We start from the raw sequence: 142,580 nt of genomic DNA on the forward strand, positions 1-142,580 counted from the left end.
AGTTGAAGATGTTTTCCCGTGTTTCGTTCCTGATGCCACTTTCAATTTTACAATTACAAAGAGTAAAGATAAAGCAGAAAAAAATATATATACAAATACATGCTTGTATGCCAGACCTCCTTTAAAACCAGTTAATATTCTGATTTCACTAATGACTTGATTTCATACGCAGTGTCAATTAAAAAAAAAAAAAAAAAAAAAAAAGCTATGAAGCATCTAAAGGGTTCGGTTGAATGAAAGAAAAGAAAGAAAAAGATGGAAAGAAGGAAAGAAAGAAGGAAAGAAAAAAGGAAAGAAGGAAAGAGAAGGAAAGAAGGAAAGAAGGAAAGAGAAGGAAAGAAAGAAGGAAGGAAGGAAAGAAGGAAAGAAGGAAGGAAGGAAGGAAGGAAGGAAGGAAGGAAGGAAGGAAGGAAGGAAGGAAGGAAAGCAAGCAGGCAAGAAAGAAAGAGAGAAAGAGAGAAAGAATGAAAGGGAAAAAAAAGGAAAAGGAAAGGAAAAATGAAAAGGAAAGGAAAAATGAAAAGGAAAGGGAAAAGGAAAAAGGAAAAAGGAAAAGGAAAAGGAAAAGGAAAAGGAAAAGGAAAAGGAAAAGGAAAAGGAAAAGGAAAAGGAAAAGGAAAAGGAAAAGGAAAAGGAAAAGGAAAAGGAAAAGTCAGTGCCTGTCCTGGGTAGGGCAGTTTCAAACCTCCTTTGGTCTGAGTTGAAGACTGCTGTTCTCAGACCAAGCCAGAGGAACAGTTCAGGCTCTGTGCTATTTCTCTTGGTGACAAAACTTATTTTCTGGGGTTTCAGTGGGTTTCTGTGAGGGCTATAGTCCTCATTGCTGTTCTGAGGGAATAACTTAATATCAGAGTAACACCATTTTTCCACAGCCCTCTCCCCATTTATTTTTCTGCTCTTCCCTTCTGCACATGGGAATAAGTGGGCAGCACTATCCTGTAGTGAGGCTCTCCGACTGGCACATCACAAGAAGCCTGGCACAGGGGAAGAAGCTGCGACATTTGCTGCCAGCCCTCTCGGACACAGAGCTGTGACGGTATTGTCATGCTCAAGACCTGCAGCCTATGGCCAGGGTGCAGTGATGGGATGATGTACAGTACACAGACAAGTGACAGTGCCCTCCCAGATGCCCTCATTTCTCCTTCACGATGGGGAAATCCACTGAGAAGGTGCTTGTCAGCGACCAGCATGAGTCTTTCTGTGCCTGGAAGAGGGGGGCTAGGAAGACGTTACTAATTTAGTCAATGCTGCACAGCTTGCAGAAACACTGTCAGCTTCTGCCTACACATATCTCACCTCCTATTGTTAAAGAAATTACAGCCGCTGAAAGAGATGAAAAAGTAACACGCTTCTTTTTCTATTAATAAGGCAAATCCTTTTGGCCTCTGAAGTGTGGGTCTGGTTTCTTGCCCTGGTCCTTCAGGGCAGCTGTGGGGCCAGGATCCCTGCAGGGATGCATAGGTGTGCTCAGTCTTAATGGCTCGGAGTGCAAGCACCACTTGTTTGGGTAAACCTCTCGCCAAGAAGTTAGGATTTTCTGACCAACTAATACCTAGTTAGGTATTAGTTAGACTCTCTGGTGGAAGACCAGCAACCTGAAAAGCCATGGAGATATCAAGTGAAGATTTCAGCAGATACTTCTGGAGGTAGCTCCAGTTTTCAGATGGCTTTTTGGCCAGCGAAAAGGAGATTGCAGGTGTCCCCTGGAAATACAGCACGCAGCAGGTGACGCGGGCACGTGTGACATTACGAATTGTCTCAGGGGTTTCCAGCCACAGAGAGGTGCGAGAGGTTTTTCCACCATCTCCACTTCACTCTCAGTTTCTGCTTTCGTTTCTGGTTCTCACAGGTTCCCCCTCTGCCATCACACGTAAATTCCACCCAGGCTTCCCCTGCCCCCTCCTATTTTTCACCAGACCCCCTCCTCCCCCCCCCATGTTAAAATGCTCCCTTTGACTCTGCTGTCTCCTTAATGTAATTCTCGCGTATTTATTCCTCACATATAACAGCTATTTTGTCAAAAATGGCCTTTTCACTGGAGATTTATACTTATTGTTTTCATACCTTGCCCTGTGTGCTTTCACAGACGGGGCTTGACTTAAGAAACCAGGGCAAACCACCATGTAAGGACTGCTGCGGGATGCCCCAGCATTGGCTCCCCACGGAAAAGCGAATTTAGGGTCTGCGTGAGACCTGAAGAAAACCTATAGAATATTTTAAAGACTGTTTCCTCTGAAGGCCGTATTGTTTCAATAGCACTTTTCTTCCAGTCCTCCTTTCCTGTTTTCCCATTCATATGAGCACGGGGTATTTTAAGAGTCCATCTGCTCACGTTACTTATTCCTCACTTCAAGTCATAATCCTCTGTGATACTGCAGTTAATTGCTCCGCGTGTGATTATATTGCTTCACGAACAGGATTATGATTTTCAACCCTATCAGTACTGGAGTAATTTCAAATATTTCTGCTGTTACCAGCTCCAGCTGAATTTCGACAGCTTTTACAATTCTGAGGGTAATCACTGCGTTTCGGGCTCTTCTGCTGCTGTTCTTAGATAAAAGCACCCATACCAAGTTTTACACTAATAGCTAGATTAATTTGGATCTTGCACCCTCCTGGCTGACTTCAGGCCTGCCTTGAGTCACGTTATTTCCATTCACATCAGCGAGCTCTACTACACGAGAGTGATGCCTTTAAAAATAGCACGATGTATTTTAAGCCATCTCAGAGCAAGGGTAAACCCGGTTCTTAAAATGTCAGTAGGTGAAGCATCCCCGTTATGACTACGCAGCAGCTCTTGGCTCTCGCTTCACTCTTTCTGCGTGGATCCATCCCTCCTTTGCTACCCGACAGCAGAGGCGGGATGGCAGAAAGCGCCCCAAAGTGCACTCGGGGACATTTGCTTGGTGGGGAGTTGGACGGTTGTAGATGTGCTTTGCTGGAAGGCTGCTCAGCAGAAATGGTCATTTCCCGTTAAAAATAATAAGAGTATATATTGTTAATAAAATAATTAAAATAAAAAAAATAAATAAAAAAATAGTAAAATAGTGAAAATAATATATTTTCTTTTTTATTATTATTATTTTTATTTTTCCTTTTTTTCTTTCTTTTTTTTTTTTTTTAATTTTCTTTCTGGGAGGGGGGTGCTGCGGGGGGGAGGGAGGGGCAGAGAGAGTCGCAGGTGCCGGGGAGGGGGGGGGGGGGGGGGGTTCGCGCTGCCTCCCGCGGGCTCGGAGCGGCCGGGAGGGGGCGCGATGTCCCCACGGTAGTGGCGGCGGCCGTGGGAAAGCGGGGCCGCCCCCCAGCGCCGGCGGGAGCCTCACCGGGGGTGGGGTGGAGCCCCCCCACCCCCCCTTCCATCCCCCTCTCCATCCGTCCTTTCCCCCCCGGCTTCGGTCCTCTCGCCCCGTGGGGCGGCCCCGAGTTTTGCATCCTGCCCTGGGGGTTGTGCTTTAATAAATAAACGAATAAATAAATAAACGAATAAATAAATAAAATAAAAGTGGGGAGGGGGATATATAAATAAATAGGAATAAAAAAATCCCAGCGGGGATGGGATAAGTGCGGGGGGGGGGTGGACGGGACACTACGTTCCGTGGAGCGGAGATTAGAGGGGCTTCGCTGGGGACTTTTAGGGGAATTGAGGGGATTTGGGGAGGGAATAGGGGGTGAGGGCTCAGCACGGGGGAGGGGGGGGGCTCGGGGAAGCCGCAGGTGCGGCGGTGGGAGGGATGGGGGCGGCAGCTAACGGTCCTGGGGGGCCGGGCAGTGAGATGGGGGCGTCCCGTCGGGGGTGGGCACCGGGAGCTGGGGCGGGGAGGACCCCGGGAAGGGACTGGGAAGGGGCAGGGGGCAGCCGGGGTGTGACAAAACGGGCTGCAAGGTGACCCCCGCGGGGCTGTGGTCACCCTTACACCCCTACATTCCCCCTCCCTCCCCCCCCACCCCCCCCGCAGCCTCCTTTTCTCCTGTTTAATCCTCCCGCAAAGGCGGGATAAGAAAGCGGCGACCCGGGGCGGGGGGTGCCCGAGTCGGAGCCCCCCCGATGAGGCTGGGTGCCCACCGAAGCCCCCCTACATGGAAGGGGGGTGTTGGAAAAAGGGGTTGAACCCCCCTCCCCCTTGTGCCCTGCCGGGGAGCGCTGAACAAGGAGGGGAAAGGCGAGGAGCAGCCTTTTAATCCCTCCTAGTAATTTTTTTTTTTTTTACTATGTTTACTTCCGACCTCTCCTTGCGCAGATCGTAGTAAGAAGGGTGGAAAAAAAATAAATAATTAAAAAAATAAAATAAAAAAATAAAAAATAACCACCGCGGAGCGCTGCATCACCTCCCCCCCCCCCCCCAAAGCCCTTCCAAACCTCCCGGCGGAATTAAAGGCTGGGGGATTGTGTGTGGGGGGGGGACACGCGGAGCTCCTCGGCCGCCCCCTCGCGGTGCCGCGCTCCCCGCCGCCAGGCGCGGAGCTCTGCGCGCCCGCTGCCGAACGGGGGCGCGGGAGGCGGCGGCGCGCACGGCGGGAGCGAGCGGGGGCCCCGCGGTGGTGCCCCCGCCCCCGCGGCACTTTTACGCCCGCCCCTCGCCGGCGCTTTAAAGCAGGAAAGCAACTAAACTTCTATTGTAGCAGACAGAGCGCGCCGCGCCGCCTTGGACCGTACAATCTGATTCCCCTTCTCTCCGCTGCTCCTTGATTTTTTTTTTTTTTTTTTTTTTTTCTAAACCTTGGTGGGAGGAAGAGATCTACGTTCTCCCGGCGTTTTGTCTTTTTTTTTTTCCCCGTCCTATCCGGCGGTTCTTTTTATAATTTTATATATATATTATTTTTTTTCCTTATTTTGTTGGTCCCCGCACCGCCCGCAATAATTGCCTCGCTCCGTTTCGCAGCTGGCGCCTTGGAGAAGCCGGTGAGTCGCGGGGCTCCGCTTTTCCCATCACTCGATCCGCCGCGGTCGTGGCTTGGACTGACAGGGCTGCTGACACCGGGGGCCGCCGGGGCTGCGCTCCGAGGACGGGGACACCGGCGGTCCCCCCCGGGGGACGCTCTCCTGCGCCGGGGCACCGGCCTTCCCCATCCTTTCGCTTGCTCTCGGCTCTTCAAATATCTATCTTTTTTTTTATTAATATTATTTTTTCTCGGGGGAGGGGAAGCATTTGCTTCTCCCGCGTATGCATGGGCAGGTTATGCTTATTGCACATTCTGCCTATATTCATATATATGGGTATATATATATGGGTACATATATATATGTATATATATGCGTGTATATATATGTGTATATATATATATATATATCTTTGCGTAGACATATAAATTTATTTATATATATTATATGCGTGTATATGACAAGACCTGGCAAACTTTGCTGAGGTCCCTGCCCGTCCCCGCGCGTTGCCCGCACGCCCAGGTGGGTGGCAAGGGAACAGCCCCCCTGGGTGCTGGAAGCTCCCCGCAGCTCTCCCTTCCCTTCCCTTCCCTTCCCGGCTCGGTCCCGGATCCCCAATCCCGGGCTGGCGGAGCGGCTCCGGGAGGGAAGGAAGAGGGCTTCGTGCCGGAGCCGTGCCCCGTGTGAACGCGGCGGCTGCGGAGGGGCGGCGGGAGGGAGTCGAGCCGAGCCGTGCCGCGTCGAGCTGAGCCGTGCCAAACCGTGCAGAACCGAGTAGGGCTGCACAGAGCTGCCGGAGCCCCTCCGGGAGAGCCGCGGGGAGGGTGGTCGGGGCGGTACCGGGAGCTGCCCCCCTCGGTAGATCAAGTCGCGCCTCCGACTTGGGAGAGGGTGAGGGGAGGTCGTACCTTTTTTATTATTATTATCATGGATTTTATTATGTTTTTTTTTTAACATTATTTTGAAACCGACCGCGGTTTTTTTTGCCCGTCGGTACGGCGCGGGGAGCCGGGAGGGAGCGCTGCGCGCTTGGGGGGCGGTCGCCCCTTTAGGGTCGCGGGGGGAGAGCCGACCCCCAAGGCTCACCCCGGCGTCCCCCTGTCCTCCCCCTCCCGCAGGCACCAGCCGCCGCGATGCCTCTCAGCGCCAGCTTCCCCAGCAAAAACTACGATTACGACTACGACTCGGTGCAGCCCTACTTCTACTTCGAGGAGGAGGAGGAGAACTTCTACCTGGCGGCGCAGCAGAGGGGCAGTGAGCTGCAGCCCCCAGCGCCGTCCGAGGACATCTGGAAGAAGTTTGAGCTCCTGCCCACGCCGCCCCTGTCGCCCAGCCGCCGCTCCAGCCTGGCCGCCGCCTCCTGCTTCCCCTCCACCGCCGACCAGCTGGAGATGGTGACGGAGCTCCTCGGAGGGGACATGGTGAACCAAAGCTTCATCTGCGACCCGGACGACGAGACCTTCGTCAAATCCATCATCATCCAGGACTGCATGTGGAGCGGTTTTTCCGCCGCCGCCAAGCTGGAGAAGGTGGTCTCCGAGAAGCTGGCGTCCTACCAGGCGGCCCGACGGGAGGGGGGTCCCACAGCCCGGCCCGGCCCCACGGGACCCCCCACGGGGGGACCGCCGCCTCCGCCTCCCACCGGCCCCGCGGTATCGACCGGGCTCTACCTGCACGACCTGGGCACCGCCGCCGCCGACTGCATCGACCCCTCGGTGGTCTTTCCCTACCCGCTCAGCGAGAGAGCTCCTAGGGCCGGGCAGCCCGGTGCCAGCCCCCCGGCACTGCTGGGTGTCGACACGCCGCCCACCACCAGCAGCGACTCGGGTGAGTGGGGTCCACGCATGTTTTTTGGGGGGCAAGAGGGCGGACGCGCACCCCGACCCGCTTCTTCTCTTCTCTCTCCCTCCCACCGCGCACGGGTATTTTAAATGCCACGTTAGCGAGGCTCCCTGCGAGTTTAGTTCCTGGAAAAAACAGCCCGGTTTTCCCTCCAGGGGTTGAGGGAGGGAAAAAAAAAAAAAAAAAAAATGAAAGAAAAAAAAAAAGAGGGAGGGAGAAACTTTCATAACGGGGTCAGAGTCGGACTTCGGAGCCGGAGCAGCGTCCAAGTGGAGCTGCTTCCCATTGACATCTGGGGGCCGGCAAGGAGTTAACCCCAGCCCGAGAACCGCAGGGAGAATGTGCAGGGAGGTGCTAGTGAAAGTGACTGCGAGGAGTGAATGGTGCTGGGAAAGTTTTAGAAATGCTTCCTTAGGTATTTGACAGCATGTTCCGTCCGCTCGTAAATCTGGTTTGAAAGCGAGTTTCTACTCAAAGCTCTACAGCCTTCATTTTTTTTTCCTTGGATTTTCCACAAATTAACAGATCAAGAGAGATTCTGAAAGTGTCTCTGAATACACACGTGTGTTAAGTAAGCTCTCTTGAGGCGTGGCCAAAGCCTGCTAAATCCTTAATTAAGGACAGCTTGAGTCTAGGAGCTTCGCTGTGCTTTGCTGCTGACAACCGAGGTTAAATTTTCCTGCTATCTTTCATACGCGCCTCGGGATTACGCAAGATCTTTGCAAATTTTGAAACCAGGGAGTCAGGGCTCCGAGTGCACTTGGTGCGTCCTATTGCTCTTGAAACACTGCTCCTTAAAGGAAAGGCTCTTGAGGAGGGCAAGTGGAGTCTCGCAGCATTGAGTGGGTTTAATATGGGTTTGTCAATGGATTCCTTGCACTGCAGCTCAAAGTAACCCCCCAGTCATAAATACAGCAGTCCTGAGAGTTTTTCCGCAGATTGGCTTACAATTCTTCTTTTTTTCTTTTCCCATGCAGAAGAAGAACAAGAGGAAGATGAGGAAATTGATGTTGTTACATTAGCTGAAGCGAACGAGTCCGAATCCAGCACAGAGTCCAGCACAGAAGCATCAGAAGAGCACAGTAAGCCCCATCACAGCCCACTGGTTCTCAAACGGTGTCATGTCAACATCCATCAGCACAACTACGCCGCTCCTCCCTCCACCAAGGTGGAGTACCCAGCTGCAAAAAGGCTAAAGTTGGACAGTGGCAGAGTGCTGAAACAGATCAGTAATAACCGAAAATGCTCAAGTCCCCGCACGTCAGACTCGGAGGAGAACGACAAGAGGCGAACGCACAATGTCTTGGAGCGCCAGAGGAGAAACGAGCTGAAGCTGAGTTTCTTTGCCTTGCGTGACCAGATACCCGAGGTGGCCAACAATGAGAAGGCACCCAAGGTCGTCATCCTGAAAAAAGCAACAGAGTACGTTCTCTCCATTCAGTCAGACGAACACAGACTGATCGCAGAGAAAGAGCTGTTGAGGCGGAGGAGAGAACAGTTGAAACACAAACTTGAGCAGCTAAGGAACTCTCGTGCATAGGAACTCTTGGGCATCGCTTAGAGTAACCCAAACTAGACTGAAATGACGATAAAATATTAAGGTTTCTAATATCATTCATGAACTACACCAGTCCATCAAGTATGGAACTATTGCAAGTGCATGCTGTGCGAATTAACTTGAGACTACACAACCTTGGCTGAATCTCCAAATGGTTTGGCCAGAACCTCAAAACTGCCTCATAATTGATACTTTGGGCATAAGGGATGATGGGACATTCTTCATGCTTGGGGATGAACTCTTCAACTTTTTTTCTTTTAAAATTTTGTATTTAAGGCATTTTTTTCTTATGAGAATTCCAAAAAAAAAGTTGTCCCCAGATTGCTGTATATATTTACACATCTTCTTGCCATGTAAATACCTTTAATAAAGTCTTTATAGAAAAATGTGCAACATTAATACGCAACAGTTGTGGCAACTGGATTTATACTTGTCTTGAACTTCTGTGCCATAACATTTCACAGTTTTGTTTTTTTATTTAAATACATTTTTCTTTTAAAGAAATGATTTTTATTTTGTTTTTAGATAAATAAATATTTGCCCAAAATATAATTAGCTAAATCCTGTGTAAAGACTTTGCTTTGTATTCCAGTGTTGTCACTAGATGCTTATTTCCATGACATCCTTCTCTCTGTCATCACAACAGTGACCTGACCAAAGTCAAAGTGGGTTTAGGCAAGAGGAAAATTTTGCAGTTTAGCAGGGAGTTTGGTTCCTTTTCTCTCCCTCTCCACTCCTATCAATCCAAGTAGACAAGACCAGTGCTCTTAGAGTTTTGCCAGTCCAGCTGCTGTTGCCACCAGTGCCCCAACAAGGGGGCTGGCAGTAATGTCCATCCTGGCAATCCATCATTTCTGCCTGCCGAAAGTAAAGCAGAGCCATTGTATTTTTACACCAGCAACCCCAGTGTATCGGCTCTGCATTCTTTCCAAATAAGTTTAATTATGTTTTAGGGGCATGACCTTTGTCGGCTATGTATTTTGAGGACTGCTTTGTAGTAGACTCACCTTAATTGCTTCCTGTTTGATTTTGAACAGAAGTTAAATGGGATAACAAAATAAACCAAGGCGGTAAGTGCTGACGTGGTTAAAACAACAGCGCTGTTTCCCCTTTTAAGAGCTGAAATCAGCAGAGCCAACCTTCCTAGGCAAACACCTTAACACTTTATTAACTTGAATAGTTACTTGGGATTTCAGGGAATGCAAAGATCAAAGTCAAGGAGCACACAGAACCACACAATTATAGCAGAGGCAGAGAAGAACTATTTCTTAGCTGGAGAATATGCTCTGAGAATTACCTAGCATTTGTCTGTCCCTATTAAATGACATTTGCATTCAGGAATTGTCTCATGATCAGCTTCAGATGGGCCATAAAGCACTTGCTTGACATAGGTCCAAAGACCAGATTTGATCTTTTCCTCCCCAACTTTCACACGTTTAGCTCAACTTCAGTTCGAACTTGAGCAATAAATCAATTAGCCCTTGGATTTGGGGTAAGGAACTGCTTTAAAAAAAATAGAACTTTGTACTTGTCAATTTTCATAATTCCCACTAAATACGTATTTGCTTGGCTTCTAACCAGCTGAGCAGCAGTGCTGGCAGATAACACCAGTGCCAGCAACTGAATTGGAACAGAATATTCGGGTGTTCTGTTGCATTTGAGCTCAAAGTGGGGAGAAGAAGGGTTGAGCAGGGGTGTGCATGGGACAGGGGGAGGAGGTGGCGGTTTATGGACGGGATGGATGCCAAAAGTCTCTGCCCTGGAAAGGACATGGCAAAAGTCCTGATAATTTTGCATGTGGGACTTCCAAAAAATAGATAAGGGCTTACATCCCATTTAGGTGTTTTAGGTGTCAGGCTGAAGATTTCTTGGGAGAAGATCATCCTGTCAGAAACCCAGGAGAAAGCAAAGTTTTTTCTTCATTTTTTCTGTACCACCTGCATGTAAATGGGTTTATAGAGGTGGTGTAGTTGCCTTTTTCAGTGTGTGATTCAGATATTCATTTATGAGGAAACAGAATGATGTGAAATGAAAGTATTAATTGTATCTGAACTGTAAATCAGGACATCTTCCAGCTCTGCATCTTCCAGAATAAAAGCTTCAACTTTTATTAGACAAGTTAGCTTATTTTAGCATCAATTTTGTCTGTATCTATTCTATGTACTGGTTATGAAGAGAAGCAAGCTGTTGTCCAAGAGTTCCCAAGTGCATCCCCATCCTCAGAAACAGAGAGGTGTAGATCCAGCCACAAACTTTGAAAAAACCCTGTCACCTTTGGGTCCCAGTTTCACGTGTTAACAAAACTCCCTCACTTCTTCCCGTTAAATGCGGTTAGACCACAGCAATTAAACCTCTCCTTATTTGTCGGCCCCTTAAATCATTTGGAGAACAGTTTTTTGTTGTTTTTGTTTGTTTTATTTTTTTTTCTTTCTTCTATCTGCGGAAGCTTCTCATCAGTCTTTTTATGAATAGGATACTTGCAGTTACTTAATTTCTCATGCTCATCTTTTATTAGAGCATCTGTTTCACTTGCCATAGTCTTGTGGAAAGAGTACACCAGATCAGGAACATGATCCCAAATCAACACTCCAAAACATATTATGAATTTATGGGATTAAGCTTTGCATTTAATGACATGTCTTAATTTGTTGAAGAATGATGGGGTAACTAAATAATGTAGTGAAAGAATTAAAAAAAAAAAAAAATTAAAACCACCCATGAGGGCAGGGGTAGGAACCCCCTCCTTGTCATTAAGCTGTTGCTACAATGAAGAGGCAGGGGACTTCCACTTTCCAGCTTTGCATGAAAGGTTAGGATGTTCAGAAGACACTGGCATCCCACAGGAGTTCCTGGACTAGATTCAGTTAGTAACAAATTATATATGGATGGGGTGGTGTTGTTTTTTGCTGCAGTTTTGGAGCAACAAAGAGGATAAGCTTATAAAAGAAACCTCTGAGTCTCAAAATATAATGCAGTAAGCATTTACATTGCTTGCCAAACATCTGTACCAAAACACTACTTGAAATACAAGGAGCATTTTCAACCCCATCTCTCTGCTCCTCCACTTTCACGGGAGATTTCAAGCCACTTCTCTTCCAGAAAAACATTAGGCAAAATACGACATTGAAGGAAACTAGAAACAAGCCATCATGGTGGGAATAAAATTGCCTTTGTCATCTACCCTTATTGTTCATACCCAATGGCATTGATTTTTAGAGTTCCAGCTTTGTTTTTTTTTGGTTTTTTTTTTTTTTTTTTTCCTGCTCATAACATGTCTTTCCAGCCAGCTAGCAGTCTAAATGGCTTCAGCATATCCATGTAGAATGGGCTGGAGTAGCACCGGGATGTTCAAAGCCACGTGTGCTGGCTTTCTTTGGCTCCATCGATGGAATGTCTGTGGGAATTCCCGGATTCTTCAAGGGAAACAGACTTGTGCCAGAGAAGGAGGATACTTTTGAAAGTTTTATCACTGCCTCTAAAGAAATCCCTTTCCTTGCCACTGTCATAACCACTATTGCTCCTGAAGCACTTTGCAACCACTGCAGGCAGTTGAGAGATGACAACCACTTCATCAGAGTTGTATTAAAAGGAGAGTTTCAGGCAAGCAGAATAGAATTACTGTAAACTGGAAATAAGCCAGGCCACTTCAGTTAACATCTGAATTTATTCAAAACGGAAGGTAGACGTGGTTGTTTTGCCTACAGAGATGAACAATCTTTCAATACTCTGGACTTTTTTTTTTTTTTTTTTTTTAAATAAAAACTCATTTTTGGATTGATCTGTGTTAGAGTCATCTGCCTATGAATTAACAGAAGAACAAATCTGAAGGTTAGGGCATCCTAACACAGCCAGACTGCTTGGGAAAAGACCAAGGATTTACTTCCCAGCTTACAGTTTTGCTATTTCCTCATTTTAAAAGAGTATCTATGGGAGCTTCTGAAAAAGAACTCTGCTGACTGAAAACTAACCCTGGCTTCCCCTCGAGGTTTCCACGTGGACTGAGCCTAAACCTGCCTAGCAAAAAAAAGATCAAGAAATGAGACAAACGAGCCCCAGAAGCCAGATTTCATTTCCAGTGCCAACGTTTTACATTCACCAGCTTTTACCTATGTTAGTGCCATTTACTCATCTCGGACATGCTCGTACAGTCATTGGGAACATGCAACCGAGAGGACGTCATCCAAGATTCAGTATAACAGTGAAGAAGTCAAAATCTGTTTGTTCATTTGTTTGCTTTTCTTAATTCTGCCATTTGCCTTCTACAGAGATCTTGAGCATCCTGCTGCCAGCTCTGGGCTCAGTGGCATGAGTCAGGGAACTTGTGGAAGGGACGGAGGTCCCATGCACACTGGTGAGCACACGGGCTGGGCAAGAAGCTGGCCAGGAGGTTACAATCCCATCTATTAGTCAGTTCTTGACTGAACGACAAGGTATTTTTTCACATCTCTGCAGAGGCCAAGCACCCTGTCTCCAAATATGTCCACACTCCATCTTCCTAAGAAACGAGATAAGTTAATTCTGAGAGGGTAAAGGTACAACCGTTGGTGCTGAGTAATAGTACATATTAAAAAGTTTCATCTGCCACTTGCCCAGACTGTTTAGTATCCTTAGTTACTGAACAAATCTTGCTCCAAATACCCACCTATGAAGGCACAACTGCTTGAAGCCATGCGACAGGAGGGAGAAGGCCCTTGCTGAGAGCACAGCTCCAGCTGACTTGGATGGCAGAGCATCTTATTCCCACAAGCACTGTTTCCAGTTTCTAGCTTGACGTATGAATTATGGAGCTATTCCCTGCTCTAAACAAGTCTGGGAGAAAGCAGCTGGGTCAGCTAGTTCCTGGCATTATGTCCAGCTTATTTTGCTTTGTTTCTAAATTCACTTTTCATGTATATCTCTCTACAGGTCTTGCCACGGCTACTGTTTGTTGAATACATTTCCATTCAAAGCAAGCCTCTCTTGTAATTTCTATTGCATTCTTTCAGGTCCCAGTTGTGCAGAATTATGTTTTCCCTACAGGATCAAAAAGAAAACCAAGAAGAAATAAAGGACTAGGTGCTATAAAATAAGAAATTAAGAAAATTAAGCTGCAAAAATGGAACAATCTGACCTGTTAACTGAGTTCGAAACAGAGAAATTAACACAGAGCAATTCCATGCTTGGAACTAATTAGCCCCATCAGCTTCTTGCGTATTTATTTATCCATGATGAAAGAGGACAGAAATAGAAGGAAGAAAAAATAATAATCTAGGAACTGTGCTTTCTGTACAAGTGCTGTGAGAAGGCAAACCCACAAAATCCTGCAGGCTGAAGCACGACACAGCGCAGAGCCCTGCGCCCGCGGCCACTTTCCCTCCCCAGAGCAGTGTTCTTGTGCACAGCACACATCTTCCTTCCCTGCAAAGGGCTGTTCGCAGGGATATAGCTGAGGGAGCGAGAGCTCCTTCCTTCTCTTTTTCTTCCATTAGTCTGCTCTCAGATGATGGCAGAACCAAGCGAAGCCTCTCAGTGCAGGTGGTTTCCATGACTGAGAGCCTGGCTGAGTGTCTGACAAAGCTTTTTGGGCTGGTGACATGTACCGGGCTGTGCTTTGGGTTAGTTAGGGGCAGAGGGATCTTCTCTGTAACTGTGCAGATGCAACACATGTGAAATAAAGGTTTGGGCACTATGCCAGTGTATGAAAACTCTCTGCTCTCCCTCCCCTGCTGAAATGTGGTGGGCTCCTATCAAGACCTCACATTGCTGAGCTTCCACACCTGAGGTTTGTTCAGTCTGACATGGGCAGTGCTGGTCCCTGGAACTCTTTGGGCTTTCATTTGGCTGCCCTATAACCACTCCTTAAATAATTTAAAGTCATTCCTATCATATACGTCACAAGAAATAATAACTGTACTTAATAATAACTGCTGCACAGCAAGGCTTTCCAGCAAGAGTGCTTCTGGAAAGCTGCTGTTAACCTGTGTAAAAACAAGTGAAAATGCACTAGGAGACATGGTGAGGAGGCAGGATCAGACAGCCAAGAGGTTTCAACCCCCAGTGTCTATCAGGGTTTTGTTACTATTTCACACTTCACTAACTGGCCTTTAGGCTTTATGTTAAAATTGGGAATAGAGGAGTAACCAGAATCTAAATTAAAAGGATGCAACAAGATACATTGCAAGAATTATGCTACACTCGTTCCATACACATACAAATTTCAGAAGGAAATCAAATGTGATACATTGGTTCCTGAGGAATCTGAGCAAAGACCCTTCTCCCTTGCATGAGACCAGATTTTGGACAGGAAGCAGAATTGCTGTATGACAGCTACAACCTGGCTTTCAAATATCAGATATATATATATTTTTATTATTATTTTTTTACTTTTATCAACCAAGTGTTTTTTACGGACAGAGATTTTTTTAAAAAATCCATCAGACCCTAAGAGTTCACGATGGCTGCAGACATTGTGATTTGCGGTGAATTCAGAGAAGAAAAGCCATATTATTTTGATAAATTGTACTGTTTTATAATATTAATTTGATCTGCAAAATTCCTCTCATCTGGGATAAAGCAGATTTTTCTTTGGGCGCAAGTAAAATCTTATTATGCTTTCTCATTATCGTTCATCATTGTGGTAAAGAGTAAGATAATATTGCATTGTGCCTAGACTTCCACATTTTGAGAGAATGTAAAAAGCTATATGAATATCTTATGAAGTGATTGCAAAATAAAATTGACATCAAAGTGATTCAACTATGTAACATATTATTCCCTCCCTGTAAAATTGGATTCTTACTGAAAAGCACTTTTCTCCTTCTACATTTGTGAAAGAGAGAAAAATGAATCTCCTGCCCTTATGGAACAAACCAGCATTTTCCCGTGTTTTACAAGGGCAAAAGTATTTATCAGCATCTATGCTTGCATTCAGAATTTAATTTTTGGACTTGGGTGCTTAATAAAAAAGTGAATCCACCCCCTCCTCATTCATTTCAGTTTACTGCCCTAAAACCAAGAGCTGAGCAAGAGATGTAGAGCAGTGGACAGGAGCCACAAAAGCATTAACATTAAAGTGTGTTAAAGGAGGTCCAGAACAATCGCCACATATTTATGACCTACTCAGCAGCTGGAGCAAAATATCTATGCAGCATGGTGACTGCCACCAAGGTCTGCACAGCTGCACCATGCTGCCTTGGTGCAGGGCTTCATGCCATTCCTGTAATTTTTCAAGCCTTGAAATCAGTAGGTAAATTCCTTAATGAACCTCAGGGTTAATGTCAATGAAGTGCTGGGTGGGAACTCCATGTGCTGGAAGATTTTAAGCTCCGTTGATGTTTTCTGGAGGTTGCTCTGCACATGTGCCTCTTGCTGGCACTCGGGGAGCTCACTCGGAGGAACAGTAAATCCCCCCAAGGAGTGCCAGCTCCTGGAGCAGAAACGTTGCGTCCACATGATGCAAAGTGCCGATCTGGTGCAAACTCACTTTGCCAGTTTAAATCTGTTTAATATGCTTTGAATAGAAAGCTCTGTCCTGAGAGAAATTACAGCAAGCAAGGTATAGGCTGTCCTGCTGCTGTTGGTGTGTTCTGAAAACCCCGGTGTCTGCAGGTCAGTGATGATGTTCACCCATCTCATATTTACCCTGCTGGATGCTCCAGCCATGCCTGGCTTCAATTTTGTGACTGTGAGGCCATCACTATTAATTTATTCCCAAATTTAATTGGATTTGTGTAAATTAGCCCACAGTTCGTAACTTCCTTTGTCTTGGTATGCATTTGGAGCAAACCCTCAGCCTCTTCACAGTCACCCACAAAATACCCATTGACTCCAGCGGCGCTGGGATTACAACCTTCATTTTGCAATCTTTCTTTAATCTTCCCTTAATTAATTTAATTCTGATATCATTATCTAGATTGCCCCATTCATTTAGCATCACAGCATCCTTCTCTTCATTCTCACTGGAAGACTTTGGTAACTTTGCAAATGCTGCAGCTCTATCTCCCATCCATACCTTTTGATCTTTGCTAACGACCTTCCTTTCATGTCTGCTGAGCTCAGCCTTTTATCAGGCGAGGCACTCCGCCCAGCCTGGCCGAGAGGACACTGGTCTGATGAACATAGGCACCAGGAGCTCAACTTCTACGCCTGCTTTTCCTGGGTGATCCTGCTGGCCCCTTCTAGCTCTCCAGCCAGTTTTCAAACCGGTTCAGCCAAACCGAGCTTAAAACTGAAGGCAGACAGGGTTTCACAAAGTTTTTCAAGGCAGCCCATTCTGGTTTTAAGGAATTTCAGGATTGTGTAGCGATACCTGCCTTGTCTCTGCTGGGGATTTTCCTTCTGCAGGGCCTCTGGTGGACAATTCCTGTGTGGGTGGGGAGGCTTCGTAATCCACAGCTTATCGGCAGCTTAGGTTGGAAAGCAGCTATCATCCATGGTGTGCTGCTGCTCCATTTACTTGGCTTTATGAAATGGGCTAAACTGATACCTCTTTTTTATTTCGTCTAGCTACACAAAGATACCAGGCTGCTGCCACATGGGCAGTTGACCCTAGTTGTCTATCTATGTGTGGACAAGTTGTGCCCTCTTCTCCTTGCCCTTGGCATGGTTGTGGCTTGCTGGGGTGAAGCAGAAACCCAGCACAGCCTCAGGGGGATAGATGGGCCAAGGTGCCAGAGTGCAGATGGGCAGGACAAACAGCCACAGTGGCTTAGACAGTATGCTGGTGTAACCTCTCCCTCTCACTTATACTGGCATGACTATGCCACACTGCATTGCTGTAATTCTCTGGATTTTTGAAAAGTTGGGCTAATGAGCTCATGAAAACACGGAGGCTAGTATTGCTGTGAAATTGCACAATAACTTCCACTGTGCTGGGAATGACACTATCCAGCCTGTCGGTCCCTGTAGTAAACACTTGGTGGTTTATCTCTATGCAGAGATAAACCTCCTGCTTACAGAGGACCACCATGAAATAGCTGGCATGCTGGGTGTCCCCCATGCCCTTCCCTCTCAGCCACAGGAACACAGACTGGTTGAGGCAGGGAGGGAGCATCTGGTCATCTGGGGTCTACCCTGCTCCAGCAGGAACACCCAGAGCAGGGTCCCCAGGACCATATCCAGGAGCCTTGTGAACTTCTCCAAGGAGGAGACCCCACAGCCTCTCTGGGCAACCTGTGCCAGTGCCCAATGCTCAATGCCTTGGTTGTGGCCAGGGATGGGGTTGCACAGGGCTGTTGCACATGGTTTAAGACACAGTAAGTCAATTCCCAGAGGTGCCAAGAGTTTGCAGATCCCATTGCCTTGGGCTGCAGTTGGGGATCTTCATCACTTTTAAAGATCAGTCCAAAAAACTACTGCGGTTTTACTCTCCCAAAGAAATAATGATTTCTGGATGAAAAGATACCAGGGATGGGATAAATCTGGGGTACAGTCAGATACAAGTGCACTGCCTGCCCTCTGCCATTCTTTCTGGGTAACTTTACACTCTGATGCACTCCAGCTCTCGGGGGAGTCAAATTTTCAGAAGCTCTCAGATGTCAGTGGATGCAAAGCTCAGCTGAAACTGAGCACAAATGGAAAATCCTGTCCCTCGGTCTCTCCTGACACTTCAGGATTTGCTTTGACGTCTTTAAGACTTACCTGCTCTGCTCTGATTTTATCATCTCCATTCGCTGGTACCTGCTGTGACCACTTGGTACTGCGACAAACCATTGCGAGCAGAAGATCAGCGTGACTTCACCATCATGGGCTGCGAAAAAAAACACATCAAACATCCCTGAAGGCTGAGGGCAGAGACTGGACACAGGCAAATAACAGCAAGCTGTATCTGTGCAGTGCTGGGCTTCTGGAGTGATAGTCCATGATTATTTATGGGATTCTCTTTATACAAAGCTCTGCTTTTTCTATCCATCATCACTGAGGTGAAGTTGCACAGCATGACAACAAAATGAGCTTCTCTGCCCAGTGGTGGAAAGGTCTTTTCCCAGCACGTACTGCAGCGTGCTTAGCTGGGTGGCTAAAAATGGTGTGTTGATTTTAACAGAGATTGATCGTCAACATGAATACGCTGCCTGCCTCACTTCTCTGCTGGACACTCAGCAGAGAGCCCAGAAAACCTTAAACAATGGGACTGTGTGTTGATTTTTGGATTAAAAGCTGCCTGTGGAAGAGCACACTGAGAAAATGTGCTGAGAGCTCCTGCTGAAGGGGCTAATTCATAGTCTAGTCAAGTAGCTTCATAACCATGTCTATCATGAAAATTTGTTATCAGCATACTGTTTGAATCACAGATCAATGCACACTGATTTTGGCAAATCTAATTAGATTTGATGGGGAAGAACATGTTTGCATTTTTTCAGACTGTAGTTCCCGGCTCTTTACGTGTAATTTCATTTGGATTTGTTTAACAGCGATTAAGGGCTGTGAATCATGACACAGCAGAGATGCCAGCCGTGGTTATCGCACTCACTTAGCTAGCCCTGTCTGTCACCCAGTGCTGAGATCAGCAGCCCGGGGTCGGTCCCTCTCGGTTACAGCAGCCAGCAGGCAATGTGCATGTCCCGTGTGGCCACAGGCAAGGCATTTTGCATATCTACACCTCAGTTTATGTATCTATGTGCTTGGGTACGATATATATATGCATCTCAGGGGCATTGTCTGACTTCACTGATCATTACTGCTTCTGAATTGCTTCTATTTTCTCTGCTTCCCTGGCACAGTGCAAAATTAATGACCATGGCTTGCCATGTGGAAGGGGCACAGCCTAGTATTTATCTACTTGTGTGAGTGCTGTGGCTGTCCTGCTTTCTGTTTTTGCCTGTCCTATGCAATTGCTTAAATCTCTTCATGGAATACCAGCTGCATGGGTGTCTGGCTTGAGGCTCAGGACTCAAAATGGGTCACTCTTTGGGACTAAACTGGTGAGCAGCTTATGAGAATTTCCCAAACCTGGTACTTCTCCCTCCTTCCTGCAGTCCAGTGCTTGTGGATTTTCCTTAGTAGTTTTTAACCATCCACCCATATTCATATTTCTGTCCCAGGGGGAAATGCTATGCCTTGTAGTGTAGGAGCATCATCATCGTCATGGCTATGGAATGGGCTTGCAGCTCTCAGGAGAGGATCCTGCCCACACTGTGACCTCTTCCTTGGGACGTGGGAAGAAAGGGCCCCACAGAGGCCAAAGGCTTCTTGCAGCCTGGGAGCAGATGCAAAGAAGGGTGTCAAACCAGGTCTCCTGCTTCTTAGGGAGGTTCTGGGGTGTTGTACAAGAAGCGGGCAGTGGTGCCACTGTCACCAGCTATGCTAAAAAGTACAAAAGTCCCTAAATTGCTCTTGAGGAAGATCACAGTGCTGCAATCACAACCTAGCCAGTCCAAGCCCCCAAACGACCCAGCCAAGCCCCAGCTCCTGCTCCAGGCACCCCAGGTGGGTTTGGGGCACATCCAAAAACAAGCACTTTGGGAAGGTTCAGCTCTAAAAGTGGGTGTGGAGATAGCAACTGTGCTTGAGAAGAGAGGATCCAGTGTGCATTTTGTCTCTTTACCCTCTGCTTCCATCCTGCTGCTGGAAGGGCATTGAGCACCGCTCCCAACATCAGGTCACGTCTTTGCTGTGCCAAAAAGCCTGCTGTGACACTCCAGGGGCTGCTGGTGTCATTCGTGCTGGAAAATGGCTTCTATAAATGTTGTGTGTTTGTTATAGAGGGAGAGATTAGCATAAAGGCTAAAAAAGTAAACAGAAAGGGAAGGACCCTGGGGATACCGCAGTGGTTTACGCCAGCTTGGCTGGTCTGACCTGTTTCTAGTGTCTAACACAATCGCAGGTGCCAAAGAATAACCGACAAGTTAAACAGTTTCCTCTCCGATTTAGCAACAGGAGCCCGGTGTGAGGAGGGCAGGGCCCTGCTGCTTTCCCTGGAGCTGAGCGCTTCCCCTGCGGGAAAGCAGGCACGAGGCTCTTCTCCAGAACCTGGTGGTGCCTCACCTGCTGCTTCTGTCCTCTGCTGCTGCCAAGACACGCAGTTCCTATCTCTAGCTTCTCAAACTGAGCATCTCCTGGTGGACATCCCCTTGGCACGCCATGTCGTAGAGTCACAGAATCACAGAATTGTAGAAAATCTTGAGCTGGAAGGGACCCACAAGGACCATCCACACAGGACCACCCAAAAATCAGTCCATGTGTCTTAGAGCATTGCCCAAACACTTCTCGAACTCCAGCAGGCTCGGTGTTATGACCAATGCCCTGGGCAGCCTGTCCCAGTGCCCAACCACCTCTGGGTGGAGAACCTTTCCCTAACCCCCAGCCTGACCCTCCCCTGTCCCAGCTCCATGCTGCTCCCTCAGATCCTGTCACTGTGGAACATCCACCTAACACCATGGCATTGGCTTCAGTGGGCTTGTGCCATCTCCTATAACCAGACCCACAATTCTTACCACCCATCTGATGATGTTCTTCATGCCCTGGGCTTTCTGTCCCTGCTGACAGCACCACTTTTCACTTCCTCTCCCAGGCCTGCAGCTTCTGGCCTGATCTTTTGCCCTTCACACAAAACAAACTCAGTTCCTTCTCCCCAACAACTCACTCAGTCTTTTTCAGGCACTTCCTTGGGAAATCTGGATGGGACCCAAATGGTGCAGCCTCTCTCTCCTCAATTCTCTCTTCCTTCTCTCACATTTGTTTTTTCACTTGTGATGTCAAACCTCCAGCCTGTGGTTTTATTAACTCTCCTCAAAACTCAGGCATGCTCATCTCTGGGTCTACTTTCAATCCTATCAGTCCAGCACAAATTTAGTAAGGCAGACATGTTTTTTTCTCTTGCTTTATTATTTATTAAATCACATCCATGTTATTTATCTGAAATTCCCTCCATAATTTCAAATAGAGTTTTTGCACCTCTCTGTCCTATTAGATCATTCGTGCTGCAGACTCAGAAAGACATCAATTTAAAATGTCACTTTTTATTATTATTGTTTTTATATATTTATTTATTTATTTTGAGTTCCACAGGCATGGAGAATATACAGAGCATCTGAATCACATGCTCCTGCAGTTGGGCCATCCGAAGCAAGCCTGTTATTTCAGTGCTTCATATCAACCCTCTTTTGTCACTCTGGCATCGCTGCTAAGCTGTTCTGAATTAGGGCCTGAAGGAATCTCCTTCTCCTTGGAACATGTTCCCAATTCTTTGCCAAACGTCTTCCCTACAGTCTTTTAGAGAAGGATTCAGCATGCATTTCTGGGGTCTGAGCAATATCGTGCCTAAGGGAGCTGTATCACAAAATCAATCATCTCTCTGCTTCCTTTCTGCGTTATATTTCTCCGTGCCCAATGTACCCCAAGAGAGGTGCCAACCTATGGTTATGGAGAATTCGTGGAAAGGAACAGATGGGCAGAAATCCAGTGACATGTTTACATCAGAACAAAATTGCATGTAATCTGGGGAGTGGGACTGGTTATGGTGATGGTGCAATCTGCTGCCACAGCTCCGAGCAAAGACATTTCTTGAGTATCTGTAGTACTACCATGACACCTTCCTCTCCTCTTCCTCTTACATTCAACACTGAGAGCACACAGCAGGCAGTGGGAGATTTCTACCAGCTTCAGAGAGTTTCCAGTCTTTGCTTCTGCCCTGTTATTGCCACCTGCTCCTTGTTCTTGGAGCTTTGCACCCCCAAAAGCCCCGGGTGAGTCACCATACCCTGGGGACAGATCACCGCTTGGGGACGGGAACGCATTTTCAGTAGATGAATATGAGTACTTAAATTAAAAGGCAGGGGAATATAAATAAATTATGAGAACACCATTGCCTGGTACCTTTATTTTATCACGGAATGAACTTGATATGGGCCAACACAACAGGGAGGTATGTGTAAGGGTGAGAAGAGCTGGGTCTGTCAAATCCTAACACCTGCTGCAGAGCAGACGGGTGGGCAAACGCTTTGAACACATTCAGGATGGAAATTAGGTGCTTTCTGACCTTCGGAGAGGTGAAGCTCCAAGGTAATATCCCAGAAAGTGAGGTAAGGACAGGACAGCAATGCTCACCTTGAAGGCCTTATGGCGGGATGTGTGAAATGATGGTTTCCAGTAGGAGAGCAACAGACGCAATGACCCAGCCCTTTCTTCCCAGCATTTGAGTTCATGTAGGGTTTGGGATGGCTCTAGAGTCAACCTGGAACAGAATCAGTCCCTGGGTGATAGGAACTATAAAGTATTGTCACAATGATGACACATTCTCAGCTGTTTTTTCCTTATGTGTCTCCCCATGCCCTGCATCTGGGCCGGGGGATGACAATTTTCACCCCAGTCTTGTTGCACCTCCCTGCTCCAGAGGCCCATGCCCACCAGCTGGAGACTGGCACCTCTATGCCACGCTAACCACAGGCAGCACAGCTCCTGTTCACCCTGCTGGCACCTCACCTCGCTTGGCCAGCTCCGCCTGACACGGATTAAGCAGCTCTCATGTGATCCCTGCAGCCGGCAGGGCTGGTACGGGCATAGACAGGGAAGCAACAGCAGGCTGCCGGAGGGCAGAAGCCTTCAGCTGGCACATATGTTTATATATGTATTTATTTATTTTTTTTTCAGCATGCCTCTTGCTCTTCCTTTGGCCTTGTGAGAGCACATCGCATCATTTGGCCTTGGCCTTGCTGTGTTTGAGCTCAGAGCAGTGCCACCACCTTGTGTGGGTGTGCGGGGCTGTCGCAAAGGTGATTACACCGATTGACACAGGCCGAGCTTATTCAGCCTGTAACGTTGGATAATTTGCAGAGTGAGACCACCACGCAGGCTGCGGAGCTAAACAATGCAGGCACTGAGCAGGTATTACACGTGTTTGTGGAAAGAGGATTGTGGGGTTTCCTCCTGCAATGAGAGACACTCAAGACTTTGCCGATCTTCCATGCCAGGGCTGGGGGGAATGCTTGGCAGCCAGCTGACACCCCACCACCAGCCTCCTGAGTGTGCCCTGAAGGGGCTCAGACCCAAAGGAGGGTTTGTGGGTGCTCACAGGGTCTGCACCCTGACTTCTGATCACTGGAGCTGCCTCACCGGGGGTGGCCACAGCAACACGTGTGACCATAGGTGGCTTCTCTGGGTAGTCGGGCAGCCGCTGGGTGGAGATGCCTCGGTCTCCTCATGGCACATGGAGCTGGCACCATGTAGCACACAGGCGAGTCTGGGGAGCTGGGAATCGCAGCTTCCTTTGGAGGTGATGTGGAACAGCAGCTCTGCATGTGTTTTGCAGAAGAAGGAAGGGAGTCCTAGGGAGAAAGGAATGAAAGCTCAATTTTGGGGGCTGTTTGATACATATTTCTCTTCCTCTCTGGCATCCAGAAGCTGTGAAGCAGCCATCAGGGCCCCAATAAGGGCAATATCCACGTGGAGGCACAGGGCCAGCTCTGTGCCACTGTTTCCGCCAGCCCCCAAAATGGGAACACTCTTGGTGAAATAATGTGCGAGGCTGCTCCAGCACTCAAGCCCTTTCTGATGGAAGGATCCCTCATTTCCATCAGGACCCCCAGATTTTGGTCTTTATCCCAGGTTCACTGACCTCAGGATGTCACTTATTTGGGACCTGGGCTGCAGCCAGGTGGGAGAGAGTGGCCCAAATCCACCTTCATGTCACCTCCTCTGTCCCACTGGGGCACAGCAGCTCCCTGGAGGTATTCGGGTCCCCCCGCTCAGGACAGCTCTCCCAGCTCTCACCATGAGCATGCAAAGTTGTTTTTTTCCAATCCGTCTTTCTGTGCCTGGCTCAAACTGCTAGACCACAGAGTCACTTTGGACAAAGCCTCATTTTGTACCCTCATTTTGTACCTTTTGCATTTGCAATGACTGGGCTGTTCCTGCAGATGAGCTTTTTATTGCACCATTCAAAGAGCTGTCGGGGAGTCAGGACCATACTCACTGATTAATTGAAATGGCTCTCGCTATTCATGTTTTCAGAATTACATTGAACATCTCACCTGAGCTGGGTATGGATGTGTGCTGTGCAGGTGAGCTTGGTGTGGCAGAAGTAGCTTCTAGCCCAGCCACTGCATCTGATGGGTACTGTTGGGGTGTGCGTGCAGTGGGGAGAACATGCAGCAGCTCCTGCTTCTCCCAAAGGTGCTCCTGGATGGAGCAAAATTTGTGTAGAAAAAAAAAAAAAAAATCACCTAGCATTGAAGGTTCCAGTTCCAGCCCTGAACGGAGGAGGATGCCTTTCATTTCATAGAATTGCAGAATCATCAGGGTTGGAAAAGCCCTCCAAGACCATCTGCTCCAACCATCCCCCAACCACCAATGTCACCCACTGAACCATGTCCCCAAGCACCACATCCAACCTCTCCTTGAACACCCCCAGGGAGGGGGACTCCACCACCTCCCTGGGCAACCCGTCCCAGTGCCTGACTGCTCTTGCTGAGAAGAAATGTCTCCTCATTTCCAGCCTGAACCTCCCCTGGCACAGCTTGAGGCCATTCCCTCTGGTCCTATCACTGGTTACCTGTGAGAAGAGGCCGACCCCCAGCTCCCCACAGCTTCCTTTCAGGCAGTTGCAGAGAGCAATGAGGTCTCCCCTGAGCCTCCTCTTCTCCAGACTAAACAACCCCAGTTCCCTCAGCCACTCCTCACAGGACATGTGTTCCAGATTTTTTTTTTTTTTTTACTTCTTACATTTTTACTTGCTGAAAGTAAGCAAATACATAAATAAAAAGGAAAATAGTGCTTGTTTTGCCCTCATTGTGGAGATTCACTCTGCTTTTACTGCTCCACCAGCATCCGCATTTTCGATTATTATCCCCCCCCCCCCCCCAACACACACTCCCCGCACTGCCAACCACCACCCTTAGCCCGAACGGGGGCTGCCTACCCCCTCCTTTCATTCTGGGGAAGGTGTGCGGGACCCTCCGACCCTTCACCCCTCCATCCATCCCCGGGCACTTCGCGAACCCAAAAAGAGGGGGGAGTGTGGGGGGGGCGGTGACGTCACGAGCCGCTCGCCAGCACAACGTTCCATTGAGGCGAGCGCGTGCTCCGCCGAGCACATGGGCGCTCCGCGCTGCTTTGCCTTTTTTATTTTCCTTTGCAGCGCTCCATGGCTTATTTCTATTTCTTTTATTTATTTATTTCTTTATTTTGCTCCCGGCCCTCCGGACCCCTTTCTCAGAGAGAAAGGGAGAGAGGTTGTTTTTTTTTTTTTTTTTTTGGGGGGGGGGAAAGGGCGCGGTGAGTACCGGGGCTTGCAGTTAACGGCGGTGGGGTGAGGGGAGGTTGTTTGCATGTGTGCTCTTTACTTCTTTTATTATCATTGTTGTTATTATTATTTTCCCCTTGCTTTAATCATTTCTCCCTCCCCCCCGCTGTGGGGCTCGCAGGTCGCGGTGGAGTTTTGCAGCGTTGGCGCGGATGGAGGTGGGGAGAGGGTTTGTGTGTGTGCGTGTTTGTTGTTTTTGTTTTTCCTTTTATTTTCTTATTTTTTGAAGTCTTTTTAAAGCGTTGGGGGCGACGGTGGGCTAAAAATAGAGCGTGCGGAGCCAAATCCCTGCGGATGGGGAGGCGAAGGGGTCGGGATGCCTCCCATCGCGGCCATAAAGGTCGGCGGCGGTCGGGGTGCGGGAGGCTGGGGAATGCCCCGGCGGCGTCTCCCCCCATTCCCCCTGTCCCCCATATCCCGGCCCTACAGCCGGGGGGTGCTCCCCGAGGCCCTGCCAAGCCGTTTCGGAGCGGGGCAGCTCGGGATGGGCAGGGGGGGTCCGGGGGTGCCGGCTGCGGGGGGCGTTGGTGCTGTGCGATGCGCGCAGCCGGGGGGCTGCGGGGGGCTGCAGGACCCGGCCCGAGCTCTCCTGATGTCAGCTGGGTGCCACCGAGGCCTTAGGAGGAGGATGCAAGAAGGGCTTAGGCCTCCTTTTCCTTAAAAAAAAAAAAAAAGGCTGTTTTCGGTTTGTTTGTTTATTTGGTTTTGGAAGCCCTGGTTAATTTGGAGAGGCCACATCTCCTGGTTATGGATAAGCGGTGGTAAAATGTTTTCGTCGACGAGGCACTTCAGGACTCGAGTCTTAACCTAGCAAACCGTCGGTTAGTGCATCTTAAAATACCCTGCGGAGAAATGCCAGCAGAACTGATAATCCTGCCTGAAAGATGCTGGAGGCCTGCGCAGAAATCTCTTTTAATCACATTTGTGTTGACAAGTTTAGGCATGTTGGCCTGTCCACGTATCTGGTCAGAGGCAGGGCGGTGCAAACCCCGTGCTAGTTCCTTTTTGCTAATGTGTTTGTTCCAAAATAGGCATTATTTAAGGCATTGATTTGGAATGAAACATGTGCCTGATGAGCTTTTCTGGGGGTATGTTAGACCGTATTAGCTAGTGTGTTGTGGATGTGTTATGGCTGTACAGAATGAGATTGTTTGTTTCTTCATCAAGCAGAAATAGGCTCGTCAATATCAGTTTGTGCCACTGGTTTGGATTGTCATAACAGCACTAGTACCTATTGCTGTAAAATACGAGTATTTTTAAAAAAATCTAGCTCAGAAGTGTTGACATCTCTGTTAGAAATGATGTTGCAGTGCAATATTCGGTAACGTCTTACAAACACCATTTCCTTTCCACTGTGATTTTAAAAATTATATAATAAGCATGTGTATTTTCCTAGCACGTGGACCAGTCGGATGCTCTTTTGTGCTAGGTGCTGTGTGTCTCTGATAAGTGCCAGTTCACACCCCAGGGACTTTGGAGTGTTTTTATGCATACTTTGCATTGTTTTAGAAACAAACCTCTAACTTCTGTTGTTTGTTTTTTTTCTTTTTTCCCTCTCTCTCCCTTCTAACAGCATTAAGTCATAGGTTAGCAGTGCAATAATTCTGATAGATAAGACTGTGCCTTTGTGTATTTTAAGTTATATGAACGTAGTTAGCTGTGCAGGTGCAATTTGCCAGCCATTGGGAATGCCTCTGTGCTTGTTAGGTGTGAAATAGGCCGTGCATCTTCACCTCCAGCATCCCTGCACGGGCACAGCGAGAGCAGCACAAGCTCCCTGCCTCCACAGGGCTGAAATGATTTTGCATCCAGAGGGCTGAAACGATTTTGCATCCCCTGCTCGATCTGGGTGCTGATGGCCACGCAGCGTGGGAGCAGCTCAGCAATAGTGAAAATAAGGGAAGGCTCAGGCCTGCCTCTGGTGAACAGCCCATCTGTTGCAAAAATGGATTATGTATATGAAGTGGTTCTTAAAATGGAAGATCGGTTCCTTGCGTGAACTTGCGTGTGTGGAATATAACTTTTGTGGGAGCCAACTGCTTCCTGAAACGGATGAAGTTGTGTCTGCCGACAGCACAGCCCATTTGTGCGGTTGTGTTTGTCTCTCCCCGTGACCCTGCCGAACCAAAGCATAGATTTCGGTTTAATTATCTGCTAAACTTTGAGCTTGTGCTTAATTCTTTGCAGGATCTGAACCATATCTTCCTGTTTTTAATCAGAATGCTTTGCAAAGAGTGCTTACAGTTCCCAGCTGTGTGTATTTCACCGACTTTTACACCAAGAATTGCTGGTAGGGGAAGCTGCCCATAGTGCTGAGGTTGTGGAGCAAGGGTAGGGAAAATTTGTATTTCTATGAACTTTTAATCTGTTGGAATATCTTGTGTTTTTTGTTACCTTTCAGATGAAGATGTTCAGTGGGTTACTACAGTATCGCTTTTTCTGTAATTATCTGGTGCAGCCATACTAGGAATTGCAAGGTAGGGCTTACATGAGTTATATCTCCATAAAAAAAATGTCAGATATATTTATCTATAGGTGTGTGCATGCACACAAACAGATATATTTCCCCCATTGGTCTGCGCAGGCACTGACAGGCCATGGCAAGGGGAAATGCTGGGCTTGTGACCTGGGAGGTGTTTCTGGGCTTTGCAGGAGCTCTGGGGCTCATCCTTTGCTCCTGACACGTGGATTTAGAGCAGGCTCGTGCCAGCACCTGTGGTGTGGTGCACTGCAGCTTGGAGTGGTGCCAGAGATTTGGGGACGCATTCACCAAGGCTGCTGTCGCTGGTGCAAGTGGCTGCTGCTTCGGGGTGGATGTCACGTCCAGCGGGTCAGTCCCCAGAGCGACAGAGGAGGACAAAGTGGTTTGTGTTTGCACCAGTTAGGAAATATGGAGGGGGGTCTCTCTGAACTTCGGGGGAGCCACCGAGCTGGTCTCCATGCTTCTGCTGGAGGTGGGGGGCTTGCTGCCCCGACCCTCTGCTGCTGGCCCTGGTGTAGGGTGGCCACGTGGTGTAAGGTCCTGCTTTGCGAGCTGAGAAGGGTGCAGGGCTGCAAACAGAAATAGCACAGAGGAAGATGCGTACCTGCTCAGGAAGCTTTTGACTGTTTGCAGCAAGGTGATACAGATCTTGCTTTGAAGCATGGGAGGATGCATTATTTTCTGTCTCCTCGCTGGCTGATGGCTTTAACACCAAACACCTGCTTACCTCCTGGCTAGATTTATGGAGAACGTGAGAGGGGGAATAAAGAAACAACCTGCCTCTTGGACCCATCACTGCCGTGTATGGGCCACGTTTCCCCTTGCCACAGCTGCCTCTATTCTGAGTCAGCCTGCCTTATGTAGCAAAGTGCGTGGGGTCCTGCAAGGCATGCAGCAGTCCATGTGCAGCTCCCTGAGGTTTATTTATACCTATATACATGCAGGTGCAGTGCCTGCCTGCCCTGTGCTTGCTGTGCTCCCGGTTTGGTGGAGGACAGCATTTTTCAGAGACCAGCATTGTGCTAAAGCAGCCTTCCTTAGTGTTTCCTGAATTCTGGCTCTGGGAAGTGCCAGGGGACATTTGGGGGAGGATCGTGGCTGCCTGTCGCTGCACATGAGATGGATGACAAGCAGTGAGGTGCTTACCCGGTGCCTCAGCTCCGCCAAGCTGAAGGCAGCGCCTGCGAGGAATGCAGGGTAACATGAGCACAGGGACAGCCAGGTGTGCAGAGCATCCTCAGTTATTTGCAAGCCAGACCTGTATGAATGAAATGCCTTTCAACTCATTCTGAGGTGGTGCTGTATTCTTTAGATACAGGTGTGAGTATCAGTGTGGAGCTGGGTCTTGGAAATCAGGGTCTGCCTGCATATCTCTTAGCATTTCCCAGCAGGTTTGTCCTGCCTGTGCTGAAGGCTCTGCTGTCACATCTCCACGGCTATTGATGTCTTAGATTTGTCAGCAGATCCTGCAGTTATACCCCCATCACCTTGAAGGAAAAATGATCCGTGTGTGAATTGCTGCTGGTGGAAATACATGAGGCAGGGAAGGGCTGCGTAATGCAGCAATGGGAGGCGTAGCTGGAACCAGTGGCTGGGGAGCCAGATGAGACAGTAGGCAACTGGAATCTGAAGTTATGGCACAGGTCTTTAATTGCAAGGTGGTTAGCCACTGGAAGAAATGACCAAGAGAAGGGATGGGTTCTCTCTGTTGGTCATTTCTGCCTTAAAACCTGAGTTGGAAAAGGCAGCAGAGGAAATCTTGTATGGAAATTATTGAATGGGTTCCCGCAAATTGGCTCCCGTGCCAGAAGAAGGGAGGTTTGGCCATGGCTGCATCAGGGTTGTGTGGGTGGTGGGAGCTTGTCTGTGCTGCCAGAGGATGGGCCGAGCTGAGATGGGGTTTGCAGAGCAGCCTGGTGAGAAAGTGCAGCCCAAAGCCCTGGAAAGACTGTGCGTTTGCACATAGGAGCGTCATTGCTACAAGATGTTTTGGAAGACAGCGTTTTCTTTGAGAGTCATCTCTTTGAATGCCTTGGTCAGGAAAACCTGGTGCAACTGCCCTTCTGCCTAGAAACCCTTTATTATATTCCTAGTCAGAGCTGTGGTGGGGCTCTTGCTGTGCCAGGCACGGCCTGGTGGCCTCGTGGTGCTCCAGAACCTGCACGTGGCCAGGAGCTGCAGGACATGGAGCGCTTCCCTGGGGGGGGTGAGAGAATGGCATTGCCAGGGCCCTCACCTGAAAGCTGGGGCCTTGTCCAGGTGCTGGCCGAGCCCCAGTCCTGCGAAGGAGTGCAGAGGAGCCCCCAAAAGCTCTCTTCTGTTTTGGGAGCAGAGGTCCCTACCTCAAGAGCAGTGCTCAGAGCTGTAGGCTGCTTCGTAAGGGCTTGGTGGAGAGCAGAAGTGGGTGGAAGAGGCAAGACAACATCCCATTACACACTGTGTGGAGCAGCTTGTGGGGATCCTTGATGTGATCTGGATTGTACTGGGAGCCCCCAGGCTCTGAAGCAGGGCCACTGCAGGGATCCAGTCCCATTTCCAGCCCACCATCATCTTTCCTTTATCGAGCCAGCACAGTCCAGTCCACTTCTCCCTGGTTTCTTCTGAAAACCTTTTCCCTGCTGCTTGGCTTCCCTGGATAACTGCTGGTTCCATGCCAGGGACACATTTTAGCATTACTGGTGAAGTTGAGCTGGTTAAGGGTATGTCACGCCAGTAACACCTTCAGTGTGGGTGGAGCATCACAGTGGTGATAGAGGCCAACACGTTAGAACTGTTATAAGCTCTTCAGCATTAGGATAGCTGGACTTCAAAGATTGCTTGCCTTGCTTTTTTCTTACAGTTAGAAGGACTGAAATTTTTGATCTTTTCACCGATTACAGAAGGTCAACGTCCTATGTGGTCCTGTATAAATCTCAGCTGGTGTCGGGGGACAGTTGTCAGTAACTTAGAAAGAAGAAGAAAAATCCAACTTAACAGCATGTGAAAGAAAAAGCAACAACTAACAACTTCTGATCGACTCAACACTTAGAAATTTGAGCCATAGGTTTGATCATACTGTAAAGCACTTCTTTTTGAAAGCTGAGCAAAATCTGTGCCAAAATAACTTGCATTGTATTGCCTTGTGCAGTGCCCTGCCCAGGCAGGGGCGAGCCCTGTGGGACAGGACTGGGTGTGCAGCTGGAAAGGACTTGCCAGCTGTGCAAGGAGAGTGTGGCTCAAGAATTTGGAGCCTTACTGCCTACATAGGGACTGCTCCCTGTGTGTGCCTGCAGGTCATCAGCACGTAGACCCCTTGGGGTGTGCTGCTGGTTTACTGGGGTGTTTGGACATGAGAGAGTACGGATGTAAATGAGTGCTGAAAGGTAAAGAATGAAACACAGGTATCAGAACTGTGAAAGCTGCTTAAGAGAAGGTGGCTTTTCCTGGAGAGCTTTCTGCCAGGTGCTGTATCCTTGCAGCTTGGTGTTCGATCCTCTATCACTGTCCTCTGGCAACCATTGAGCTGCTGTTGTAGAAATGTGCTGCTGTGTGCTGGTTGACGTGGTGGAAACTGCAGCTGTGGGCTTGTGCCTTACCTGTGTCGGAGCATGTGGGACGTGGAGCAGCGGCCAAAGCCCAGGCTGCCCTCAGCTTTGTATTTTGTCTTTTCCACATGGAAACATTTCTATCTTGGGTCCCTCTTTGCTAATGTTAGAGTTTGGTAATGATACAAGTAAATACATTTTTAATATTAACTGTGGTAGAGACATGATGTTTATGAATGTATCCCTGCTGCATTCCCTAGATGTGATAGAGACCCTAACATTTATGATACATCAATGTAGCCCTGCTATAGCAGACCCTAGATGTGATAGACCAAAACTCCTTTGTTTCAGCTGATTTTATAAACAGGTAGTCACACGAATCAATGAAGTGATCTGTAATTTATCACACAGAGCAAACAGCTAATATACGTCATTTTGGAAATATTTAGTAACATTTCCAGCCTCATTTAAATAGTAACAGCTTGTTTATTTTTTGTCTCCTACATCAGGGTAGGAAGGTGTGAAATACACTTTCCCAGAAATGATCATGAGGGGAGCAAAGGCCAAGAGCTTGGTGCTGTGGCACAGGTGGCTTGAAATGCCACTCTGAGGCTTTCAGATGGTGGTGTGTTTGCTTTCAGGTATCTCACAACTGGCTCTGGTTCTTATATTAGCTTGCTTTTAGGTGTATGGTGTGTAAAGCTTTAAATTTTTCTTAAACATTAAAAAGGCTTCCATTAGATGACATAATAATACTAACAAAAAAGTACATGCTTGATTTTACAGAGGAAAATAAGCAGTCTTGTTTACAAGATGGGAGGTTGGACTGGAGACCCTGGGGGGTTCTTCCTGCCAATGTTTCTCTGCTTCTGTGGTTACTGAGGGAAAAATGGAAAAGACAAGCTTCAGGTCTTGGTTTGTGGAATGAGATGGAAGGAGGCCCAGCTTTCTGGAATACAAATGATTAGTAAATAAAAACAGTTAAGATTAGAAGGAAGAACATTAGAGGGAGAACTCTGTCTCCATGATGGGGTGAAGAGCCTGTACCAGGTCCTATACCTATGCCTGCAGCCCCCCACAAGTACCTGGGCATGGGCACCAGCACCCCAGATGTGGTAGGATGGGTGAAGGCTAAGCTGCTACATGAAACGTGCAGCTTGGGTGAAGGTAAGGTTGATACCTTGGACCAGTGCAATCACAACAACATGAGTCAGATCAGGAATTTGATGTGTACGTAATGGTGCTAAAGGAAATCATACTTGCACTTGTGTGGTGTCTTCCAAATTGCTGCTCGGGTGCGACTGAAGGAAACGCCCCAAGCACCTCAGTGAGAGGAGGAGATGCTGCTGCTATTTGCCATCCAGGAAGCTGAAGGAGTGAGAAGTTAGTTTTGAAATGTTTTCCATATCTTAGTTGGCATTAAGACCCACCAGAGCTGGTTGTCACAGGCAGCTTGGATAGACGGTGGGGTTCCCCGTACTTGGCTGTGGGCAGGGTGTGAGGGCTCTGCCCTCAGCAGCCATTTCTTCTCCTTCCTCTTCCGCTCTTCACCTTTGAATGCATCGGGGCAGTCACTGCATTTGTATTTTTGTTCACAGTGGAGGACGGCAGGGCCCTGATGTCACCTTGACCCTCAGAGCCTCACTGAAATAGTAAAGGTCCTGTGCTTGTGCTTGGCATGGTCAGAGATGGCAGTGGTGACTTTGGTAGGCTGTCTTTGAGGGGAAGGTCTGGTGACCACAACTGACACTACTGGACAGAAAAAAACTTGAAAACTTTTCACCAGTTAGCTCTGTGAGGTCATGCAAGTGTTGAAGGACTGGAAATAAAATCTCCCTTAGCTCCTAGCTTAGTGCAGAAGGAAAATATGAGTACCAGCTTTTCATCACCCATACCACAGTCTACTCCCATTCTTCCTACGGAGGTAGGAGCAGGAGGAAAAGGGGAAGGGAAGGGAGGTTTGCAGTAATTTTATAATTTTAATTTTAAAGTTAAGTGCATTAAGTACAATTTACAGGTTACTAAGTGGTAATGTGAGTATAACCATCTTTCATACAGTTTGCAGACTATTTGGAGCCCAAGAGACTGTACCTTAGCATAAGGCATAACACATTGCCTTGTATTGTAGGCTGTGCACTGCTGTTGGTACCCTGTGTCCCTGTGTTCCTTTTAAATTTTGATGACCTAAGAGATTTTTAGCAAAAACCTTATTTTGCAGGATGTTTTCAGTGACTTCTAGTAAGTATTTTTCTTGGATACTTTCATGAGATACATTACAGGATTTATCTGTATTTTAAAATATCTGTGTTTTTAAAATTTGTATTTTAAAATATCTGTGTTTTTAAAATTTATATTTTAAAATAGGATTTAAATTATTTTTATTCTTAGAATCATAGCATGGTTTGTGTTGGGAGGGGCCTTTAAAGATCATACAACCCACCTGTGATGGGCAGGGACATCTTTCACTAGGTAGGTTGCTCAAAGCCCCATCCCCAGCTTCTGTGGACAACCTGTTCCAGCATCTTATCACCTTCATTATCAGAAATTTCTTCCTTTAGTAACTGCTAACAGCACCTCACAGAGCAAGCATTATAGAAGGGGACAGTAAGACAGAGGGATTAAAAAACCTGCCCTCACTTGTGCTAATCCATCATGTCTGGGAGAGCTTATAGTTGGTCTTGGTAATGTAATAATATTAGGAGTGCTAATATTCACAGTAACCAACAGCGGTATCTTGTCCTTCTTAGAACATAGGGATGCTGAGCATTTAAAATGCTGTTGTCTCTACTGTGGCAGCAGAAACAGCCTAAGATACCAACAGGGACAGGGTTGGTGTGTGGGATCTGGCTCCCAGGCCTGGACCCTCTCTGTTATGCCATGCACTCTTGAAAGTCTTGAAGTCTAGACTAAATCTATTTTAGGTCTCCTTGAGGCATGGCAAAGCCTGTAGACCCATGAAATACTGCTTATAACATCAATATTCCTTTGGAATATATGAAAGCATTTCAATGCCTATTAGAAGTTGGCAAACAGTAAGGTTGAGCTCATGCAGCTGTGGTTTCATTGGAGGCTTGGCAGGCAGAGAAGGTCTGCCCAGGGAGGTTCCCAACCTCCCTCCACCATGGCAGGCCACAGTGGGTCTAGAAGAAGGATCTTGTAATCATGTTCAAGTCCTTTTGGGGTGGCTGGTACCCAGGGAGAAACAATGGTACTGCCTTCTCCCACCAGTTTCCATGCTTGGGGCACTCAATGGTGATGATAAGCCTTAGCTCTGTTTACCCTTTTGCACCTCTCTGCTGCCGGAGAGACGAATTGTTAGACACTGTTGGCTCAGGGGTGAAGAGCAACTCTCTGAAGCGAGCTCCAGCAGTGCAGAAAAGCTGACAGGCATGAGGAAGGGATTGAAGAATCTGCTGCCTTCCTGGTGGCTCCATTCCACAACCATAGCTGGTCACTTGAGTTGGTAGGTTAGGAGTGCTCTTGAACTCTTTCTGATGATAAACTCTTCTCTAACAGTGCCCATCTTTCCATCATCTCTGGCTCATTGAGAGGGTAAATGCCATCTTCCCAGGCAGAGTCCTGCTCTTGGTTATGCTGACATTCAATGCATCTTGTCTTGACAGCAGCAATGAAAGACCTGAGTACGGAGCCTGCAAGCAAGGGAAACTCCATCCAGACCAGAAAGCTGCAGCCCATCTCTGCAGCGTGGGCAGCTTGCAATGCCTTTCTATATAGGCTTCTGTTGGAAATACAGATAAAGCAGAGGTCTTCTGTTCTCTTTTCAAGGTGCTCCCTCTGTCACCTCAGGTAGCAGAAGGACTGCTTAAATCTTTGTGCCAGAGACTAGAGGAGTTTTCTGCAAGGAAATGGAGCTCTGCTCTCTGAGGGTCCAGTTTCACATGGAGGGACTGGACATCCCAGGGTGATAAGGACCACCACAAAACTCATCATATTCTGCTCCAAGTGCAAGGTATGTTGTCCCTGACAGTCCTTTTTCTAAATATTTCACATTAATGTTTCACATAATGATTAAAGATAGTTAGGGAACACACAAGCAAAACCAGGCCCTGCTGGGTTGGAAGAAAGAGGAGAAACAACATGTATCAGATGTGAGTTCATTACTTAGTACATTAGCTGAAAGGTAATGTTGTGATGACTTCAGTCTTTAATCTGAGCATTGAGGAAAACATATTTGACTGGAATTCCCATTACTTGTAGTGATTTGTGCTTTTTCAGAATATATATATATAAAAGAGGAAGTAATGAGATTGAGGTAAGTGCCCAGACATCCTTAACCCTGTCCTGCCTTTCCGCTCTTCACCCTCTCCAAACTAGCGTTAATTACCACGAATTTTCTGCACAGACAAGATTGATTTGTAACACCCTATCATGTTAATGTGGTCAAAACAAACCATTCTATCTAGCTGACATTTTAGATGTTAAATTACTATACTTAATTACATCACCTCCTTTACCACCCTGTGGATGGACTCACAGAAGTTAATTAATGTATGACTTTTGGTCCCCATCTGTTTTGAATGTCCTAAAATGTGATATTTAAACAAACCAGCATGCAGAAAAGGAATTGTAAAGTTGGGATCATGGTGGACATTGTGGCCACATTAGTTGGGGTTGTTTGCTGGGTGGTTTGATGGATGTGGTAATTTTGATATGGGTTACTACTTACTGCTGGTTAAGTAATGGGGGTTCTTTGCACCATTTCCATTAGTGGTTTAAGTGGGAATTTGGAGAAGAGGGAATGGGTGGGTCTTTGCTTGTGCTCTGTTGTGGTTCACCCCTTCCCAGATGCCTTTTTAAAGCAAGACTTTTGGATGTGCCCATCCAGGATTGCCATGTATGCTGAGGGGATGGTATCTCCTTTTGCATATCTCTTATTCCACTCCTCTTAGTCTGCCTTATTTGCTTTTACTTCCTGTATATTTTTTTGCCTTGGTCATTGGGTCTGTGGGACAGAGACTGGCCTTTCTATTCTATTTTTATATGATGTCAAGCACAGAAAGACACATCAGGTATCTCAAGCTCTTGGTGGTGTTATATGTAATGCCAATATTAGCACTGATAGTCCTCTGTGGCTCTCTGTGCATGCCTGATGTGGCAGCTGTAAACATGCTGCCCTGCTGTGAGCTTTCTTACATGGCTTCTGTGTTGCTTTTGCTGTAAAAAAAACACCTCTCTGTGGAAGCTGTCTGTGCTGACCTGTCTGTCAGAGGCCTGTGGTAAAGCATTAACTTCTATTCAGGGCAACACAGGTAAAGCACAACACAATTCTGCTTGGGTGTGTACGTATATATCTGTATCTATATCTAAGTATGTTTTAGGTATGTTTATATAGACAAACACTTGTGAAATCATTGTTGCTTTAACTTTCTAGTTGCTTCCTCCTCTTAGTTTCCATCCACTTCTCTTTTTCTGTTCCACTTCATGTTAGAATTTTATGCCTGTGGTGCTTTTCATATGAGTATTTCCCTTTTTTCTTACCTTCTTTCCTCTTTCTTTCCTATTCTGGCCATTCATTGCTTACCTTTTACCCTGCATGTTTCTGCCTCCTTCTGCTCCAAGGTGTTTTATAATTCCTCTTTATAATTTCTCTTCTGTGCGGCTGGTACATTCTCAGAGACAGATCGGTCAAGCATCCTGGTAGCATCTCTGCATGCCCCTGAGAGCCAGCTGCTGCCTGAGGAGTTAAAAAAAAAGGAATAGGGGAGCTAGAGCTGCTCCCATTTCTCTTCTCTGTAAATGAGTGTCAACCTGTCCATTTTTGCTTCTCTTACTGACTTCAGGTTGCAGCTTCTAAGCGAGTATAATGCACCTCAGACCTGATGGTAAGAACTGAAGGGTATAAGTGGGGTTAATGGCCATAGTGCTACATTGCTGGTGATTGCAGGCTGTGCTCAGAGCTCTGGGCCTGCATTCCAGCAATTAGCTCCCTTATCTGTCTGCTGCTAATTTTAATGGCATTCCGCCTTGCTGCAAGCCTGGGGCTTTCCACCCTGGTTTTGAATCCGTTTCCCCCCCTCCTGAGGGATTTGGCCCCAGTTTGGGCTCAGCCACTTGATGCGGTGCTATGCAGGAACAGAGGGCTCCTGGGGGTGCCAGCAGCTGAGCAGGCTGGCTTGTGTGTGATGGTAACAGCTCGATCTGTCTGATCAGACCATGTCCCTGTAAGAAAATGCTGTGTGAGGACAGCACGTGGCAGTGCCGGCCCCACAGCATGGGTAGCAGAGGGAATTTTAAATGGAGCCGAGGCACCGTCCTGTACAACACTTGCAATTTCCATGAAAGCAGCGAGAGCTGTAAAGCTCAGCGTCTTTTAGTTTGACTTGTCGGCTATAAAGCCGAGTATTTTGACTGCTTCTGATTATAGAAGCAGAGGGATCTGAGATTCGGAAATGCTTTGATGTTGGCAATTTGAAGAACATGCTCAATATCACTTTGTGGCAGGCGTTTTATTCTTGGCTGCGTTAGCCCCGTGGGCCCAGGGCAGCAAGCAAGTCGGTTGGATGGCTTTGCTTGCACAGCTGTTTTTTTCCAAAAAATCCCAGGACTCAGCACTGCATTTCCCGTGCTGGGAAGCCAACGCTTTCCAGGCTGCTGTTTGCGGCGTTGGCAATTGTGCCTGAGCATTTCTCCAACGGGTGGCAATTCCTGAACGTGCTCAGCCCGCACTCCTCGGAGGTCAGGTCGGGTGATCTCTCTAACAAGCATGGTTTATGCAAGTGTGTCTGCGGAGGGGGCTTTCGTTTGGGTGGCAGTTGCCTCTCGGGAAGATGTAACGCGATCACAAAAATTTTAAGGGGTATCAGCAGGGTGAATGCCCAGAAGCCAAGCTCCAGACCCAACAGTTCAGGTTGCTGATAATATGTGAGACTTCTTAAACGAGATGTAAACACTGAGTGTTATGTTTCACTCAGGATGACTCTTCATTTTTTTTTCTGAATGTCTCTGCAGTGCAGACTCCTCTCCAAGCAGTGATGTGTCCTGTCCACCCACCTCTGCCCCCATTGGGCAAGGGGCTATTTCAGGACACATCCATAACTTGATCTTTCTGGTGACTCTTGCCCACAAGGACCAGCTAGTGCCAATTGTTAGGGTGGATTTCTATTTTCAAGACCCAGGGGCCTGATCCTGTTTCCTTTGCATGCCTGAATGAGATTTTTTTGCTCTGGTTTAGTTCAGAGTGGCAGCAGACTGTTTATCTAACAAAGAGTTTGGTGGTGATGTCAGTCCCACATCCCCATGCAATAGCACGTGAACTTCTTTACCAGCTGCAGCCTTCAGTATGGGGCTGTTTGACATGGGAGGTGCAGAGAGACCTTGCCTTGAAACGGATAAGGAGCGAGTCATGTCTGAGGTAGCCTGGCAGGAGGAATTGTTTTTAAAAGCCCGATCTACTTAATGCAGAGCTGTCACCGTCCGGGGTTGTTCCAGGTTAGCGTTGATGGCGATGCTTGCACTCCTGCTCCTCCTACATTTTGGGCTCAAATGCAACAGACCTGCAGTAGTGGGGCAGATGCTTCTGTTTTTCATACAGCATCCTGTTGCTGGCCCTGGCCAAAGCCAGATGTTTTAGAAGAAAGTGGGTGAAAGTGAAATAGATGGCTAGAAATTGGCCAGACCAGATCGTTTTCTACCACAACATTTCAGGCTCAGGCTGGCATGTGCCCAAGTCATGCGTGCCCACTGGAGAGATTGTTTATGAGTTGTAGGTGGCAGATTTCAGCTAGCTTACAGCATCTAGACAGATAAATCTTTTTTCCCCCCTCTCTCTCTCTTTTTTTTTTTTTTTTTCTCTCCTCAGTATCTAAGTGTGTGGCCTTTGCTGCTTCAGTGTCTCTTTTAAGCAGCTACAAAGTTTTTCTAAATGAAATATGTTTCTAGGCTGAAGTTGAGAGATAAGTATGGCTCTGAGCTGGTGAATTGAAAGAAGGACATAGTAAGTGTTATGTTGCCTTGCCCAGTATTTTTTTTCCTTGTTTTTGTGGTAATTCTGTTCTGACTTAAAATGGAAAACCTCCTGAAAGACGTTATTTTTCCTGTTAAAAGAAATTACATGCTGGAATGCCATTCACTGGTTTATGCTGCAGCCAGTGAAGGATTAGAGCCCCCCCACCCCTCTTTTTCAGCCGAGTGCTGTGTGTTTGGAAAGCAGACGCGTTTGCAGCTGAGCCAACTGTAATAATAATAATTCAGCTTGAGAAGCGCAGAGCACCCTGTGATTAGCAAAATAATTATTGCATACTGTAGAAATTGAGAGATGTTTTTTGACATAGCAAGAGGAACGTATGTTGCAGCTGCTTCGAGAGGCAATCGGCTCATGTCACCCTGTTGATGTTTTCAGCATACAGTTTTGTGCAGGAGCCACACTGAGCAAAGCAAGCTTGTGAAAGGATGATTGCCTGATTGCCTTTGAGTTTTCCAGTGAATTCTGCTGATAAATGAGCAGCCAGAAAACTTGTAAACAAAAGTTTTACATACTGTGCTCTGATCCCCATGGTAATTTTTATTTATTTATTTATTTTTAATTTGGATTCAGTTGCTGCGTATGTTCTCTCTGCCTGCCAGGAGACCAGACTTTGGCTCTAGGACTTACGAAATGGGATAGGAAGTCTTCCAGAACTTTTCCTCTACGGGTGCTAGCTCAGATCCAGGTCGGTGTGAGTGTGACAGAAGTCTCTATTACACGCTGCTGCTCTGACATTTATAAAGTGAGTTCCTAGGCTTGTTGCTGATTACTTGCTGCCTTAAAATCTAATCTACCCTTCTGTGTAACAGCAAACTGTGGATTTTATGCATACTTTCCTTTGATGTTTTGTCAGCAAGGCTTGATAAAGAGGGCAGGGTTTCTCAGGCTGTGTGCTGCTGCCCTGGTTTATCTATCTCAACCTTTGGCGTTGGAGCTGTGGGGCCCTTTCTAAGACCTGCCTCGCTTCCATCATCTTTGTGGCTTCAGTGGCCTCGTGCTGACCGTTTTCGGTATCAAAGCCCTGTGGTAGTGATAGATGCAGCTCAAGCAGTGTGGCAAACTGAGCCAGCCAAAAACCAGCAGAAAAACTGGTGAAATAGTCATGGCATGGAGGCATAGTGTGAAAGAGCAGAAACAGCTACAGTTGGTGAGGCTGAAGGGAGATTTGGTGGTGGATCTGGGGGAGTTAACACCACATCTGTGTGCTCAGTGCTTGGGAAACATTTCCTTATGGACACTATTGGGCTTCCCCAGCCCTGGGCTGTGGTTCTGCCTCTGCCTAGGCTGCTGCCCAACCTGTGCACCCTGCCCCTTTGCTAAGAGTTGATTTGTATATGAATACTGTACCAATATAAATAAGACTTTAAAAATATATATATATATATAAACTGATTTATTCCTTTAGGAGTACCCTATATTAATATTATCTGAAGTCTAGTACTCCTCTCTAGATCTCTTCAAAACTGCCTTAAGTATTTGCATAGAACTTAAGTAGGGCCCTTATTTTTCCCATGACACCTGCTACTGCAATAAAGAAACAATAATAATTATAGAAAAGTCTTAATTAGGCTTGTTTTTCTTCAGGCAAGCGGGTGGAGTATGTCCTTTGATCCCTTCCGACCTTGTTTTCTCCGATTTCATATTTTTCTATATATCTCTTTTGCTGACAGTAATCAGAAGGATGTGTGTGTTTATGCAAGTATGTGCATATATGGATACACATGCACACATTCACATACACACATACGTGCTCCTTTTGCTTTATTACAACACACATTTTTCCCTGATTCGAAAACAGCCTTTTTTTGCTTGTATGCAACTGAACAAGCCATTGAGTTAATACCACTGCATGAGGTTCAGGAAAGACCAGTGAACATTTTTCTAATAAGAGGATATTCTGGTCCTCTTGATAATCAGCCCCCCATTGTAAAGACTTTTTGAGTCACAGGTTTAAATCTTTGTTCCAGTGGAAAAGATTTTTATGGTCAGCCCAATCATGTTTTTTAGCAGAGTTGCTTAAAATAGTACAGATATTGAATCGGAAGAGTGACTCCAAGGGAAAAGAGAAAAAGTTGAAACAATACATATCAAGGTCTGGTGGCACAGACCTTTTGTTCCACCCCAAACCCTGATAGAAATTTGGCAGAGACAGCAGGCTGGTTTTCTTGCTGTGGGACACTGCATGCTTCACATGGCTCTAAGGGATTGGATTTAGATCTTCCCTGAGGGTGGTTACCCTCCTTTGTTTTAGGGATTCCAGTAAAGTATTTTGGCATAGTTTGCACTGTGTTTTTTTTTTTTTTTTTTTTTTTTTTTCTATGAAACCTGATTCCCTTGCTTCCTACACCCATTCTGTATTCGGAGGGAAAAGGATTTTCTGGAAAATGTACCCGTGGTTTGGAAATATGGTGTCTTTTCAGGGTTTTGACCTCTTATTTCCTTACCCTTCTCCCATACTGCTTAGGCAAGTAGGACTGCCCAAAACAGACCTGTAACTCTTCACAGCGGTTCTGCACAGCTTATCTGTTTCATTTGCTTTCAGTCACTGGGATTGCCATGGCAGCAGCAGCCCTTGAGATTATGATTTCATCACGACAGAACATTATGTCAGGACAGCCCACACCAAGGGGAGGGTGCGACTGGAGCGTTGACGAGATGGTGGCTGACTGAGAGGAGCTCATGCTGAGGTGAGCTGGGAAACCTGCAGGATTTTCTGGGGATGTGGAGGGGCTCTGCCCTGAACACGGTGTGTTTTGCTGGCAGTGTTGCAGCAGTGGGATTTAGGGCTCTTAAAATGCATTTTGCTCTTCCTCAGAAATGTAGTATTGAAAAGGTATCATTTCCTACTTATCCCTGTGCAGACACAGGTCTTAGTGCACACGTAGCATCTGTGTACCCCTCGTGTATGGTCTTGCTTCTGGAGCCCTATGCAATCACTCTTAGGTCTATGGTGCTGCAGGCAGTGGATACGCTGCCTCCCCTGTGGTCCCCTTTTGTCCCAGGATCTGTGCTTGTCCTCAGATGGGTGCCTTCCCCTGGTTGTGTCCCTTGCTGGCGCAGCTGGCATGTGGCAGCTCTCTGAGCTGACCCTGGAAACTTGGAGTGCAGCTGCCCTGCACATCTCTTTTTGCCGTTTTCCATGCCCTGTGCTTGAGCATCTGTCACCTCGTGTCCTGGTCCTGCCCTCAATCCTCCCACGTCCCACTTGCTTTCTTGGTCATGGTGGGGTGGCCAAAAGACTGAGAGCATCCACTTGGTTTGCTCTCAGTGAGGTCCACTGTGGAAAAGCTGCTGAAGTAGCCCTGGGAGCTGGCTGGAGGTGAGCCAAACTCTCAGTGCATATCTGGGCTTGTGCATGTTTTCCCTGAGCAGACGAGAACTAAGCTTCCATTGCTCCTCTATCACATAGGAATGGCAGTCATGGTATAAAGAGGTTTTCCTCTGCACAGGGTGTGAGCATGCTCTGCCTCCCATTTTTCTGTCTCAAGTACTTCCTTAGTTCTCGTGGCTGTGATATTGAAGCATCTTTCCAAAATGGAAAGGTGGTTTTAGTCTTTTCCTTAAAACAGTTCCTGAGCAGGGAAGAACAGTGATGGTAGCATATGGAACTGACGTATTTATTATTGATGATACCTTTAAATGATTAAACATTTTTTCCTTGCATTATTTAGGGGAATTAGGATATTCATCATTAATGGAAGGATGTCTGTCTAGGGATATGCGTGATTCATACTCATAAGTACCTTCTCTCCTCTCATTATTTCCTTCCTGTCTTCTCCCAGCTCCTGCTTGTCCTTTTGGAGCAAGTGTTCATCCTTCTGTAAATGCTTTCTACTGCCTCCTCTGTTGGTGTAATTACCCTGTGGCTGTTACAGGGTGAGGTGTTTCTCTAGACAGGTCACTAACTTATATAAGATAACACTTATGTAAGAGACATGCCAATTCAAGTAAGGAAATAATGTTTAGAAAAACTAATTACATGTGAGAGCTCTTTCTAGGAAATATTATTCAGATTAATGTTCTTTATTTTACTGCCAGTGATACTGGAAGTGTGAAAAATCCCACTGTTATGTGTGTTTGTCTTCCCACAATATGGTGCGATATTGCAGCTGGATTTTATTGCAAAATACGACAATAGTAAATGATAATTTGGTTATGATAGAGTAGGCTTCCCTGAGTGCATGAAGACGTGAGTCAGGTTCAGCACGTTGTGGTGATTCTGTCAGTGAAAAATGTTATTTAGATATTGGATATGTCTGATGTCACATGAAAAGCTTCCTAATGCTGTCCTTGGGTCCTTAATGTCTCTGAAAATCTGCACCTTATCTCTCTTGACTCTTCAGAGTGAGTAATTCTTGTCCTAACACAGGTGTCTGCTCATCCATGAGAAGAGAAAAATGAACAGCCTTGCTCTTTCTTTTTTTTCTTTTTTTTTCTTTTTTTTTTGGCTTTTTCTTGTGGAAATGGAGAGTCCCTCTGCACTAGTTATTTGGATACATGTTGTTAAAACACCTCTTTTTTCCCACATAGCAGAAATGGTGTGTTTTAAAGATGAGATCTGTGTGTAAGCTTACCTGCTGGTCACGACATCAAAATATGTTGGTAAAACTTGGGTTATCTTCCCGAGCCCCCATGTTTCATGCATACTGAAAAACAGCACCTTTTAACTCACTGAAGAGAGCAAAATAGAATATCCCAAGTTGGAAGGGACCCACAAGGATTATCAAGTCCAACTCCTGGCTCCTCACAGGACCACCCCAAAATCAGACCATGTGTCCGAGAGCGTTGTCCAAACGCTTCTTGAACTCCTGCAGGCTCGGTGCCGTGACCAATTCCCAGGGAGCATGTCCCAGTGCCCGACCACCTCTGGGTGCAGAACCTTTCCTTAACCCCCAGCCTGACCCTCCCCTGTCCCAGCTCCATGCCGTTCCCTCGGGTCCTGTTGCTGTCCCCAGAGAGCAGAGCTCAGCGCTTGCCCTTCCACTGCCCTCATCAGGGAGCTGCAGGCCACCATGAGGCCTCCCCTCAGTCTCTCCTCTTCTCCAGGCTGAACAATCCAAGTGACTTCAGCCACTCCTCATATATCTCGCCCTTAGGCCTTTCATCATCTTTTCCATCCTTTGGACACCCTCTAACAGCTTTGTGTCCTTCTCACACTGTGGCACCCCAACCTGCACACAGTGTCTGAGGTGAGGCCACACAGCGCAGAGCAGAGCAGGACAATCCCTGCCCTCACCTGGCTGGCGGTGCTGGGCCTGAGGCACCCAGGGTAGGGTTGGCCCTTAGGGCTACCAGGGCACACTGCTGGCTCATCTGCAACTTGCCATGGACCAAAACCCCAAATCCTATTCTGTGGGGCTGATCTCCAGTCTCTCTTTCCCCAGTTTGTACATACAGACATGGTTGCCCCGTCCCAGGTACAGAATCCGGCACTTGCTCCTGTTAAATCTCATATTGTTGGTGATTGCTCAGACCTCTAATATGTCAAGATCTCTCTGCAAAGCCTTTCTACCCTCAAAGGAGTCAACAGCTCCTAATTTAATACCAGCTGCAAACCTAACAGCTTGTTGAAGTTTCATGCTTCTTATGTCTTTAAACAGATTCTAATAGATTTTAATAAATTAAGACTTTGATGTTAGTTTTCTTAAATCATCAGTCTAAAAGCTGTTTCTTAAAGAAAACAGGGTATATAAATGGAATCTTGATTGTTGACATGAATTATTTTGGTTGAAACTGTAAAATGGATGGGATTTTTTTTTTCTTCTGAAGTTGGATAGCAAGGACAGAGGAATGATGTCTCCCGCTAACATGCAGACTTGCTTCACTGACATTTGTAGTGTTTTGGATTTGAGATTTCTGTCTGAAACTTCTACTGGAAGGTCTCTCTATTTTATACCTGCCTCATGTAGCAGCAATCTGGCCCTGAAAGACAGTGTGGTGGACAAGAGGAGGTGCCTCCAGGTGTGGTGGGGTGCTAGGAACATTGATGTCAAAGGGCTGTGTTGAAAGGGTAAAAACTGCACTTTGAGTCAGTAGCATCACAGAATGGCTCAGGTTGGAAGATCATCTAGTCCAACACCCCTGCTGAGCAGGATCACCCAGGGCATGTTGTGTAAGATGGCATCAAGGTGGGTTTTGAATATCTCCAGAGAAGGAGACTCCACAACCTCTCTGGGCAGCCCGTCCCAGTGCTCTGTCACCTCACAGTAAGGAAGGGCACCTCTCATACTCAGCCAGAACCTTGTGTGCTTCAGTTTGTGCCCGGTGCCTTTTGTCCTGTCACTGGGCACAGCTGAAAAGAGACTGGCTTCATCCTCTCAACACTGTCCCCTCAGATACTTGTACACATTGAGGAGGTCTCCCCTCAGTCTTCTCTTTTGCAAGGTAAACAGGCACAGTTCTCTCAGCCTGTGCCTGTATTACAGGTACTCCAGTCTCCTAATCATCTTAGTGACCTTCCTGTGAAATTGCTCCAGTAGCTCGGTATCCCTCTGGTACTGGGGAGCCCAGAACTGGACACAATGCTCCAGGTGTGGCCTCACCAGGGCTGAGTAGAGGGACAGGGTCACCTCCCTTGTCATGCTGGTAACACTCTTCCAAATGCACCCCAGGATACTTTTGGCCTTCTTGGCCACAATGGAACAGCATGCTGGCCACCAGGACTCCCAGGTCCCTCTCTACAGTGCTTCCTCTATAGTATGCAGAACAGAAATAACCATTAAGTCAAAAAAAAAAAAAAAAAGAGAGAGAGGAAAAAAAAAAAATAAAGGAAAAAAATAAATAAAAAAAAATAAAAAATGGATGGTTGGAATAGTTTGCTCCCCACCCCTTTCATTTTTCTTCAATCTCTGCTTGCCTTGATTAATGTTTGTTTCTGACTTTCAGCCTCAAAAACACCTGTAGGAGCCTGAAAAAGGGTTAATGTTTTGTAGCTTCTCCCTGTGCAGCTGTACCAGGGAAAACAATTTACTGCTGCTTCACTTTGTTTTATTCCTGCCCTGCTTGCCCAGCCTCCAGCCTCTTGTGCTGAAGAAGGTGAGGTGCTCTTCACGTTGGCATCTCAGGCTTGCTGAAGTGCCCTTACACCGTCTTTCTGGGAAGAGTGGGGTAACAAGCCCACAGACGCCTATGAACCTGGTGATGTAGTGAGTTTCTGAGTGGGGCCTGATGAAGGTATCACAGATGTTTTTGTACTCCATATTTTGCAGCCCCTAGCCTTTGGGCAAGCTGTTGAACTCTAATACACTCGGTTTCACAGGGCACCAAGAGGCTGTTTGCTGCCAATTGGCTTTTGCTGCCAATCAGCTCATTGCCAAGGACATAAGGATTTTTTTTTTATATTCTACCTAATCTTCCTACAGAGGCTCTGTTTAATGTCTTACCCTTGTTTGAAATGTGGAATTCATCTGCTGCTATTATTATCCAAATGCAGAGAGGCTGCAAGGCTTTTTGTTTTGTTCAGTCCAGCAGGGATCACTTTGTGCTCGGTGTTTGTGCAGCACCGGCATGGCTGGGTGCAGGATGGGGCTGCTTAGGCTATAGAATACACAAAACAGTGTTTCTCCCCATATTCTCCAGCAGTCTGTCCTGCAGCTGTAATTCCTTTTTGCTTAAAAAATGCAAGCTGGGTGTCAGGCTGAGTTAGGGTGCTTCTAGAGGTCTCATTCCCCAGGCAAAGTATCCTTCGTCACCTGCAATGCTGAAAGCACCAAGTGGGGATGCAGAGCATGGTCTCTCTAGCTAGAAATCCCTTGTGACCCCACCGTCCTGCTACTGAATTGCGTTCCACTGAACTTGAACATGTCCTGGGGACACCCTGGGTCAGTTCCAGATAGGTGAAGAAATGTAGGTGCTTAGATGCTGATCTTCAGCTTACAGTCTATCAAGACGGCACTGTGTGGAGGTGCTGGGTGCTGTGGGACACAATTCACCTTCCAGATGAACTGTGGGGGGTGGAAACAAAAAACACATTTTTTTTTGCCTCAAAAATGTGCTGTTGAAAGAAATGGGAGTGGTGGGGTGTATGATGACAAGTGCAGGGATACCTCATGCGCTTAGCATAAGAGGCACCGCGGGGTTGTCCCCAGCTCTGCAGGTCCCCCCTACTTCATGGGTCATTGCTCGTCACTGCCTGACTACCACCTCTCTAAGGCTGCGTCCCCATCCCGGTGTTTTTCTCCGTGCCTCCTGTGTAGCATTTTGCAGCCAGCCTTCCCTTTGGCCTCAAGTAACCTCCTGTTTGTCTCCCGTTTAATGTGTGCCCCCCCTGCTTGCTGGAGAGGCCGGCTGTGGGGCCGCGCGTGTTTACAGCGGTCACGGGGCTGTGACGGGTTCCCAGGCGCTGAGCATCCAAGGGCACGTGGCTCGGGCGTGCAGCACTTGGCTGAGCAGAGGGGAAAGGGAAAAATCTGAATTCGTAACCCTTGACTGCAAAGGGGAGTTAATGAACGAGATGGCAGAAAGCCCCCCCTGTTTTGGGGGGGAGCCTGAAATGATGAGGCTGCTCTGAGTCTGTGCTCTGGCTCTGAGCTGTGAGGCTGCGCCGAATGAATCATGGGGAGGAGGAATAAAAGTCTGAGTCATAATCCCTAATACTACAGAGTGGATTTGCTTTGTTATTTTGTTCTTGCGTGCTGAACCGATGTGTGGAGGCGCAGCGAGAGCCCTTTCTCTGCTGTTTCATCAGTAAAAAATGCAGCCCTGGTCCTCATGGCTGGTTGGAGTGCAGCGGGACCCACGCTTTCCATCTGGGTGACCCACCCCACTGGGCATTGCTGCCCCCAACCACAAACCCACACCCCCACACACGGGGGGCAGCAGCCTTGTGGCCTCGTCACTGCTGGGCAATGGGACGGGAGCCTTAAAATACCCCAGTTTTGCAACCAGCACCTGTTCATGGAGCTTCTCAGAGTGATTTACAAAGGCTTGGTGTGGTGATGGCCACCCAGCACCCACAGCTCAGCGATATAAATGCACTGATGTAAACTAGCTATCACTTCCCCAGAGATATTCCTACAGCTGCCTGTGTCTAAGACCCAAAAAATCTTTAAATAATCATATTTTTATAGGATAGCTTACTTTTGGAATGTTATTCTCTAAACCTGTTCTCATTGTGCAGGTTCAGAATGAGCAGTGAGTCCTATTCTGCTGAACTAATTTTGACTAGACCTCCCCCCCAAAAGACATACATAAAATTAAAAGTAATTTAAAAATATATACCTGACCCTTTGCCTCCATTTGAATAGGGTCAGGAATAGAGCATTGATCCAAGTCCCTGGGACCAGCACTGCTGATGGCATGAGATGCAGTGGACATCCCCAAGGATGTGGCCAAGAGAGCGTGGTGGTCACAGGAGGTTAAATTGTGCCATGGTGGGTGGCGGAGCTGGTCCGCCCCCATGGGCAGCTTCTCCTTTTGGAGCCAAGTTTTGGCTCTCTTATTATTTTAGCTGATTAGATTAATTTCCTGGATGATGTAAGTAAGTGACATTAATTATGTTATATTACCAATAAGAGCTGCTGTTTTAGGCCCTGCATGCATTTAAAAATATTTTAAATAATTTCCTTTGCTTGAAGGTTATTGCACAAATTGAAAACTTGGGCACACACATTGCACACAGAGACAGAGAAAAGAGGTGTGGGTGATTTAAATTTCATGTTTCATTGGAAGATGAGGCTGTTCTTTTCGTCTTACAGTGTTCTTAATTAGTTTTTCATTATACAGGAATTGGTGATAGGATAAATGTTATCCCCAGAGAAAAACTGGCAGCATCTCAGTTCAGTCATGGTAGGCAGGAATTGCTGGTACCAGATCCAAGTTTCACTGCCCTTTGTGCACCAAAAAATGCTCTGATAGAGCTATAACACACAGTATGAAGCTTATAGGTTGTTTAGATTTTTTTTTTCTATCATTATTTTTCAGCCAGATCAGTTTCCTTACCAAGTTTGCTGCCTAACTTTAGGAAAGGAGGAAGCAGGATTTTCTAGGGGGTAATTTGTTGTTAGAGCAACATATATGGGGAGCTGAGAAGTGTGAGTGTGGGCTAGTGGAATTGGTCCACTGCTGCTTTGGATGCTAGACATCACCTGTGGCTCTGCAGGTTGAGGCACCTGGCAGGGGCATTTACTTGCTGCTATATCCCTTCTGCTGGAGCAGCCAAAACCTGTTCCCAGGAGGAAAGAAGCTTCTGCAGCAAAAAAAGATCTTTTTCTCTTTCCTTCATCTCTCCCCTCCCCAGCCTCTACAGAGTTTGTTCTAAATCAGTTGCGTTTTGTCAGCGTAGCTGGGGCTGTGGGTGTATTTTGGAGATATTTATATATATTCATTTTAATTTTCTTTTCATAATTTTACAGGCTGCAAGCAAATCTTAAGTATAGATCAAGCCAAGGCAAATGTGAGATGTCTTGGTTTCTTGCCTGTGGAAAGGAGCTAGTATGCCTTTGGCTGTGAGGATGGGGAATTTGCAAGTCCTGGGTATGGATCCCCCCGCCTTGTGTTTGAGATTTAAGGGGGAAAGGAAGTCTTTGGATAATAAATTGGAATATATATTTTGTAAATACTAAAGCATTTCCTTGTAGGGAAAATCTTCACTAATTTGATATTTAATTCTTCATTTTTTTTAGCCACCTGTAGTGATACAGACATTTTGCTGATCTGGAATGCAGACAACCCTTTTCCAAGTCAAATAAAGCACTTTGACATAGGATCTCTATAATAACCTGCCTGATTTCTGCCTTCAGTCTCTATCTCAGACAGCCTGTTTAGGCCAAACCTGCTTCTGAAGTGATCTCACCCATGATGATACGATGATAGCAACCCCTGGCATGTGAGCAGGCAGGGACAGGGAGTAAATAATAAATATCCATCCAGTTGGCCCTGGCCAAGGGTCTGAAATGCAAAGTGCAATGAGATCTTTGCAAAGATCTCTCCCCCTCCCATTACACTAAATCTACATGAAATGGAGATGCTGATTTAATTCATGCATTCCTGGCATGTAGAAATGTCTAAATATGAGTGCATTAAAGCAGGTGAAATGATTCCAGCAGCTTTACTTAGGGGGAAGAGCATTATTGCTGTGAGGCTTTGATAGAATGAGGGCAAACTCGTATAAGTTGCCAACGCTTCCTGTTCACTCCGCATTTGCATAATTCTCAATGCCTTCACAGGGCTCCTCGCTTCCAAATGTTTGTCCAAACATTAAGTAATCCTCAGGAGCCTGGGGCTATCGGTGGCTGTAGTTTCTGCCGGGAAGGATGGGGAGGCTTTTGGATGGGGTTTTGCTCTTCCAAGAGATGGGCACCCGGCTGCCAGAGCCTGGGACAACCCTGCCAAGCACAGCAAGACCTGCCTAAGCTTGGGCTTGTTATATTTGAGAGTAAATTCAGGTGCTGCTTTAATTTGGATTAAAAGATCAAAAGATCTCTCTCGGTTATTCCTGAACAGCTGTGGCTGGAACATTTTAGGGGATTTACCCAGGTTTTTTTTGCTTGTTGTGGGATGGCTCATGATTTGTCCCCAGATAGTTGCCCCTGTGGGTTATGGTTGCTGGGGCACTGCCTGCACTCAGTCTTTTACCCATGTAAATGTGCCGGTGGGATTTGTTTCAGCCTGGGTAAAGCCTGTGCTGCAGCCGTGCCTGTATACAGCCAGGTCTTCCTCCTTGCTTGGCTGAGAGCCTGAAGGCAAAGCCAGAGACCCAGCTTCACCAGGCACCTCGGATGGGCTCAGCAAACAGGCAGAGAGGTGAGGGTGTCCTAACTGGTATAAACCCACTGATCCCATGAAAACCCTTGCAGTCCACAATCAGGCATTGCGTTAGAAGGCAGTGGAGTACAAGGAATGAATCAATTCGCACATTCTGGTACTTGTGCAGCAGCCACGGGGTTGTCCAGTAGGAAATGGTGTCACACATTGGCAAGGCAGCAGCCGCATTTACTGCCTTAGTCGAGAACTGTTCATTGAAAATCTGTAGCTGAAAGGCTAAACTCTGGATGTTGGTTTTATCTAAACATACAGAGCTGAAAGCTGGAAACCTGTCAGAGGTACAGGCAAATTATTGGTGTGCCTTTGAAAACAAATGGCTCGGAAGAACATTGAGCGGTAATCTCCAAAAACATCCCCAAAAGAGATGGAAGTATTTGGGGGATAGGAAGCCTGAACATCTGCAGGGGGCTGCTGGACAGAGGGATGGAGACATGCTGGGTGGTGGTAGGGACAACCTCTGTCTTAAATAGGTCAAGGTTGTATGGAGTTTATTGTAGCATGTATAGGAAGAACATTTGGTGATGGGTGGGAGTGGTGGAGCTTTGCTTGTCATTTACGTGGTGGCAAAGGGTAACTAAAGTCAGGCTCAGCTGAAAGCTTCTGTTCTTGTTGTGGGAGCGGTGCTTAGAGGAGTGGGTAACGTGGCGATGTCTCTGTCACTGTGTGGTTTTGTCCTTGCTGGTAGTTCGAGTTTGGTGTGTAATTCATGTCAATCCTACATACATGGCACAATGCTGAGAGGTGAGTCCCTTTGCTGTGGAAACAGATTGCTTCTGCCCTCATTGCTGCACCTGTAAAATCAGGTATATAATACTTCTTTTCTCTTCAGCAGCCTTTTAAACCTCTGGGTTGCTGGAGTTTCCTGTCCCGTGCCCAGAATGAGTTCCCAGCACAGTGGATGGCTGTAACAGTCGTGGCATGTCAGTGAGAGAGGATAGGAAAAAAACAACGAAGAGATGTGGCTAATGAGCAGAACAACACGAGCACACAATTCTGGTGGGACTATGAAGGCTTCTTTCTTACCCTCACGAGCAGCCAAGGGGTATAATCTCATTAATAAATTTCTCAAGATGCATCTTAAAGCTGATTGGGTTCCCTGCCCCACTGCGGCTGGAGTGCATCCTCTTTGCTCCAGCCTGAAGTTGTTCATAGACAGCTTATCCTCATTTGTTCTTGTGGCAATATTGTCCTTTGCTCTTTTTATCAGTGGTTTAAGCTAATCTTACGCCCTCAGAGCCAGGCAGGTTAAATACAGCCAGCTCCCTGCCCTCCCTAGTAAGGGTGACTCCTCACCCCCCTTCTGCTCCTGGCAGCTCACTCCTCTGATGGGCTCTGTTTAAATGCATCGTCTTGAACAAAAGCTCCCAAATGGGGCATCTTAGAGGCAGGGTATTCTGCTCTTACAGGTATAGCCTTGTATCTTCTTTAAATCTGCCAGAAATACTTTGCCCTCTGACATTTGCCAGTCGTGTTGCCCTTGAAGCCTGGCTGTGCTGACATCCCTGGCCTCTGGCAATGGCTAGAGGGATGCAGAGTTGGGTCTTCTAATTGCTAAAGCTTAATGCCTGGAGAAATGGCGGGGGTGATCCCAGTCCACCCACAAAGCTTGACAAAATTTCTAGTGGCAATGGTCTAAAACCGACCTTCCCCCAGCTCTCAAGCCAAGCCCCACGCTTGGTGTCTGTGTGAAAGAAACAATGTGCAGTTCCTAGAAGGAGCTGTTATTGAAACTATTTTTTTGCATGTTTGGGTCTTCTTTACTGGGATTGTTTGGCAATATGGGGTATAAAAAAGTACATCTAATTTGATGGCATATTTATTTTTGGTTTTAATTGTGGTATCGATGACTAAGAAGATCCAGTCCTTGTGATCTTTTCATTCATAATATACTTTCTGCTGCTAAAATTAAAATTTTGCTTCCAATTTTCTGCAGACCGGCAGGTGCTTCGGTTATTTGTTTAAAGCATTTGCATCTTTTTAATGGGGAAGACAGGAGCTGAAGTGAAGCACTGAAGCTTTTAGGCAGTGCTACGGTTCACCTGGCTTTCAAGGGGCCCCCTCTGCACCGTGGGTTTATGGCAACTCCAGCTACCCATGCAGTGAAGTCGTGACCAACTCCTGCTGTAGATGGTTAAAGTTGCCTTTTGCAGCAGCACGGTGTGAAATAGGGGTGTACTCTGCTGTAAATAAGGGCTTTATCTCTGGGAGAAGTTTATCTGTCCAAGTTGTACTTTTTCTGGCTGTAATTTGAGGTCTGTCTTTCTGGATTGCCATTAGAAATGAACAATCAGTGCAGAACGGATGCTGACAGGGCCCTTGCTTTCCATGCTTCGTTTCATTTGTGTGGAAGGGAGGAAAAAGAAAGAAAAGCCAGCAAAAACAAAAGCAGAATTTCTGCTACAGCTGTTTGAAACAATAAATGAACCACTATGTGATGTTGTGGGATTTTTTTTTTATTATTTATTTTTTTTTCTTTTTTATTTCTCATTTCCTCATCCAACTTTGTTATTTCTCAGTCCTGGCAGAGGGAAGGACCATTCTCGAGACTTGGTGCTGTGCCTCAGTGACTCACTGCAGCCAGATGTACTCTGTTTACTAGAGTGCAGAACCTGCTCGTGCCTCGCTGCTTCCCCCTTGCTGCGTGGCTTTCCCTTTGTGCGGGGTTATCCGTCCGGGATGGTCATGGGAACTTATCTCTGCAGAGCCAGCACCTGAGCTACTGAATAAGGGAGCCTGCAGTGCAGTCGAGGTCAGCATGCTACGTAACTACAGTGACATAATACATAAGGTTTTGACTTACGGGAGGTTCACCTGGGGTGGCTGAAGTGCTTGCAGACCCAGCCACCCGTGCTGCCCTTCTCTTGGAGTTTGCTCTGGGATGTGTGGGAAGGGAGAACATCACGTGAAGCAGCTCAGACCTTGCCATGCCTTGCAACTTGGTGTATTGAAGTCACTTGAAATGGGTTACAGGCAGTACTCTGCTCTTTTCTAGGAAGAGGAATGAATGGGAGAGTGGTGGGTAGTAGACGCCTAAGCTATATCACTGGGATTCACCTGTGGTAGGGAACCAGCACCCTCCTCTACTGTGAGACATGAAATTGTACCCTGGTATGAAAGTCCAAGTAGGTCTGTTGGGGCAGCAACACAATAGGAAAACTACCTGCGAGATAGTATATGCATATCTGCAAAAAAAAAAAAAAGTTGGTTTCCATCGGTGACCGTGTGGTTACATGGACCTATAAGGGCTGTGGCAGGTGGTCTCAGGGCAATGCAGCTGTGTTGTCATCTCTGTCAGCTGTCTGTTCTGCTTCCTGGAGGCCACTGGGCTTGCCATTGGTGGCAGAAGGGGAACTGCTACAGGTTGCAGCTGATGAATGAGTTCAAACTGCCAATTTAAGCTGCAGGTCCTCCGTGTACGCCTGGTGGATGATGGGGGAGCTGGGTGCAGGTCTGCGTGCCAGAACATCTGAGGTTGGAGGCCGGATGCTGAGCAAGAGTGGTGGTTGGTTTTGATCCTGTCTGGTGATTCCTGTGTTACTATGTTTAAAAACCATCCATTTCACTGCCGGGCTCGTCACATGCATCACATGCAGGGTTCAAATTCTGCGGAGTTATTCCTGGTTCCTTTAGATACGCAGAGCTGTGATGCTTACGTATTAGTGCCTAGCGTGCCTCGGGGCATCCTAATGAATAGGACTCCATTGATGCAACTGAGCCATTTAAAATGACGGACAATAAACTGCAGGCTTCCAGGTTGTGCATGTCCATGGGGATACTTGAGGGCTTGGGTTTAGAAGGCAATTTCATGGGTTTCCGGAGGTCCGTTGCTGTGGGGGGCATAATGAGGCAGAGGGCAGCAGGAAGTGGTGATGTTAAGGCAGTTGAGGATCACAAGGTCTCTAATCCCCCAGTGCCCCACAAGCGAGGCTATTTATGCCTCTCCGTTCCACTTCATTAGGGTCAGAGGAGAATGGACTCCTGCCGTCCTTTCCCAGTCCCACGTGCTGCCCTTCAGTGGCTTTACACCGTCATGAACACTAAAAAGAAAGGAAGATAGGATGCTGTCACATTGACTCTGCTGCACTCATGCAGATCTCTATCAATGTGATGGTTTTGCTTAAAAGAAAACCAGAAATTTCCCTTTTTGCTCGGTGCTGAGTGGTGGGAGTGCTGGTACAGGAGTAGCATATGGAACATGTAGAGGCTGTGCATGTTCCCGGATCTGCTGGAGAGCAGTCAGACCTCCACAGATAAAATAAAAATGGGCTTAGAGTAGCTGTAAATACTGATTTCTTGTTTGCAGCAAGTTATTTGTGTCCAGCTGGAGTAGCCAAATGGACTCAGGTTGGCAGCTCTGTGAAAGAGTAGTTCTGAGAGAGCGAATTCTAGCTTGAAATTGACTTTTGTCCACGTCATTGAGAGTAAGAGTTACAAGCTAAGTTACGCTTTGTCAACTCAAGGCCAAAACTTTAGTGTAGCTGTGGAAAGAGCAGGATGGCTTTGGCATATTGGGATATTGACATGATGCATTTCCTGGTGGTAGGTGTTGGGAAAGCCTGCATCTGCTGTAAAATGAACAAATCTTTCCTTGGAAAAGTTCTCACTGAGATATTGATGATGGACACATCTCTTGATAAATGTGACTTCACAGATCGTGTTTTCAGCCTCATGGAAAAAAATGGAAAAGGTATCAAATGTGTCAAGCTATTTAAAGGACAAGTTTGAAGGTTTGAAGGTAATGCATTCTAAAAATAAACATTAAAAATGATTTTTGAGCTTGGGCCAGGTTATTTCAAGATCAAAATCAAGGCCACAGCACTTTAACTCTCAGTATGGGTTTCCAGGTCATTTTCATTGGCTTTGTTCATCTGTGCTGCTTTTGAGGTAGGAAAAAATGCTAATAATCTATGAGGATCTTTACACTGTGTTCTTGAAAGTATGTTCCCAAGGAGTCCCGACTGTTCTGCCAGTCTTGTGATTGCAGCCCTACGTTGTCTGTCTGACATATCTCCTTTGATACATCAATTTACCCATGGGGTAAAAAAAAAAAAAAAAAAACATACAAGAAAAAAAAAAAAAAGAAAAAAAAAAAAGAGCTGTGGTGCATTTTGTATGATTTTTTTTTTTTGGGGGGGGGTGGTGATGTGTATGTAGTGACAATGTGTGGAGGACTTCTAAGGGACATTGAAGCACTTTTAAAAGATGGCAAAAAAATAAAATAATCCCATACTGTCAGTCTAAACCCAGATAGGCAGACCAAAAACTTAGCAAATAACACCTAAGGTAATTTATTGGGTTTTCTGCCATCTCTCAGGCTGCCTCCGCCATTTCTGATGCATCAGAGTTCCATCCTGCTGGATGGCAGAGCTCAAGTGAGCACATCATCCTGTCCAGAAAGAGAAGGACGTGTCTGCATGGCAGGAATCACTGGTGGTGCAGGCGATGCCCAGGGTGCTGCAGTGGGACCTAGAGCTTGGGACCTGGGGGAGAAGTGGAGGAGAAGTGGTCGGTCACTACTAACAGCCACTACATACACATCACCAGACCAAAAAACTGTTCCTGCCCATGGTGGGGGGAGGTGGATTTGGATGATCTGTAGCGTTCCTTCCAGCCCAAACCTTTCTGTGGTCCTGTGGTTTGCATGAACAGCCTTGTCCAAGAGGGGAGGCAGGGAGAGCACTTTGACGGACTCAGCATCAGGTCATGACCTAAACATCCTCCTGATGGTAGCTCCTGGCAGCTTCCCCTGCGGTTGATGTGTTTCCGATATGTTTTTCCTCCGCAGGTTGATGAAGTCCAGTCTCCCAGCTCCCAGGTCCTGAGTCCCTCATGCTTTGCCTGAGAGCTGGGGCTTTCCAACACGCATCCCTGGTGCTGCCCTTGCCGTGCTGTTTCCCCATGACCTCCCTCTCTCCAGAGTCCCCCCGCCAACCCGTTTTGCCCCCCCTGCTCTGGGGGATGGCTTTGGCTATAGGGTTTTCCCCCCTGACATCGTTCAGCTTGCTGGGTCCTACAAGGACATAGCGAGGCAGGTCCTGGGACTTGCCAGGGCAAGCAGCCGTGATGGGCTTGTTTTTCCAAGGTAATGTTTGATTGGGAAAGCAGCTCTGTGGATGTAGGTGAAAGGTGATACGAGCACAGCTTTGCCGTGCTCCTGGCTGCGTCCTCAGCTTTTTATAACCTCGCGGCATCACGCCGCAGCTCCCGGGCTGCTCCCCTCCTCCTGGTGGGCTTGGGCTGCTCTGGGGTCACAGGACAGATTTTGGGGGACTGGAGAAGCACAAGGTGTTGTCTGAGTGTGTGGGAGCGTGAGGTTTGTTGTGTGGCAAACGTGAGTTGGTATCTTGACTGCTGAATGAGCCCCATCGGCTGGAGGGTAGGAGGTGCCATCTCCTTCAAAAGAGGCTGAATAAGTTTACTCTGCTCTATTCACTTTTATTTTTATTTTTCACTGCTTGTAAGCCCTGAAAGATGAAATTCCATTGTTACAATGCCACTTAATTATGATACTCCTGATCTACATGAAAATGCCCCCTCCTTTCTTTTCTCTTTCTTTAACCTTGGGACCTCCTCTCACCAAATATATTCCACGGTTTGATTAGGTACCGTGTGGAAAAATATCTCCCTTTATCAGTTTTACGTTGGCTATCTTATGTAAACAGGGAAACTTGTCTAGAAAGACCACAAACGTTTGCTCCTGCATAGTCCCTGAGACGAGGGCGTTCAGAGGAGGAAGGAGGTTGGCAAAAAAGTTTCTGGAGCGAGTGGCATTTTAGAAGGAAGAAATTTCAAATAGTCCAGGCTGGATCGCACCTAGGGATTGGAGCTGCTGCAGCTTCAGTCAAGATTATATCTACCTGCAATAATCTCTCTCCATTCATGGGATAAACGATGGCCATCTACATGAAAACAGATCTTCTGTTCTCTTGCTATACCCCTAAAGCAGGTTGTGACCATGAGAGGGAAGTGCTGATTCCACTGAAATTAGTAGAGAAACCTAAAACAGGACTCTCACCCCTGGCAAGGGCAGGCAACAGGAATTCAGCCTTTCTTAAACGTCAGATTTACCTTCTTACACAGGTCTTGGGGAGGAGGGAGAGCAGCCGGGGGCCCAGGCAGCAGCTTTTCACAGCCACCCCTTGGCTAGTCTTTCAGCAGGGGTGACAGACGGACCTGCTTTTGATGTTAATGTCCTTGCACAGTAGGTGGGACACAGCTGGGATTTGACACATAGGTGTTTGGGCAGACAAGCTGGTGTGCCTTTCTCCACCCTGAGGCTAGAAGCCCATATGCACGTTTTGGCTGAGGCTGAGGCAGGGGAGCTGTGGAAATGGTGGATGGTCAATGCCACACGAGTTGTAGAGGCTCCAGACATTTTCCCCCTGGTCCAGTGAGCTCACATTACCATTAAACAGCTTTTTATGACCCTACTGATTCCTTTTTGGCGGGAGCAAATCAAGGAGCACTCACCTGAATCACTCTCTTGGCAAGGCTGCAGGGGCAGTGCTTCCAGTGACCGGGCCACGCAAGGCGCAGGTAGGCAGCAATGCTTCATGTGAGGCATGTTCAGAGCGAACCTTGCACCTGGCAGGGCACCGCCATCTGTAAAAGAAAAGGGACCTTTTGGACTCATAAAATACGCTGAGATTCATGGGCCAGTCCTTCTAGGCGAATACAGGATCTAGCTGCATTCACATGGAACAAAAGGTATGCAGCTGGGAATTCCTCTGATGCCTTTAGATGCTAATGTAGTAGTAAAGTAAGCCTACCAGGTTTTATTTATTTTTCTGGCCATTCTAGTCTGAACAACAGCAGGTGGAATTCCTTTCAGAAGCAGCATGCAAGCTCTTCAGAAAACTTGAGCGTTAAGCATGCAAGAGTCTGGACTGTGTAACACGGTGATATAAAAATACTAGTGGTGGATAAATGGGTGAGAAGATGCACAGTACATAACCAGTCTTAAAATGTAGAAAATAAAAAAATAAAAAATCTCTGAATTGCAAGAAATATGGTTGGTTTGGTGAGTGCATTCAGGCATCTTAACCCCAGGGCAGGCCATGCATCCCTCTAGCACAGCTGGAGCATGGTGCAGGAGCAAGGGGAGGCAGCTTGGGGGGCAAGGAGCAATCAGACGGTTCCCTGGAGCTCCCTGCCAGTGGTAGGCTGTGTATTCAGCAAACTCAGAGAGCGTTGCACAGAAGTCAGACGCGCTTGCAGGCATCTTGGGTTTTGTGTGTTTGTTTTTTCCTCCCCTTGGTGTGGCTGCAATAAACTTGACCAAGGGCAGACGTGAAGCAGGAGGAAAGCAGAGTGGTGGGAACAGGTTGAGTGGACGTGGCTTTGGTCAGGAGTATTAAAACCTTGATAGGGAGTGATTTTAGCAGGGGAAGGGGGGCTTTGTGGGTATGAGACAGTCAGCAAAATCTCTTCACAAATTCATGGGAAGGGGCAGGTAGAGACGGAGACCAGTGCTTGACAGGAATCTTTGCATATCTTCCTCCAAGCAGAAGAGGGACTCTCCTTGGCAGAAGAATGGGCTCTGGGCTGGAACTTCATAATGCAACTGTACTGATGCAATAAATAAAACGTTTCCATGCTGGATTTAGTTACACCAATGCCACATCTATGTTTGGACGAAGCTTAATCCTACAGTTATGAAATATTTCCTAATAATAATATTTTCTTTCACCTCAAGAGGGTCCTGAGCTAGTGCCCATTGACTTCACCATGCTGCACGTTAGAGCTGCCCATAACAGCGGGTAGGCATTTATTCGGCTTTGCCAGCAGTTGCTGAAATGAGTCAAATTATTCCATGGGCTTTGGTTTGACTGAAAACACTTTCTGTTATTATTTACGGAATATTGAACATGTGCCCTTAATAAATGGGAGTTTAAAAAAAGTAACAGGAAAATGGAGCCTGATCTGCCAAAATGTCTCTGGACTGCCGTTCCCAGAGATGTTTTGAAGTCTTCACCTCGGCTGCCTTAGCTGCGCCGTGTGCCAGCCCGCAGCATGTGGGGCTTCTCCTGGGCTCCGTGGGGGTGCGGGTGCGTGCCCAGGCTGCAGTGCAGACCTCAAGCCAAGCGTGACAGTGCTCAGAGAAAGCAATTATCGCTCAGCTCCCATCCAGGTCTTGGAGAAGGAGGCAGCTGCTGAGATTTAAGCTTTAAAAGGAGCCAAATACTATGCTTGAAATCCATCGGCTGTAGAAGGGGTGATTTACAGTGATGTAAAAATGTCTTTTTCCTTCTTGGCTCTCAACCCATTGCTTCTCTTTGCTTTACTCACAGACCCACTAAAACACTCTCAGCAAAGAGCAGTGTTTGGTTTCCCTGCGGGTTGGTGAGCTGAATTGGTTTGGAGAAGGGGCCATGAATCGCCAGATGTAGTGCCTGGAGAGTGGTGAAAAGGAACAGCTTGGTAGGAAATCTCCCCTTCTTGCCTTTGTGGACCAACAAATCAATTTGCTGGACCTGAAGACGTGACAGTCTGATGTGGCTTCTGCAGCGACCAGACTTGGCCAACACTGGGGTTTTCTGCTTAGTCTTGGTCCCACATGTGCCTGTGGGCTGTACCCGTGCCCTCAGCACTGCCATTGTGGCTGCAGGAGTGGGCACATCTGTAACTTCTGGGGTTGCATGTGTGCTGTTTAAGCAGCGTCAGTGGAGGATTTGACGATGTGAATTGCAAACCCAAGTTAATGGAGGCTTTTCAGGAGGTTGCAGTTGTGGGGGGTTGATGAAAGCCAACGTTAACTGTGAAGGAAATGCCTCGTGTTGGTTGGTTTTACTTTTGGTTAAATTAAGGAGCTGATGTCTGCTGTTTTTTTTTTTTAATGGGATCTAATTAATCTCACTGTTAGCCACTTTTATAATTTTAGCGCAACTCCTTCACTCCTGAAGAGATGCAGTCACATGAGAATTTCAGCATTTGTTCAACTATAAAGCATGCTTTGAGCCTTTATGGTAACAAAGCAAATCCTGAATGCTTAAAGAATAGGTCTAACATAAAGAACCAAAATAGAGTGATCAGAAGGATTATTTTTGTACCTGCAGCAGTGCCCAGTGGAGAACCCCCACACCAGGCTGTGTGAGATGCAGCCCAGTGGCCCTGGAGATGGAGCAGCAACTCCCTCTCGTACCTGTGAGAGCTCTTTTCAGGCCTTTGGGGCTAGACACGGGCTGGCAGGAGAGCTGATGGTTTCCTTATTGCCACGTGCCTCTGTGTAAGGGACCCGAGGAAAGAAAGAGGCTCTTGTTGGAGCCTGCCAGCAGCGCGGGAGGCGAAGTGGTGCCCGCCTGGGTGTGAACAGAGGGGCAGGGATGGAAACCTGGGCGAGTGCCAGCGGACGGGTAAATACCAAATGTCTATTCTGTCGTAAGGAATTAAAAGAATTACGGAATTAAAAAGCCAAAAAGGCTGAGCCTGTGTGTTAATTAGGCTCCCGCTCAGGGTTATCTGTAGCTTCTTTTCTCCGTCGGACGGGGACCGTGATCACCGTTCAGTCCTTGCGCCTTTATTATAGCTGTTGCACACTCCACTGGGCATAAGTGAAACTCCAAAGTAATTGCATCTGCGCGAGATACAGAAGTGCCTTTTGTTTCTTTTGCAAGTGGAGAAGTCAGCTGTTCGGGAGGGCTGTTCTCTAGCCGTGTTCACGTAAAAGGGCTTTTCTGTGCGGCTGAACTCTTTATCGTGCCTGATCTGTGATTTGGGTCTTTGTCACGGCTAGTGATTGCCTCCCACTGGCTTGTAACATGCTCAGAGCTGGAGAGTCACCCAGGCCTTTTCAGAATAATGAATTCCAAGCCCCTTTCTTCTCTGTAAGGGGTGATGTGACACTTAGCTCAGGCTATTGCCCCAGGCAGCCTCGTCCCAATGGGGTTGTTGCTTCAGATATGTAGGTAGATAATGTGTTTTGGTAGCTTGAACTGTTCTAAGTGGACATTCTTCTCTTTCTGGATACATTGAATGGTAGAAAGAAGTGCTGGTAACACTGTAACATCTTTACAAACATGAGCCTTTCCAATTCCTTTTAGTGGGGAGGAGAAGCACTGCTGTATGATCCCCGTATGTTGATGGTCAGGTAGCAGTGATCTGTATGGGCTGTCGAGCATCTCCTGGCTCAGTTGTGAGGTTACCAAGGCAAAACCGAATTCAGTCATTTTACACCCATCACATAACTTTTTTATTGCGGTGTAAGCCATGGGAGACCCCTCCTGTAAGACACAGCTGAAGTCCCCCTCCGTAAGCCAAATCAGCAACAATATTTGTGGCTTCTGGCACCTCCGTCAGCCCAGGGTCTTCCTGTCAAAAGGATGTTGCTCATAGAGCTGTACTGGCTTCTGGAGGTGTGGTTTGCATTGAGGAAAACACTGCTTTTGCCCCACTAAGTTTGGAAAAATGTCCCGAAAGGAAGAGTGGGCCAAAGAAAGCAGAAGCATAAGCCCCAGTGGTGCTGACGTGGAAGTGCTTTTGCCACTGTTGCATGTTTTACTTGTTGAACTGTGTACGGCAGCCTCCCTGTGAAGGGTCTCTCTATGGTGTTCTCAGTAGGATGAACCTACAGACACTTCATTGCACTTCAGACTGGTGCAGGTTTGTGAGATGTCCGGCTATGTCAGTCACTAGTTTGAGCAGGATTGAGATACAGACACAACCATCAGATATGGTTGTCCTAAGATGTGTGTGTAGGACCAAAATGAGTGTGAAGAGCAGAACAAAAAGTAGACATGAAGAATGAAGGAAAAGGACTGGCATCCTACAAAGTATTGCATTCCTTGTCCTTGCTCAGCTGCAGCAGGCATTGCTTTCCATTGTAGATTTTCAGAAAGGTGTTAAGAAAAGCATTTGCTCGCTTCTAAAACAGTGTGATGGCTTGAGTTGTGCGAAGTACTGACAGCAAGCAGTGCGACGCCCTCACATGTCCTTTTCCACTGCCTTCGGTCCGTAGCACTGCACAACCTGCAACAGGTGCCGTGCCCTCCTGTAGCTCTCGAGGCCCCCATAAAACACAGAAGATGAGATGTAGGTGGGACTGGTGTGGCTGTGCTCCACTTCTCCTGCAGGACCTGGACCTTGGGTTCCTCCGCTCATCTGCTGAAGAAAAAGCTGTAAAGTCTGCAATTGCTCTTACAGTGTGGCCAGTAGTATGTAGGGGAGTGCTGGGAGATGTTCCCCTGGAGCTGCTGTGCTTTGCTCAACCAAGCTGGCAGAGGAAGGCCCTTCCTCCTCCCAGTTGCCGTTCATGTCGATGCACGGATCTTTTATTTTAGTAGTTGATAGGTAGAGATTATTGATTTTGATCAGAGACTATTTAAAGCAGAAAGCAAACAAGCAAAAAAATATCCATTTCCTCTTCCACTTGAAGAGGCACAGCTTATCTCTGCAAGCTCAGCCTGGGGATCAGCATTTCTATAAAAGAGCTTTAAAGCCAGAATCCACAGTCCTGAGAGAGCAGGAGACACAAATTGCTGTCCCTTGCTTTGTATCCTTGTGCATCAGGTGTACAAGACTTATTTTCCCCTTACACATATCCCACGCCAGCAGCATTTGGGAACTGAAATGTCCTTGCTTCTGTGTAAAGGGAGTGGGCAGCTGGAGGGAGGGCAAGTGTATTGCAGCTCCCCTCTCATCATCCACACCCAGCTACAGCTGTAAGTGCAGGAGAGGGATGGTTTGTGCTGAGCTCTGGCACAGATGTTCTGAAACAAAGCGGAAAAAAAAAAAGGTTTTTAATGAGTTTGTTCATTGGCCATGCTTTTGGTGCATCACCGAGCAGTTGGGTGTCTGTTCCTGCTACACAGGGAGCCTGATTGCATCTCAGATGGAACTTAGCCCGAAATGGTCATTTTTGATAGATTTTGTATTTTTCAATAGTCTTTTATCTTTTTTTCTGGGTCAAGCAGTTCAGTATCTCTTGAGAATGACACTCTAATGCATTGCAGGGCACCTTTTGCAGAGAGGAGAAGGTGTGGAATGCTATTTTCCTTATTAGAGGTGATTTTCATAACATGCAATAAAATGATTTTTCTTGCTGCTGTGATCTACTAGGTTGAGGAAACATTCTTGTCTTGAATATTGCAAAACAAGGCTAATTAATATTTCCCTTACAATTCCTTCCTTTGGTCTTTTCTATGCAATGGTCTTCCTTTTATTAGGGGAATATCTCCTTCCAGTCCCCATTAGGGAACACTAACATTTTTCTCTTGATTCAGCTATGTCAGCTGGTGCAGATGGAGCAGAAGCTTATTAAATCTCACCCTAAAAATGATCAAGATGACATTAGATACTTAGAATGTTAGATTGTGGGGCATTTGCATAAAATTGTGCTTTTTGTGTTAAATCCCCTTCAGGCTTAGAAGAACACTGCTGCTCAGCAGTGTTTTTTAAATAGTGTCCCTGTTCGTAGTACTCATTTGGAATATTTTTAAAATTGTATAATCCTGACATGCATTGTGTGTGTGGAAAACTTGGGCTCTAAAACCAGTGTCCCTCGGTCTGTTCTGGGGTGTTGGTTCAGGTTGGTTGGCAGATCCGTACTGAGTAGGGGTGAAGAGTCCTGAATGGATGTGAAAGGGAAGGATTTGTGTAATAATACCTAAAATTGAACATTTAAGTGTATGTTTTAAAAAGTGCACTTCTATGTGGAACTATTAAAAGAATCAGTAGTTCTTGGAAGTGTTTTTTTTTTTTTTTTTTTTTTTTTAATATCAAATGATTTGTCATTGTGAAGAGTGTAGGATGGAGATTCCAGTCTTGCTGGAGGATCCACAATGTGCTTGTCTTTCACCTTCCAGCCTCTTTTGGTTGGTGTTCATAGAAAGGAATTGACTTAAAAAGTCAATTTTGAATGAATTTGAATGAATTGACTTAAAAAGACAGTTTGAATGAAAAAATGTAGGGTGGGACATGAAAAACAGTTGTGGCCTTTACCTTGTTTTCCTATGACACTAGCGGGTGACATTGGCAGTAGGATGATGGTTGGATCGGATGATCTTGAAGATCTTTTCCAACCTTAATGATTATATGATTCTATGTAATACAAACAGTGGCTTTTGCAGTCCATGTGAGGGTATGTTGGTGTGATGCACAGAGGCAAAATTACTGACTTTTGGGGCTAATGAGCAAAGTGAAGCCATCTCCTCCTGCCTGGCACTGGTAGTTGGGTGTGCCTTCACCTGGGAGCAGGCTGCTGGAGCATTAGCAAAGTGCCCTCCCCTCGTGAATCACAGCCCAGCCATGGCCACATTTTGTGATCAAGGAGCAAAAGCCTCTCTCTAGAGACCACCTTGTGAAGCCATCAAAATGAGTCAGGTTACTCCAAGAACTTGACATTACTAAGTGAGGTGGGAAAAGGAGCCTTTATGATTTTGGTGGTAGTAGGGAGAAGCACAACAGAATATTTGAAGTGTTTTGGTTTAAGGGTTGTGTTAGTTGCCCTGTTATAAGGACATAAATATGATGGGTAGACAAGCACGCTGTTACTGCTGTCCTTCCATGACTCCATGAAGTAAACAAGCTCAGACTGCATGCTTCCTCACTGATGAAAAACACAAGCCCTGTTGACCTGGAAACCCCTGATACTGCAACTGAATCCTCTGCCAGGTTCAGTCTGCAGCTCTTTTTGGATTCTGAGTTTGAGAGCAGGGTGGTAACAAACGAGGAGACGTTTCAGAGATGACCTGAACTGATTCACCAGCTGCATGCTGTTGCAAGGGACAGCCTAAGCTTAATCCTGCCCTCTTCTTTCTATCAACGCTGGTGTTGAGTCTCCTTCAGCTTACCAAACTGGGAGGAAACCATTCCCCTTTGGTGTCTGGGCTATGAATGGTGGTGAATTGTATCTGCTCCTTGAAGGATCTGATGAGTGCATGAGCTGACCTCAGGAAGGGCAGGGGCAAAGGAAGGAGAGAAGGGGGACAGAACTGTGTCCAGTGGTGACAGCTCTTGCTAAACTCAGTCACACCACAAGCATTGCTGACTTCCAGCATTTGTACCTGCAACCATTTGCTTAAAACGGGATGGAGAATATCTAGAAAAATAGAGAAGTTTTGTTTTCCTTTTTCCCCCCCCTTTCTTCTGCTGGTTAATGTTGACTTTGAGGAGACTCTGCAGGTGGACATGTGTTTCTGCACAGGAATGTAGTGAAACCATTTGAGGATGCTGATGCTGTGTTTTGGAGGGGTGAGCTCGGCGTGTGTTGACTGAGTTGCCTGGTGGATGGGAGCAGTGGAGACAAATACCCCTGCTTGTTTTTATGTCCATAATAAAGTTACCACTGCAATTACTACTACATCAGATAGTGAGGCTTAACAGGTCCCTCACTGCACTTAACTCATGTGGTTGGTTTGTAATGAGCATGCTGAAGTGGAAAACAGCCCTTTCCTTAAAACAAAAAACACCCTTTGTTTTTCAAAACGAGCCATTGCACTTGGGACTCTAGTGGTAAATATTTAACAAGTGGAACTCCTTATTCCTTTCTCTTTTCCCCTGCATTTCTTAATTATCAATGAGTCTTTCTAACTTGTTTTTCATTGGGCTATTAATCATCTGGGGCTCTCCTTGGGCACTCTCCGTAGTTCTTTGCTTGCTGCTGTTTTCCTTCAACTCGTGACTCCTCCTTGCTGTCCTTGAGAAGGAGCTGTGGGCTCCGAGCACTGCTGTCTGTTTTTGCAGCCGAAACCTTACTTGTTTGGAGCTGAACACATGTTCAGCGCGTCCTGTTCCTCCGTGTGGGTGATTGAACTGTGCCCTTGTCTGCAAAAAGTAGAGTTATTCTTCATCAGGGGATGAGAAGGATGAATGTGTTTCTCAAGTGCTGGACCGTGACTTGCAATATGTAGACGTACTGCTGGGCTTTGCTACCAGCCAGCTGCATGACCTTCAGTCAGTTATTTAGGGCGAGACCTGCTGGTGTTAGGCAATGCTTGGAAGCAAACTGCAAGGCTCAAGGAGAGCAGCAAAAGGCTGCTGAAAGCCTGGAAGGGACAGAGCTGGAGGTGGAGGTAAGGTCTTCAGAGCAGGCAGAGTGCTGATAGCTATAATGACCTGGTGGATTTTAAGAGCAATTTGGAATGAACTGGAAAATAGTCTTCCCAGGTTTTTCTCTGGGCACAAGAGTGTTTGACCTCCATCCACATTCCAACCTGGGACAGCCTCATATATTGTCCTCACAGCCTGGAGTGGAAGGTGGTGAGCACATCACAGAATCATAAAGTATTAAGGTTGGAAGAGACCTCCAAGATATCTGCTCCAACCATCCCCCTACCACCAATTTCACCCACTAAACCGTGTCCCTAAGTACCAAGTCTAACCTTTCCTTGAACACCCCCAGGGACAGGGACTCCACCATCTCCCTGGGCAACCCGTCCCAGTGCCTGACTGCTCTTTCTGAGAAGAAATGTCTCCTCGTTTCCAAACTGAACCTCCCCTGGCGCAACTTGAGGCCATTCCCTCTAGTCCTATCTGCCATCTCATGAAGGCAGATGCTTAAAATGAGCATTAATCATCAGTGTTGTTGGTTTATCAGTTGTCCCAACCCTCACAGCCTAACTAGAAAGGGATGGACGTTTTTGTAAAAGCACAGAGCACGCGTCCGCCTGCCTGTTGGTCCTCCATAGCCTCGGGTCCTTCTGCCACCCAGCTGGCTTTGCAGGAAGGAGAGAGTAGAAGAAAATGGGAAAACAATGGTTTTGTTCATTTGACAGTGAGAACCGTTAGGCTCAACTCCTGGGAGAAGTGGGCAAAGTGTGTTAAGTCTTGTAGTTCACAACCTAAATATGTTGGGAAGACACCGGATTTCAGCGGGTTACGGCGTTATCAGTCCCATTGGTGGCAGTTGTGACTCAGGTTAGCCTAGGTTCTGTTAAGACTGCATCTTTCCTGCAGAGAAGGCAATTTTTTTTTGTATTCCCTGGTAAGACAAAGTATTGATTAAAGGCAGGTGTCATACTCAAGGTGATGAAAATATGATCAAAGTGAGTGGAATTTTATTTAAAATAAGCATGCGTTTCTTCAACACTTTAAAGAGGGGAAAAATTATGTCTTTTGTTCATTTAATTATTCACTTCATTATTTCTTATTTTTTACATCTGGTGACGTTTCAGCTTCTTGAGGAAAGATAGGACTTTATTGACACAATTAGCAAAACAAATTATTATCACACCTTTTATTTAACCCTGTGCTATTTAATCTATTTGCTTGCACTTTCATTACTCATTTGCTTGGTTACGTTACACAATGATATCACCTTTCCTGTGCTGCTAGAGCTAAAACAAAGCAAAAAAAAAATCTTTTGGCTCTGAGCTGCTCTCTGCTGTTTTTATTACAAATGAACTAGAAAGCAATGTTGGGCAGAGAGTTATTTGAGTTTCCTTTCACTGCTGGCTAGGCATTATTTCCGGGCCTGGCAATTCTGGCTGTGTTTGTGTGACAGTTTTCTATCTTACAATAACAAACAAAAATCCCAGCAACTTTATTCCCAGCACAATTAGTAATATCAGATTTTAAAAGGAAAATAAAATAAAAGAATTCCGATGGTTTTATACAGTCAAATGACTAGAATCTTTATGACTGATTCCTTGGTATTTTGAGCCACTTTGCTGAGAGGTTTGTATTTTATTTGGACATGGAGGCAGGCGGTGTGCTGTAGCTGGTAGGAAGTGCAAATTAGGTTATTTTATTTGAGATCTGAGATGTCAGGGTTAGGATACAGCTGATCCTAACATCGGGATATTCCCTCCACCTTGGCCCAGACTCTTAACAGTGTGATGCTACCAGCTGTGGGTGGACATTTCTCTTGGAAATTAGGAAGGCAGGTGGTCTACCATGGGAAGAGCCTGTGCTTTCTGCGTCCCTGTGGCTGCTGTTGTATAATGGCTGTTCCCTTTCCTCTCTCCAAAGGTCCCAGCCCCGTGCTTTCCACCACTCTGGAATAACATCTGAAGGAGCCCAGCAGCACAGTCCTTTCCATAGCTTCCAAGGATTTTTAGGATCATGGGATTTATGGACCCACAAAACCCTCTGAAGAACATCAGCTGCAGACAAAAGCATTGGGAAATTCCTACCGTCTTCTTGCCCTTTGTTTTTTCCTTGGTCACCGAATTTGGGAAGGAAGCATGTCTGTCCTGAGGATTATAGCAGAGTAGTTACTCGCCACCCTTACTGGAATACGGTTTCTCAAGACGGAGCGATTATTGCGCAAGGCAGAAGGATATTTTTTCCCTTTCGCAGAGCAGTTCTGGTGCAGCAGTCGTCATGTCCAGCAGGTACGTAGAGGTTTCTCTCATTTACCAGCCATTTGGGTTTCCTGATGTTTAGGAAGTGAATCATTTTGTTTCCTTACTAGCCTCTGCTAAAAGGTAAGACCTTTCCAACTGTTTGGCACCGTGCTTTGAGGTGGCTTTTCCTCGTTAGGACTCAGGCAGTATTTGAAAGTTTTTTTCAAATATTTGAATATTTGAGGTTCTTGTGGGACCCAGCCTGGTGCTGCACACTTAGGGCATGCAGGAGCTACCTGGTGTGACTGCGAGGGATTTGGGGAAAATGTTTGAAAGTTTTGACAGCCGAGGAAAGGGGTGGCTTTATTGGCTCATCATTATGGCTCGTTATTCCTCCTCCTGGACCGCCCCCGGACACTCAGCCAGTTACTTGGCATATTTGTAACTTGGAGCAGACACCAGATGTGTGTGAACCTGCTTATCAAGCTTCGTCCCGTAATTTCAAAGTGATGATATGGGTGTTTAATCCATTTTTTCTCATCTTAATGTAACAGTATTTCTGCTGAAGAATAGCATCATTTAGAGGATGATTTATCCTATAAAAAGAAGATGGCTTAAATTTCAAAATTAAAATGATTCCCATTCAATATAGACATAGATAACTCCGTAATTGCAGTGATGATTACAAAATGTACATTTTTATAATCACAGTGACTTAGCTGTTTTTCTGAAGGTGATGAGCTTTTTTTTTTTTTTTTTTCTTTTTTTAAAGTCCTTAAACACCAGAAGTGGATCATTCTGTTGGTCTCTGGGGGTGTCAGCTTGCTGTCAAAATCCTAATTTTGACAATTGCATTGGCAGTTTTGGGAAGAATCTGCTCATGTGTGCTGATGCAAAGAATGCTTTTTTAAATAGATAGAGAATAGGGGAGAAAAGTTAGCTCTTTGAATCTAGCTTCTGGGTTTATTTATTTCTCCTATACAAAGAAGAGGTGCTAAAGGGAAAGTGCTGAAAATGCTGTACTGTACATTTTTTCTGCGTTCCCATCAGTGTGTGTGAGGCATTAGAAGTTTAATCTTAATGCTTTGTAAGCACAATTTTATATCAGATTAAAGGAAGGAAATGGAGCTGGGGGTAGAGTCTGTGCGGGGAAACAAAATTGGTTGACAAGCTCTTGAATTTGGTGAGACCTGTAGGCCAGACTGAGATGGCAGACAGAGATTGAGAATAAAAAGGTTCTTTGCCTTACCTAGCAGGAAAGTTGAGTGCTTACTGTGCCTCTCATAGAGACCAGAGTTTAACTGCAGAGAGGTAAAAGCATCAACGTAACAGTGAGCTGGGGAAGGTCATGTGCATTGCTTGTGTTTTGTGCTCTGTGGAGGGCTCTGCATTGAGCTGGTGGCCTGCAGGGTTTGGGGCAGAGGCATCCCCACGTGCCAGGATGCTCTGTGTTTGGCTTGACCTGCTGAATTCCCATCACTCACTTGGCATGTTGCAATCTGTCTCAAATGGCTTAGAAAATACGCTGGAAAATAATCGCATTTCTTTTTCCTAGTGACGTGCTTCTTCCATATGTTTGAAGGCAGCTTTCTTGGGTAGCTGAGAGAGAAGAAAGAGAATTAGGAAGTTTGTTTTCTGCAGCTGACTCCTCCAGTGACACCAAATCTGTGCCTCTGGTAAAGTCACCAAGAAATATGTTTTCTTGTTCCATTCCACACATGCAGGGTGATACCGTTGTGTATGGTAGCATTTAGGTTTCTTCTCCTCCCCTAGTTTTAGGTCCTTCAGCACACAGAAGCAAATTACCAACCCCAATTAAACTCTGCTGAGGTTCACAAGGCCTTGCAGAGCCTCACTCTGCTCTCGCTGAGGCTCTGACCTGTACCTGGAGCTAGGCGTGCCGTGGATGCCACCGCCGAGCAGCCCCAGCTCTGGTGTCTGGGCTCAGGAGCTACTCCTCCATCCAGGCAAGGGCTTTGCTCAGAGCCTCCTCACCTTCTGCTCTGGCTTCAGAAACAACTGAAAACCCAAGGCTGGGCTCCTCCATTACTTGGAGCTCAGCCATTCATTCAGTGCTGATAGTTTCCCTTCCTTAGCCTGAACTAACTTTAAAGGGTTGGCAGTGCCCGCTGTGTGAAAGTCCGGAAAGTTGTTTGGCCCATTTCTGTTGGTTATTTCCCGATCACAGAAATTCCTGGTGTTTCATTAACTAGCTCCTAAAAACTTCTAAGGCACCCAAGATAGAGAGATCACTGGAAGTGTGAGCTTTCTAACTACGATTTAAGCAAACACGGTCGATATCTGAGGTCCTTTCCTTTTTTACTTTTGCGGTGAGCTGTTTGATAGTGAAGTTGCAAACCAGTTCTCCACTTGTTACTGTAGGATGTGAAAAGATTCTTTGTCAGCAGTGTTCTGCAGCAGCATGAGCTTTATCTTTTGTACATAACGAGGAGCTCCGAGCCAAAAAAAAGACCTAATTAGAGCCTGCAACACCTGCAGAAGACTTAGAGCGTATGTGGAAAATGTGTTTATTGGTCTCCTCCCAGCCCTGTTGCTCAGCCTTTCAGGAACAGCATCTCTATAATTTGATGTGAGGGAGTTCCCTGGGTTTCCTCTTTGTTGAAAGAGCAAAGTAAGCGTGATCACCGCTCGTATACTGGATTCTTTGTGCATCTGCAGTGCAAGACAGGGCGTAGGCTTTGATTCTGGAGTACCAGTGGTACTCAAGTGTGCCTCATGAATCAGGCTGTTTGTTGCTCTGCTCCTGTGCTGCAGTCACCTTGGTGCTTCTGCAGATGCCTGTTTGGAAACCGGCCAAAAGCTGTCCACCACACGTCATTTAGAGCAGCCCCAGTGTCACTTCACACTGGATGAGTCCTCGCTGGCACTGGGCGTGGAGCAAAGCTGCAGTGGATGTGACCCAAATCTTCCATTCTGCATTGCCTGTTGCAAACACAGTCCTGCCTGTTCTGTGGGAGCTGTGGGACTATGCACACCTGAGCCTGGCTGTGTGTGCAGGTGGCACAGGTAAGGGAGCCTGGCAGAGCTGGGATACAGCTCCCACTTGGTGCATTTCACTGGGCATGCTGCTTACACTGCATTGTGTTGCTCTGCATCCATCCCATGCGTGTCTATGGACAGAAGCATGTTATTAATTAATAATAATAATTAAAAAAAGCTTCAATTTATCTTATTATGAGGGTACTGTATATGGGTGTGCAAGTTGGTGTGTCTCAAAAGCACATGGTTGATTTGGAGATTGCAACAGCAATATAAAAATTATGGCTGTGCTAAATTGGCTTTACCCGCGGTTACGTGAGAGTGAAAAGCAGCCCTGGCACATTGCAGAGATGCTCCTGCCATGACTAACCCCGCACTCTCACTGGAGAGGAATTTGTCAGTGCCCAGCACAGATGAACACTGAAATTGCAGGTTTGCAGAAGTCTTTCACAGCTGGCAGCAAATACAAGAATTGCAAGTATTTGTTGGTTAAAGGGGAAAAAAAAACCCTCAAAGCTATAAAACAAATTTGACAATGCAGATTTTTTAGTGTGGAGTCTTACTTTCTTTATGGCTCTGTGAGCTGAGTGTATTGAAGCTCAGCAAAGGAAGAGGATTTAATCTACAAACTCTGTCTCTTGCTTGATGGTTTCCTGCTTCTAAAAATGTCTCCCGGTTCTGTGGAATTGGGGCTGAAACTATTTGCAGCTTTCAGTTTGTGGGTGACTACCTTACCACTTCAGCAAACTGGATTTTCAAGGGTGTGGGGGAGTAAATGTGCTGTTAGAAGTTTCTTATCTCGGGTGCCAGAAGTCCATTTGTCATTATAAAAAATACTTACAACTTAAATCCTTGAATTCACTTCTTGCTCCAGGACGTCACTTGGGGAAAGTGGAGGTGCTGCTGATGCTGAAATTTTGCTTCAATCTTTCCTTCCCTGTCCTTGCTGGCGGATTTCGAGGAGAACAAGCTGGGGGGCAAGTGGTGCTTGTGGCCCCTTCACTCTTTTTTTTTTTTTTTTTTAAGGTCTGGAATAATCGTGCTAGCATGTGTTGAATGGTCCTCTGTTTATTACTTCAAGATGTTTCTTGGTGCTTTCCATTGACTAAAGCATCGCAGCGATTACTTTCAGGGTATAACTCGTCCTTACTGTGACCTTTGCTTTTGCTGTGAATGACTATTTGCAGTTGCTGATTTAGCATGCCCAGTAAGTACTGGCTGCCTATCCACACGCTCACGGTGCTGCTCCAGATTGTCCTTAGGAAGAAACAGTGAAATACCACCAGATGCAATATTGCTACAACCAGCAAGGCAAGGATGTCAGCTTGGCTACTGAATCCCTCATACTACATTGCAGGGCTCTGCGGAGGTGTCGACAGGCTGTTTTCGTGGGCTCCCATCTGCTGAGCAGTGTGATGTGGATTAATATTGAGGAACTCGTAGTGAAATTTGCCTCATGCCACTAAAATGTAAAACCTCCAAAGCTGGCTGGCATCCCGAGGCTGCGAGAGGCCCTGGGAGGGGGCCTTTCACTAAAGGTGTCAGGACTTGCAACACACCAACCCCCCCTGTATGTGAGCAGGAGGGGTTTGTAATTAAGTTTAAATCATCTCCAAAGCAGCCTGCTTGCTGATTTTGGGCTGCAGAAGAGCCCTGCAACCCAGAAAACACCTGCCATGAGGTCAGATTGCTGCGGAGGTGTCATGTTGTGAGGTGAGGCAGGTGAGGGCTTCTGGAAGGGTTTTGTGGAAGTTACAGCAGGGATGAGCTGCCTTCTGCTCTAGGAAGCAGCACCCATGTGGTGTTGGCGTTTGGGGCCAAGTGGAAGCCATGGTCTATTGCAAAAACCTAACTGCAGTGCCCTGGCATGAGGCACTGAATGGCAGGGGTGATGGCTGGATTGGCAGCGCTGGTGTTGCTCTTGGGCAGTGGCCAGTTCCAAGGAAGAGTCCTTCAATCTCTGCCATTTTACGTGGTTATCTGGGAGGATGTGAGCTGAGGCTCCCTAAAGGTTGGGAGAAGTCAACTGGTTGAGCTTTGGGATACAAGGGGAGGGTATATGTCTTGCCCCATGGACCCGAAGGGAAATACTTGCTTGTGGGGTCCGGGACCCCCACCTGGAGCTGGGGTTACCCTCAAAAAAGAGGGGCATCCCAGCAGGATCTGCCAGGACTCCTGGTCCTGCAGTATGAAATCCAGTTCAGAAACAAAGTACTGTTTTGTAATTTTTTTTATTTTTATGAAACATAAATGAACTTGACTGGTCCTTCCCTAGCAGGACAGAAACCTCACACCCGTCTTCCTGGTTATCCCAGCATTGTTTTTAAGATCCTGAAGCTTCACCCATTCTGCTTTGCAGGAAGCAATCATTGTATTGCCTCCTTTTTACATTAGCAATTTCAAAGCCATCAGGTCAAATCCCAGCCTGCAATGGCTTTTTATTTCTGAGGCCTTTCGGCTCAGCTCCCTGGCATGAGGTGCCAGCATCCTGGTGGTGAATCGATGCTCACTGCTGGCACCGTCCCTTGTTTTCCACTCAGCCTTTTGCAGAGAGAAACTCCTTCAGCTGTGCTCCTTGTGCTGTTTTATCTCGTGCTGAGCAGCGTTGTGTTCACACCAGCATCAGGTGGGTTTTGTTTGACCTTTGCCCTGCTTAAAAATTAAATAACAAAGTACTAGGAAGAAAAATAATCTCCCTGATAAGCATTTTTTTCCTACTCTTTCTGTACTTCACGTGGGAGCCAGCTTACTCTGCTTTTGGATGACTAAGGAGGAAATTCTTTTTTGGTTAGGGCAATGCTGAGAGTTTGCTGGAATTTTTTTTATCACAGGTTTATCACTTCCTCCCTTGAAATCCGTAACTGTTACAGCATGAGGCAGAAAAATATGATGGTGACTGTAAGTTATGGCATTTGTGTTCCATGGAAAGGATGCAGATAGCTAATAGGCTTTTTCCAGGTTTTCTCTGTTTCACATGGAGAATTTGCTCCTTATCCAGATGTTTTTGTAACAAATAAACAGTCTGGGAATGAGTCTCAAATGTTCTAGCAGCTCTCATCTTTGAAATGTCTTCTTTTTTTTTCTTGTTTAAATTAATTAATACTCATATCTTGAGTATAGGTGAGTGCAAGTCTGCTCATTGTACAGATAGGTACTTCTGATTTATCACAGGTCTCTGAGAGATGACAGGGTCAAAATCAAGTTTGTGTCTGACGAGTTTCTGGTTCATCTTGTTAATCTCCATACCTTCTCGATTTATAGAGGGGATCTGGATGTGTATATCTGGAGGACACAGCTGGTGTTTGGACATAGCAGCACCTCAGAGGAGCCTTGCCTGTTGGCTAAACACGTGTTTATTCTAGCAGCATTTGCTTCCCAGTGGTGTTGCTGTGATTTCCCTGTTGATCCTCTCGAAAAGGCTGACAGGGCTTCTGAAAAGGTTTGACACTGCAAAGCGTTGTTTATTTGTGAAAGTATTATTACATTTTGAATATCTATTATTCATCTCCTTGTTCTAAAACTGACAATATATCACAAAATTGCTCTTAGATTTCAGAGCTTTGAGCAAAAGCTGTTTTTGTCTCCAGCTTCCTATGGCAGTGCTGGGAAGTGCCTTACCCTTTGTATCTCCTTAGTCTCCTTTTATGAATAGTGAGTGATGGCGGGGAAGTATAAAAGAGAGCAGAGGAGCTGGTTTGATGTTCATAAAAGGCTTTGATAAAAGATGCAGCACATAAACTTGATATTGTATCCTATTTTTAACTTCTTAAGAGCACAAAGCGCTCAGATCCAATATTTATGTAAATGCAAAAGGGGGGGGGCTGCGTTTTTTTTATTTTTATTTTTTATTTTTAGGATCGGCTCAAATAAAATGGCAAAGGCTCCATTTAGCATCCCAGTAAAACTTGGAGTTCCTGTGTCTGGTGGAGCTGAAGTGGCAGAGTTAGTGGCACGGCTGGTGCTGGAGGAGTGGCTCTGCCCACTGACCACGGGGCCAGCACCCAGCATGAGCAGCCATGGGATGCAGGGGTGAAATTTTCCCCATGTTCCCACATTTCTCACAATCGATCTCTCCCCTGAGAAGCAGAAAAATAAAGTGTTTGAGAGAGAGGGCAGCTCCTCTCGTTTCTGTACAAGTCAGATTACGGTAAAGGCATCTCTGTAATAAGCAGCTTTGCTTGCTCGGTAGGAGATGAGAGGCTGTGTGCAGACGGGGTAATTTGGGTTTTACTGATGAAAGTGCTTGTCATTATTTCCAACCTCCTACATGTTTCGGTGTTCTCTTTAATCTCTTCTATCAGCCTTGCTCGCAGTGTGCCTGCATACCCATGCATATTCATGTGCGGAGCTGTGATTCAGGAATGTACATACGAGCGCACACATAAAGCTCATTAAGGTGCTTTCCTGTCTGCGTGTGCATACACATGCAGGGATGGAAATTGTCTGCAAGGAGAAGGGCGTGTAGCGCAGTGGCACAGTTGTTTGCGTGGTTGGGTTATTCATCCGTACGCAGGCTTTCGCCCTGGGTCTCGAGAATCCCAGTGGTGACGGCAGCATGCAAACCTGATTTTGATGTCACCGTGGTGCCTGATCACAAGCATCTTGCTTTTATTTTGTTGGGGAGAGGTGTCTTGAGCCAGGGAAGCTCAGAATGGGGAGATGGTGCTGAGTCCCCCCTTGTTGCAGTGTTGAGAAAGGTTTTTATCTTGATCTTGAGCACAGCCAAGTAGCTGCTGGTGGTGGTTTTGAGTACTTCAGCAGCAAGCGCTCCTCTGAGGGGCTGCTCAAATCAGCAGATGGGCTAGGAATAGACGGATTTGGGCAAAGATGTCTCAGTCTGCCACCTGTCTGAGGTGCATATGCCACCTTCTGCTCAGGTCCTCACATGGGAACTTTCTGAAGGGAAATACCAGCCTTGGGCAGTCATCAGGAGATGCTGAGAAGATGCTTGGGTGTTGCTCGCAGTCCTCTTCTGCCTCTGCTGTCAGCCTGGGAGCTGGCAAAGCTGAAGCTGAGCATCTGCAGGATGAAATGCTCTGTCCAGGTACCCAGGCTCGCGGCAGACCCGCGTGGTGCTGCTTGATAGCCCCACACTTCGTCTGCACCTTCCTCCCGTCTGTATCGCAGCAGAGGTGAGTCCCAAGCATGTAAGTCACTTATATCCCGAGCCTTTTCGTGCACCCACACACAACTTTACAGGATGAATAAGATGAAAATACCTCGTCCAAAGAGTAGTTAACTTCTTTGGGCTCATCTGTAACAGTGCAGCACCATGGAGCTTTTATCAGAAGCGTGTCAGTAGATGCGATGTCTTCAACCTGTGGCAGATGGTCAGTTACCCATGGGTACTCTACAAGCTATTGGAGAACTTTTTAGCATTGGAATGGACACTGTGGTTAACTGGAAAAGCTGAACCTTAATCCAGTAAAGACACAGGGGACAGTTCAGTGTGGGACTTGCTGACCTGCACTTAAATCCGTGGTGGGATGCAAGCCACTTGAGGTGGGCTGCTTGCACAGTCTCAGGTGTTCTGAGGTGTTTGTGCCTTGCCTTGCTACATGCTGTAAAGCAGTTCAGCTGCTTAAATTGTGTTTTCAGGAGCAATTCAGATGTTTCATTGCAAGTCACAGAGGACCAGGCTCTGAGGTGCACCAGGGGCTCCCCAAAACCGGGCTGCACCAAGCACGGATGTGCCAATGCATTTGATGCTTGGCTTTCCTTTGAAGCATCCTCGCTCTGCACCCGTCGCATTCTTCAAGCCAGATTTTACAGGCTTTCTTATTAAATGAGCACTTTTGTGTAGCTGTGCTGAAGCAGGATCCCAGCAGGAGGAGCGCTGCCAGCTGTGAGAGGCAACCCAAAACAACAACAAGAGAAAGTGTCCAGATGAAAGGTCTGGTAAGCATCAGGGTCTCCTCTGCCTTGTTTTCAGGCTCTTCTGTAATCAACTGTCATTTTGGGGTCTGGGCATAGTGGAGCTCAGCAAGTACAGATTGAAACTTAAACAAACAGTGACTCTTCTATAAATATTTAGCTCGCAGTGTTTAGGAACTGCTGGGAGCAGGAGACAAAATAAATTTGAAGTTCATGACTGTCTGAAAAAGCTATTGGAGGATGGCACTTGGTCGCTGGACTGGCTGGCATGTAGGTTTTGAGTAGCTCTTCCTCTATTTTTCCTGAAGGAAAGGGCATATTTAAGCATCCTTTGCAGAGAAATGAGATTGCACTTTGCCAGTGTTTGCACATACTGTTTTTCCAAAAATACACCAGTGGGAAGAGCAAGGGTAAGGCTGAGTTCTTTGACCCCTGCTGCAATTAAGCCTGCCCTGCAAGTCACTGACAGCAGGGCTTGCCTCAGAACAGTTGCCACTTGTCTGCTGGATAAACTAATTTTGTCTTTGTTTTCACTGCAATGGGCAGAAGCAACCTCAGGGGCCGTGTCCTCTGAGGTTCATTGAGGTTTGTGGGGTTTCAGAGCATGGTTGTGCTGCAGCAGAGGTTCAGCGCGAGGTGGAGATCTGCAACTCAGCTTCTCTAACTCAGTGCCCAAGAACTGGGGCTCCTTGCTGAGAGATGGAGGAAAAGGATGGCCCTACACAGCTCTCTGTGCAAATGTGCATCTGTATGGAAGTCGAGGATGGAGCTGTGGTGCCTGGAGACGTCTCTGAGTTTTTGGCTGCTGCCTTGGGACCAGCACGACTGCTGACCACTGGGCCTGTGCTAAATCTTGGGCTGCCACATTGTTCCTGCTTTTGCAAAAACCTCGATAGCAAGGTGGCCCTATCCCTGTCATCCTTTGTTTGCCTCTTAAATATGAAGATAATATCCTCCTTTTACCTCGCAGGGCTCTTGCAAGAAAGGGAGAGAATGAAATGTGCTGATAAGAAGCCGTATCAGCAGCTGAGACAGGCAGAGGCACACATGCTTTGTGTAAGGAGAGAACTTCACCACACACAAAAGTCTGGGGTTGTTGATTAAAAAGAAAGAAAAAGATCAATAATGGATTACTTTCTTCTCTTGCCATTCTAATATGAAGTAGAGTTGTATAAAAATAAAAATTAAAAATATTAACTTTCTGCTCAGTGCCTGCAGTGCTGCTTTGTACCAGAGCTGTCTTTGCCACCAATTGCACCTGCCTCCCAGCATGCTGTCAGGCTCCTGGCCCTGCTGCCCTGTGCCCCAAATGGCTTTTCCCAATGATGAAAATTCCCAAATGTCCTGGGACAAGACAAAAACATTCAGAGCACTGAGGGACATAGGAGTCTCCTCGTGGAGCAGCTCCACATGCTGCTACCTGATCCTTTGGAGGACTAGAGGTAGCAGTGGCACAGGTTGCCCAGAGAGATTGTGGAGTCTCCTCCTTGGAGATATTCAGAAACCACCTGGACGTGGTGCTGGACACCCTGCTCTGGGTGTCCCTGCTTGGGCAGGATGGGACCAGATGGACCCCAGAGGGCCCTGCCAGCCTTAGCCCTTCTGGGTCACTCATCTTCACAGAATCCCATAGATACACATCGACAGCTGGGCAATATGGTGGAAAACCAGAGACAGATTCTTAATTGCTTAATTGAACCTCTTTGCCACCATCCTTCAGCCTGAAGCATTTGATTGACCTTATCTTACTTTGCAAAGTTAAAAAAAGAACCAACAGAAAACACAACCCCTGATGAATTGCTTGAGGAGGAGAGCGAGTACAGTGAAATGTTTTGCATGCCCTGCAAGACGTTCTGTGCTTGCTTGCACCGCCTCTGCCCCCAGCTCTGCTCGGGTTTCTGGAGAGCTGAAGGTGTGGGGAGGATTCAGCATGAGGGTGAGTGGTGCCTGGGTGCTCAGCATGAAACACCCTCCTGTTGGGGTGCTGGGAACATGATATGAAGGGAGAGCGGCTGAGGAGCTGACAGCAGGGAAGGAGGAGCGAGGAGAAGGTAAATTCCTTGGGTGCCAGCTCATTGAAACCGTTTCTGGGGCTTGAGAGAAAATGCCAGTGTTTGAGTTGGATGCTGTGGTGGGCTTGATGGTTTTTCTCCTTCAATAGTTTCTTTTAACGCTCTTCCTAATTTAAAAGGAAGGTTTAAAATTATTAATATTCTCCCTCCTAAGTGAAGGGATTCCAAAGCCTTTTGCAACGCTCTGCTAAAGCATCTCATCTAGAAAATAGCCTCATAGTTTTTTCCCACCTTCATCTTCGACAGAAGCCACTCCTTGTCTTCACGCAAAATCTGCAGAAGTGGAGGTTGATTTCTCTATAACGTAATTTTCTTAAATGATGTTTGGCCAGAAAACATAAAGATGATAATTATATATATATAGTGATAGATATAATGATATATGTATATATATATATATAAAATATATTTTTGGGGGGGCATAGTCTTTCCAGATTTCCGTGTTTCTGACCGTTGCTGAGACCACTCTTTCTGTCAGGGGTGTTGGTACTCGGTCTGGGACACCCAAGGGGAGCGTGCCCCATGCCCACATCATCCTGGCAAGGGAGACAGGGAGCAGAGCAGAGCTGAGGCTGCAGGCATTGATCTGTGCAAAAGCTGTAGTTAGAGCAGAGCCTCCCGTTAGATTTACGACGCATTCGCCCACTGAACCTCCCCATTCACTTTGGGTATTTATCCTGATTTTGAACCAAATCTCTTTCTTGCTACTTGTACTGACCCGCAGACAAGCATAAAGAATAACGTAGTATAACTTTGGCACGGGGCAGCTGTCCAAGGGATATACTGGGATACACTTGGCCTTTGAAAGAGGGACTTCAGTCTCCAGTCCTGTCGGTCCCTCTGGCTCCTGGAAGTTTTCCTTCCAAATGGTTACTTCTAACCTCAGAGAAGTTTGTGTTTTTCGGAGCTATGATTAATACCATTTTTACGCTTCGTTGCAAAATGCCGCACAATAAATGAGACCAGCAGGGTGGTGTTTTACAGGGGTGTGGGGGGGAAATCAAACAAATGCTTTCAGACACTGTTTTGGAACAGTGATGCGTGTGTGTGTGTTGTATAATCTCTTGCAAACTGTGAGGTTTTGTTCCTGTTAAAAGGAAAGGGAAAAAAAAAAAAAGGGCTTAAACCTCATCTATGAAAAAATGTCAGAAACAGTTGAGAAATTGAGTAATTACGTTCTTTTTGCACCAGGTCAGTGAGAGCTGAGTTAAGGTGCAGAATTGCAACGTGACACATTTTGAAATAAGGTGAAGAGCGCTGTATTTCATCTCAGGTCCATGAGCCGTTTATAGGTTCCTGCTCATTCCCAATCCTTTTCCTTGGGAAGTTTTGTAGGTGTGACTGCGTGGAAGAGGTGCCTGATACGCAGCCGAGCTCAGCAGCAGGAGCTATGGGACAAGGTGCTTGGTTCAAGCTTTGGAGATGGTCACGCTTGGTGCACGGTGCCAGAAACGTTCTCCTTGCTGCTGTGCACAGCTTGCCATGTGAAGGCAGGCTGCTTGACAGCTTGTGGTCCTCTGGGGACTCTGATTCAAACAATAAGCAGCAGCAGATGGCCCCATGCAGAGGTAGCTGGTTGCCTTCTGCTTGTCCCTCCTGGGATCTACCTTGGGATCAGGAAGCCCCTGGGGGCACGTGCTGTGCCGTGTGGGGCTGACAGCAGCACCCAGCCCTTCTCCATCCCAGGAATGCCACCCCAGCCCAAATCTTCCATCACCACCTTCGTACAGTGCCGCTGGATCCATCAGGATCCGTCTGTGTGCACCAGTCCCCTTGTGGCCCACAGGCTCCCCAGTTCTTGAACTGGAAGTGATCTGGTTCTGGGGTTGTGCCTCCAGCTAGTTCTGCTGACTTTTGCTTTCCCTCGCATGGACACAGTGTGCTACTCCCAGCCAGCCCGAGGGCCTGAGTCATTCACCACAGGAATCTGAGACTCATTATCGACATCAAATGCAGCTTGTTAGACCTTTGAAGTGGCGTCAATCTTGATGGAGCTGCAGTGTGAGGTGCTGGTCCCATCACACTCCACAGGTGCCCCAGACAGCTCAGTCTCAGTGGCAGATACCAGAGAAGAGAGGTTGAGAGGTTGTTGCATGCCCAGATTCCTCATCTTGTGGTTCAGAGGATGCTCACATGCGTGGGAGATGCTGTCCTGCATCCCCTTGAGGTCACCGAGATTGTCACGGGTTTGCTTCCTGGTAGCACCTTGGCTGATAGAACTCATGGCCTGGCTCCTTCGCTTGGTCTGTAGCGTTTCCTCCTGTTCTCCCTCCCTGGAAAGTAGCAGCCTTGTTTGTTGTCCTGGGTGCTTTTTTTTTTTTTTTTTTTTTCCTCCAAGCTGCTTGTTTTCCATGGTCTCGCTGTCCCTGATAAACAGTGAGACTGGCAGGAATGAGGAGATGGTCACCGGCGAGCGCTCCCGCTGTCCACAGACTCACGCCATCAGCATGCTCAGCCCTCATGCCAGTGACATGGCTGTTTGCTCATTAAAAATAGACCACAGACAATGCCACTTCCTGAGGACTGTGATTTATCATTTAATAACAAGTAGTTACTCATTTTCCTTTGGAAAACTTTCTGGAAGTGTTATTTTGCTTTCTCCCCTGGCTTCCTTTTTTTTTTATAATTTTTTTTTAATTTCCTTCTGAGTGCTTTATTACCCTTCCCAACCACTGTTCCTTTTAAATGAAGTACTCCTTTTTCAAGTGGGAATCATTTTTGTGAGTTAAAGATTGGGAAAAAAACGTTGTTAACCCTTTGGATGTCAGCTTTTTTTCATGGGCTCCCGCAGCCCTGGAGCTCGGCCATGGGAAATAACAGCAAGGAGATCAGTGAAACCCAGCTCGGAAGGTAAGACTTGAGGAAAAGCAGTGATTCTTCACCTAGTCTGCATAATCTGCATGATCCGACCTCTAAGAAAACTTGAAATAACTGCAGAGCTCTTCCATTTTCGCTCATATTGTCTGAGTTACCAGCTCGGCAGAGATGGAGGGCTTCAAGAGCTACTCATGCCAGTGGTGGCGTTTTAGTGACTGCACCAAAAAAAGTGCTGAAAGCTGTTGAGTAGCTCTCGAGGAAACATTGACAGTTTGATAAACAAACTTGGGAAATACGACCAAGATGAAATAGTCATAATTGGGTACTTAAGAAGCTATACTTAAAAAAAATAAAAATAAAATGGTTTGCTGTTGGATCAGTAAGGCATTTTGAGGAGTCTGCTTAAGGTCTAGTTTCTGTAGTAGGTTATATGGTAGGCTGCAAAGGATACAGAAGATAAAATGCAACCAGAGGCATTGCAGGTGCTTCAGGTGTTAGTATCCTTGCTTGCAGTTGTCTGAAGCTACAGGGGTGCTTTGAAGACAAGAAAAATAAATTTAGTAAAGACAAATGCAAATTAGTGCAGTTGGAAATGGTATGCACGTACCCAGAATGAACAATAACAGGTTAACTGCAGAAGGGGGTCTGGGAGCCGCAGTGAATCACAGTCTGGTTGTGTATTAGGAGTCGGATGCTGTTACAAGAAAGGCAAATCCTGAATAGTCCACAGGAAAACAGCAAAGGTAACAATTCTGTCTCGGTTGTCTCATGAAACCTTGCTTGAAAACACAGCATCCAGTCTCTGCCCCTCTATTTTTAATAGGAAAGCAGGTGGCTTGGGAAGATGGAGCTGCTGTTTGGGAAACTTCACTTATGAGGAATAGCGAGAAGGTTTGCATATGCTAAACCTAGGGAAAAAAAAACAAAAAAAACAACCACAAAACAACCACAGGTGTTAGGCATGGTTGGATGGGATGCTGTCTTTAGCAGTGATTTTGGAGCCAGGTGTGTCTGCTCTCCTGGTGTTCCTGAGCTGCAGCTCATCATCTGGGCAGTGGTGTAGCCACGATGGTCTGTCTATATGTTGATACTGTGAGCTAGACAAAAGAACTTATATTTGTATAGAGAAATAAAGCCCCAAAATGTCCCTAAAATTATTTCACAATGTGGCTGCATGATTTTGCCTGGCCAATGGATAGGTTGCAGGAGGAAGGGCAAGAAGAGAAGAGGTTGAACATCTCTTTTGAATAGAGACTCGAAGGGAAGGTTGCAGATTTGGGATGCCCAGGAAGGTGGTGTGAGGAGCACAGCATCTCTCCTCAGCTGAGGACAGGACCAGAGGAAGGCTGCCCATAAAGCAGCGCTTTCCTGGACGCTGCCTTGCAGTGCCTCAGCTCGGATGTGCCCGGTGGCAATGGGACCGGCTGGTATTCCTCAAAGTACAGGTTCCTGCTCCTGGTGGTGGCAGTGAGGGACGAACGAATGTTTCTGGAGCTGGGCCAAAAGGGATTAGAAAACACTTTGTTAGCGTCCCAGCAGCCCTTCCTGGATGGCGGGACGAATGCTGCTGGTGGCTGGGAGCTGCAGCTGAGTCTGGCTTCCTTCTTGGCAAGAGCGGAGCCGGTGTTGCCTTGGAGAGCAGCACGGAGACAAATGAGCCAAGAGGGCTTCAGGGTTGGATGGCTGTTGGACATCCCTCCTGGCCCAGTGTTTCTGCAGTCCTTGCATCCACATTTTGGCATGCGTCTGGCTGCTGCCCTTCGGTCCTGCTGAGCCTGCGTGTCCCAGCACTGAGGAGTTGTCTCCTGGCAGTCCGAGTCCAGATTTCCGACATGACTGCATTTTTGGCTCCTGGGAGCCGCTCCGTTGACCACAAATTGGTCACCCTGTGCCGTGATGCAAGCTGATGATTTCCGCCCCGTGAATGCTAAACCAAATACCCCTGCGACTGCCGTCTCACCCGGTGTTCACAGCTGCTGGGAATGCTCTCCAGCCCTCCCGAGCCCAGATGATTCAAGCTGATACTTATGCTTATGATTAAATGCTAAATGCTTTGTCTCTTCTGCCCTCCCAGCTGTACCCCTGAGGGAAAAGACCCTGAGGGTTTTACCACAAGAAGAAAGGGTTTTCTGGTATTGGTTGGTCGATATTAAGAATGCGTAGCATCAAACCTAAAACAGTATGCGCTGGCTTTTAAAATCACAGTAGGACATAAAAGTGCCTCGATGAGGAAGATGATAGATAGGCAGAGCTACTGGGTACGCCTGCTCTTTTCCAGAGGTTGCAGCAGTTTCCACACGGTGTGCAGGGCTCCCTTGCCGTGCTGCGACCCTGTGCTGCACTGAGTGCAGTGTCTCGGGGGATGCAGATCTGAGCCTCGCTACCTAGCCCTGGGTTTCAGTTCTAGCTCAGTCACTGCTGAAATTTCCCTTTAAAAAAAAAAAAAAAAGAAGAAAAAAAGAGCTTGATGTTGACACAGGCAACATGTGAGGTGCTGATTCTGACTTGTGTTGGTCTAGGTTGTTTAAAAAATCATGATAATTTGCCTTAAAAAGGTTACTGAGAAGGTGAAGAAGAAGAAAACCAAATTGCTGTTTGTTGCTGCGTCCTCGCAGCTCACAGGCTGGGGCTTACACTGGAAAGAAGTCAAATGCAGTCATAAACCCACGCTGCGGAGAGGTGAGCAACTGGCAATTGAGTTGGACAGGCTGCAAGAGACTTACACTGTGTGTAAATAAATAAAAACAAGATGATTTTGAGCACAAAGCATGGAACAAAGAGCTCCCATGGGGCGGGGGACTGCATTACAGCATGTGCAAGCTTTGTTGGGTATGAACATGATCTAAGGAGGAATGATTTTTTTTTTTCTCCAGCAGAAAAGCTGAAGGCTGCCCAGGCAGTTCCTCCCCATGATGTTGTATCAGAGGAAATGTCCACCAAGTGCATTTTGCTGGGAAGTGAGCTTGTGGCAGGGCTGCTGAGAGCAGTGTAAGAGGAGCAGCATCACGGGGACGCTTCCTGGGGCATGCAGAAAGCGCCCAGAGTTGCCCAAACCCACCCTGATTTTGCAAACCATGGCGGGTGGTTTGGGCAACGCTGAAGGTTTTTATTTCTCACATGCTTGGTAGGGGCAGGGTGAGACCCCAGACTGTCTCACAGATACATAGGGTGGGTGAGTGAGGTGTTGGGTTATCTCTGTGCCACCCAGCCTGGACAGCAGCAAAGTGGACGTGGGGAGCATGTGCTGCCCTGATGGCACTGAGACTGGCTTGGAGGCTGCTATGGGAAGTGTGTGTCCCCTTGGTCACTTGTTCATGCCCAGGCATGATTATTTACTGGCGGCACCCTTTGCCCTGCATTTCCAAGGTGTCTCTCTGTACAGTAACATGTGCATCATTAAAAAAAATGGGACTGGGAGGAGCTATGAGGCTTCCAGGTTGGGTCAGGTCACTGCATCTGCCCAAGCACCCTGTCCTGTCCAGCGAGGGGGGATGAAACTCCTCCTGCAGCGATGGAGACCTCCAAAGAGCCAGCGAGGAGACCTCCACTGAGCCCTCAGGGCAGCACCAGCTCCAAGCTTTGCAACAGCAAACTTCTTCTCCCAGGGGGAAACTGCAGCTCCTAGGGTCAGGGTATTTGATGCAGTTTCCACTTGCCTGGTCCAAGGTCATCGTGCTGGTGCTAGTATTGATGGGTAGCATGCAGAAGCACCTGTAAGGTGCCAGTGCTGCCCCGTACCCTTGTCTTACTTTGTGTCATGGCAGCCCCGAGTCCTGCTGCAGATCCTTATTCAGGGACCTCATTTGGACACGTCTCTGGTGGATGGGGCATTCTATCCTTGGTGTACATTTGGGCTTGTATTAATACGAGTTTATTGGGGTAGTCCAAGTGGCTGTGGCTACCCAAATATTTGGCCACATGCAGCTATTTTGTCTGGCTCTTGCGAGTGTCCCGGTTATCACTGCCTCTCCCAAACCAGTTGGTGACTTCTGTCTCCTCCCTGTGGTTTGACTCCCTTCTGTATCTTTTCACCCCAAAATCATTTTTAAGAAGGCACTTTTGAGGCTGGCATGCCTTAGCAGGGCTCCACTGATGTGCACACTCTTTATCTCTTTTTATAGGCTGCCAGGGCAGGGCTGGAGTTGCAACTCTGCAGGCACCCAGAGTGAGTCACTGCAGCAGGTCTCCTGGTATGCAGCACATCTGCAGCAGATGGAGAAGAGCCTGTAACATCTTGCTGCCCGCCAGCCTCAGATTGGCAGCAAGCATGGCAATTTGGCATGGGAGCATTGAGAAAGCGTGTGTGCTGGGAGCACCAGCAGTGGGGAGCTGTGGCAGAGAGGCCTCGGAGCATCGTGGCTCCTCGGAGGCAGGGCTTGGCAGCCTTGACTTAGCCATGATCCTACTGGCCCATATCTGAGAAAGCTGGACTCTCCCATCCGCTTCAGGAGGCTCTGAATCAGGCCTTTATTAAGCAACCGGTGAGAGCTTCTCTTTGTGCTTGCATGCAAACGTTTCCCAACCCCACGGGCCAGCTGCTGCGCAGCAGCTTGTGTGCTGCAGAGCGGGCGGTGGAGAAAGTTGCTGGTGAAGGCAGCATTTGATGCTTCAATATGGGCAAAAGAGGGGATCTTTTTTAACGGATCAAGCATGTATTTTGTGAGTGTGAAAGGGGCTGGCTGGTGTCTGAGCCGTGTGTATCGCAGCCTCCATCACTGGGCACTGGGTTTGTTCCTGTTAGTTGTTCATCACTTTAGTAAGGTACAGGGGTAAGTAGCAGTGTTTGCTTGGCTTCTGCAGCCAGGCACTCGACTTTATGGAATTTTGGTTTGTTCCTGATGTTTGAGAGCTGTCGTTTGGGGCAGCAGCCTTTGCAACACAGCATCATGCCTCTGCCTGTCTGCTCCAGGTCGATCCCAAAGGCTGGTCTAGAGGCACAGTGTGCGCATCCCTCCTTAGGGAGGGATGTTGGAATTGATGGCCAGCAGCTGCCAGTGCAGGGATGTGTGGAGGAGCTGGAGGTGGGAAGTTGGGTGCAGGACCCTGGAGTGGGACCCTGAGGGTACCTGCCCGGAGATGTTTGATGTCTTTGTTCTCCCCTCAGTGTGCTTGTCCTGGAGCTGCAGGGCGTACTGAGCAGGTGGATACCAAGTAGCATTTCTGCCCAAGTGGGTAATCCATCATCTGGCCATTTCTGCTGGGAAAGCATCTCCTGGGCGGGTCCAGAGCCTTGCCAGGGTGATACCCATGTGGGGCATCCCTGCGGTGGGACCTCTGTGCCTCCCTCCCTGGGGACATCATTTCTGCTCGGAGCTGTCTCAGCAGAGCATCTGATTTGGGTGCTGGGGGGAGCATCCAGGTGAGCTACTGCTTCCCTGGAGCTGGGGAGGAGGAGGTCACCTTGCAGGGGACCTGTGCCAAGCTGCCGTCCGTGGCAGGGACAGCTGGCTGACGAGCCCGGCGAGGTGAGTGCCCATGGGGATTTACCCTTATCTCCTGGCGTGCTCACACTGGAGAGCAAGGAAGATCTGCCAGCAGCTTTCCTTTTTTCCATCCTCATTTTTCCTCTGGCTCTGTCCAGCTCTGCAGCTCGGGAGATTGTCAGAATGGGAAGCGTTGCCCACTGCCTCCCTGCGCTCATCCCCTCAGCTTTTTCCTCCCGCTCCTGGTGCTGAGTGGCTCCGACAGACTTTGGCTGGCGTCCCAGAAACAACCTCTGAACACACACAAACCGGGAAGGCTAAAATAACACTTTAAAATTGTTAAATAAATAGCGATCGGTCTCTGTTAAATGGGAAACGTGGCTTAACTTGTTAGATTTTTTTTTTGTCCTCCCTCGGACAGGGAATTTGTGTGTGTGTGTGTGTGTGGAGTGTTTCTTGTAGCTCGTAATTTCTGTGCTGTGGCCCCAAGTGGGCAGAGAAGGGTTATGAGACTGCAAGTTACTAAACACTTACAGTAAAAGTGTAGTCATCCTGAACCTCATCCAAACAGCCTTAGTTTTTTTTTTTTTTTTTTTTTTGAGGGGGATGTTTTTTTTTTCTGCTATTTTTTTTTTTTCTCTATTCCGCCAGGATGCTGCTGCGTCACTTGCATTCTTCACCCCTACTGCCTTGTTGGGAAGGAGGAACCCTCCGAAACCGGCAGTAACTCTTTCCAGGCTCCTCGCAGCAGTGCCCAGGGCTGCTCAGTGCCGCTCTGCTCCAGCCCAGGGTGCTTGGAGAGTGCGGGTGCACCGCCGAGGGCTCTCTTTGCAGCGGGCAATGCTGCCGGGCCTTTCTGTGCCCAGTCTCTGCCAGCAGCCACCCAAAAAGGACTCGCTTCTTTCTCCCTGGCGCCTTTTCAGATCTCGAGCAGAAATAGCATAACAATTATCGTAGTGTGAGAGAGCGGGGAGTGCTGCAGGAAGCATTTGGGAAATGTCTGCTGCGAACGGCTGCCAGCAAAGGCTCTGCTGAGCAGGAAGAGGGATTGACATAGATACCAAAATTTGTGTGTCAGTGTGAGAAAGTGCACTTCTCATCCTTCCTGGGTCTCTTCCTAGCAAGCGTGACCTTCCCAGAGCTTTCCTGAAGGACCCGGGGATGCAGCCTGGGGCTGGAGGGGAGGTGGTGGTGCTGTGGCTGCTGAACTTCTGGGCTTCTGGGCCCTGCTGCCTAACGGCCTTGCCAGTTTCTGTGTTTTAATATTTCTGTGATTCTGTGATTATGTGATTCTGTCATCTCTCAGAAGATGCTTCACTGCCACCGTATGCCTGTTCTTCTGGGTGTTGTGCCTGTATCCCTGCTGCCCACATGCAGAACATGTCTGCGTGTCTTTCCCAGGCAGCTCCAAAGATATCCTGGGGCTCAGTTTGTTGGAAAGCAAGATGCTCTCAGGACTGTGCTGGCCGTCACCTCTCATAAGCATCAACAGGCACCCTACTGCATCCTTCTAGCAGGAGAAGGACGCAGAAATCACTCTTATGGCAGGGACTTGTGGTCATTTCTGCTGATGGTGGTGGGGAAGGCATGGTGCCCATGGTGGGGAGTTCACACTGTGTGGGCAGGTAGAGCAGCGAGGATCAGGTCCTGCTGTCACCTGTGCTGTTGGCATCTTTGCAAGTCAAAGAAGAGTAATAGGATGTGGGTTTCTGTATAGGTCATTAATTGTCCAGCCAGCTCTGCCCTGGCTATGTCACTGGGTTGGAGCCATGAAAGCCCTTCCCTGCCAGGGCAAACTGTGGTCACACTGGGCACAGGAGCACCCACACCGACTCCAGACAGAGCTGTAGGAGTCAGCTTTTGGGTTTTCTGGGTTACAGCTTCCCTCCTGCCCTTGCTCACCCATGGTGGGGTGCATGGACTGTATCGGGGCTCGCCTCTCGCATTGCCCCTCGCTGCAGCACGGTGCATTGGGTGAGGGATGCAGGGAATGTACCCCTACACCTGGACCTGCTCCTGTTTCAGGCTGCTCTCCAGGTTTCTTTACACATGAATTCCCCCAGTCTGATGTTTTGAATAGTAGAAACTTGTCTGTGTGTTGGCCACATGGGAGACAATTGTTTCTTGCGAGCTAGCTGAATGGCAATAAATAAATAATAATAATAACCCTTAGCTCCCTACAGAGGCAAAATTGTACATTTCATTGCTTGGCTTCCCCAGATTTTCATGGTGGGGGTGAGCTGTGGGGCAGGGGGGCTTTGTGCTTCTGCCCCGTGAGCTGCAGGAGCTCAGTTGCCCGAGGTCTATCTCTTTGAATGAGAGCAGAGTAAAACTGCAGAAGTAGCCTGAGCGGGGATACCCAAAATGGACTTCAAAAGGACGGGAAGTGGGTGTCTAAATACAACCTGCAAGCCTTTAGTTCTTTATGACTGTGATGGCCTGAGCCTGTTATCTTGAGCATCGGTGTTGCTGCACCGATGGAAACAGATGATTATTTTTTTTTTTTACCCCTTCCTCTCAGATGGGGTAGTCATGTTTCTTCAGTATGTACAATAAATCTTGATGCCTGGTGAAGCAAAGTGTCTCTTCGCTTCAGCCTTCTAAAAAGACATGGAGGAACAAAGCAAGAAGATTCACTATGTGTTAAAATGTTCCACATATAAAAAAACAAAACAATCAAAAAACAAAACAAATAATAATAATAAAAAACCACCACTTTTCTGTGGATGTCCTGTTTCAGCTTTGCTGTAAAACTCACTGGTCAGTAAACGGTGGATCTCGTGTTCCCATGGAGAAAGCTTTTAGGTCTGCAGCAGCCTTGCTGTGGGAAAGAAAAAAAAAATAAATCAAAAAGATCCACTCTTGGTCTTGCAAACAAAGGTTGCCTTGGATTGTGGTCACATGTTGCAGTTCAGCTGATCTGCCTTGTGCCAAAAGGGGAAAGATTTCTAGTACTTGCCTGAACCCCACTGAACTGGTTTAGGGAATTAATTAGATGAAAACTCTTCATTCTTTTTTTTTTTTTTTTTTTTTTTTTTTTTTCCTCCTCGCTGTTTTTTTCTTAGACCCGATGGCCCTGGGTTAGCTTTACCTGCCCTGCTGCTGTGGGGGAGGCAGGGGCCCGGGGCACTAGGGACAGAGCCACCTCCTTGATGACTTGTGGCCACTGAGTGAACTTGACTGTGATTTAAATTGCACCCCCAGCAGAGGGGTTTTAAATTGCACCCCCAGCAGAGGGGTTTTGGCTTTTCCCTGCTGAAGGTGAAGGAGCCTGCCAAGGAGCTGTGTAAATCATACCCAGCGATTCTCAGTGGCCAAGTTGCATCAAGGATATCAGGAGCAGACACCCCTACAAGACCTCCTGGAGGTGAATTGCAACCCCCAGGTATATGAAAGGTATCAATAAGCTGCTGGTGCTGGAAACTGGCAGCCCTTCTGTCCTGACCCAATGCTCTGTGTTCAGTAAACACCACTCAGGTCAAGTTCCTTGCCCTGAGCACATTGCATGGTCCATGCCGAAGGAGATGTTCAGGAGACCCTCCTAAGGCCAGAGATCAGAGGTTGTGTGAACACACCTGCAAAATCTTTGGCTTCAGAGTTGGTATTTAGCTACGTATGTGTGCTGCATGCATTACACGTGGGGTTTTGGGGCAAACCCAGTGCAACAGGTTTAGCTCTCATCCCAGGCAGTTTTCTCAGGGCTTGCTTCTAATTTTACCAAGCTCATCAGATCCCTGGTTCAGAGGGTGCTTCCTCTGAGGGGTATGGTCTCAGCAGAGCCAGGTAGTGAATTGATTTCCAGGATTTTATCACCTTGCCATGTCATGGGGCTTTCTGGGGGTGGAGGTTGTAAGTGCAGCCTCCATCACATGCTGTTCCTGTTGTCTTTTCCCCCAGTTGATGAGCTCTGGGTTCCCAGCTGGCACCTTCACCTGGTGGAGTCGGTCAAGTACTTGTAGGGCGCCCAGACCTGTTAGTGTGGAATGGGCTGGTGGTTGTTTTCCCTTTTTATTAGCATTATTATTTGTTAGCCAAGGTAGTAAGGATTAGGGTCTGCTGAAGACAAAGGAATAAAAAACATTTTGTTTATACCTGCTTGCTTCTGTGAACTGGAAACGCCCAGCAAAGAGCCTGAGTGTGCCAGAGAGGATACTGAAGATCTTGGTTACAGACCTCTTTGATTGTTTGTTTTTAAAAAAAATATTTTTATTATTATTATGCAGTAAAAAACATATCTCTGTTTTTTTGGGTGAGGTGGAGTTAAATACTTGCCTCTTCCCAAGTTTATTGTGCTTCCCTGTGGCATTGCACGCTTTGTTCGTAGCATCCTGTATGGGAGATGAAAAGGTTTCGTGCATACTCCCTCCGGGGCAATGTGGATTTCTCCTCAAAAACGCAGATTCTAGTGACTAGTTTTAAATGCCTAAAAAATGAGGCTTGTACTTTATCTCTTGGGAGATCATTGATGGATCCATTTCTCAGAAAGATATTTTATTCATTCGAACTATTCAGTTCTTTAATTCAGCGCCACTCCCTTCATTCGGATGCCTGGAGTCTTTTATCATGTCTCCTCTTACTCATTGCTTAGCCAAGTTAGACATATTTAGCTCTTTTAATCTTTCCTCGTAACTCAGTGTCTTTAATCATTGTTCTTGATGTCAGAGTGTTTGATGCCCACTTTTACAGAAAGTAAGCCTGGATTTGGTGTGTGTGTGCGAGTCATTTGGGAAGTGATCCAGGAGAGCAGCAGTAGCTGAAGTGCTGCAGCTGGTTGCATGGGCTCCCTCCTGGATTCCTCAAAAGCTCGCTCAAACCTCTCAGTGTGGGTGCTGGGAAAGGTTTCTGGCTCACCTTGTATGCCAGCAGACTTGGCACGCTCCGGGATTAATTAAAGTATTTGTTGGATGTGGGCAGCAACCCCCCCAAAGATGTCTTATGGCTTGGTTTTCCAGAGGCAGATTTCTCTGGACTTCCACAGAGCTAACTGAAGATGCAGGTGTTGATCATGGTACTTGCATTGCAGATTCGGGTGATTTTGCTACATGCTGCTTGTGCTGGTAGCCCATTCTTGCTGCAGGTATTAATGCTGTTTTTCCCAGCTTGTTCCTATATGTACACCCTATAAGAGGCATTCACAACTTCTCAGAGCAGCTTGAATGTAAGAACTCTTGCTGGCTGTTACTGAGCTAAGCAGTGCGTCCCCTCAGGGCAGTGCCTTCAGACTGGGCTGTCGACTCCTTCCCTATGCTGAGATAGGTGTACCTCCTGGAAACCTCACGTTTCAGTGGGAGCTGTAGGTATTTCTCTGCTTTAGAAAGTTTGACTTGATCATTTTCTTGGAACAGCCAAGCCCAGATGCTGAATCAAATGGGTTAATGCAGAGCATCTCCAGGTTTGCTGGCATCCCCACTAGGGTAGCTCGGGGTGGCACCTCTGCCTTGCAGGAGGAGCAGGGGCTCTGAGTTGCAGAACGGTTGGCAGGGAATTAAAGGAGGCCAGAGACTGCCTGTCCCTCCCCCACATCCCATTCTGCGGGAATGCTTCTCATACTCACCCAAATTTAGCAGTGCAAATGTCACTCGGTTAAGTACGCTGAATGATGAAGCTATTCTGATCTTAACAGTCCCACCACCCTGCCTTGGTTCAGGCTTGGGCTACCAAAGATGCCGTGTGATATAGGGCTGCCCTGACAAGGGGTCCCATGGCTTGGGAGGAAGAAGAGGAGGAAGCCCTGGTTTGTGGGAGAAAGCAGACCCCCAGCAGCGCTAGCTGCCAGACCAACAGACTGGTGTCCTCCAAGTGTCCCTTGCAACCTTTGTGCGATCAGGTTGTATCAGGGGACATCCATGAGACCTGGAGATGGCTAGTAGGAAAAACCTGTGCCCTCTTGTCAATGCTTTGGGACAGCAGGGGGCCTCTACCCCAGCCCTTGTCCTTGCAGCTCGCCATCCCTTCACCATCCGGAGCTCCTGGCTGAGCTTCCTCAGGAGTGTTTGGGGGATTGCTTCCCCAAAAGCTGACCTGAATGTCTCTTGAGGACCTTCAGGCTCGTTTTGGTGCCCCGTTGCTGGATCTCTCTGTGTGTTCGCCACGGGGTGGGCACAGTACTTCAGGGTTTCATCCCCAGGCTGCTCATGGGGGGCTCCATCCCCACCCCGTGGAGGGCACGTCACACCCTGCGTGCAATTACACTTGTATAGCTGGGGGATTTTCACTCCCTGCCTCTTTGATTGCAACCTTGGGGGCCGGAGTGAACACTTTTATATATAATTGCTTTACTTTGCAGCGTTATTTTGGAGAAGAGAGGAAATGAAGCTTTTTTGGTTGGAGGGAGGGAACAGGGTTTGGCTTGCTGACATTTCTTTTGTTGTGATGTTGTGTAGGTCTCGCTTGACTGCGAAAAGGAGAAAGGAGGAGCGTGAGCAGGGAGCTCAGGTCCTGCCAGGGCTTCCTGGGAAATGAGGTGAGTGGTGACAGTTTTCAGCGCTGGTGAGGTCAGAGGTACAAACCCTTCAGGGCTTCCCCACAGCCCTTTGGGTGAGAGCTCTTTTGTCGAGCCTCCAGACTTCTTTTTGTTACGGGTTTCTGGGTCTATGTGCCTTTATAGGGACAGGGCTGATGGGAGGTCTTTAGAGTCCTGAAGTTCTCGGGGTCACAGAGGACTGGAAACTAACCCGAGCATGCCAAGGTCTGTGGCTCACACAAACCTTGTATCTGGCTGTGGCCTGACTGCATTTGGGATTCACGGCATGGGCTGTGCTCCTCTAGATCGATGCTGCAATTACCTGCAGCTGAACAAGTCTCCCCCAGCCTTCTTTAACAGTCAGTGGAGGGAAATGGATAATTTTAGGAAGTGCCTGCCCCTGACCTGTTGTAGGTGTCTGTGGAATGAATCATTCCCTACAACGCCTGCTGCTCTGTACTGCAGGCACAGCGGGGACGCCTTGTCTGGATGAAAGGTCTGCATTTGGCTGGAGGAATTGCAAGTTCAGTGTCTGCACCATGCACAGAATGACCTGAGACCAGGCTGTTTGCAGTAGCTTTGGATATCTGAACCCACTGGCTGATGAGAGCTTGGGCCTCTGCTAAACTACCAAGCGCCCTTGAATTTTCTTCTCCTTTGAGAGTAGTTTGGACACAGCCTAAATCTGTGAGCTTGTTTGAGCCTGCTCTCTGTGTTTATACACCCCAAATGACAGCGTAAGCACCTTCCTGAAGCATCACCCAGGCAGCTGCAGTCCAACTGGGTCAGCTCACGCCGGCTGCAGCGGTCTCAGCAGGGACCAGCAAGGCACCTCCTGCAGTGGCACAGAGAGCATGGCCCTGTGGCACTTCCCTCATGGGAACCAGCCCTGCAACAGCTCTCTGCAGTCCTTGAGCTTCTTGAGGAGTGTGTCTTGTGGCTTTGCAGCAGCGGGAAGGGTTGGGTTGAAGCTTACACTGTGCCTATGGAATACTGGCACCAGTATGAGTAGTGTAGCACTGAAATACGCAGCATCCCAGTAACTCAGAAACAGCCCGCAGGTGTGAAAATGTGAAGAAATGAGTCCTACATGTCAGGGCTCTCTTGGTTGGTATCTCCCTTGAGAGCTTTTGTGCACTTTGCTGCATGTCCTGTGCACAGGAAATTCCCTCCAGATATCCATCTGCCTTTGCTGAGCTGCCTCCTCCCCTGCATCTCCTCACCATAAGCTTTTTTGGGACAGGAACTTTGCTTTCTGCGTGTGTTTGCAGAATGCTCAGCATGTGCTGGCCAGTCTGTGTTGCAATGTGACTACATATTTTGTAGTAAAGGTTAAAATTTAGCAGCACAAGCTGTTTTATCCGAACAGCTGCAGCTCTGGAAGATCTTTTGTATGCTTCTGTCTCCACTGATGCCCTAGGCGTGCTCTCAGCGGTGCAGCCCATTGTCCTGCATTGAGAAAGTGGAACTGATATTGATGCATTCTGAGATTTTGACCTTAGGTGAAGGAAGAAATGCAGTTTGCTGCAGTACATCACAGTTGTTGAGTATTAAGTGGGCAAAGAGATGGAGTGTGTGTGCATGTATGCATATATAGTTTATTTTGCAATTTGCAATTTTGCAATTTGCTGTTACTGGTCATTCCAGTATTTTCACTGCAGCACTGGAGAGGCAAAATGCTTCCTTATATAGTGAGGGAAACACAATGACGCTGTATGGTCGCTGCCTGTTGGCTGAGCTCTGGCCATGTCCAAATGGGGGCTTCCATCCATCTGCCCTGGGGACCAGATGACATTGCAGGGGCTCACAGTGCCCTTGGGTTGGGTGATTGCTGGTCTCTGATCTCAAGCTGCGCCTTGATTCTCTATCCAGAGATAAGGATAAATCGAATCTTTGGAGCTGCGATGATTATGTGAAGGAAAAGGGATGCAACTGCAGGTCCTGGTTGCGTGTCTAAGCAGAGCTGGATGCGTTCTGCAGTATCAGTGGTTCCCAGTCAAAAAAACTCATTTTCACTTGGCTGCTCTGTCTGGCTGGGTTTTCCCAGATAAAATTCATCCAACACAACAGCTGCCTTCCCTCCTTTTTCCCTCCTTTTTTGGAAACATGCTTGTGCTGGGCTGACACCTCCAATATCAGCATCTCGGGGCTCAGAGTTTAAGACTAGGGCCTCTTTGGTCTCTTGATATCGACTTGCTGTGGGGCCACCAAGCCCATGGCCTTGTGCAAGGCTTCGTGCTCTCCTTGGATTTTGTGTGCTGAGGTGGGTGAGAGCCAGGGTTTGACGAGCCTTTGGGATTCTTTAGGCGCTTAAACAGGGGAATGTACTCTTTGATAAAATGTGGCTCCTCCTTGATACAATGAGCAGCCTGCCTGCAGTAGTGGGGTGGGTGCAAGTGACACCAGCTGAACATCAGGAAGGGCCGTGAATTGGGCTGGGTGGAGAAGGAGGTTTTTTATCTGCTTTCCGGCAGCTAAAAACAGGTGTTCAGTTGACTGGGAGTTGCCCCGAAGGCAGAGAAGAAGGATGCAAATGATCTGTGAAGCATAAAAGGAACCATCCGAATGCCCTGTTCTGCCACGAAGTTTGCCTCCACCCTGAGTGATTTGCATGGTGTAAGTTGTTCATTGGCAGCCCCGAGAAAAGGTGGGTGAGTCCAGCCTGAGGAGACTCTTTCGAACCTGAAGATCTTTCCAAGAGACAAAAACAGACTAAGCCCAGAGGCCAGGGCATTTGCAGAGATAGGCCAGAAGACAGGTTTTGCACAACAGGGTGGGCTGCGTCTGTGCATTCCTGGCTGGGAGCTGCGTCCCTGAAGAGGCTGGGTGCTCAGCTTTGAGCATTTTCGGTGCTGAGTAACTGCTAATGATAACTGTCTGGCCCTTGGAGGTCCCTGGATGAAGCCTCCCTCGAGTTTTGCAATAGTTCAGATAAATCAGTGCCAATCCCTGATGCGCATACCAGCTTAAAACCTTCTTTAGTCAGCGCAGTCTGAGGACTGAAGGCCTGGTGCTGGGTTCCCGAGCTCCTTGCAGCACACTGCTGTGAACACAAAACACCAGATAGTTTAATCCTACCTGCATGAAATTTTAGGCTGTACTTTCCTCAGTCCTGAAGGAATTGGGGTTTTACTCCGGAAAAGAGGAGGCTAAGGGGAGACCTCATCGCTCTCTACAACTACCTGAAAGGAGGTTGTACTAAAGAAGGTGTTGGTCTCTATTCTCAGGTGACAAGTGGTACAATTTGAGAAAACAGTCTCAAGATGCACCAGGGAAGGTTTAGATTGGACATTAGGAAGAATTTCTTCATGGAGAGGGTGGACCCTGTTCTGTTTTCTTCATTGGAACGGGCTGCCTGGGGAAACAGGGGAGTCCCCACAGTTGGAGGTATTTTAAGAACCATGTGGACACGGCACTAAGGGGACTTGGTAGGTCAGGTTGATGGTTGGACTTGGTGATCTTGAAGGTCTTTACCAACTTAGACGATTTTGTGATTCTCTCATGCAGTAGCAGGACACAAATCTAGTATATTACTGTGGCCCAGCAAAGTGGTAACTCATTAAGGGGTGGTATCCCACCAGTGTCCCCAACGTCTAAATTACAGCACAGCTGGGAGCCCTCTTGGATAGCACAGTGATGCTGAGCATGGTAGGGAGTGGAGCTGAGCTCTTCCCATGCTGCCGTTATTCTGCACTTGCCAAATTTTACACCCAAACCCTGTCTCTGTGAATTTAATGAAGTTGATGTTTTTGCTATGATTTGGGTATGTGTCTCTTCTGGAAAACATTTTTGGTTAATCCCTCGCCCACAGATTCTCCTTGCTCTCTCTGTCTGCTGTACTTTTATTGCATTGCACTCTGTACTCATGTGTGCTGTCCAGCAGTGTGACGTGTCCCAGCTCAGCTCAGTGATGGTTTTATTGTGCTGCAGTCTTGTTTTTCCCATGTTAACAGGTACTTCCCCAGCCTCCTCGTAAGCCAAGACACTGCCTCTTCACAGCAACATCTAAATGTTTATTTACTTTGTAGGTTAGTCCTCTCCCTTTGTGATTTCACTGCATATGTGCAGGATGTAATGATAAAAAAAATCATTTGGGCTGTCTCCTATTTCAGACATTTTTACTTCTCTAGAGTAGCCATGTGGGGTCATGGCCTCAAAATAAACTGGTCCAGTCTTGTTTGTGAACTGGATTGTGTGTGACCCATCTGGGTCTTGGGTGTGGGGTCTGGCAGGGAGCTTTGGGAATGCCTGGTGTAGGTATTGTTTTTCTGATAGGTGGGTGATCTTTATTTTTAGCTGATGCTATGTATATGTTATTTTTCAAAGGTAGAAGGTGAAGTACTGAAATGTGTGTGTATTTTATGTGCATTTATGGTCAGGGCTAACTGCATATTGCTTATGTAGCATCGCAGAAATGTCATGTTTATGTGTTTCATGGCCATTTGAGCATTTTGACCATGTCTTCTAACCAGACCTAGCAGTTAAACATTACAATACTGCGATCGTAAACCTGACCCACCTCATGACCACAGCCTGGTATATTTATGATGATAACATCCAGGGGAAAGCAAACATACACGGATCATGTATACACACAAGGATAGTGGAGGGTAGGATCTGATTGTAAGGTGGAAGCTGCTTATGGAAGTGTCAAGATGCTGAGTATGGAGAAGCCAGATGTTTTCTGGTCTTTTTCTTAGGTTTTGCATCAGTGGTTTGTGCAATATTGCTGCTTCCTATTAAAGTTAACATTGTCTTATTAAAATTAACAGTGTCTTATTAAAATTAAGTGTCTATGGCTGCTTAAATCATATGTATGTGTACAAAAAGCTGCTCTCACAGGTGGTGTGTATCAGACTGTGTGTCTTTCCTGCCTGAGCTCGTCCCTTCATGCCTTTGCCTTCCTCACCATTCACAGAACTGCCCCCCGGACCTTTGCATCTCTGTAGGGTCTTCACTGCCTTTTTCTGGAAAGCCTGGGGACAGGACCAGGAAGGACTTGTTGGGGAGGTGAATGAGATCATCCAGACCTTGTCCATGGAAGGAAATGGAGCTGGCGATGAGGTGGGGAAGTTGTTAGGGATCAGCTGAACTGTCAGGGTCTGTTACAGCCAAGCAGGAGCCAGAGAAGGCACCTGAAACACTGCCCAGAAGGGACCTCAGGAAGTCTCTTGTGCTGCCAGTACTAGAGGGGAGCAACCAGAGCCAAGTCTTGAGAACCTTCAGGGATGGAGGTGTTATCTCTCCAAGTGACCCCTTCCAGCACTACACTGTCCTGCTCACAAGAAAGCTTTCCCTGGTGTCCTACACAATCCTTCCAGGCCAGTTTGTGAATGTTGCACTTTTTTATGTTGTCTGTTGTCTTAGCTAAGATGGGATGTTCAAGAATTTGGATGGAGACAGATGTCTTCTCTGGGCCACCTGTGGGAATCAAGTGATGGCACCAGTGGACACTGAATTCATCTGCAGATGTCTCCTCAAGACTATGCAACCTTGTACGAGGCTCTGATAGTAACTCTTTGTGGGAATAATGTCCCCTAGTAAATTTGATCCTTTTCCAGAGAACCACATACATTTCTGATTTATGAAGCTGTGCATTGAAAACCAGTGTGGAGCTAGAGTAAGGGGGTGGAGGTCATGAAGGATTCATTACTAAATCTGTGGTGTATTGGGCTAATATCTGAGTGTTCTGGGGATGATGTTTTATAACCTTCACACTGATTCATACCTGCAATTCTATTGGAGCCTGTGGCCAGATCAGTATCAGCTCACTTGAACCAACAGGGCTCCATGTGACATGGTTCACAGGCAAGTCATACCAAAATCACTTGGACACAGTGCACTTTCATTGAAGGGGGGAATAACAAACAGGTGGCAAAACATAAGAACTAGCAGCACTGCCAAATAGCTTCATGTGCTGGTTTTGGTTTCAGATTTTGTTTATTTTGCCTGAATTTATCAACTGGATTCCTAAAACAAGAGGATCTGAGAGGCCTTCGACCATAATAGGTGGAGCTCAGCTGTGGAAGAGAGGGTCACCGTTGTGACCAGGGTTTTTCTGCTCTCAGTGAGCCTGATGGGAGCTGTTGGCTTGGAATGAGATGAATGGGGATTTTGTAACTTGTCATTCCCTGGGGTCACGACAGGGAGAGCTGATGTTCCTGCAGATGGGCCATGCATAATGACATACCAAAAATACCTGTTTATTGGGTTGTGTCCTTCTGTGGGAAGACATCAGATACACATTGTGACGGGGATTAATTCCTTAGGCCATACCATAAAGATAATGCTTTCCAGATGATCTTTTCCTGGAAAGATTTCCTATCCAAATGTAGGTCCAAAGAACATAAAGCTGATGGTTTGGGCTATTATATATTACTCCTAAAAACCTGAATGTGTGTTTGGTATTTTGGATAAACAGGTATAGTTGCAACCCCTTCCTTGTGAGCTTGCCAGTGGGGGTGCCCCTGGTGCAGGCAGGGCTGCTGTGTGGTTCAGCAGAACCAGATGGAATGGGCTTTCATCGCATCCAATCACTGGAAAATCACTTACCTTGCAGGTTATCCTGGAAGGAGATGTCTCGGTGATGGGGAAGAATGGGTTATCTTGTTGAATTGAATTTTCATAGGTCTTTAGTGGTTGTGCTAAAAAAAAAAAAAAAAATCTTGATGCTTGTTGGGATTCATTTTTTGTGTGTTCCTTGAGAGCACAAGAAGATACAGGACCTAGTTTTCTTGAGAGACTAGTGGTTGTCCATGTTTTAATCTTTTGTCTAATTGAAGGCTTTTAAAGCATTTCATTTTCCTGAAGTGGGCAGGAGCCCAAGCTTGAGATTCTTTTGTTGCCACAAACTTCCTGTGTGACCTCGGGAAGGTGACACAGCTGGACACGTTCACAAGTGTGACTTGGCAGCCTGAACTCTGGCCCACTTGGACATGTTTGACCTGTGTGACTGTGCCAGTTAGAGCCAATGCTCTAAAACAAAACAAAACAAAACAAAAAACAACCAACCAACCAAAAAAAATCAAACAATTTCTAGCCTAATTTATTGGCAAGAGAGGGTACAAGTGATGCTCTGTAGGAGCCTTTTCCTCCATGGACTTTGGGAAGTTTCCAGACAGTTGGCTTAGATGAGGAACAGCTGAGAGAAATAAAATGGTTTAGACTGGAGAAAAGGAGGCTGAGGGAAGACTTCATCACTTGATACAACTACCTGCAAGGAGGTTGTACTGAGGAAGTCATCAGTCTCTTTCCTCAGATCACAGGTGATAGTACTCACAGAGTCATAGAATATCCTGAGTTGGAAGGGACTCACAAGGGTCATCAAGTCCAATCCCTGGCTCCACACAGGGTCATCCAAAAATCAGACCATGTGTCTGAGAGCGTTGTAGAAACACTTCTTGAACTGTAAGGCTCGGTGCTGTGACCACTGCCCTGGGGAGCCTGTCCCAGTGCCCAACCACCTCTGGGTGCAGAACCTTTCCCTAACCCCCAGCCTGACCCTCCCCTGTCCCAGCTCCATGCCATTCCCTCGGGTCCTGTTGCTGTCCCCAGAGAGCAGAGCTCAGCGCTTGCCCTTCCACTGCCCTCATCAGGGAGCTGCAGGCCACCATGAGGCCTCCGCTCAGTCTCTCCTCTTCTTCAGGCTGAACAATCCAAGCGACTTCAGCCACTCCTCATACATCTTGCCCTTAGGCCTTTCATCATCTTTGCCCTCCTTTGAACACCCTCTAACAGCTTTGTGTCCTTCTCACACTGTGGCACTCCAACCTGCACACAGTGCTGGAGGTGAGGCCACACAGCTCAGAGCAGAGCAGGACAATCCCTCCCCTTGCCCGGCACCCAGGGTAGGGTTGACCCTTAGGGCTGCCAGGGCACACTGCTGGCTCATCTGCAACTTGCCATGGACCAAAACCCCAAATCTTTTTCTGAGGGACTGATCTCTAGCCTCTTGTCCCCCAGTTTGTATGTACAGCCAGGGTTGCCCTGTCCCAGGTACAGAAGCCGGCACTAGCACATGTTAAAATTCATACTATTGTGATAGCCTAGCTCTCTAATTTGCTCAGATCTCTCTTCAAGGCTTCTCTACCCTCAAGGGAGTCAACAACTCCTCCCAATCTACTGTCACCTGCAAACTTACTTAGTATACCTAGTATACTCAAGAAAATGGTCTCAAGTTGAACCAGGGGAGGTTTAGATTGGATATCAGGAAGAATTTATTCATGGAGAGGATGATTGAAGATGGGAACAGGGTGCCCAGGGAAGCGGTGGAGTCCCCATCTCTGGACGTGTTTAAGAGACACATGAATATAGCATTTAGGGATATGGTTTAGTGGTGGACTTTACAAAATTAAGTTGCTGGTTGGATTTGATGGTCTCTTCCAACCTTCAAAGTTCTATGTTCCTAGATGAGATGCCTAATTTCTTGATAGATGAGATTAGGGAGATAGCAGTCCCTCCTGTAAATTGCTGTTGCTTGTATGTCAAATGAGTTTAATGATACAAATGAGTTTAATGATGGTCCTTGCTTTTTTGAAATTGAGGGTAAGTACAAAATGTGGAGCTGCTGCCTGGCTACAGCAGTGGGTGGGTGACTGTGTTTGAGATCACAGGCAGTTCTGGTCATCGCCGCAGGCAGCATTTTAAAAATGCCAGCATGCCAAGGGTTAATGTGTACACTTTGGTATCTCGTGATGAACTGATGAGTTCAGGCTTTTAAAGCAATTTTACTGCTGCACGCCACCACAAACCTTTTCATTTAAGATGTTCCTTTCATGAAGCTTCAAATAGCACCCACGTCGGACTGAAATCGAAATCTCCAGGAGAGATTAGGACAATTTCACTTGAGGTTTTTGTTGTGGTTTCTTGCAGGAGAAATGAAGAGGGTAAGATAACCAAGGTCAGCACCTCACTTCAAGCTGCCAGTTGGGCTCCTCGTGGGGAAGAGGTATTGAGTTACCATATGTGTGTAATTTATCCATTGTGCTGCTGACCAAATAATCCAGTAAAATGACAGCAAAAAAGATGGGAAAATTATGAAAACTTTTTGCTGTAAACTGAGCTGACAAAATTGCACTCAGAGTTGTGTTTGGGTATCAAGTGAAGCATTCTCTTCAGAAAGTTCTGGAGAGACATTTTTATCCAAAGTTTTGCAGAAAAGTCACAGTGCCCATGAGGTGTGGAGCAGAGCATGTCTCTTCACACGGGGTCACGTTGATCTGGGTCTCGTTGCTCTTAGAGTTTTGGGCACACTGATTCTGATTATGGTTTGCATTTATTACTACTCAATATATTTTTTGTCATTAAATTTGATTAATTAGTGTTTAATATTAGGATATCTTTTATAAGAGCTACTACTACCTTGTACTTACTAGCCTCACTTTTCTAGTAAAGTTGCTAAATGCTTTCTAGCCCTGGGATGGGATGCACATGTGTCTCCTTTGACGTCCTTGGGCATGTTATCCAAGTGCAGATTACAGGTGCTGACAACCCTCTGACCCATTTTCTTTTGTTTGCAACCTCATTTTGCACTTTAACTTGATTTGTATGAAATAATTGAACTAAGTACAGTATTATTTTAGTCTAATTTATACGCATTTGACATTATTGACTTTTTTGCTTTATCTGGGTTAAGTCTCAAAGATGACATTCCAGCTTTCTCTGCCAACATTGTTTTTTGTCTAGTTAATATAGAATTAGCCTTAAAGGAGTGAGTGGATTTTGAAAAGTTATTTCTGACCTTCTGCTTGTTTTTGCCATGTCAGAACTGCGTGTTTTTAAGAAAATCACACTTCAGCAGAAGGCTGCCTTCAACAACACGCTAGAGCACTGTGTGATGCCAAGGAAATCATTTGCTGCAGAGTCCCAATATTGCAATCCTTGTTTTTCCTGGGATATCTCCCATGGACCTTCTGGCTGATTTTTCTCTCATGAGATCCAACTTGATCATCATCTGTTGTGGTATGTGGGGCTTCAAGCCAAGAATATCCATTATTTTTGAAACATGATTATTACTGTTCAAAATAGGCTTTTTTTCCATGATCTTATAAGATTTTACCACATCTCTAATAAGCTAATTTTATCCCTGCTTTGGCATCTGTACTCCTTGATGTTATTTTGGTGTGTACTTTATATATATCTTACACATAGCTCTGTGCATGCATGCATCACTATATGTGATTTATATACAGCCTGCCTTGCCTGTGCTGTCACAGGGAAATCATTCTCACTTTTGTGGTGGGGGTCTTGGGTCAGATATGTCAGGGCCATTGCCAGACCTCTCTGTGAACTGTCCCAGTTTGCTTCCCTTCATCCCCAAATGAAACTGCTGCTCCTCCCAGGCAAGACAAGACACGAACCATCTGCTGCTTTAGCTATGTGCATGGGAGGGGTGTGTGGGCTTTGTAGCTGCAAGGTGGAAGCCCCCAGATCTCCAAGTTACAGGTGTGTACAGTCTTGGGTCCACAAATGCCTTCCTGTGGTCAAAGCAGAAATGAGGAAAATGGCTTTAAAAACTGGGATAAAACTGCCCTGAAAGATGAGGGGAAATGTGCTGGACCATGCCTGGAGTGACTGCTGTAGCACAGGTGTAGGTGAAGGCTGAAGGCAGTGGTGGTGGGTGGAGGAGAAGATCATCAGGGAGGAACTCTGCATCAGATGTGAGACTTGAAAGGAAAATACTGATTTGGATATTGAGATGGTTAATGGTGGTAAGTGGATCCCCCTGTTGCTTCTTATATTCCTTACTTTGCTACATTTTCATTATTCACACTTTGGGTAAAACCAGGGATCTGCAGCCCAATAAAAAGACTTAAGTTGTCACAGTCTGAAATTGGGTGCAACCATCTCTTCTTCCCTCTTGTCCTCCATCCCCAGGTCTTTTAGGATGGGGAATTTTGAATGGGTTTGTGTAGAGAAGGAATTTCCTCCTGAGGGAAGGGGTGAGGATGTGTTTTGGTGGTGTATGTCCTAGGTTCACACGCACAAACTTAATAACAAAGGAGGAGGAACCCAACAAACCAATGTGCTTTTGGGGCAGAAAAGGAACCAGTTGTAACCATGGGGTCAAGTTGTGGGAGAAAATTGGACCCTAATGTTCAGCTCCAACCTGAAAGAACCCATGGAGCAAGATGGCCACTTAATTGACCTATCTTTTGGTCCTGTTTGGAAGAGGATGTTCTCATTGCATGAACATTAATGACCTTTATGGTCTCTGCACTGTCAGTATCATGTCTGCAAAGGAGATGGAGACATCGTCTGCCGTGACCGTGTCAGTTTTACATATTTGCATAATGTAAACCCCAGTGAAGCTGAATTGTGACAGGTGTCTTTGTAATAGGCAAATAGAAGTTTACAAGAAGCTCTGGAGTTTCTAGACTGAAAACATGAAAACAGACACTTAAAATGTTTGTGGTCTAGTGTGTGGAGGAGGGTTTGTTTCTTTGTGACAGTTCAGTTTTGGGAAGAAGATAAGAAGATGAAGTTATTATTTATTACAGTAAATTTACCATGTACTTTCACGGTCAGTTTTGAGGTTGTCATCTGAGGCAGGTGTTATGCCCAACATAGGGGTCTTGGTGGGCTTCAATTTTAGCTAGATTTTACGTCAAATTTCTGGACTGCATAAAGATGCAGCTCTTGCTTTGAGGAGTACTGCAGCTTGCCACCAGTTATTTGCATTAATAACATTGGTGGACCTCCATCCTCAGTACTGGGGCTGTTACTCTTTCTTGATTTGATGCAAACACCATTTTTCTACAAAAAAAAAAAAAAAAAAAAGAAAAGAAAAAAGAAAGAAAGAATAAAAGAAAAAAAAAAAGAGAGAAAGAAAAGAGAGAGACCTTACAGTTTGATACAGGCCACAAAGGTGTTAAAACATTGAGCCTGAGTTTTGTCACTTACTGTCACCTTCTTCAGTGAGAGCTCTGCTGATGATAAAAAGGTTTCAGCAGTGTGAAATTGCTGAAGGAAAGAAAACACTTAGAAGTTTCAGCTTAATAGTCACTCAAACCATAGCTCGTTCTGGAAGGGTTGGTGTGTGTGTGGACATGAGTAAGCCTTCAGAGATCAGCGTGGGCTGTATCAGACAGAGTGGGGGTTTCCCAGGTTAGACCTGAAGATCTCCAGTCAAGAGTTCAATGTCATTGCAGCTGCCTCTACAGGAAGGCTTTGGCTAATGCTGTGCGGCAACTGCTGTCAAAAATGGGTATTATTCCCTTGGCAGACAAAGCTATAACAGGAAAAATGTCTTGTGTCAACCTGGCCTTTGAAATTCAAATGAGTAAGAGCAACCTCACTTTTAAATGTCATCATGTGCTTTGTGTGCTTTCTTCATAACTTGGTTGCTTGCCTTTCTGTGGTTACTGCATTGCAAGGCTTTTACTTCAAATGGTGCTTCAACAAAGGGAAAGGAGAGGAGAAAGTGTTGCGTGGGGAGTCCTGCGGGGCTGCTGCCCAGCTGGAGGTTGTGCTGACCCCGGATTGACTCTGAAGCATCAAAATAAGCATTTTGTTCCTCTAAAAGCCCAGCTGATGGTAGAAATACCTGCAGCCTTGTTTTCTTTCATCATAAAACTTGGGGGAAAGGTGTGTGAAGGAGCATTGCTAACTTTGCTTTGCAGCATTGCTTTTTTCTGTACATTGCGGGTCCAATTTAGGTTCTTTTTGTGCCTAGCGTGCAAGGTGGGCTCTGGTGCTGCCGAAACGCCTTGAGGTTGGCTCATACCTGTGTTTATTGCCTTCTGCATGGTACAGTGCTGGGGTTTGCAGCACCATGCAGCTCCGTAGTGGACATCTGACCCTCCAGACTGAATCCCAAGTCATGTGCTGAGCCATGACTGGAAGTGGGGAAGTCCTTCTGTGGAAAGCCAGTTACGGAAATGAACTGTGTTATTTTGGGCTACACCATGACGAGCTGACTGGTAGGGAGGTTTCTGCTCTGTCTGCAATTAACCCAATGGTGACAATAAGAACAGAACAAAAAAAAAATCATTAAAAGTGAACAAAAAACCCGGAAGGATGTTTTGGATGCCAGAGGATGATCATCCACAGAATTTAATTGTTTTAAGCTAATCCAGTGATTAGTTCAAGTTGGCTTTACAGAATCCTGTCTGAGCAATGGACATTTCTGTGGAATTAATCAGAAAGAACTGCAGTTCCTTTTACCGTGTGCAAAAATAGCCCTCAGACTGAGGACAATGTGTAATAGCAATGACTGTAGCTGTTGACTTTAGCCAGAAATACGTAGCCAGTAAAAAATAAAAATAAAAATAAAAAATCTGGAAATATCTCACAGGCCTCTGAATCTCTGCTGTAAACCACTTGGAGCTTTATTGCGATGGGTGGGTAAGGGAGTTGAAAAGAGTAGCAGGAGTTTTGGGATGAGGTGCTGAGGTTGGATCCATGCTGTGGGATGGGATGGGATGGGATGGGATGGGATGGGATGGGATGGGATGGTTGTGTGCGTGCATGGGAGTAGCAGACCCACAGTGTGTCAGTCTGGGGCTTGAGGAGTGGTTTGCAGAGCTGGGGACAATGCTTGGTTAGTCAGCGTACCATTGATGGCCTTTTACTTTGATGGGATGAAGGATCAGTTTTGAAAAAAAAAAAAAAAAAAAAAGGAGAGAGATTGTGGGCACCTTTTCCTCCCTTTATTGATGTTGAAATGCTGTGTATCCTGCATTTCAGGTGATTTAAATCTGCCTCAAGGGTCAATGCATGGTGGTTCAATGAAATGCGCTGGCTTTTTGCAGAGGATGAGGCATTGCTAATCCAAACCATGTGGGTTTGGCTGGGTGTGGGGGGCACTGCTTGGGGTGGGTGGATGGGGCAGCTGCCCTACACATCTCCTCTGGTTGCTCACTCCTGGTTTATGGCACAGACAATGCGAAATGCAGCAGCTGGGATCTGCACAGCAGTGCTCACACAATGGAGGAGGTGGAATTTGTCTTGTCAGGTGTCTAGGAAGGGGTGAAGTGAGCAGCAGCATGTTCCCACCTCTTCTCAGCACCCTTCGCCTTGCAGACCTCATATTTTGACACTTTCAAATTGGTGATGTGCAGAGGGCTTTCCGCTCTAAGCATGGTTTTGCTAGTTTTCAGCAAAGTTTTTCCCCTCCCTCTGCTTTCAGCATATTACTTTTTTAAGGGCATAAACAGCCTGGTGTTTTGGGGCAGGGTGCTGGTGCTGGTGCTTAAAGGATGTGGGGGCACAAGCATTGGGGGATGCTGCAGCAAACACCACAGCGGATGGAGTGGGGCCTCCCCGGGCCGAGGTGAGTTTCACCCTCATGTAATGATCTCAGCCTCCTGCAACTCCCTGCTTGTATGGGTTAGTGTCTTTCCCACCCTACAGTGCCATTTGTTGGGTGAAGTCACAGTGATACTGATCCCTACAGCCTTTTCCTGCAAGGAACCTGCCCACAAACTGCTTTTATTTAGCGTGGCAAAGCACAGGTTTGTAAAAGGGCTTAGGTACTGTAAGTCCGTGCCAGCTCGTGTATTGTGTTAGTAAAATAAATGTTGTCATCTTTTGAAGGAAGGCGTTGAAAGCTGCCGTAGCCCGTTACAAACAGCTGGTGTGTTGGGTGACGAGCTACCGTCCCCTTTTCCATTTCCTTCTCCACTTCTCTTTCCGTTTCCTTTTCTGTTTCTATTAATAATGTTAAGTTTTTCTGCTTCATGCTTCTTTAACTTTTTGTTCACCTAAACCTTTCAAGGTGTGTGTTAACTTGACTGAGTTTAAATGCTTTGCCTTTGCTTTGTTGAGAATCGCACGTCGTTTGAATGATTGCTGTTATCTCAGTTTCCCTGTGTCTTCTGGATGGCTGCTTTTGATTTCAAAGGTACATTTGTTGAAAAAAGGAAGATTTCCACAAAAATGCTTGTAGTTGCACCTCTGACTCTTTCACACAGGGTTCCTGTTGAGCAGCTGTCCCGTTTTACTGAGCAGCTGGAGTTGGAGGCTCATTAAAGGAGCAGGAAACCTAATTTCATTTATTTCTGCTGCATGCGTGTGAATTTGGGTGTGCGCTACTTTTGGGTGTGCTCTGCAGGGAAAATGTGTGCTTAATGTGGCTGAGCCTCCTCCTTTGTAAATGGAGAATTGATCCAAATTTACCACTGGGTTTTCTTTAAGCTCTTTGAGAACATTTGGTAAAGGAACTTACTGAAATCCACACTTCTGCTTCGGTTACTGTTACCCTGGGGGTGAAGTGCATCTGATGTGGTCCTCTGGGGGATGAGGTGGGGATGAGAAGGTGCTGGGACCCCCACGACATCTTTGGCTGTTGTGTAGTCTTCAGCTTGTGTAGTCTGCTGCTTCTGCCTCAGCATTTTCCCCCTTCTCTCCTTCCTTACACTCAGGCAGCTCACTTTCCAGTTACACTCGGGCAGCTTTCCAGTTGAGGCTGCGCAACCCCTCTCTGTGGGTGCCTGGATGGAGAACTTCCCACCCACCTCAGGTGCTCCTGAGTGCTCCTAGGTCTCCCCAAGGAGGCTGCACCTGTTCTCCCTCAGTGCTCTCCTCCCTTCCATCCAGATTTCTTTCCATTTCCCAGCCCTGCAACTGGTGTGGCCGGGGTAGTGCAGCACATCACAGACTCAGACTGCCACTCCACCTTCCGCAGGGATTTAATCAGCAGTGCCTGATCTCAGCCCAACCCTCACCTGCTGCCTGTGTTGCCCTCAATGCACAGAGGTGGCAAACAGGCTGCTTCAAAGCTTCAGCATCACCTCTTCCATGTGGGGGAGCAGGAACCTTTTTTGGACATGAATTTGCAAATGAAGGCTGGTGGAGGTGAAGTCTGAAGCTTTTCCACATTGTGCTGCAGGAGCATGCCTGCTTCATGCCTCCTTCATGCCTCCTTCACTTGCTTTCCTTGTGGAATTCAGTGAATGGAAGTTACAGGCAGCACCCAGTTGGAGAAGAGACGTGGTTTTGCTGGGCACTGTAAGTACTTCCCATTGCATCAGTGCCTGTGCGTCCTGCAGGCGCAGCCTTCGCCCCGTTGCTGCCGGCCGGGCAGGCACCAGGCTGGCTGCTCCCATCTAATAGCTGGAAATTAAGGCTGGGAGCGAGTGAGAGCTGCTTGGCAGCAACGTAGAGGACTTGTGTGATGGAGCAGAGGCTGAAACTCAAGAGAGAAGATATTCCTACACATCAGGAGCTGAGTGTGGCAGAGCATGGTGGGGTACCTCCACAGCCTTGCAGGGTACTTGTGTACTTTTTCAAATGGATGAAGCTGAAACCCCACCAAAACAATTTCCAAAGAAACTGGTGTTTAAAAAAAATAAAACAAAAATAATCAAAGGTTGGAGTGTTTTGAGGTCTTTACAGCTGCCACAGCCCCTGCTTGGGGACTGGCCCTCGGGCAGGTTGCAGTGCATACAGGGCAGGGGGCTGGGGAGAGGAGGAGTCAGAGTGGGTTAAATTCCAGAGAGGGATGCGGAATTACAAGAGTTATCCTTGGGAAAGGTGGATCTGCAGGCATTCGGTGAAAGAGCTGAGAGGAGGAGGTGGATTAGGTGAGGGCGTGGATTCCAGGAAAGGGTTTATTTCTTAGATTGCAGATGCTTAATGTTATTAGCATCCAAATGGCTCCAGCTGGGCTTTGAAGTCAGCATCTCATTGAGAAGTAAAGAGCAAAAGAGGTGTGGGGAATAATTTATTTCATTTGGAGCTGGTGAATGTATTTCTCTGCAAGACCTCTGCAAAAATGTATTTTGCTGCAAGAGTTAGCAGCAGGACTGTACGTGGTTTATTTTGGGAGAATTGTTTCTGTGAAACACAAGGCATTTATCACTTTTTTTGTTTGTTTGTTTGTTTGTTTTTTGGTCTTTTCTCTCTCAATAGTCAAGCTTGATTTATGCAGAAGACAGCAGAAAGCCACAAAACTAGAGCCTCAGTAATTTCTTTACACCCACCATTTCCCAGCGCTCTGGATTGGAAACCAACCTCGGCAGCTGCCGACTGTCTCGTCTTTCCTCCGTGTGAACCTGCTTCTAGGGAGCTAGCTGGGAGCTGCAACACTTCCCCCTTCCATCTCCTTCACAGATCTGGCTTTCACGACCATTACAACCAGTTCCTGCCCACAGGATGGCCCAGCAGCGTGCCTTTGATCCAGATCAGACGTGGGCTTCTCCGTGGGATGGGTGCCCATCAAGTCCAACCATCAACCTGACCTACCAAGTCCCCCATGTAACAGCGTGCCCTGACTGGTCCCTGCTGAAACTGCCCCACTCCCTGCCCAGGGGCTCTGCTTTTCTGGGTGCCTGTTTGGGGCCATTGCTGATTCCTGGTGAAGTCTTTCCACCAATTCTGTCTTGCACCCTACATCCCTGTGTTTGTGCCCTACAGCTGCAGCCACCACATCGTCCACAGCAGCTCATCTGGGGTGGGACATACAGCATGGTGAGATGAGTTAGGCACTGGTCCCAGTGAAGTGTAGTCTGAGATTGGAGCTAGGAAAGCAACACCTGTAATTTTGGTTGTAATTTGGACAATGTCAGAGCCCTTTCTGACAAAGAGCATTTCAATGTTTTAACAAACAGAAGAGGAAGGGGAATATGGAGCTTGGAAGGAGTCTCCTGCTGCACTTTTAGGAGAAATGGGCGCTCCTGGCTGCCCTGCACCTGTGACATGAAGGGGGTGAAAGCAGCTCTCTTGTCTGTTCACTCGCTTTTCTTTCCCACTTATGTGGTCTGTGCAATTTTGAAAGCATTTTGTGTGTATTTTTTTCCTCTTCTCCTAGACTAAGTGGGTGTCTTCTCTTTTTTTCTTAGCTGGTTCATTCATGCAGAAGTAGGGAATAGTGAAATATTATGGTTTTTTCCTTCTGAAAAGAGATAAATGTGTTTGGTAGTGAGAACAGTTTTTGGTAGTTGTCTGAGGCAGCTTGAAATTCTTAAGGAAAATCATAATTGTTCCATTAGGACAAGATGTTTGCAAGCATCTTGCTGAACAGGCCAAGAAGCTCCAAACAAAACCAAAACAGAGACAAACACCATTCTTTCCAGCTATGAAATTTGCATCTGATTTGGAGTTTTGGTTATAAGCAGTTTCCCAGAAAAACAAAATGAGCCTCTTATACATACATTATGCCTTCCCTTCCTCCTCCTTCTCCTCCTTCTGCTGCTCATTGCCTGTGTGCTGGGCTGTCACCCTTCTGCCACCAACAGAGACAGCACCACTGGTGACCTCTGTCCTTGCACTCATTCAGCCACAGCTCACTGTGTTGTTAGAAAGGGGAGATGGGGAGAGGCTACCGGATTTTTGGCTGTGTTGAGTTGCTAGACTCATGCCATGTCGCTGTGTTGTGGAACTGAACTATGAGTTTCAGCCCATTCTGCCTCACCCTTTGGGATTACATCCATGTGATTTATAGGATGAAAAAGTGTTTTTTCTTTGTTTTTTTTTTCCCTCTCCAACTGTGTCAAGAGTTCTGAGGTATAGAAGGTCATTAATTTTCTTATTTTCTCCCTCAAACTATATTGAAACTAATTCCAGGCCTCCATAAATAAATACAGCACAGGGCAAAATTTTATTTCAACAGAAGGGAAAAGTCCAGTACGCCATCAGCTCCTTCTATTTCAGTGCGTGGTTGTCTTGTCACCCACCTACACCTAGAAATATGCTTTATTCTTGTGTGTTTACAGAGGCATTCGAGCTCAACGTGATCGAGCCTGGTGGTTGCTGGGATGGTTCGTCAGGCACTTCCAGGTGCCATCTGTACACAAGGACGTTGGTGATGTGGCAAATGGCTGTTTTCACATGGCTGTTGGACTTGCCTTTTGATGATCACCTAGGATCTTAAAGCCTTTGTACATTCATATTTATCTTTGTGTTGGCTGCATTTCAACTCACTTTCTTCCCTGTGAACAAGTTCTATTCTGTTGAATAAACTGTTCCTCGCAAACCATAGCAGTGAGGTCATTGCTGTTGTGGGGGTTTTGTTTGGGTTGGGTTGGGTTTTTAGCAGCTGTTGCCACCCAAGGGTGGATTTCCCTTCATTATACACCTTCTAACTGGTTTTCCACCGTTCTTACCTTGTGGATTCCTAAATATTTTTGTTTATTTTGTGGAGGTGTGGGATCCTTTCGAGGAACTTTTAAGTCTCCTGACAATAAGCTTGTGTTTCTTAATAATTTTTCCACAAACCTAAACAGTATGGTACACAGTTCCCCAAATTATTCCCAAAGCAATTGGCTTGAAAGGCACCATTCAAACAAGGCAGTGTTGTACACTTGTTCGCTTAAACCTATTCTTTCTAGAAGTTATTAGCTGTGGCTATTAGGAATTTTCTGTATCATAGTGAATTTGTAACCCTTCATTCTCATGTAACTGTTGTGGAGGACAGAATCAAAGGTCTGCTGGGCATCCACTTGGGCATATGAGCTTGGGCAGAGCACTGTGTCTCCATGGCTTTTGTCTTAAGCTGGACTGTGTCCAGTTGACCTTAGTATGAGTGGAGCAAGCCCAGGTCTGTTTGCACATGTCTAGGTAGACATGTTCCACTAGGATCTGGTGAAATCCCTGCTTCATCTGCTCATCAGAGCCACGGAGGGACCCATTTGCCTTTTCTGTACCTGTGGACTGTCTAGCATTGGATATACAGAACCTGCATGGCTGTAATCAAAGCTAGCCTGAAGATACCTGTAAAGTCTAATTGTTATGTTAATAAAACAAAAGGAATTGTTTGTGTTCAACCAAACAGAATCATACTTTTTCTGAGAAGCCAGTGTTTTCACCTTTGGAGAAATCCTTACCAAAGGCTCTGGTAGCTGACTTAAATAACAGGTGAAAAGCACAGGCACTTGCCCAAAAAACACTTCCATGTGCAAGTTTGTAAACCTTCTGGTACGAGCCAGGAGAAATGCTTCCTGCTGGGGGCTGTTCTCAGCTGCAGCATGGACTTGGGGGAAGGCAGAGCAACCTTTGCATGGCTCAGGTTGATCCAAATCTGCAGAGATGAGGCCGAGTCCCAGCAATGAGCACAAAAAGTGGCAAGTGAGCTCTCACTTCATTTCTAAGGTCTACTGTGTCTGTGGTTTGTGCCTGGCTTCTCTTGTTACAGTGTCAGTTCAGGCCAAGTTCAAAAGAAGGATGGGTGAGAAGCGGGAAAAGGAGAAAAACAAACAAACAAACAAAAAAACACACACGCACACAAAAAAAACCTGCTGATTGTGTATCTCCTTTTTGTGCTACAGGACACTGGTCTCATGTGGCTATCAAATTGTCACCTGGCAGTGATCTGGTGCCTGGCACCAGGTGCAGCACTCGCGGCTGCAGCGCTGGCTGGATCTGCCCCAATGGTCTTGTGAATGAACTGGCCATCCAAGCCTGTTCTGGAAAGCCACAGCCAAGGGAAAGTCATGTCCACGTGGACTTTTTTTTTGTAGTAAATGTCTACATATCTGCTGAGTAGTGTCCTCAGAGACTTGCAAAGCTGGTTTGCTGTGAATGCCAATGTGAGAGCTGCCCGGCCTATGTTCCTGGCCAGCTGAGTATCTCCTCCTCTCCCCGCTCTTGGCCAGACTTCTCCAGCCACGTCTCGCTCTGCAGGTTTGGCAGATGCCTGCCAAGCAGTGTCACTTGCTGGTCAGGACTCCTGACATGACTATTCAGGGGCATTTTGGCTGTTCTGCCATGTGAATGCAGAGAGGAGTAAATGCTGTGTTTGGATAAAAACCCTGATGTGTTTGCAGAAGCTGCAGCTCAGCATGCTCATGCAGCATGCTCTCTCCTCCTTGATGAATGTGTATCTCTGTTTGCTTGTTTCCCTCTGTGCTGGGTTGCGGCTGAGCTCCTGCCTTTCCAGGGTTTGATAGCAAGGGTAGTATTTTATTCTTCTACATGTACAGAAAATCATCATGGGATGCTTTTCGCATTACCAAGAGCGATGTGTCAAGAGATGCTTATAGGAACAGGTAGGAATCTGTGTGCTGCGATTTAATTGAGAACAAATACGACTTTTTTGTACCCAGATGCAGCCACAGTAAGGCACCAAAGTAGAAGTCAGTTTTGTAAGAGTGAGCAGCAGGTTGTGGGTAATGCAGGGCATGGATTATGCCTTGAAAGTTAGGGAACTCTCGAGTATCGAGGTAAGGAAAGAGGGGAGCCTTGATAAGGTGAAGTGGGGTAGAGAAATTACCTTTGTGGTGAATGTACTCCTTAGTCAGAAGAAGTTACATTTCTCAAGCAAGGGTAGTTGTGTTGGCTGCAATGTGAGAAAAAAGAGCTTTGATTGAAGTGGGAGATTTGGATGCTGGATGAGTGAGCATCCAAAGGATGTCCCAAGACTATTTTGAACATAAGGAGACCAGTCTGGAGTAGAGAGAAAAATCTTGAGTCGTGTGTGAGGAGGAGAGCTGGATGCATGTTTTAATGGAAGTGAAGGAGAGGTGAAGAAAAATGGGACCATGGCTGAAGCCCACAGGAGGGAAGCCTGACATGGGACTGGGGGATGATGGAGAGGTGGGATGGGAGCAAGGCAGGGAAGGAGAGTTGCTGAAGTTTCTGAAGAGATGAGAGGTGGTGGTGTCAGAGGCAGGTTTGAGGAGCCAAGGTTGGGCAAAGCAATATGTGGATTCTCACCTTTGGCTAAGGAGCCACCGAGTTTTTCAGTGAAACCATGAACGAACAAATGCTATTATTGCTTCCAGACCCAGACAGGATCCTCTGCAGAAAGACCCGCACAGGTGAAAGGTGAAAAGGTTTGGGTGTAAAATGATCAGCATCAGCTGTGTGTGTGCCAGGGACCCGTGCTGCACCCATGCCCAGCGAGGTGCTGCCACGCATTTTCTGTCCCATCCCTGCACACTTGCAGTGGGATCCTATTCCCATAAAATAGGCATGTGCTGACGTCTCCGCCTGGTTACACGAGCTGGCTCTGGAAAACCTCAGCTCCTAGATTACAAACATAGCAGGGCTCTGTCTGCAAAGGTGTAAGGTTACAAAACACACACACTCACGCAGCTTAACCAAAACCGCCTCGTTTTTAGCAGTTGTGAGGGTTTATTCACTGCACAGCGGCAGAGGAATGCAGGAATGCAAGTAGCGTTAAACCTATTCATTTGGCTGGGGAGGCATCTCCTCTCCCCTGCTCCAGCCTGCTGAGCTTTCATGATAATTGCACCTCCTGGCTGGCTGAGCTGGCTCGCTGCCGCCTGCCCTGCCCCTGCTGATGCGGGTGGCACCGCTGGGGCCAGGAGGAGGGAGAGGAGGTGGTTGTGTCGGTGTGGGGCTCTCCTTCACCCTGCTTCTCACCCTGCTCACCCCTATCCCCAGCTCCTCTCCTTGGAGAGCCACCTCGTGCCTCCAAAACGCTTTCTGTGTTTTCCCAGGGAGGGGAAATCCACCTCCCCTGCAGCCCTACAAATGGCCTCAGCTCGGGTTTGGATGTCTCCTGCTGAGCACGGTGTGATGGAGCCCTCCGTGCCAAAGAGCCCGTCCTGCAAGCCCTTGGCCACCCTGCTTTTACAGCACTGCCCCAGTGCCTGGGTGGAGTCAGGGCCGGGAGGAGGTGGGCAGCCATCCCTTAGCTCCCCTATATCCTGCTGGGGAACTTGTGTTGCTTTTACTTATTTATTCAGTGCTTCTGATTAACCACCCCCAGATGCGTCTAACGATATCCTGGCATTTAAAAATTCAATATTGATCCCCAAAACCTCATTACTTTAAAAATGAAAGGGGAGGAAGAAGAAGAAGAAGAAAAAAAAAAAGAGCAGTAATTTTTGTTGGCTCGTTAAGAATTCGAAAGATGCCATAAAATCGGCTTTTCGGTTTATTCGCGCTGCCTGTTCCCAGGGGAGGAATGTGGTGCTCTGCACCACCCGCCTGCTCGCGGCAGCTGCTGCCGTCGCCGCTTCCAGTCCCGCTGCTGAAGTTTCTGGTGAAGCCAAAGGGCCTGGGAAGTTTGGGAAACCGGTAATGCCGGGTCCGTGCTGCGAAGGTGGATGCTATGCATCAGCTGTGTGTGCAGGCTGGGGATCTTGCTGCCAGAAGTGAGCTGCCCTGGGGACAGTCATGCTGTTGGTGTAACAGCAGCAGCTGGATTTGAGCCCCAGAGACACGGAGAGGTTTTTATTTAAGGTCTGTTTTTAAAGGACACTGCTTTAAAGGGTCTTTGAAGTCAGTTGAGCCGCTAGTGGGGGTCACCAAGGTTTCCAGTGCTGCATAGTGCTGAGGGGACAGTCATGCCTGAAGGATGGTGTTAAATGAGTGATGCTTCCCTAGCTGGGGGGCAGCCACAACACAGCATTTACACTTCTTATTCCTACTGGGAAATTTGAATTAAACTCTCCTTTCCAGCCTGATGGTTGTGCACCGGCCCTGGATTTGGGATGCTCAGTGCTTTTGTATGCAGTGTCTGGACTTTGCTGCTTCGTGCCCATGCTCCATGTCCATACAGTGAGAGTTGGGGCAGAGGTGGTCCTCCATGCTCTGTATCAGCCATACATTCGTTTTTGGTCATGGGTGTCACTAGGAGCAAGCTCCTGTCCAGTTTCTTCTTGGTTAAGTTGGTGGACTTCTCTGGAGATGTGACCTTTGGAGATGACATCCTTGGTTGCTGTGAGTTTGGACGCCATCCTTAGTGGCTTTGATGGTAATCCAGGGGCTGGACAGTGCTAACAGAACAGTGGAGACAAAAGAAAAAAAAAAAAAAAAAGAAAGAAACAAGTCATATTATTCAGTCCATCATCTTAGCTGGGACAGTGGTCACAGGTTTCAGCCCGTGGGACAGTGATGGCAGTGCTGTGCAGTGCAACCCTTTGGGACCTCCTGCGGGAAGGCAGCGTGGTCTGATGGATGGCGGTGGTGGATCCCTGTGCCAGACTCTTGTGCAGCCAGTACTGTCTCCTCTGCTCCCAGTGGGTAGCTGGGCAGTGTTGGGCGGGTTCCCAACCTCCCCAAATTGCAGCTTCTCCACCAGCAAGGTGACGTCTGATAGGGCTGAATTCAGCTTTCGAAGTGCTTTTAAGTCTCTGGAGGAGACTTAAAAGAGACACAGGAAAGGGGTAGAAGAAGGGAGAGGATGCAGGTGTCAGGAGTGTAACCGGGAAACCTTTTTTCATCCTATCACCTTTATATGTATTCTGATCCCATTGCTACTGCCAGCTTCCTAGAGCTAGATCAAGACTGCGGTTAATGCAAGGCCCTGAACTTTGCTGTTGCTGCTGGCTGATGCCTGACATCATTACTGTGCTAACAGCAGTGACAATACTGATAAAAAATATTAGTGTCTCCTGGAACATAACTTCTTCAGGACGAGAAGGGCATCCTCTGTGTCCTGGCACTGCACTCTGCCCGGATTTAGCTGTCGATAATGGTTTTTAGTTTCCTGCGCATGTGTCTTTTGTTTTCTTTTGTAATAAGCCCTGCACCCAAGTAACCCTTCAGAACAACTTGCCTCTGTGCAGCACCGTGGTGCAAGGAGGAGCTTGCCAGGAAATAAAACACAGCTCGAGACCGTGTGCCTGGAAAAACCTCTTTCTCCAGATCCTGAATTCGCCAATGTGACAGCTGAGGTACAGATTCTGCCGAGTTAAAAAACAAACAGAGCCAGAATGTGGCTCTCATACGGATATTTTAGGGTGATGCACAGCCATGCAATGCAGTCTGTTGGCGGCTGCTGGTGCCAGCCCTCCTTGCTGGCTGCCGTTTCGGAGCCCTGGCCCAGCGCAGCATCCGTGCCAGGCACGATGGGGCTGCGGAGGAGCTGGGTTACGCAAGGCATGGCTTCAGCTGGGGCTGCCGAAATGGCTGGGCACTTGCTCAGCAGTGACGCTGCAGGTGCTGCCGCTCCCTCCCGTCATCTTCACCTGCCGCTGAGCTCAGCCCCGCGTGTCTGCACAGGCAGGTGCCTGCATGGAGGCATGGAGGCGAGCACTGGCAGCCTTTCCTTCCTATTCTTCTTCCTACTCCTCCTCCTCCGTACGGCTGGCTTTGCTGCATGCCCAGAGCAGCCGGAGCAGCAGAGCAACAAAGCAAAAATTTCCAATTTGCTCCTCTTCCCTCGCAGGGTCTGGTGCAGGCTCTCAGTGGTATTGAGCCTGCCTGGGAATGGGTGCAATTGCTGCGTGCCCGCCCACCCCGTGCATCACCTCTCATCTGGCAGGGCATGCACGGAGCAGGGGCTGAGCTCCGACTCTCCCCAAGGTTTGCCACGCAGGAGACAGGCTGCAAACCAGGGCAGAGCTGGGTTTCTTCCCTGGGGCTTGTTCTCACCGGGTCTCGTCCTGGCTGGCAGCCCCGGGTTGTGCCCAGCGGCGAGGAACCCGTTACGGCTGCCGCGTGTCAGGGCACGACGGATGGCGAAACCTTTCCTCCCTGTGCGGGGTGACTCAGCCCAACTACTGGGGCGAGTTCCTTGCTGGAACCTTCCTGTGGGTCGGGGCTGAGATTTCAGCCTCCTCCCTGCGATTCTCGTTAACAGCCCCATTTTAAGAGGTGCCTGGCTGGAAGCAGAGGCAGGGGTTATTTATTTATACGCCCTCCCATCAGCACTGTCTCCCAGCTTGGTGCAGGCAACTTGGGATGCTCAGGCTGCAGAGGTCACCTAACCGCACCCAGCGCATTCCCTGATTTCCTCTTTTGAATTCTTGTCAATAAATATTTAATCCTGCTTTGCTTTGGTGAATGACAACAACAGGGCAGGAGTTGAGACTCCCCTTTCTGGTGCTGCCTCCCTCTAGGACCCTTCACAGTCTGGTGGCCTCAGCATGGAACATCAGGAGCTGCTGGAGAGAAATAACGTGGGTCAGGGCTGTGGGCTGAACCAGCATGGTTTTTGAAGTGTCCCACCTCCAGGAGCTCCAGGCTGCTGTCACTGCTTAGAGGGCTGGGGCTGTGGGGCAGGGAGCCTGCATTCTTCCTTTTGATATCCTCATGAATCTCTAAAGGACAAAAATATGAGATATATATGTGTGTATATATATATATAAATACATAGGTATGGAGAGCAGCTTGCTGGGCAGCAAGGGGTGTTTGTGTGTGTGGAGGGGAGGCAGAGCACTTACTCAATTACTCCTACTCTCAGTTATTTACAGATTACTCCCCAGACGGATGTCTCCAGGACTCTTTCTAAAGGCCATCACTATCTGATTCAGATCCAGCCTGTGCCTGCTTGGATGGTTTTTGCTAGTGACACGCATCAGTTTCAGAAAACCACTGTGTATTTTTTTTTGCATCTTTCCATGGGAAGCTTCTTTCTGAGCAGCAGAGGACGTCTTTGCATTTTCTGGGACATAACATATATGCTTTCAGCAAATAATAACATAAATAGGGATATCTGTTCCACATGAGTATAGGCAAGGCTATCCAAGGTAGCTTCACCTGAAGAGGTCAGTGTCCTGTTGTTCAGGTCATGGTTGGAGTAAAATGCCCAGTTCTGGTCCCTCCAGTACCAGAGAGACACAGACATACTGGGAAGAGTCTAGTGGAGGGCTCCCAAGATGATGAAGGGATGGCAGCACCTCTCCTATTAGAGATTAGAGTCCATCTTCCATTGGGGTTGGACCAGATGGACCCCAGAGGGCCCTGCCAACCTCAGCTCTTCTGGGATTCATCCATTGCTTTTTGGTCTGGGAAAGTGGTAGGGCTGTCCTGCCTGTGAATGATGCTGGACCTTGTACATGTGTTGTCCCCAGTGCACACTGACCTTAAAAGCCAGGTGTTTCACTCCTTGGCGTCTGGTCAGAAGTAACTGCTCTTGGGTTTGCAGTCTGTGGTTGTGGTTAGTTTCTTGGGTGCTGTGGGATCGCACAGAAAGGCAGTCAGCTGAAAAACGCCATCACTTGGTTGTGGAGCTGAATTCTGCTCAGCTTTTGGATAGCCCAAATAAATGCGGTTGCTCACTAAAAAAAAAAAAAAAAAAAAAAAAGCTCATGGCCACATTCACTAACTTTTACCTTGGGTGGCGTTAACACACAACCTGCAAATGACCTCAGGTTCCTGAGAGCCAAGGATGTCCCTGAGGCATCCCAGGGGGAACAGGGGCTCCCCTGGCCTTCTCCTGCAGCTGGCTCTGCTGCAAGCACATGGTGAGGAGCTCACCAGGCAACTCTACAGCTCACACAACTCTATTTTTTTTTCTTCCCTGGGTTATTGCTCTGTAGAATTGGTTCCCCAATGCAGTGCATGGTTTTACATCACAAACTGGCTTGCATGACTTAATGGGAAAGATGGGTGGGAACAATATCACGGGTTGGACCTGGTGCCAAAAAACTTTTGTGGGGGAGAGTCATGGGTACGACCTCGTGGAAAGCTCGGGAGCTGCAGCTGAACCATGAACCTCCCTCAGGCTTTCTGCCTCTCCAGTCTGGTTTGTTGTTGAGGGTGAAGGGAAAGCCTCTGCACCCAAGTACCTGCCTGTGCAGCCTGTTCCTTGGTGATTTTTTGATGATAGGTTCACATCCTCATGTTTTGCCTTATTTGCTTCCCAAATGGTGCCCTCTACCAGCATCAGTCCGGGGCAAGACCAGATCGCAGAAATGTGAGGTCAGGAAGAGCTGGGCCAAGTGCCATCATCACAGCAGGATGCCCACAGTGGCCTTTCTTGTCCTTCTTGAGTCACAGAACAACCCAGGTTGGAAGAGACCCTCAAGACCACCAAGTCCAGCCATCAAACTGACGTACCGAGTCCTGTCACTAACCCACAGCCCTTAGTGCCACATTAAGAGGTGTCTCTCTTAAATACCTCCGGGGATGGGGTCACCACCATGTCCCTGGGCAGCCCATTCCAACGCTTGACTAGACCTTGACCTTTGGCTCATCTTGTCCCAGATTAACTGAGGTCTTGTTCCCAACAGCCACATTTCTGTACAACTTGCATGGCAGGTCTCTGCTCACTGAGTGACCCCACAGATGATGCCGTGAAGGAGCTGGGTACCGAGCCTTCTGCTGATGCTCAGCCATGGGCCATCATCTCTGTGGTGTGCAGATGGAGCCACTCATCCTCTGCAGCCTCCCGCAGCGCGTGGCATTTCTGCGATGTGCCGGCCCCCAGGCTCAGTGTGTGGTAACACCAAACCTCCTCTCTTTCTTTGATCCACGGCTTTAGCGGCACAGCAAGGAGCTCCTGCGCTGGCCAAATGGCTTTGATTCTGCCACGCAATGTGGTGTGCATGTGTCCAAGCTGACGGGGGTTATGAGCTCCCATTTCCTCACAAACTTTCCCTGGTCTGGTATTGCAGAAGTTGAGAGTAAATTCACAGTTTGCTATTGCAGATTTTTTATTTTTTTCCCCCTCGTAATAGCACATATTTTTAACACTTCCTAACGGATGCAGTGGCATCCTGTGTCAGTATGTACCTGCTGTGTTCCTCGCTAGTTCACAGCTCTCATCTCAGGTTCAAAACAGGACAGTAACAACAGTTAGGTCCCCAAAAGGTGTTTCCCTGTAAGCCCTGGGGATGAATCACCCTAATGGGAGGCAACTAGCTGCAAACTTGTGGCCAGAGAAGGATGGATGGTTCTGAGCAGGGATTTGTGACCCGAAACTTAAGCCTGTGGCTGGGTCACTGCCCTTCTTTCAAGTTGTTTTTTCTAGGCTGGAAGCTTTCTTGTTAGGCACTGAGTTGCATCCAGGGAGGATCTGAAAGGTCGCTTAACCCTTTGCTGTGCACTGAAAGCAGAAAGGAATGATAATACAATAAATCCAGGGCAAGCCAACCGCCTAGAAAAAAGACCCTGAAAGGCTGAAAGAGGGAGGATGCTGACTTTGTACTGCAAAAGCAATGTGATAGTGGCCAGCCTGCAGCTGAGTTTGGGTTGCACCAAAGATTGTGCAGAAATTCAGTACTGCTTTGGATGTAACACAGGTAACAGCACTTTTTTTTTTTTTTTTCCCCTTCCTTCTCCTTTCCTCTCCTCCTTCATCTTTGTTCTAGTGTTTGACTCAATTACAGTGCAAATCCGTGGCTGTATAAATACCAAGTGGGAAAAAAAAAAACGACCGAAACCACAGGCATTGTTTAGGTGGTTCTTTGATGTAGTTCACCCATAAATAAAAACTCTGTGAGCCTTGTGGGATGGTTTTGGGCTAGAATTCTGAACAGGGGCTGGAGACTGCTTTGTTGGGTGCCCTTTAAAAACACTTCACAGAACTTTCCCTTCCCATCTTTTGTCTCTTCGTGTGTGCACGGATGGGGCCACGTACAACAAGCACTTTCACTTGTGGTTCCCAAAATTAAATCCACTTTTGCTGCACCAGTCCTGCTGGAAATCCGTCATTTGCACGCACAATGAGCCCCTTGGTGCTTACATTGGGGTTTTCCATACAGAAGGAGATAATCACAGGTGTAGGCTCTTCCAGACCACCTTGGTGTGTCCCAGGACCAACGGATGGGTGGCTTGGAGCAGGGTGGGTTGGCAGCCACACTCTTCAGTCTTTAGGGAGTGCTTGGGGACTCCTCCTCACTGATCCTGGGGAATAAATCTGGACTGCTGCTTAAGTACCAGTTCCCAGGAAATTGCCATTGGACTAATTAGCCTGCGCTGACTTATTTGTACAGTGATAATAGCAGGAAAGTATTGAAGCAGGAAAAGCAAACACATTATTCATCTGAACCTTCAATCCAGAGCCCTTACCTGACAGTTCACTATTTACAATATGCAGGTCTATTTTTAGGCTTTCCCATCAGGCGGGCTCTTTTTCCTTTGTTTGTTTTGTGTTTTTGTTTTTATTTTGCTGACAGAAATTGGAAATTAATCTGTGCTTAGAGATAAACAAACACATTTCTTAGATAAATTCTTTTGAATACCTAGGATTGTTTTCTGTGGAAATGCTGAAACGTTGGTAAGATGCCTTAAAAATGTGTGCCCTTGAAAGTGGGATGAGGATGCTGCAGGCAGGAGGAGCTCGCTGTACTTGAGGAGCTTGAGTGAGACCCCTGTTTCTGTTGGATATACGTTGTGTGACCACGAGCATCTTCTTTAGCCCAGGTTTTCCCACTTTGTGGTGAGCGCAGCTTAGCTAGCCTGGTTAAAATTGCCCTTTGAGATGTGAGCACCAAGGGGAAGGTTTCGTAACTTGGGTAATTATTGTTAACGAGAGGCCAAGGGAGGACAAACAGCATGGCACGGGGTCATGAGAGCTTGTAGTCATGAGGCACCTATGGAGGATGTTTGGGGAAGGGCATCTTTATGCATCTGGAGGAGCTGGTGCAGAGCATGTGTTTGGAAATGGAAAAGAAAGGTGGAGTGGAGAAATGGGTGGATTCACCTTGGGATGGAAAAAATAGGGATGAAAGTGTTTGAGCTGCCCTTCCTTTCAGTCCCTCCCTGCTCTTTTTTATGGCAGTGTCATCTTGGAGCAGCCCTTCCCTCTCAGACACTTGTGTTAAACCCTTTGAAAGCTCCTCTTCTCCTTCTGCAATTAGTAATAAATAAAAGGGTGGGGGCAGAAGACAGGCTGTCTCCATGGGAGGAGAGCTGGGGGCCCCACGTTTTCTCCTGGAGATGTGTTTTGTGACCAGCAAGGAAATCAGCAGGCAAAGCACCTCCCACAGCCAGCAGCTGTATCACAGGAACCCCTATCTGCAAATGAAATAGAGATAAATCAGCGTTAAAGTGCCTTTTTTAAATACCAAAGGCTTTTAAGTATTTGAGCCAGCCATCAAAAAGGTGTGTTACCTTCTCCCTATCAGGAAATCTCTGCATGGAGCCTGCATGCCTCTCTGGAAGGTGGGGCTTGGGCAAACACTAACCATGGGGCTCAAATCAAAGGTGAAGGAGTGAAGCTTGAGACCTCTGTTACACAAGAGTCAGACCTGCTGACCCGATGGTCCCTTCAGCTGCTTTAGGAAGTCACAAAGCTTACCTGGGTCTTTGCTCTTCCCCAGCTCTTGTCTCTTGCTGTCTTGCCTCCTTGAGAGCAGCTGGGTACCCATAGCCGTGCCACTTTGTCTTCTGCTAAGCGGGGCGTCCACCACTGTGCCCTGCCAAGGTTTGCAGTAGCTGCAAATCAACACCTGATACAAATGGTGATGAAAACCTCATTTGCTTTTCATTGGTAGGAAGGACTTGGTGGGGCATTTGCATCCTTAGGGCTTTTCAGCCCAGTCTAAGCAAGGATCCGGGGAAGGACCTTGTCCTGGGACACAGTCTTTGGAGGCTTCGAGAAACCTGGGAGATGTGAAAATCCTGGAGTCCAGAGGCACAGAGGGAACCTGGAAGCCCAGTTACAATTAATGACAAGAGGTGTTTTGGTGCATCAGGGTTGAGAACTTCATACCCTGAACTCTTAGTGCCTGTAGTCCATGGATGTGGACATCTGTTTTCACACTCAGCCTGTGCTGGCAGAAGAATTAAGGTGTGACAATAACACAAGCAAAACAAAATCATCAGTAAGGTATAAAAAGACAACATTAAAAAAAAGTGTGCATGCATAATATGCTTATGCACACATACATATTCAAGACTCCTTTCATATATCTGTGACTTTCAAATTTTTTTTGTGATCTTCAAGCACTTCCCAATCTATAAAATTTAGATAAGCTCTCCCTGTTTAGAAAGAAAGGCAAGATTTTGATGTTTTTGTTTTCACACAGCTCTAGGAGCTGCAGCTTTTCAGAAGCACATCTGATCTTGACCGGCTGAGTGTACTGGACGAAGCTGCATGGTCTAGACCTCTGTTATTTGGAAAGACAGAAACACAGAGGGTTTGTTTGTTTGTTTGTTTGCCAGGACAACACAGACACAGAGCTGGGCAGCAGTTGGCTCCTCCTAACACCGCAGTAATGCTGGGTGATGTTACTTCCTCCAGATGCCTGCAGTCCTCTTGGGTTTTGCCCTTCTCCTCCATGGAGATGTTGTACTGTGCCTTGTGCTCACAAACACTTTCTTATGGCCATGTCCTTGCTTCAGGGGGAGGGTGGGTACTTCTCTTTGAAAACTGTGGCGGGGGATCAGGTCAGCACAATTGTCTGCACCATTCAGATCCCGAATTGGCCTCCCGCCAGCCTTATCGTAACACTGACGGGGGTTGTGATGATTTGCCTTTTGCTGGTGGTGTTTCGTTATTGCTGCTACTGGAGCAAATTTTGGCAGGCCTCCATTCCTCATATTGGCTAATTAGCCCTCCCACTTCCACCTTTTCTTCCCTACCCTCTTCCTAAGCCATTAAGACCAAGTGTGGTCAGAAGTAATCCTTATTAAAATATTTGGAGCCTTTCTAATGCCAGATGCCAGAGAGACAGTGCCTGTATTCCTGTAGGCCTCACATCATTTGAGCTCAATGACTTCAAAACACCTGTATTAACGCAACATAGAACTAGCTTTGAGGAGCATGGAACAGCAGGAATTAATAGGTTTCCTTTGCCAGCTGCTGCGGAAAATGCACCCAGCTCTGATTCGTGTCTCGGTTGTGGTTGGCACTGCTCCCTTGACTCACCACATGGACCCCATGGCCACATCCCTGCAGCTGAAAGCAGAAGAGGGCTGGAGAGTCTGCAGGCATCAGAGGTAGCTGCTTGGGAGCCATCAGGTTGTCCATCAGATGGAACAATGTAAATGCAAACTTCCCGTTGACATCCCTGAGTTAAAGGCCACTGATTTCCCAAGCAGATGTTCTGCTAAGCAACTTTTGAGCGATGGGCAGTCTGCTATTCTGTGCACAGTGTGGGATGTGGTCTTCTGCATGACCCTGCCAAACGTCATCTCTGGCCTGAAGGCATGATTTGATTTTTATCGTCGTGTCTGCTGCGTTGGAGAGCAAGCTATTTTCAGATGGGTCACTGGGGCATGGGCTACTTGAATTGCTTTTGCCATGAGCTGGACCACAAGGAAGGTAAGAAGAGGGCCAGGTCCAGTCCTGGTCCAGTTTGCTGTACATGAGGTATATGGCCAGTCTGCAGGCATCGCAGCTCGGGGCTGAACCCCAGCTGTGCCTGGGAAAACATTCAGCTGTGCCCTGAGCAGAGAAGCCCAGCAGTGCTCAAGCAGCTTGTCCTGAAAAAATAATAATCATAGAATGGTTCAGGTTGGAAGGGATCTTAAAGATCACCAGGTTCCAACCTCCCTGTCCCATCCACCAGACCAGGTTGCCCAAAGCCCCATCCAGCCTGGCCTTGAACACCTCCTGGGATGGGGCATACACAGCTTCTCTGGGCAGCCTCACCACCCTCAGAGTAAAGAATTTCTTCCTAATATCTAATCTAAATCTACCTTCTTTTATTTAAAACCATCACCCCTTGCTCTATAACCACAGGCCATAATAAAAAGTCTCTCCCCATCTTTCCTATAAGCCCCCTCTAAGTATCAACAGGCTGCTATAAGGTCTCCCCAGGGCCTTCTCTTCTGCAGGCTAACAATACAACAATTACTGGTGATATCTCAAAATGAGGAATTAAGGATTGGTGTCAAAACACAGCTGGTCTCCACTGGTTTTAAATGCTGCTCTGAGAAGCTCAGAAAGCCCAACAAGCTCTGTTAAATGTGTGTCCTCTTCCCCACTGTGGTGTAACACCTGCAGAGTTGGCTTGCCCTGCCACCCAAGACAGCCGGGCTGGGCTCTGGGATGGGGGTTGTGACGTGAGCAGCTGGGTAGGGCGATTCCTGGCTCGATTTTCTTTGCATTTCCTCATCTACTGGTAAATCTGGAGTCAACTCTGCCAAAAAGCAAATTGCAGGGACAGCCCTCCAAAGGACAGCCAGCGCTAGAAAGCCACATTTGTCCCATCACCTCACCTCCCAGGAGGTGGAGAAAATTTGCCTTCTGGGAAACCACTCAAGAAGAAATCCGACTGTGAGAGACAATTTTTTTCCTGTATTAACCTCCAAGTGCCCTTCTCTCACAGCTTAGAAAATAAAAATAGGGTGTTTGTTTTGTGTGCTTTTCACCGTGCTTTGTTTCTGCTTGGTCAGTGCAATTTTTTAGACTGCATTTTGTCTGGTTGTGGTTTTTCCCAATTCTTTGGGAAATTTAGAGCTGGAAAAAATCGCTGTGGTTTTCTTGGTTTAACCGCAGCTCACTTTGTCACTTTTGCTGAGGATCTGGCACTTCTGCTGCTCCTTGGTGAAATCCACGCCTTGTTGCCGGAGGGGATGCAGAGGACCTGCAAGTGGGGTGGGGATTCCTGGAGGCTGGTGGGGTCCAACCTGTTGATAATTGGGCTTCTTGTTCTCTGTACCTCTTCTAGATTTTAAGGTCATTGTGCTTGTCTGGTCTGACCTCCTGTACAGCAGAGATGATAGCGTTTGCCTGGATTAATTTCCTCTCTGGGTTCAGTGGGTGTGGATGGACCCAGAAATGCATTTTTGGGGGAGGAAGAGAGGTGAAGATGCAATCCTATCTTAATTTTGTAATTGCCAGTGCTGGAGCCTTGACTGGAGGACTTTTCCCCCTGTTAATTCATAGCAGTATTGAAAATTTGTATTGTTGTTTCTGGTTTGTTTTCCGTCGGGCTTCAACTTTCAACCTTTGCTCTCGTTCTGCCTTTGTCTGGTAGGCTGGAGAGCACTCTTACTGACAGGTACTCACAGGCTGCCAGGCACCTTTTAACTTTCCCTTTGATTGACTTCCTTGAGCTCCTTGGTACAAGCCCGGTTTTGTTCTTACATCTTTTCTCTGAACTCTCTCCAGTTTTTCCAGCATTACTCTCAAAGTGTGGGTACAAGTATGAAACTCTGCACTCCATCAGCTGTGCCAACCCATGACCCAAAGATAACAGGGCCTCTCTGCTGGTACGTGACATCCCTCATTTGTGCATCCAAGCATTATGGACCTGCCTTGCAAGCTCACATTGGGCTAATTATGCCTCTTGCCTCAGCCAGTCCTGTAGGTCTCATAAGTTTGAAAAGTTTCCATATGGCCATTTCTTTAATACATTAAGCATCTCATTAGTCTTTTTGATGTGTTTTTTTTTTTTTTTTTTTTTTTTTTTTCCCTTGATTAGTATTCTGAAAGGAGTTTTAGTCCAGCCATTCTCACTGTACCAACCACATGTAAAAAAAAAATGTACATGGCCGAGAGCTGCTAGGTATGTATTTTACAGAACTGAGGGAAGGAAAGTGGTTCATGGGGGGATTTAACACTGAGTTGCAACACCAGGAGATGCATGGTACAGACCACGTCTCACTGGGCCCCAGAGTCCAGCAATTTTTTTGACTTCATCAGCTCTTGATGGGCCACTTTCTCCCATGAAGTTTCATTGTAGAGAGGGATAACCTGCAAGCCCAGTGCCAGCACAAGCTGTCATTGTAGCATCAAGCTCCTCACCTAGGAGTTGCAAGTTGGCTGCCCCCATTGAGAGTGTAGGGTCAGTGCTAGATGATTTCTAGACATTAGACATAGAGGACTGACTATGTCTAATTAGGGTGCTTTTATTTTCACTTTTATGTTGTTTCTTACATATAGTGACTCAGAGGAAACAAGAGTGTTGAGCTGATGGGGAGCCTAGAAAGCCTCTGGTAATAATATCCAGATGTTTCCTTAGCACATCTGCTGAGTTGGTTGAAGTCGGTGCATTCAGCAGCCCTGCCAGTGCCTTTTACTGCGTGCTGCTGTGTGTAACACTAATTTATTAGTAATACAGGAATGGAGGAGGAGGCAATTTAGACAGAAGTGGGGTCAGCCAGCTGCTGAGGAAGCACAGGAGGGCAATACAGATTGTAACCCAAATTATTCTTGCTTTCACCATTCAGGTTGTGTGTTCGGAGGCGGTCTTGCATGTGATTGTCCCCTGTCGTAAGTTCTGTGCCCAGTGGGTTTGGCTGGTGGCAGGTGGCTGTGTACCTGTGCCCAAGCAGTTCAGCAGTGTGGGGAAGGCATTTGTCTGTGTCAACTGCCTATTCTTATTTGACTTCAGCTGAGAACAGGCCAAACTCCACCTACACAGATATTCCCATCTGTCCCTTTATCTATGGGAAACTGTTTCTCTCCCTGGTCGTATCTGTGTTTAGCACTTCGACACTGCATTGCTCAGCCCCTTGCCAGGATCATCAGCATGCGATGTTCCTCCCGGGGAGGGTCGGCTTTGGGACAGCTCGGCTGCCCCCTGGCAGGGGCTCATGCAGGGGTACTTCTGGAAGCTGTGCTTTTCATGTCACTATGTCAGCGCCATGCCCTGCCAGCAGGAATAGTTCTGGCAGACAGAGAGCAACGCTCCCTAATCCCAAATGCCCTGAGCCGTGTGGTCTCTATAGGCTGCACATTGCAAACCCTCGGTGTATGGTCACATTTCTTCTGACCCAGCCACAGCTGCCCTTTCTCTGTCTTCCTCAATGACTTTGCTGGTAGCAAATTTTCAATGTCACAGCACATCTCCAGAGCAGACCAGTTTGTGGAGCTCATCGGAAAGCACTGATGTGGACGCCCAATCTTGAAAGGTGCTCGGCAGCCACAAGTGTTTGAATAAACAATGAAGCTCTGTCACCTCAAATTAAGCTAGTGTGTCATGTCCTTCCAGGGATGACAAGGTGACATTGGAGGTTGTCCAGGTTAAAATAGTGGAAGAATGTGGAAGCTTGTGGTTGGCGCGTAATGAAACACTTCAGTGGGGAGGAGATGTTCATGTGGCAGATGCATGTGAGATGGATGGCCTGAAGGTGTAGATCTCACCCTGTTCATGTTCCTTTCCCTAAAATGAATGACACAGCATCGTGACCTGGCCCAGGATGGGCCATCTGGTGGATTTGGTTGCATGGCAGGAGGAGGCCTGGCCCAGTGATTCACAGGATGGAGACAGACGCAATGAATAGCTTTGTACAACCCAAGAGGAGCCTGCCTTGGCATGGCAGGTGGCGGCAGGGGCCATTAGAGAGACAGGCCCCCAAACAGCCCAGCAGATCTTGGAGCAGATGAGACAGCGTGGCATGAAAATGCTTTACACGTAAACACAGACATCAGCAAGAGAAGAGAAGGTCAGAGAGACACATCCCTCCAGAACTGTTGGTTGTATTGCCACCCTTGTGGCTTGGGCCCTTTTTCCAGCTCCTGTCTTCCGAGCTGTCTTCCCTGTGCTCCCAGGGAGTGCTAGAGTCATTTGCTTCCACCACATCACTCATGACCTTGTTTTGTTTGTCAGTGAGGCCATCTGCCTCTGAACTTCCCTGGTCCTCCTCTCACTTCCCTAGCAAAAATGAGTGTAAGCCTTGGTGTCTTTGTATGTCCTTCACCACATTCTGCACCCAAGGGAGAGAGATCTTTACCAGCATAGACCAGCCCTCTAGCTTCTCCTGCCAGCCTGTTATCTGACTGTGGGTCTCCCAGTAGGCAGAAATCAAAATTACAGCCAGATATACTAGAGAAATACCCTTCCCGTGACTGGCTTTTGACATTTTTGTTGCAAGATATTTCCTTCACTAGCTTTGTGGAGGCACTAAGTGAAGATGTGCCTACATTGTTGTACAAGAGAAGGAGTTAGTGGCAGCATGCGTGTTCCCCCAGCGATGCGTCAGCAGAGACTCGTGTTCCCTCAACATCACATCTCAAGTCTTGAAAATTAGGTGAGGGTCAGAGCACTTCGAACTCATCAAGGTGGTAGTGTTTCACAGCTAGATCCACCTTGGGGAAGACTCTTAAGCACACGAGAGAAGGAAAGAAACCAGCTGCCAAGAGAAGGATGCTGCTAAGGGTCTCTCTGCCACAAATATGAGGACAGACAGCAAGATGACTCAAAGCTTGGGTCTCTGTGGACAAAAGGCATGTCCACTCCAGGAGCCTCTCTTTCAAGTTATGAAAAGCAAGAATGTAGAGATGTTGCTCTTCTTAGGAATTCCCAGCCATAACTACTGGTACTGGGCAAGATGGGCTTGGTGATGACTTGGAGCTTTCCTACGTGGATTGATTTCTGCTCTGATGGTGACAACTCTGCTGCAGCAGTGTGTCAGGGGGAGTTGTTTGAAGTCACCCATGGTGCTCCTCCAAGGTCTACTATGCACAGAACCAAGCTGTGTGGTGCTGCTCTTTGCTTGCTCCTATTGATGCACTAAGGAACATGGTTTAGTGATGGGACTCAGTAGGTCAGGCTAATGGTTGGACTTCATCTCAAAGGTCTTTTACAATCTAAATGATTCTATGAAAGAGTTCTTTTATGAGGATAAATTATGGGTTATTCCCCACTGCCTCCTAGACCTGACTTCTGTGTCTTTCACCCTGCTGGTCTTCCTTGTTGGGTTGGAGTTTGCTGTCTATTCCTAGTGAGATGGGGCTGCCTGTTCCTTCTTCTGTACCTCTCGTCATCCAAAGCAGCCTTTCCATTGCATTGATCCTCCATCCATTTCAAATGTCCTCTTAAAGCAGATGAAGGTTTCTTGTTTCTTTCTCAGGACTGTGTTTCTTACTTGTCTGGCTACTGTCAGCAGAATGAGTTCCTTGAGTTTCTTAAAATTCTCATTGAAGAACCTAGATGTTGTAGTTCTATTTCTGTCTCGCCTGTGCTCTGTACACAGACAAGCAACTGCTGTTCTTGATAAAACTTAGAATTTAATCTAGATCTGATCTGGGGAGATTTTTCTGCCTTCTCATGGGACAATTATATTATACCCAGTGGAACAATTTCGCCTTAGTATTAACCAACATGCAGTGTTGTCTTTTTGCTAGTTTATATGAATGTGTAGTTTACCACAGAAATTGTTTTAGTGTAAAATTTCCATGAAAAACTAATTCTACTGCATTGTATATGCAAACACATTTAATTTGATTAAATAGCTAGATATTTCCTTTGCCAGCATTTGAGCTGACTGGAAATTTTTCACTAATGTGCCACCATGTTCAAGTTGAATGCACCCTCAAGGGAGTTGGTTTCAATAAACACTCCTTTTGGGGAAAAGAATAGTATTCTTTCGGAAAGGTTTGGTTAGTGATTTGTCCATCTAAATTTTTGGACTGTGTATTTTACTTTGTGTTTGAACTGACTCTTTGCAAGTTGAAATGAAAAATGTAGAAGTTTATGACACTGAACGCAAAATTTCTAGCTATTAAAATAAAGCACTTCCAATCAAAATGAGTCTTAATTTTAGCAACATTCAAAATATCAACATTTTCTTATTTTTTTTTCACTCATTAAGAGTGGGAAAAAAATCAAGATACTGAAACCCTCCAAGGATGATAGTTGTTTTTGTTTATTCCCCCAGCTTCATTTGACATCTCGTGTTCATCTCAGTTTGACTAGTACCTGCTGTTGTCTCCTGTAAGGTCATGGTATCCCTTGAAGGGTGAACCAGACATTACTCTCCCATGGTGGTAAACATTCCAGCTCTTTTAACACTAGCAAAAATTGTGCATGAAATCTGAAAGTTTGTCAGTCTGTCCCAACCCAGATATCAGAATTGTGTTTTCTTTATAGGTTCATCCACTGTCTGGATCATGAAGTTTGACAAGCTGAGATTTGGCTTGGATTACAGCATGTGGAAAGACATTCTGAACTCTCCATATAAACCCCACCACAAACCTTGGGAAAGGGGCAGTATTAAGTTTATATTGCCAATATCACATGAGGAGAAAAGATGGAGCTGACTGCTTCACACAAGTAACTAAAATCAGTTCTGTGTTGCTGTCGGAAGTGCTCGAAGGAAGAAAAGCCTGGAATGTAGCTCTTATTTTGAAGAAATGGAATTTGCCCAGGAGAAGAGTGCACAAGAGAAGATACAGGAGGAAAGAGGAGAGGTGATCCCACAGACCAGCTTCCTGACCTCCAGAGTGGGACTGATGCTTTACAAAAAGGTAAAAAAATCCCAAAGCAGCCAAATGTTTTCCCTCCTTCCAGCCTCAGGCGAGAAGGGGATGAGTGCAGGCTTTGTTTTCTGGTTGAGTGTTTGTCCTACTGCCTCCAGCCTCCCCCCTGTTCCCTTGCCCACTTCCCAGGCTTTGTGTCATCCATGCTTGCCTCTGCAGAACCCATCGCAAAGGCCAGCAGACCCTTCAGCAGGCTTTATGTAAAAATGATCAGCAAATCCTTATAGTCTTACTTGTCCACGTATCCAAGACTTAATTCTTCAAGCGTCTCTGCTTACACATGCACACACACTAAAATATATCACTATTGGAGGAAGCTTTGTACCTTTATTTTATGCCAGAGGAACTAGCTGCTTTATTTTTGGAAGTGAGGATGACAAGTCCCTCACATTCAGCTGCACTATTTGCAACTCCAACTCCAGAGCATAGCAGTGATGTATTTTCCAAACTGATGAGATACAGTGAGAGCTGAAATAACTGGGCTTAACGCATTGCCGCTTCCAAAGCCACACAAGGAGAAATGTGGGAGCTGGGAAAAATAGAGCAAAATTGCCTGGTTTCAATTTATCACCTTTGGAGAATTGAGAAATGTAGGTTATAGAAAAGAAAGTTGAATCTTAATTTATTTTTTAAATCCCTCCTGCTGCAAACATTGTTCCTTGTAAACAGACATGGTTCCTTGTTTTTGTTGTGGGTTCTGATGTGTTGGAAGGGTTCTTTGTAGGGGAAAGGTGGCTGGGACTGCAGAGGGGTGACTTGGGCTTGCTCTGTCCTGCTGATAGAGTTCAATGGTTGTGCTGGGCACTTGGCTCTCCTCTGATGGGCATTGTGTGGTCCAGTTGGTTCATGTGAAGGCTGCGTGCCAGTAAGGATGGAAAGATAATAAGGCTCAAAGTGACAGTGTAACCAAATAATAAACAGGTGAGTCATGCTTTTCATCGGACTCATCCTTTGAGGCTGTAGTGTATGATGTTGCAGTGAAAGCCCTGCCAGCACACACATCTAGACCCATACTGTCATGTTAACATTGTCTGATAAATTTGACAGTGATGAAGGATGCTGGATTGAACACCCCTGAGATGACAATCCCCTTGTTCTTTGCAGATCAGAGTTTCCCTGCTCCCCCTCACCACTGTGCCTCAGCACTGAGCTGGAAGGCCCATCTTTTAGGATTAGTGAGAAATTTCTAATCTCCGTGACTCATTCAGTCTCTGGTTTAACTGCTGATATTTCTAGTGAAAATGTCAATGACATTGGTAGATCTGGTGATGGAAAGATACTGCTGTTCAGGATGCACCACTGATTTCACATCAATGAATAGACTGTCCGTGACTAAGTGTGTAGCCACTGCATTTCTGCAGTGAGTTTGAATCAGAGAGAGGAAGGACGCTTTCAAAGTCTACGGCCACTCAGTTCCTTGGAAGCACCAACTCAAAATGTTTGCAGGTTAACGCTGAGTTTCTGTTTTGTGTGTGATATGTGTTGAGTAACAGCCATGCTGATGAAGATGAGAGGGAACAGAAGTGGCTGTACAGAGTTGTTCACTATCTCCTTGATGGTAACCAACAGAGAGTATTTGAGGAAAGAGTGTAAGAACCAAGGCACTTGAAGGATGAGCCTTCTCCAGCACATCCTGCCCGCAATCAGCAAATACATTAAGTGCTTCTGAGGAGTGTCCTCACTTCACCCCTATGGCTGAGGCGCAGTGGCCACAGCTCATGTTAGGCAGTTTGTTGCTCTCCCAGCAGCTGATTGCCAAGGCTGGCAACGCCTGGCCCAATATCGTGTTTCTGTGGATTAGCCCGAGTCGCCTAAATCATAGGTGCTAAGTTGAACTTGGCACTGGAGGATCGCAGCACCGACTGCATAGATAGTGCTGCAGGTCATTAATTTTAAACTGCTCTAACGACTGGGGCTGGTCTCCAGAGACTGGAGTTCAGCCCCTGGCTCTGCCAGTGCTGCGCAATTCTGTCACTTAACCCCTCAGCTGCCTCCCCTGCGTAGTATTTACTGACACTTCATATGAGCAGCTGGAATGTCTGTGGGTGTAAGTTCCTGTGTAATGAGTAGGATTTAATGAGAGGAACAGACCATAGAAAGTCCCATGCAGCACCACGTTCATTGGTTGTATGGTGGTGGTGTCTCTCTGGTAGCTTGATGCTCAGAAGGGATGCTGTTGGGCAGCGTATATGAGCTCCTTGTGTCTCTCAGGAGCCTCTTTCAGGTCTCCAAAGAAGAATGGAGTGTAATTTGGCACTTATTATTTCATTGCATCAGCTTTTCTGAGCCTGGAAGTGCTCTTAGCACAAGCAAATAAATTACCCGTCTCATTTTGCTGCATGCTCTGCAGCCAGCCATATGTTTGAGCCTGATAGATTCTTATCTCTCAGGCTAAAATTACTCAATGGATGATGACATTTCTTATCAAGGGCTTTGCTGAATCAGAGAGTGGCCCTGGCACCCAGCTCAGAGACACCGCTCCTCAGTGTCCGGCCTCCTGGCCAGCGATAAATGGATTTGTGTCTGTAGGTCAGAGGAGCTTGCGTCAAGGTTTGGTTGCAAATGGATGCTCTGAGGATTGTCTGTTTGCCTCAGGGGTTGTGGATAATCATCCCTTTCTACCAGCAGGAGAAGCTTTTCTCCATACTTACAGCTTGCATACAGCTTTGTTTCTCCATCCACCTGCTTCCTCATCCTCATCATCCCTTTCTCTCTTGTGTTATTCCGAGTTTTCCTGGTAGTTGCCTGTGATTCAAGGTGTTCTCCAGGTGTATAGCAGGTAGGGGAGAGACAGGGAGAAACAACTGCTCTTTCCTGATGCTTTGTCCCTTACAGCATCTTCCCTTTGCCTTCTCTTTGCCCATCCCACGGTGTTGCGGTGCAAGACTGGCAGCATGGGGCATTCAGCTTCTGCAGTGCGTCTGTGCAAAGCTCTGACAGGGGCACCTGTTGATGTTTTTTACTTTCCTTGAGCTGTGTTCTGCCCAAGGAGGCAGCTTTATCCCTAGGAGCCTTCCTGAAACCATTCACCCAAGTGTGGCCAAGCTCCCTGTGATGGATTTCAGGGAAAGGCGTCTCTGAATCAGCATCAATGTTTTTTGCATTTTCTGTGACCATAAAAAGTTATTTTGCTCACCTTGTAATTGCAACCATCTTTAAGCTGGCCTGTGGTGACCATCTAACAGTGCACAGCAGGAAGTCAAGTCCCACGAGTCCAGGACAAGACAATCTTTGGGTTGATACAAGGCTGAAAACCACGCAGTGTGTGATGAGGGCACTGAGGCTGAAGGCCCCAATGTGAGCATCCTACACGCTTTAGCCCTCAGGATGGGTCTTCAGCACATGGGGTGGGTCTGTGCTGAATTGCGTGAGAGGATTGCTTTGTTTTGAAGGCTGAAACCACCACCACAGCTTCTGCAGCACCCTGCAAGATGTGTGGAGATACCAGACCTCCAAAACCTGGTGGCAGGCCAGCACCACATCGTAGAGACCTCCACAAAGAGGTTCTTCTGCCATTGGCACCTGCCTGCCTTTTTCCAACCTGTGCTGTGGTGGATGGAGTCTGAGCCTCCACAAGAGCAGGGTGGGCTTGTCTGTGTGAGAGAATTGGGTATTAGACCAGGACCCCAGCTTCAGCAAACAGCATGGGCTCCCAGCTCCTCAGTGCCACCACCAGCTGGCTAGATCACCCTCCCTGCAGTGCCTGTCTTCCCCATTTTCCTCCCCGAATCGTGCTGAGTCACCTGGCCCCACCGCAGCGACCTCGGCCAGGCCTGTCACCCCTCGGCCTTGTGCCACTGGTTGAGCAACCGCTGCCTGTCCCCTGAGGTCACAGCGGGATGGAGGGCTCTGTGGTGGTGGATGACCAGCTGGCCCTTGGACTTTGCTCCCTGCCAGCTCCACATGATGTGCTGCCGTCAGGTTTTGCCCCGTTACCCAGCTCATTGCCTCCTGTGGTGAATATCAGTTCCCTCAGGTGGAGGTGGTGGGGCTGTCATGGGGAAGCAGCACGCCCCATGGGGATCCTGGCTGGGACAACCTACCAGGACGGCCACCTAACCTGCTGCTCAGTCGCTCTGGTGATCAAACTGGGTTTGTTACAAGCAATACCTGCAGCATGCATGCCCTACACCTATGGCATGCAGCCCCTGTGCCCACAGTAATCACCTCACATACTCACAGCATGCATCCAGTGTACCCGTAACTTGTGCATCCTAAGTGTTAAATTAGTTAAATTAATGGCTTGCCCAGGGAGGTGGTGGTGTCACCATCCCTGGGGTTGTTCAGGGAAAGGTTGGATGTGGTGCTTAAGGACATGGTTTAGTGGGTGACATTGGTGGTAGGGGGATGGTTGGAGCAGATGATCTTGGAAGTCTTTTCCAGCCTTAATGATTCTATGATTTTTCTGTGATTTGCTGTGTAATTTTCTGGAAGCGGTGCTGGAGGTGACGAGTGGAGCTCCCCTCTTTGCTGTCTGGTACCAGCCTGAGTCTGCAGGAATGACAGCTGGAAAAGAAACAACAAAACCATCCTCATATTTATCAGCTGAAGTGTTTTTTCTCTGGAAGTCACTAAGACACAGTCAACCTGGGACTGCATTGCCTGTGGCTGGGCTCAACTCGTGCACTCCCAGGGGGTTGATGGAAGTGCTTCCAGCTTGTGGCTGGGGCGCTACCAGCATGAGGAGGACAAGCCAGAAGAACTGTGTTACGCCCCAGGGCAGAAGCAGACTAGCTCAGCCCCTCTTATTTTGAGCAGATCACACAATGGTTCCTGTCAGAGGGGACTCAGTAAAAGGTAATGTTGTGTTGCTCACAAGTGCTGTGCTGGGAGCTTGGTACTGGCTGGGACACCCTGGGTTTCAGGGTTAACAAACGGCGAGTTCCTCTCCTCACATCAGTGTGTACCTGATCACCTTCCCACCCGATTCATTACAAGTCAGGCAAGCAGTGATGAGCAGCTAATTTAGGTAATTGCTGTTCAGTTTTAATTAAGATTCTCAATGCCTTTTCATCCTAAAAAAAAAAAAAAGTTGAATTTTGATTGCTTCGGGGTGACGCACTGCGTGTAACTATGCGTCAGTGACTTCAGCAATCATTTAAGCACACGTGTGTAAGTGCTTGCCTAATCTGAACCAAAATGACAGAAAGTCTTGATGGCTCTTAATATGAGCCTTTCATCTTCATGAAGCCGTGTAACTGAGGGAATTATTGACAACTCCAGCAGCCAACAGAAAGACTGTGTCAGTTCTAGTGAGGAGGTGAGTTACGGTGGAGTTCAAAGCCTGACACACTTTACATACCCTATCTCAGGTGCCAGGAGGGGGTGGGCTCTTAAAATATGATGCCAGGGACAGAGGGCTTGTTTTGTGCCTCTGAGTTTTTCTGTGTGCCCTGGAGTTTGGGGCTGCCCACTGCCATGAGCTGCAGCTGTTGGAGCATCACAGGATACAGGACAGAGTTGCACTGAAGTCACTCGTTTCCTTTCGTGCCACAAGAGTAGCTTTGCAGAGTGGTCGGACCCTAGCTCAGGAAATATTTGTGTGCTGACCACATCACCAGCCAGCTATTGCCCTCCCCTTCTGGGAGGCAGAGGCAGGAAGAGTGAGCTTCTAGTGGAAGGTCTTCAATTTTCAAAATCAGCCTGAACTGTTTTTTAATACTGGATCTTTGTATTATTCTTTAAGGTGTCTTTCATTGGGGTTTGCAGAATGATTCATTTATTTTGAAAACCTTAAACCAGAATTTTGAAGCGGGAAGCATGCCAATGATGCTCTGCCACTCCAGAGGATGCAGGCAGAAGGTGGTAATGGCAGGCAGAAGGGATTAGAGGTTAAAACAAATTAAATTTATGCAAAATTATCATTAAGATATTCAGCCTGGGAGGGGCATTGGGCAGCAAAACAGCTTCCCAAGGAGAGACTGATCATCAATGCCTTGCTAGTGTGACACAGGGATGGATCCAGCTCCCTTCCCCAGGGGAAGGAGTAGTGCATCTTTTCCATCTCTAATGTCTCCGATTCCTCATATCTGACTTAAATAATTTATAAGATTGAAACACGATCGTGGGCCGTCTGTGCAGCAGGCAGACAAGAGCCTGGCTGCTGGAGGTGCCAGGGAGCTGGCACCTGATGTGATACCTGCCCCTTAGCAGGCAGTGAGCCAGGTGACCAGCCCCAGCGGGCTGGATCAGTGCTTCAGCGTCGCTATAATGTCACCCCACCCCATCTTTTTGCTCTTTCCATCCTTGATTAGTGTCTTCTTTTTTTCTCCCGTTCTTTCCCTTTTTCATCTTTTTTTTTTTTTCTTTCTCCCCCCACCCTTTTCTTTTCTTCTTTTTTTCCCCTTTTCTCCATGTTTATCACTGCCCATGAAAAATTTGCAGCTCTATTTGCCAGCTCAGCTGTAATGTGAGCCACAGCTATTTTGGCCATGTAAGAAACCAGCAGTGGGGGCTCTCACCTCTGCACAGGTCTGGCTTCAACTTGGGGGACAAGCTGCAGGATCAGTGCACAAGGCTAAGGTGTGTACAAGTGTCCGTGAACCAACAGAAATGCTCCCTTGGAATATCCCTGGGATATTTCCCAGGTCCCTGGGAAACAGCTCTGCCTGCCAAATGAGATGGGAGTCGAGCATCATTACGTAGGAAAGTGACGTTTGCTGGCTTATCTTGCTGTGGGCTTTCTCTTGGCGCCTGTCACTGTGTTTGCTCAGAGCTCATTTAAATAGGTGGTAGCTCGTCCTTGTGCCTGGGCGGCTGGTCTTCAGCCCTCCTGGTGTCACTCATGGAAATAAATCTCAAAAATGTTTATTATTAAACTAAGCACTTTCATTACATCAGATACAGTGGCACAGTCTCCTTTTAGTGCTGTCTCAGATACGTCCTTTACAGCACTGTTTCAAAATAGTGTAATAATCGCGTTGTAGACTCGAGTCTTACTCATAAGAGCAAGATGCTCACTATTTCCTCAGACTCTACAGTACTTCTCCTTTTTGCTTCTCTTTGAGAATCATGTAAACCGCTCTTTACTTTGTAGTAAAACATCCATTTCAGCAAGTGACTGGAGCTGTGGCCTTTGTTTCCCATGTCCTTGGAGCCAGAGGTGCTTCCCAATCGCATAGTCCCTTACTTCAAGGGACCTGGCAGCAGCTGAACCCCCCACTTCCCACCACCCCTGTAAGCTGCTCCTGGCAGCACAAAGTTGTTAAATGCTTCCTAGCACTGGTTTTCCCTATTCTTAATTAAATTTTGCTTTGTTTATGAGTTAGGTGATTTTTCTTTTTTTTTTTTAAATGACTTTTTTTTTACGGTTTCCATGTGTTTTTCATGAGTGGTTTGCTTTGAAGGGCCTTGATCTGTCTTCAAACAGATAAAAGCCCTTTGGTCCATCAGATGCATTGGGCATCAGCCTCAGAGAGCACTTCCATCGCAATGAATTGCTTTAGCCTGACATAAAGGAACTTGGGGATATTGTAGAAAAATTTAGGGCATGGGTTTGAAGATGTTGCATGTGATCGATAAAGAAGAAAAAAGCGTCAGGCATGTTCCTGCTCCTTCCAGGGCCATAACTTGGTGCTGCTTTCTTTTTGCGTTCCCATTTCTGTTGTGCAGAGTACAAACCCTAAGTCCCGATCAATAGCTAAGACCTTAGTGCTTTGCTGTGCAGTCCCCATGCACCCCAGAGCTGAATTACAATCAACAAGGTGCAGAGGAGACGAAATATCTCCTTTTCTGCTGTAGAGCCCTAAGAGAGGTTTAACAGCCCACCCAAAATCCAGGAGGATGACTGC

At 47.1% G+C, this 142,580-nt stretch overlaps 1 protein-coding gene and 1 long non-coding RNA gene across 4 annotated transcripts; both read left to right on the plus strand.

Annotated features, from left to right (window-relative positions):
• Nucleotides 1–4,717: 4,717 nt before the first annotated feature.
• Nucleotides 4,718–8,562, plus strand: MYC (MYC proto-oncogene, bHLH transcription factor). Its single transcript, XM_032182182.1, has 3 exons — nucleotides 4,718–4,900; nucleotides 5,998–6,706; nucleotides 7,699–8,562. Exons 2-3 carry the CDS (start codon nucleotides 6,013–6,015, stop codon nucleotides 8,259–8,261), a joined length of 1,257 nt encoding a protein of 418 aa, XP_032038073.1. The 5' UTR covers nucleotides 4,718–4,900; nucleotides 5,998–6,012; the 3' UTR covers nucleotides 8,262–8,562.
• A 16,699-nt stretch (nucleotides 8,563–25,261) lies between these two features.
• LOC116486559 lies at nucleotides 25,262–112,841 on the plus strand. Of its 3 annotated transcripts, none has more exons than XR_004252974.1 (4): nucleotides 25,262–25,423; nucleotides 69,152–69,516; nucleotides 95,038–95,117; nucleotides 111,969–112,841. It is a non-coding gene; the product is annotated as an uncharacterized LOC116486559 (long non-coding RNA). The 3 variants fall into 3 exon arrangements; XR_004252973.1 differs by lacking the exon at nucleotides 25,262–25,423 and adding an exon at nucleotides 25,611–25,652; XR_004252975.1 differs by lacking the exon at nucleotides 25,262–25,423 and adding an exon at nucleotides 42,034–42,171.
• Nucleotides 112,842–142,580: the final 29,739 nt, after the last annotated feature.

This window comes from Aythya fuligula, chromosome 2 (genome assembly GCF_009819795.1).
Source record: "Aythya fuligula isolate bAytFul2 chromosome 2, bAytFul2.pri, whole genome shotgun sequence".
Lineage (NCBI taxonomy): Eukaryota > Metazoa > Chordata > Aves > Anseriformes > Anatidae > Aythya > Aythya fuligula.

What these genes read in the sequence shown, in the direction of transcription:
- MYC (XM_032182182.1), top strand. Translation starts at nt 6,013, where the DNA reads ATGCCTCTCAGCGCCAGCTTCCCCAGCAAAAACTACGATTACGACTAC. An exon ending in CACCACCAGCAGCGACTCGG is followed by an intron (nt 6,707 to 7,698) that starts GTGAGTGGGGTC and finishes TTTCCCATGCAG; the next exon opens with AAGAAGAACAAGAGGAAGAT.